The sequence below is a fragment of the Homarus americanus genome, unplaced genomic scaffold (assembly GCF_018991925.1).
Source record: "Homarus americanus isolate GMGI-L3 unplaced genomic scaffold, GMGI_Hamer_2.0 scaffold5831, whole genome shotgun sequence".
In the NCBI taxonomy this organism is placed as follows: domain Eukaryota; kingdom Metazoa; phylum Arthropoda; class Malacostraca; order Decapoda; family Nephropidae; genus Homarus; species Homarus americanus.
Genome location: NW_024719604.1, coordinates 1,547,470 through 1,667,813, shown reverse-complemented (window position 1 = coordinate 1,667,813; position 120,344 = coordinate 1,547,470). Strand labels below are relative to the sequence as shown.

At 42.3% G+C, this 120,344-nt stretch overlaps 2 protein-coding genes across 5 annotated transcripts; one reads left to right on the top strand and one right to left on the bottom strand.

Moving 5' to 3' along the window:
* The first annotated feature begins 34,211 nt into the window (after window positions 1-34,211).
* Window positions 34,212-73,149, top strand: LOC121860121 (esterase E4-like). Its single transcript, XM_042357150.1, has 13 exons — window positions 34,212-34,332; window positions 41,398-41,546; window positions 43,673-43,784; window positions 45,564-45,760; window positions 50,107-50,265; window positions 50,389-50,574; window positions 51,863-52,053; window positions 54,608-54,761; window positions 55,485-55,666; window positions 56,113-56,192; window positions 59,975-60,202; window positions 65,603-65,732; window positions 71,023-73,149. The coding sequence occupies exons 2-13, from the start codon at window positions 41,405-41,407 to the stop codon at window positions 71,140-71,142; spliced, it is 1,881 nt and encodes a 626-aa protein (XP_042213084.1). The 5' UTR covers window positions 34,212-34,332; window positions 41,398-41,404; the 3' UTR covers window positions 71,143-73,149.
* On the bottom strand, window positions 72,995-100,857 carry LOC121860122 (carnosine N-methyltransferase-like). 4 transcript variants are annotated; one of them, XM_042357151.1, is made up of 10 exons: window positions 100,703-100,857; window positions 97,306-97,469; window positions 96,369-96,440; window positions 95,636-95,831; window positions 91,452-91,621; window positions 87,861-88,001; window positions 86,414-86,576; window positions 82,081-82,189; window positions 78,990-79,114; window positions 72,995-73,978 (listed from the first exon to the last, which is right to left on the bottom strand). In XM_042357151.1, the coding sequence occupies exons 3-10, from the start codon at window positions 96,434-96,436 to the stop codon at window positions 73,877-73,879; spliced, it is 1,074 nt and encodes a 357-aa protein (XP_042213085.1). In that variant the 5' UTR covers window positions 96,437-96,440; window positions 97,306-97,469; window positions 100,703-100,857; the 3' UTR covers window positions 72,995-73,876. The 4 variants fall into 4 exon arrangements, with proteins under 4 accessions (XP_042213085.1, XP_042213087.1, XP_042213088.1 ...); XM_042357153.1 differs by lacking the exon at window positions 100,703-100,857 and adding an exon at window positions 99,998-100,151; XM_042357154.1 differs by lacking the exon at window positions 97,306-97,469 and having other exon boundaries at window positions 100,703-100,856.
* Window positions 100,858-120,344: the final 19,487 nt, after the last annotated feature.

Here is a 120,344-nt window from a genome sequence, read left to right as displayed (position 1 = left end):
ATCAATGGGTCAGGGTGAGGTGGTGGAACAGGAGTAGAAGATGGAACAGGGTAAGGGTGGTGGTGGAACAGGTGGTAGGAGTGGTGTGGAGGTGGAGCAGGGGTAGGGGTGGTGGGTGGAGCAGGGGGGTGAGGGTGGGGTGGGAACAGGACAGGTGGGGTGGGGTGGGGTGGAGCATGGGGGACAGGGGTGGTGGGTGGGGCGGTGGGGTGGGGTGGTGGAGCAGGGGGTGGGGTGGGGTGGTGGGAGCAGGGGTGGGGTGGTCAGGGTGGGAGAGGGGGGTGGGGTCAGGTGGTGGGCGGGTGGTGGGGTGGGGTGGTGGGGTGGTGGGGTGGTGGTGGAGCAGGGGGGTGGGGTGGTGGTGGAACAGAGGGGTGGGGTGTGGTGGGGGGTGGGGGGTGGGGTGGTGGTGGAGCAGGTGGTGGGGTGGGTGGGGTGGAGCAGAGATGGGGTGGATTGTGGAACAGGGGTGGGAGTGGTGGAGCAGGGGTAGGTGGTGGGAGCAGGGGTAGGGTGGGTGGAGCAGGTGGTAGGGTGGTGGGCAGGGGTAGGAGTGGTGGAACCAGGTGGTGGGGTGGTGGGAGCAGGTGGAGTGGGGTGGTGGAGCAGGTGGTGGGGTGGGCAGGGGGTGGGGTGGTGGAACAGGTGGTGGGGAGTGGGTGGGAACAGGGGGTGGGCTGGTGGGGTGGAGCAGGGGGTGGGGTGGGGTGGTCAAGACAGGGGGGTGGGGTGGTGGGAACCAGGTGGTGGGGTGGTCAGACAGGGGGGTGGGTGGGGTGGAACAGGTGGTGGGTGGTCAGACAGGGGAGTGGGGTGGTGTGGAGCAGGGGAGTGGGGTGGACAGGTGGTGGGTCAGGTGGAACAGGGGTGGGTGGTTGGGGGTGGGGTGGTGGGTGGACAGAGTGGGGTGGTGGAGCAGGTGGGGTTGGTAGAACAGGCGGGTGGTGGGCTGGGTGGGTGGTAGAGTGTGGTGGAGGCAGGGGTAGGGTGTGGTGGAGCAGGGGGTGGGGTGGGTGGAGCAGGGGGCAGTGGTGGAACAGTGGGGTGGGGTGGTGGGAGCAGGAGGTGGGGTGGGTGGGTGGAAGGGGGGTGGGGTGTGGTGGGGCAGGGGGGTGGGGTGGGGTGTGGGAGCCAGATTGGTGGGTGGGGTGGTGGAACAGGTGGGGTGGTGGAACAGGGGTGGGGTGTGGGGTAGCAGGGGATGGGGTGGTGGACAGGGAGTGGGGATGGTGGTTAGACAGGGGGTGGGGTGGGGTGTGGGAATGGGGTGGGGTGATGGAGACAGGTTGGGTCAGGGTGGGGACGGGTGGTGGGGTGGGGTGGTGGAACCATGGTGGGGATGGGGTGGTGGACAGGTGGAGTGGGGTCAGTGGTGGACAGTGGAGTGGGGTGGTGGTGGAGCAGGTGGAGTGGTGGTAGAGCAGGTGGTAGGGTGGTGAGTGGAGCAGGGGGTAGGGTGGTGGAGCAGGGGTAGGGTGGTGGGCAGGGGGGTGGAGTTAGTGGTGGAGCAGGTGGGTAGGGTGGTGGAACAGGGAGGGTGGGGTGGTGGTGGAACAGGGGGTGGGGTCAGGTGGAGCAGGTGTGGTGGGGTGGTGGAACAGGGGTGGGTGGGGTGGTGGGCAGGGTGGGGTGGGTGGTGGAGCAGGGGGTGGGGTGGGTGGAACGGGTGGGGTGGGGTGGTGGAACAGGGGGTGGGGTGGTGGTGGAACCAGGTGGTGGGGTCAGGGGTGGAACCAGGGGGTGGGGTGGTGGAGCAGGGTGGGGTGGGGTGGGGCAGGGGTGGGGTGGTGGGGCAGGTGTGGGGTGGTGGAGCAGGTGGTGGGGTGGGACAGAACTGGGTGGAGGATGGTGGTGGAGCAGGTGGTGGGGTGTGGGAGCAGGTGGTAGGGTGGTGGTGGAGCAGGGGGGTGGAGTGTGGTGGAGCAGGGGTAGGGTGGTGGGTGGAGCAGGGGGTAGGGTGTGGTGGTGGAGCAGGTGGTGGGGTGGGGTGGTGGAGCAGGGGTGGGGTGGTGGGAGCAGGGAGGAGTGGGGTGAAGGTGAGGGTGGAGCAGGGGAGATGGGGTGGTGAGGAGCAGGGGGTGGGGTGGGGTGGTGGAACGGGGGTGGGGTGGTGGTGGGAGCAGGGGGGTGGGGTGTGGAACAGGGGGGTGGGGTCGGTGGAACAGGTAGGGAGGGTGGGGTGGGTGGAACCAGAGGGGTGGGGTGTGGTGGTGGACAGGTGGGGTGGTGGTGGAGACAGGGGGTGGGGTGTGGGTGGAAGGCAGTGGGGTGGTGGTGGAAGGGTGCAGGGGTGTGGGTGTGGAACAGGTGGGTGGGGTGGTGGTGGAGCAGAGGTGAGGGGTGGTGGTGGGCAAGTGGTAGATCAGTGGTGGAGCAGGTGAGTAGGGTGGTGGTGGAGCAGGGGGTGAAGGTCAGGTGTGGTGGAACCTGGGGGGGTGGGGTGGTGTGGAACAGGGGGGTGGGGTGGTGGTGGAGCAGGTGAGTGGGGTGGTGTGGGGTCAGGAGCAGGGGGTGGGGTGGTGGTGGAGCAGAGTGGGGTGGTGGGGCAGGGTGGGGTGGGGTCAGTTGGAACAGGGTGGGGTGGGTGGTGGAACAGGTGGTGGGTGGTGGGCAGGGGGTGGGGTGGTGGTGGAGCAGGTGGTGGGGTGGTGGTGGGTGGGTGGGGTGAGATGGGGTGGTGGAGCAGGGTGGGGTGGTGGGGCAGGTGTGGATTGGTGTTGGAACATGGGGGTGGGGTGGTGGTGGAGCAGGGGTGGGGTGGGTCAGACAGAGGTGGGTGGTGGAGTGGAACAGGGGGCGGGTGGAGTGGAACAGGGGGTAGGGTGGTGTGGAGCAGGGGAGTGGGGTGGTGGTGGAGCAGTGGGTAGGGTGGTGGTGGAGCAGGGGGTGGGGTGGTGGAGCAGGGGGAGTGAGGTGGTGGGGTGGGAACAGGTGGTGAGGGTGGGGTGGGGCAGGAGGTGGGGTCAGTGGGAGTGGAGCAGGGGGTGGGGTGGTGGAGCAGGAGGTGGGGTGGGGTGGGTGGGCAGGGGGTGGGGTGGTGGGGTGGGGGAGTGGGGTGGTGGAGCAGGTGAGGTGAGATTGGTGGAGCAGGTGGTGGGGAGTGGTGAGGCAGGTGGTGGGGTGTGGTGGACAGGTGGGGTGGGGTGGTGGAGCAGGTGGTGGGGTGTGGTGGAGCAGGGGTGGGGTAGATTGGGAGGGCAGGGGGTGGGGTGGTGGAGCAGGGGGGTGGGGTGGTGGGGACGGGGGAGTGGGGTGGGGTGGGTGAGCAGGTGAAGTGGGGTGGTTGAGTAGGGACAGAGGTGGGAGTGGTGGAGGAGGTGGGGTGGGTGGGTGGAGCAGGGGGTAGGGTGGTGGAGCAGGGAGGTCAGAGATGGTGGGTGGAGCAGGGAGTGGGGTGGTGGTGGGAACGGGGGTGGGGTGGTGGGAACAGGTGGTGGGGATGGGTGGTGGAACAGGGGGGGTGGGGTGGGGGGGGCAGGGGTGGGGTGGTGGTGGCAGGGGGTGGGGTGGTGTGGTGCAGGTGGTGGGGTGGTGTGGGACAGGGGGTGGGGTAGGAGTGGTTGGACCAGGGTGGGGTGGGGTGGGGTGAGGGGTGGAATGGGGAGTGGGGGTGGGGTGGGCTGGGTGGAGTGGATGGTGGGGTTGGAACCAGGTGGGCCAAGGTGGTAGAGTGGGCAGGTGTAGGATGGTGGTCAGAGAGCAGGGGTAGGGTGGTGGTGGAGCAGGGGTGGGGTGGTGGTGGGAGCAGGTGGGTAGGGTGGTGGTGGAGCAGGGGTGGGGTGGTGGAGCAGGGGGTGGGGTGGTGGGAGCAGGTGGTGGGGTGTGGTGGGTGGGGTCAGGTGGAACAGGGTGGTGGGGTGGTGGAGCAGGTGGTGGGGGTGTGGTGGTGGAACAGGGGGTAGTTGGTGGAGCAGGTGGTAGGGTGGTGGAGCAGGGGAGTAGGGTGGTGGTGGAGCAGGGGTGGGTGGTGGTGGAGCAGAGTAGGGTGGTGGAGCAGGGGTGGGGTGGTGGAGCAGGTGGTAGGGTGGTGGAGCAGGGGTAGGGGTGGTGGTGGAGCAGGGGGTAGGGTGGTGGAGCAGGAGGTAGGGTGGTGGTGGAGCAGGGGGGGGTGGGTGTGGAGCAGGGGTGGGTGGTGGGTGGGTGGTGGGGTCTGGTGGAGGCAGGGGGGTGGTGGTGGAGCAGGTGGTGGGGTGGTGGAGCAGGGGGTGGGGTGTGGTGGAACGGGGTGGGTGGTGGTGGGCAGTGGGGGGTAGAGATTAGGTGGTGGAACGGGTGGTAGAGTGATTGGGCAGGGGGTAGGGTGTTGGAGCAGGGGTGGGGTGGTGGAGCAGGGGTAGGGTGGTGGTGGAGCAGGGGTGAGGTTAGTTGGAGCAGGTGGTAGTAGGTGGAGCAGAGATTGGGGTGGTGGTGGAGCAGGTGGTAGGTGGTGGAGCAGGAGGTGAGGTTGGTGGAGCAGGGGGTAGGGTGGTGGAGCAGCGGGGGTAGGGATTGGTGGAGCAGAGGTGGGTGGTGGAGCCAGGGATTGCAGGGTGTGGTGGTGGAGCAGGGGGTGGGGTGGTGGAGCGGGGGTAGGGTGGGTGGTGGAGCAGGGGGTAGGGTGGTGGAGCAGGTGGGTGGTGGTGGAGCAGGGGTAGGGTGGTGGTGGAGCAGGTGGGGTGGTGGGAACAGGAGGTGGGGTGGTGTGGTGGAGCAGAGTGGGGTGGTGGTGGAGCAGGGGGTGGGGGGTGGGAGCAGGGGTGGGGTGGTGGAGCAGGGGTGGGGTGGTGTGGTGGAGCAGGTGTTGGGGTGGTGGTGGAGCAGGTGGTGGGGTGGTGGAGCAGGTGGGGTGGTGGAGCAGGTGGTGGGGTGGTGGGCAGGGGTGGGGTGGTGGTGGACAGTGGTGGGGTGTGGTGGAGCGGGGTGGGATTGGTGGTGGAACAGGGGGTGGGTTGGTGGAGCAGGGGTAGGGATTGGTGGAGCAGGGGTAGGGTGGTGGTGGAGCAGGTGGTAGGGTGGTGGTGGAGCAGGTGGTAGGGTGGTGGAGCAGGGGGGTAGGGTGGTGGTGGAGCAGGTGGTAGGGGTGGTGGAGCAGGGTGGTGGTGGAGCAGGGGGTAGGGGTGGTGGAGCAGGAGGTAGGGTGGTGGTGGAGCAGGGGTAGGGTGGTGGAGCAGGGGGTGGGGTGGTGGAGCAGGTGGTAGGGAGTGGTGGGTGGGGGGGGGTGGGGTGGTGGAGCAGGTGGGGCTGGTGGGGTGGACGGGTGGTGGGGTGTGGACGGGGTGGGGTGGTGGACAGGGGGTAGGGTGGTGTGGTGGAGCAAGGTGGTAGGGTTGTGGAGCAGGGGGTAGGGTGTGGTGGTGGAGCAGGTGGTAGGGTGGTGGTGGAGCAGGTGGTAAGGAGGTGGTTAGAGTGGGTGGTGGAGAGGTTGAGAGGTGGTAACAGGTGGTTGAGGGGGTGGTAGGAGGTGGTGGAGCAGGTGGTGGAGGTGGTGCAGTGGGTGGTAGGAGGGGTGGTGGAGCAGGTGGTAGAAGGTGGGTGGAGTGGGTGGTAAGGAGGTGGTGGAGCAGGTGGTGGGAGGTGGTCGAGCAGGTGGTAAGAAGGTGGTGGAGTGGGTGGTAGAGGTGTGGTGGAGCAGGTGGTAAGAAGGTGGTGGAGTGGGTGGTAAGGAGGTGGTGGAGCAGGTGGTGGAGGAGGTGGTTGAGGGTTGTGGAGGAGGTGGTGGAGGGGGTTATCAGGAGGTGGTGGAGCAGGTGGTAAGGAGGTGGTGGAGCAGGTGGTAAGGAGAGGTGGTGGAGTAGGTGGTAGAGTTGGTGGAGCAGGTGAAGGTAGGGAGGTGGTTGGGGGTTGTAGGAGGGTTGTAAGGAGGTGGTGGAGCAGGTGGTGGGGAGGTGAGGGTGGAGCAGGTGGTAGGAGGTGGTGGGGCGCCTGGTGAGGAGGTGGTGGAGCAGGTGGTGAGGAGGTGGTGGAGCAGGTGGTGGGGAGGTGGTGGAGCAGGTGGAGGAGCCTGACGGTGCCAGACGAGAGATTGTTTGTGATTGAGTCATCACCATGCTTCTTCCCGTGACGCCCTCTGCATTTGTTCTCAGATCCAGTGTAAGGGTTATTTGAACACCCCACCGACTGCCCGGAGTCGGTAGATGCCTAGCAGTTAGCTATATTTGGACGATGGCGCCGATTCGGCAGGATTCAAATTGCCCCAGTCTGCATTTTGGGAAGTAGACCCCAGACCCGCCACATGTCAGGCAACCGACCACAACAGCGGTCGTCAGTTGTGGAGTGTCCTAACCTGGGACACTACTGGAAGTTATATGGTCCACAGTGTTTGTTGTATATGATTGGGGATAGTTCTGGAATATAATTATCCCATGTTGGGTAGTGAACCCCTGTGTAACTTGTTGGTTTCAGTATTAACTTGTGTGTTGTGAGTGCATCTCATATGTACTAACAGCAGTGTGAAGATATCAGATGTAAGTTTGTCTGGTAATGTAATGCCATGTACCACCAGTAATGTTGTAAGAAGCGAGAATATCTGATTGGAATTGTAATATGAGTAAAGCCACAGAGTTGATCATGGTAACTGTTAATGTAATGTAACACCAGTAAGGTTGTGAGTAATAAGAATACAGTATCTAAGTGAATTGCAGTTGAGTAAGCCGAGGAGTTGAACCTGGTAGTTGTATGTTAATGACATATTTTTCCCTACTTTGATTTCATATTAATAAACCTTTTCTTAGAATATGTTAGGGGTATTCATTTCACCTCAGTATTTCATCTTTATTTCCGTCCAAGTGACTTGATACCAGAAATACAATACCCATGTGCCCTGGACCCTCGCCATGCTACCAAAAGAACTGGGGTTATGTAGTAACCATGAACTGGAATAAGTAGACAGAACAATTGAATGAAATAAGACAGAGAGAAGTTGAAATAAGAATAAGGGAGAATAGGAAATCTCCGCCCTTAAGAGTGGGCTCGGTGGTTCAGGAGTAGTAGAATCCGCTGCTCTTACAATGGTGGCAGCGTGTTGCTGCTCTTACACTGCAGCAGGGATTAACATACAATAAAGATGGTTTATTAAAATGAAGTTAGGTTTATAACTACTTTCAATAATACAAAACTACAAGGATCATCTCCAGGGGGGGGGGGTTTCGCCAGTAGAGAGAGGTCGGAGTAAGTGGGAGTAAAAAACAAGCAGGTCCTGGGGAGTAAAATTGGTTACTCAGGACAAGGGGTAAAACAGGACCAGGAAAGGGTAGGTTTAAATGTATATTATACAAACAGTAGGAGCCTTAGAAATAAAATAGACTTGCTGAGAGCGGTTGTATGTACCGAGAATGTAGACGTCACAGCAATCACCGAAACTTGGATGAATCTGGCGAGCAAGAACTTTTTATCAGAGTACCACATAGAAGGGTACAACCTTTTTCACAAGGACAGGGAAGGTAGGAAGGGGTCGTACTCTTCGTCAGGGATACATTAAAATGTTGTATTAATAATTCAATAAAGGGTGAAATTGGAACCGAGTCTATATTGGTAGAAATTGCGGAAGGACGAGAAAAACTAATTATGGGAGTGATTTACAGGCCCCCCAAGTCTTTGGAAAGAAGCAGCTCAGCCCATATGGCAGGAAATGAGTAGGGCAGCAAAATACAACAACCTGTGCATTATGGGGGATCTCCACTTCAGAAATGTTGAATAGGACCACATTGTAGGTGACTATGAATCTGAAGACTTCCTAGACGGAGTACAGGCTAATTTTTTGAAACGACTAATTACAGAACCCACTGGAGGTGACAATATATTAGACCTAGTATTAACAAATAAAGAAAATATTACCAGAGAAATCACAATAGGGGAAGAACTAGGGAACAGTGATCACAGAGAAATCAGGTTCACCCTAAATTGGGAAACGAAAAACAATGACAATATGGTCAGAGTGCCAAACTTTTGATTGGCGGATTATCACGGGTTAAGAAGGTACCTAGGTGAGGCCGCCCGGGAAGTCACATCAGTCCCCAGTAGGAACGGGTGAGGTCACAGGTGACACAACAATTGATCATGACTATAATATACTCACTCGTATAATACGTAAAGCACAAGAACAAAATATACCATACAGAAAAATTTATAAGGAATTTATAAGAAATTAAAGGGAGGGGAGGAGCAGCTCAGAAATAGGTATAATGAACTATCTAGGAATGTTAAGAAAAATGTAAGGAAGGCAAAGAGGGACTACAAAATCAGGATAGCAAGAGAATCCAAGGCGAATCCCAAGGGATTTTTCCAGGTATATAGGATAAAGGTCAAGGACAAAGTGGGGCCTTTAAAGTCAGAGAGAGGAGAAGTGATTGATGATAGTGAGAAAATAAGCAAAGCATTAAACAGCTACTTCTCATCAGTTTTCACAGAAGAAATTCACGAGGAAATTCCAGAGGTGAAACTGATATTTAGGGGAAATGAAGAAGAGAAATTAAAGAATATCACTATCAGAAAAGAGGATGTCCTTAAGAAGATAAATACATTAAAGAAGACAAAATCCCTAGGGCCGATGAAATTTCCCTCGAGTTTTGAAAGAGTGTAGGGAACAGATTAGCGGACCCCTCGTAAATATATTTACAAAATCATTTGACATGGGAGTTGTGCCAGACTTGTGAAAACAGGCAAATGTAGTACCCATATTCAAAAAGGGAGACAGAGCATCAGCGACAAATTATCGGCCGATTAGTTTGACAACAGTAGTAGGGAAATTTCTTGAATCAATTATAGCAAATAGCATCCAATCGCATTTAGAGAAAAGCAAATTTGTCTACGACTCTCAATATGAATTTACAAAGGGAAAATCTTCTCTAACAAATCTGCTGACGTTTTCTAGGAAAGTCTTCGATGTAGTAGATAATGACGAAAATTACGATGTTATTTACTTAGACTGTAGCAAAGCGTTTGACAGAGTACCGGATCAGAGGCTTCTGAGAAAAGTTAAGGCTCATGGTATCGAGGGGAAAGTTTTAAATTGGATAAAATCATGGCTCACCGATAGAACACAGAAGGTCAGCGTAGATGGTGTTAAATCTGAGTGGGGCTGTGTAACCAGTGGGGTTCCCGTGGGGTCAGTACTGGGACCCACTCTTGTTCATAATCTACATAAACGATCTAGATACTGGGATCAGTTGTGACATAAGCAAGTTTGCTGATACCACCAAAATAGGGTGGCAGATTAATTCAGGGCAGGATGCAAATGCACTACAGGAGGCTTTAAATAAACTGCAGGAGTGGTCAGAAAAATGGTAAATGAAATTCAACACCAGCAAGTGCAGCGTACTTAATATTGGAAGAACAAATACTGTCAATGAAAGAGACTTAGGGGTACTGTAAGCCCGGACCTACGGCCTAGAAAACAGAGCGTTAATGTTCTAAATAAGGCAAACAGAGTAGTGTATTAAGTTTTATATCTAGAAGTGTAAGTAATAAGAGTGCAGAGGTCTTATTGTACGGGCGGCAGATTCTACTACTTCTGAACCACTGAGGCCACCATTAACGGCGTGGATTTTCTACTCTCCCTAATATTCTTAATTCAAACTTCTTTGTCTTATTTCCTTCATTTGTTCTGTCTACATATTTCAGTTCATGGTTACTACATAGCCTCAGCTCTTTTGGAAGCATGGCGAGGGTCAGGCACATGGGTATTGTAATTCTGGTATCAAGGTCACTTGGACAAAATAAAGGTGAAATACAGCGGGAAAAGAATACCCTAATATACTCTAAGAAAAGGCTCATTAATATGAAATCAAAGCAGGGAAAAGATGTCATTAACATACAACTACAAGGTTCAGACCCCTTGGCCTTACTCCACTGCGATTCACTTAGATACTGTACTCTTATTTCTCACAACCTTATTGGTGTTACATTACATTACCAGTTACCAGGATCAACTCCTTGGCTTCTCTCAACTGTCATTCCAAGTGGATACCTTTACTTTGTACAACATTACTGGTGTTACATGGCATTACATTACATTACAAGACAAACTTACATCTGATACCTTCACTAGACTGTTGTCAGTACATATGGGATGCATTCACACCACACAACACGTTGTTACTGATACAGACAAGTTTACATGGGTTCACTACCCAACATGGGATAATAATATTCCAGATAATCATCCCCAAACATATACAACAAACACTGTGGACCATATAACTTCCAGTAGTGTCCCAGGGTAGGACACTCCACAACTGACGACCGCTGTTGTGGTCGGTGATAGTCTCACACGTGGCGAGACTGGGGTCCAGCCCCCACGATGCATGGATCAGTTTAATCCTGCCGAATCGGCGACATCGTCCAATATAGCTAACTGCTAGGTATCCACCGACCCCAGGCAGTCGGTGGGGTGTTCAAATAACCCACACACTGTATCTGAGAACAATTTGTAGACGTCAAGAGGGAGGCCATGGTGATGATTCAATCACAAACAATCTCTCGTCTACGAACGACAGGCGACATTTACGTTATATTAATTCTTACACTGAGTAAATGACAATTTCACTGTTACAACATGAACACTGATATTCACACAATTGACTACGTCAAACTGAAAGACTATATCGGCGGGGAACACTCGTCTAACATACCTGAGAACAATTTGTAGACGTCAAGAGGGAGGCCGATCTCCCTCCTCGCCCAGGGTTTATATACCCGTGAGTTGCTAGAGATGGCTACTCACACAATGACAAAAATCACATACAAATCAACTGCTACACATTGAAAGGTAACCCTCAGTCGACAAAGGTCTGGCGAATTACTTAAGTTGATTTACATAAATTAATTAGAGATTGAACTTGCCAAGAAAAAGGTGGAATATATGTATTGATAATTGTGTTCGAATGGCGGTACTTAGACAGGGAGCCTTGGTGTAAAACATGGAGAGGGAAAAACGCGTTTCTTCCTAGGGGTAACTAACCAGTTACCCATTCATGTTTTGCGGGCGTGAAGTATAATAAGAATCATGAAGTTCTAAAACAGACCAGCGGTCAATGTGACCATGACACAGCTCCCCCTTTCCCCAAGATTCTTATTATGCGGTAACGTTCGGTAAACATGTTCAGTAGTTAAACAGATTCTTGAAATAACTGTTACCTTTGGTCATGGTTTCACACTACATACACTCATAACAACACATGAGGACTATTACAGGCATCTGGCACAACAAGGCATAAAAAACAAGAACACAATGGTTACATACATGGGATAAACGGGAGTTAAAGAAAAAAACCAATCTATAATCACTGACAACATTGAATAGGGAAACAAATATACAGGTAAATACACATACATAGGAGAATAATGTACTGATATTAAAAAAGCATAAAAATGGGGTTACATACATAACATAAAAAAAATTTGTTACACAATACACACTCTGGAGATACAGCTTCTCATATCAACAACATTTCATTGAAGAGATTGATCAAATGCTCACTGGACACCACTGAGATTTAACTTAGACTTCTCAAGCTAGGACATAGACGAACGGACCCCATCGAGTCGAAGGAATGATTTGTTTGACTTTAAACTAAAGAGTCATGTGCTACTCGCGAGAGGCAGCAACCTTCGATGGATCCCGAACGAGCGGAGATAATCCCAAGAATACAATGCAATATGAAACGGTCCTTATAGGAGCACAACCAAACCAAAAAACTGTCTGTACTTATGGCATTTGCCATTTAGCGGAAATCAGTGCCATGCATCCATGCCTGACTCCACCTAAAAGCCACGAATACTACTCCTATACACAACAACAAGCCTAGCTAGGACTTAACAAACAAAACTTGAGAACTCACAACTGGTATCTTTACTCAACTGGTAACAGATACCCATCAGATGATTACGTAACTGCCAATCTATCTTCCAATCTCTATGTCTTTACTGCCAATTGACAATCCCTCTCCAGAAAAAAAAAAACTGAAGAAAAAGCAAAATTCACAAACACCCACATACTCACTAACATTCCCATTGCACCACATTCCACAACTCACATGGGCAAACAACATACTTACTTTCCACAACTTACTGATGCAAGGCAACAATACATTCTCTCACTTACCAGTTGTACTTCTAAATTGCAACACAAATATGCAAAACATAATTCTTCACCATGCACATCAACAACCAATGCATTCCAGTTTAAAGGTCTACAACCCTTTAAAGATATCTCGGCAACACTGATGCCAGCGTCTCACATAACTAGTAAGAGAAGCATTCCTTACTCTTCTTCCCTTCTACACCTCCCTGTCCATCAGGCCCTTCACCTGATGAAACAACTGGTGGTGAGACCTGGGTGTCATTCCTGAGAATGAACATGTCTCCACCCACATACTTCTCAACTCTACACATCAACTTATCGGACACAGGTTCTGAGCGGGCTGCCCTGAACTGTTCCCTTGTGACGGCTATCATGCTTGGAGGTCACAAAAACTCACTGTAACTACACAACACAGGCACAGTGCACATCTTCAAATGCAATCGGAATACTGCCTAACTGACCTTCTAATACACAAAAACAATTGAAATACTGCTCAAATTATTACTCACTCCCCTATTGATAATACTGGAATGTGAACTTTTACTTTAGGGCTTCACTGAACAATACACGAGGAAAACATCACTGTACTCTTTTGTCACTTTTTCAAGACAAATTTACTGTGCATACTCAAGGCAAAGGTACTTGTTATTGACAATCTCTGTATGGTGCAACACTATATGAACTCTTCCCGAATTACACTGTACTCTAGAAAATCCACCAACTTTAAAGAGAACCATAGACATTTCCATTACTGAGAGTCATATTCACAAAAATAATTGATATGGTAATACTTTACGAGGCTGTCCCCTCTGTGCTCAACAAGTATTCACTGTCTTTTCAATTGCAATGATCTTAACACTGCAATCACTTCACAATGTACTCTGTTGTACTCACAATTGGGGGTCCTTACATGTATTTTCAACCATCCATTTTCAAAGATTGCATTCTTTTATAGATGTCCATATCACCACTGAGTCCTCAACCCATCAATGCAATTGCTGAAATTATACATGTATTAGATCTCAGGTAAATCATAAAACACACTCACTGACAATGTCTGTAAGTCTACACTGCTATAAACTAATGCCCTATGACCTGAAATTATAAGCTAATAGAAACAACATAAAACTACAATACTCGGAAATATAACAATAACCTCGTGTCATACCAATAAATTCACTTGTCAAACCTGACGTCAACTGAGAACTAAAACACTTCCAATTGAAACCACAACAAATACATCCAATATATGTCACAATTTCAAATAACACTAAGTTACATAACCTTAGTACAATTATGGCCTTCTGGTGACACTCAGAAGTGAACACTGCCCACAACACTCTTATCACGGCAGATGTTCACTGCTCGCTCATTGTCTGGAAATATCAAAGTATTAACTCAGTGATCACAACAGTTGCTATGGTACCAGTGTAGGAAGGCACTCAAAGATATATTACCTTGGCATACAACAAACACTTTTCTGAGATTTCACAAAAGAATAAAAAAAAAAATGTTAGGTAGCTGACTTCTGTTTTCAGACACTTATCAAAACTTTGAGCATTTCATGTATTCACACAACAGCATTACAAGTACTGTACACTTTACTTTAAAAAGATTTCTAGTTTTCTTAAGGCAATTTCGAACCTAACTTCAAGTAAAGTATGTACCGTGAACTGCTTTCAACTTCTCCGTAAAACCACAGAAATTTTTTTTTGCACATTTCCTTGACTCTGTTTCTACTAGACTAAAATCAGTACCCAATGAAATAATTAAGTTACTACTTAATTAGCACAGAATTACATGCTACACTGTACACTGGAAAAATATGGAACAAAATTATTAGCAATCTGAAATATTCAGTAGTTACAGGGAAATGGTTATTAGGTACCTGTACAGAGAAATGATTATTACAAATCACCCTCAAAAAAATACTAGAGTATCACATTTATTCCTCCTGACCTGATACCATATAATTTAAATCACCACCCGTGCCACCAATGTAAGGGCGGCAGATTCTACTACTTCTGAACCACCGAGGCCACCATTAACGGCGGGGATTTTCTACTCTTCTTTATATTCTTAATTCAAACTTCTTTCTGTCTTATTTCCTTCATTTGTTATGTCTACATATTTCAGTTCTTTTGGTAGCATAGTGAGGGTCAGGCACATGGGTATTGTAATTTTGTTATCAAGGTCACTTGGACAAAATAAAGGTGAAATACTGCGGGAAAAGAATACCCCTAATATACTCTAAGAAGAGGCTCATTAATATGAAATCAAAGCAGAGAAAAGATGTCATTAACATACAACTACAAGGTTCAGACCCCTTGGCCTTACTCCACTGCGATTCACTTAGATACTGTACTCTTATTTCTCACAACCTTATTGGTGTTACATTACATTACCAGTTACCAGGATCAACTCCTTGGCTTCTCTTAACTGTCATTCCAAGTGGATACTTTTACTTTGTACAACATTACTGGTGTTACATGGCATTACATTACAAGACAAACTTACATCTGATACCTTCACTAGACTGTTGTCAGTACATATGAGATGCACTCACACCACACAACACGTTGTTACTGATACAAACAAGTGCACATGGGTTCACTACTCAACATGGGATAATTATATTCCAGATAATTATCCCCAAACATAAACAACAAACACTGTGGACCATATAACTTCCAGGAATGTCCCAGGGTAGAACACTCAACAACTGACGACCGCTGTTGTGGTCGGTGATAGTCTCACACAGGGGCGAGACTAGGGTCCTGCCCCACGATGCATGGAGCAGTTTAATCCTGCCGAATCGGCGACATCATCCAATATAGCTAACTGCTAGGTATCCACCGATCCCAGGCAGTCGGTGGGGTGTTCAAATAACCCACACACTGGATCTGAGAACAAATTGTAGATGTCAAGAGGGAGGCCATGGTGATGACTCAATAAGAAACAATCTCTTGTCTACCAACAACAGGCGACATTTACGTTATATTAATTCTTACACTGAGTAAATGACAATTTCACTGTTACAACATGAACACTGATATTCACACAATTGACTAAGTCAAACTGAAAGACTATATCGGCGGGGAACACTCGTCTAACATAAGGTGAGAACAAATTGTAGACGTCAAGAGGGAGGCCGATCTCCCTCCTCGCCCAGGGTTTATATACCCGTGAGTTGCTAGAGGTGGCTACTCACGCAATGACAAAAATCACATACAAATCAACTGCTACACATTGAAAGGTAACCCTCAGTTGACAAAGGTCTGGCAAATTACTTAAGTTGATTGACATTAACTAATTAGAGATTGAACTTGCCAGGAAAAAGGCTGAATATACGTATTGACAACTGTATTCGAATGGCGGTACTTAGACAGGGAGCCTTGGTGTAAAACATCGAGAGGGAAAAACGCGTTTCTTCCTAGGGGTACCTAACCAGTTACCCATTCATGTTTTGCGGGCGTGTAGTATAATAAGAATCATCAAGTCCTAATACAGACCAGCCGTCAATGTGACCATGACACTATTGCAACTATATCTTGCTCCAGTCAGGCCGCACCTCGATTATGTGGTTCAGTTCTGGTGCCCTTATTATAGAATGGATATCAGTTCACTGGAGTCGGTGCAGCGAAGAATGACGAAAATGATTCCGGGACTTAGGAACCTTCCATATCAGGATAGGTTAAAGAAACTAAACTTGCATTCCCTAGAAAGACGAAGAGTGCTGGGAGATATGATAGAAGGAATCAATAAAGGAGATATAGATAAAGTTCTTATAATATCCGAGCAGGATAGGACTTGTAGCAATGGATTTAAGTTGGATAAGTTTAGGTTTAGGAGGGAGATAGGAAGGAACTGGTTCACAAATAGGGTGGTGGACGAGTGGAACAAGCTTAGCAACTTTGTAGTAAGTGCTGGAACGCTGGAAATTCTTAAAAGGAGGCTAGATATTCATGGATGATAGAGAGTGGTAGTAACTCTCGACAAGAGCTGCCATGCACAGGCCAACCGGCCTATTGCAAACTCCTTATTTTCTTATGTTCTTATGGCTCCACTGATTTTGTATTTCTCAATTCGGTACACCTTTCAACATCCACCATTACTTGGTTTACTTTATAATGACACACAACATTATAATCTTATATGTAACACATTTGAGCGCCACCCTTACAGGTTACCTGAGATTTTATCTTACTAACAGGACTATTAGTAATAGCACCAGGAGCTTCGGGCAAGGATATTGTAGGGGTATCGACATATTAAAGTTGTCTAGCACTCAGGATGGAAGGAAACTCTTATGTGGTTTTCTTGTATAATATATAAGTTATATGATAGACAGTCTGGTGCTGGAGGTGCTGTGTGGTGAGGGGCTGCTTGGTAGAGACGTGCGGTGAGTAGCTTGTTGAAGGAGGTAGATGTGCAGGAGCTTCGTTAGAGAAGATGTTGCCTGTTGCTGGCCTCCTGGTTGAATGAATGCTGGACAGCTAGGAGCTTGCTGGAGGAGGTGTTGCGTGTTCAGGAAGATGGGCCAGAATGAGAGTTGGTTGGTGAGGAAGCTCAGAGAAGGACATGCTCGCTGGCGGGAGCGAGGACCGCCAGGCAGGCGAGGAGATGCGAGGGGCAGCCAGGCAGCGGCGGAGGAGGAGGTGTTGCTAGTTCAAGAAGAATGGTCTGACTGAATCTCAAGGGAGAGACAGAGCTTATATACCCCGCAGCAGCCGCTATGAGTCATGGTGGGAAAACCCGAGAAGTAGCCGGTGAATAGTTTCGTTGCTAAGATACGGTAACATCTGGTTGGTTGCTAGGGAAGGCGGCACATTGGAATGTGATAGCAGGTGGTGGGCTGCTGCGCAGTTAGTTTGAAGGGGAGACATCCACTACAATATACTGAGATTTTTCCATTAGGTCCTCTGAGATAAGGAGTAGACAGTTTACATTTCAGAAGACTATTTACTTTCAGTTTTGAATTGTTATCCTGCAAGTTCAAGAGAAACATAAGACTGAGTACAGCTGGTGGTTGGGTACTCAAAACACATCATCTTAACACTATGTACAGTTGAGGTCAAAAGTTCGCTCCTGTATAGATATGTAAATACCAAGATATGTGAACACGCCTGACGGCAGGACTCTGTTACCATTCATTGTACCATTTATTCACATGTCTGTATTACTACATATTATTATAGCATGTCTGATATCTATGCTTATGTCTAATGCCTATGTTCACTTACTATGTCCCGATATACTATGTCTGTACCGCGCTAGTCGAGTAACTGGAAGACCCCATTTATCGTCCTAGTAATGTCTAGCAACTCCCCTTGCCTAGCCAGCTAACTTCCCTCAGATCGGTCTCGGCCTACCTACGGTCCGGGGTCCCTTGTGCTCGCTTCTGTATCGGTCGGCTATCCCGCCAAGTCTTGTACCACTTATTGAATATATCTACTGCTCGTGCTCTGGAGTTTGAAGAACCTTGTCTAGGATTTCATCCCACCACAGCTCCCTCCCAAAATGAAGCAGCATCGACCCCAAACTAGATACAACAGTTAGGGTTTGTCAGTTCGGAGACTCATTCCCGTGACTCACTTTCACCACGGAGAGCGAACTTTGGTCCGTGATTATACTCTACATATAAAGATGTATGATGCTTTCGACATATACTCAGTACACCTTGAATGCTTTATCTCACTGTAGGTATATCTGACTTATGGCTACTCATGCACGTTATCTCTCAAATTTAAATATTCTTGTAAGAGATATTTCAGGTTGTTTAAGAGAAAATGGTCGGCACCTATCATTAGTGAACATGTCTCTCTCTAGGGGTAACTCATCAGTTTCACACATGTTTTGTGGACGGCGGAACATAATATGAATAAATAAAAGTTAAACAAACTAGCCGTGCTATTGTGACCATGACACCAGTAAGTTAAAAAAAAAAAGGTAGTGATTAATTTTAGAAAAATTTCAAACCATTTATTCAATTAATCACAATTAGAATATGGCATTGTACAAATTGTCGCCTGACTCAGCACCTCACCGAGCGCAAACTGCTGTAACGATTAAAACAATTGACCATGGTCGTTAAACTAAATTTTAACTATTTTTATGACTAAGATAACTGTGTCGAAATGTACAGATTTTTCACTAAGATCAAATTTACATAGCACCACAAATATTCATTACATTAGACAACTAGGCCAACTGTGTAAAACTACTTTTCTTCTCCTAATTATTAGTATTATTATTATTAAGACTACAGTGAGATCTCCATTAGCCGGAACAATTGTTGCAGAGCACTTCTGGGGATGAGATATTTCCGGCAAACCAGACGATTTTCTCAAACCCGGAAAAATTCCTTATCCCGAAATATTTTCCGGAAACTGGGAAAAGCATCCTAGTGTCTAAACTAGACCTCTTGCACAGACACTAGCCCAGTTCCCCCCAATGTTTCTGGGTGCTGGGGATGGTTTCCTTGAGTCTAAACTACCAGAATCCGTAAATCCAGCTCTAATAAGTTAGAAACTCCACTTCTTTACTATAATAACCCAGAATAGTTATCTAAAAGTTTGGTAAAATAAATATATTTGAAAATTAAAAATCTATATGATATGGGCGTGAATGAAACTGTGTTACAGGAAAGACTGGTATTTTCCACTCCCATGGAGCTGTGGGGGATTAGTGGGTCTTGTGTACCTGACTTGACACAATGTCAGGTGGAGGTAGGGTGGGGTATTAGTGGTCTCATATTACTGACCATCTTTTGGAATGTCAGGTCACCCTTTCTTGGGTGGGGGATTAGTGGGTCTCATGACCTGAAGATGTCAACTTCCATGGTTACAGTTGTGTCATTAATGCACAAGTCCACATTATACCTGTGTTTACTTTCTCTTCTTGACTGGTGTAAATAGTAAACACATGGGCACTCTCGTCATTATCAGGTTCAAAATTACTTACACTCTCATGAATACTGTTTTTCATTTCCTTCTCATCACCTTCAACGACATATACTCTACCTTTACCACTTCTGGCAGGGGCTGTAATTTCTTTCTCATAGGCAGGAGCAATATGTCCAATGCGCTGACAATTGTAACATCTTGAATTTTTGAACTTACACTGAAAGCTTTCATGTTTCCCTAGGCATCTCTTACATTTTAAATCAGCATGTGTTCCTTGTTTTGTGGTATAATTCTTCCTTTTAGCTATGGAGTTACTTTACACACTGAGCCACTACTGCCAACTGTTTCACTACCGGCATTGGGAACAAATTCTCTGGTGTTTTTCTCTGCTAATTCCATGCTTGTAGCTATCTGACATGCTTTTTCAAAAGTTAAGTTAGTGGTGTTCATTAACTTATTCTGTATTTTTTCATAATTCAGACCTATCACAAACCTGTCTCTTAGAGCTCTGTTCAAGAACTGTCCAAAGTTACAGTGAATGGATAACTTCTTCAAAGCTACTATATAATCGCTTACTGATTCATCTTTCCCTCTACCTCTTGTGCCAAATTTGTAACTTTCAGTGATCTCAAGTGGAGCAGGATCAAAATGTTGCTTCAGAATCTTGGTAATCTGAATCAGTAAGGAGTCTTTTGGTTTGTCTGGAGTAAGCAGATTCACCAGAGTAGAATGAACATTAGCTCCTACCTGTCAAAAAGATTGCTTTCCTTTTCTCTTCAATGGCCTTCTTCTTCTGAGCATCACCACCGTCGTCCATTAATTCATTTGCCAGGAAGAAGTGCATTCTATTACAATATGGTGTGAAGTTCTCCTTGTCTGCATCATACTCCCCCACTTGTCAGATGTATCCACTGACGCCAGCCATGGTTGCTCTCTTCACTTAAATTCTCCAGGTTCAGAGTAGCCTTCCCTTCAGTGGTCACTATCCTCTCTTCAAGGACTTCACCAACACTTTGTGAATCCCACATGCTGAGTCTTACTCAGGGAGTTTATTGTTGTTGTTATGTACCACGTGCCTAATACATTCGTGATTACACAGGCCTATACATATTCTAACTTTGGTAAGAAGTAACATAATATATAATGTATATATAATCAATAAAGGCAGCATATAAACATACACATATATAACACACGTCAGGTCCCTCATAACACCATCTGTGAGGGAACTACTACACCACGTGAGGCCCCTCCTAACACCATCTGGGAGGAAGTTACTGCACTTCGTGTTTGCTGTTCAACACCTGCATTAATCTATATGTTCACTGTATGTTCCTTTACCATTTTCTAATGAAGGCTTTTGTTAAACCACCAATGTATGTAATAATCATTTATGTCCAATGTATATTTTCAATCTTTGGGCTGCAGAACTTTTTCAATAAACCGATAATTATTTATTATTATTATTATTATTATTATTATTATTATTATTAATACACACATACACACACTCACACACACACGGGAGTTAGCCGTTGGGGAGGGAGTCATGGTCACTTTTACCCCAATGGACCATTCTCCTCGGCTGGAAGGAGGGGGGAGTTTTTTTACGGGGATTAGCCCACCCGGGCACAGGTCACTGACCCACATCAGGGCCTGGGGGGCGAAAATGTAATAATAATGATAATACAGTAATTCATAGTAAATAAAATGTTAATAAAAAGTAAAATAAAATAATGATAACAATAATAATAATAACAACACTGTAATAATAAAGAAATACAAAAAAATCAATAGTGAGAAACGCTATATGTATATTGTGTTGTCTAAGTAAGAGAAACAATTGAGACCCTGCAATTGTGTGTAAATGAGGCAGAAAGACAGATCATCAACCTGGGACTTGGTCACAATTTTCGTGATGCCATATGGCAGCAGGATCTACCATTAGACAACACATTATGCTTCCAATATCTTCCCAGGCGGTAGTACTCAAGGATTTTGAAAGGTAGAGGGGGTTTATTGTTTTACCTATAAAATGCCACTGACTTGATTTAGGAGAATATAACTTGCATGGCTGAAATTCTTGTAAGATAACAATTCATTTGAGTATAAACATCCCATATTTTGCACTTAGTACACTTGAGTACAGGTTGTGATTTTTATGTGGTTGCAGCTTCAAAGCTTTGTGACATCCCTAATGCATAATGAGTCTCCATATGCCCTTCTTTATTTACTGATCAGTTGTCTAAGTGCAAAGGTAGCCCTGTCAAGCTATCATGTATCAATTAATTAAACAAAAAATTATAATGTAAAATGTTATAAGACAATGGTTTAGTAGTGTGTGAGTGTCTTGGCCCAGCACAGTTGACCTCTGACTCAGCTTGGAGAAGGTGGTGCCCGAAAGTGCTCCCGTTAGAGACCAAGGAAAATGGCCGCCTTGGATCGTTGTGTCGTGGGGGAAGAGGAGGGGAGTGTGGGGAAAGACGACCTCCTTGCCACTCTGTTAAGGCAGCTGGGGCAGTTGAGGAGTGAGGTTGACACTCTAAAGGGGGAAAATGAAGCCCTCAGGAGCAGGCGTGGAGAGTGGTTGTCTCCAAGGGGACTAGGGTCAGGCTCAGGAAAGCTGACCAGGGTGTGGAGTGTAGTAACCCTTACCAGGTACTGCAGGAAGCTGGCGAGGAAGAGAAGAGGCAGGACGGTATGGATCAAGGAGAGGAAAGGGCAGTTGTACAAACCCTGCCCACATGTAAGGTCGTGGTAGTTGGGGACAGCCAGGTGAGGTTTGTAGATAGGGCTTTTTGTGCGAGAGATAGGAAGCGTAGGACTAGGGTGTGTTTTCCTGGGGCTGGGATAGGGCATGTAGCCGAGAGGTTAGACAGGGTTTTGTCAGGGGAGGGTTCCAATCCAGTAGTGTGTCTTAGTGTGGGAGGAAACGACATAGGTAAGGTTAGGAGTGAGGAACTTTTCAAGAGGTATAGGGAGGCGCTGGGGAAGAGTAGAGATAGGGGAGGGATCCTGATAGTATGTGGTGTCTTGCCTAGAAGAGGGGTTGGTCGTGAATGGCTGTCCAGGGCAATTGCTATAAATTGCCGACTGGAAAAACATTGCGCAAACAATGGTTGGGCATTCATTGATAACTGGCAACGATTCTATGGCAACGACTACCTGTACTGTCGCGATGGAGTACACTTGTCTCGTGAGGGGGCAAAGACGTTGTCTGCATCCCTGGAGCGTGAAATTGTCACTCCGAAGGGGGGGTTTCGCCAGTAGAGAGAGGTCGGGGAAAGTGGGAGTCAAAAAACAAGCAGGTCCTAGGAAGTAAAATTAGTTGCTCAGGACAAGGGGTAAAACAGGACCAGAGAATGGTAGGTTTAAATGTATACTATACAAACAGTAGGAGCGTTAGAAATAAAATAGACTTGCTGAGAGAGGTTGTACAGTATGTACCGAGAATGTAGACGTCATAGCAATCACCGAAACTTGGATGAATCTGGCGAAAATTTTTTTTTTATCAGAGTACCACATAGAAGGGTACAACCTTTTTCACAAGGACAGGGAAGGTAGGAAGGGGGGAGGGGTCGCACTCTTCGTCAGGGATACATTAAAATGTTGTATTAATAATTCAATAAAGGGTGAAATAGGAACCGAGTCTGTGTGGGTAGAAATCACGGAAGGAAGAGAAAACTAATTATGGGAGTGATTTACAGGCCCCCAAGTCTTGGCAAAGAAGCAGCTCAGCCCATATGGCAGGAAATGAGTAGGGCAGCAAAATATAACAACCTATGCATTATGGGGGATTTCAACTTCAGAAATATTGACTGGGACAACATTGTAGGCGACTATGAATCTGTAGACTTCCTAGACGCAGTGCAGGACAATTTTTTGAAACAACTAATTACAGAACCTACTAGAGGTGACAATATATTAGACCTAGTATTAACAAATAAAGAAAATATTATCAGAGATATCACAGTAGGGGAAGAACTAGGTAACAGTGATCACAGAGAAATCAGGTTCACCCTAAATTGGGAAACGAAAAACAATGACAATATGGTCAGAGTCCCAAACTTTCGGTTGGCGGATTATCAGGGGTTAAGAAGGTACCTAGGTGAGGTCACCTGGGAACAGTCACATCAGTTTAAAAAGACTATAATATATTCACTTGTATACTACAAAAGCACAAGAACAAAATATACCATACAGAAAATTAGGTCAAAGAAGAATGAGCCAAGGTGGATGACCAGAAAACTTAAAACATGATATAGGAATAAAGAAAGGAATAGAAAGAAATTAAAGGAGGGGAGGAGCAGCTCGTAGTAGGTATAACGAACTATCTAGGAATGTTAAGAAAAATGTAAGGAAAGCAAAGAGAGACTATGAAAATCAAAAATAGCAAGAGAATTCAAGGCGAATCTCAAGGATTTTTCCAGGTATATAGGACAAAGGTCAAGGACAAAGTTGGGCCTTTAAAGCCAGGGGAGGGGGAGAAGTGATAAATGGCAGTGAAGAAAATAAGCAAAGCATTGAACAAGCTACTTATCAGTTTCAAGAGAAGAAATTTTCGCGCGAAATTCCAGGAGGTGGAACTGAGTATTTAAGGGTGCGGAAGAAGAGAAATTATAGAATATCACTATCAGAAAAGAGGATGTTCTTAAGAAGATAAATAAATTAAAGAAAACAAAAATCCCCAGGGCTTTATTAGAAATTTTCCCTTGGAGTCTTGAAAGAGTGTAGGGAACAGATTATGACCCCTCATGAAACTTATTTACAGCAATTTCATTATATTAATTTGAGCCAGCTAGACTTGTGGAAACAGGCAAATGTAGTAACCATATCTGGGCAAGGGAGACAGAGCATTTCAGCGGCTAAATTACTCAAGTTGATCAGTTTGACGTCAGTCAGTAGTGGGGAAATTTCTTGAATCAATTATAGCAGATAGCATCCGATCGCATCTAGAGAATAGCAAATTAATCTAAGACTCTCAACATGGGTTTACAAAGGGAAAATCTTGTCTAACAAATCTGCTAACGTTTTTTAGGAAAGTCTTCGAGTTAGTAGATAATGACGAAAATTACGATGTTATTTACTTAGACTTTAGCAAAGCATTTGACAGAGTACCGCATCAGAGGCTTCTGAGAAAAATTAAGGCTCATTGTATCGAGGGGAAGTTTTAAATTGGATAAAATCATGGCTCACCGATAGAACGCAGAGGGTCAGCATAGATGGTGTTAAATCTGAGTGGGGCGTGTAACCAGTGGGGTTCCCCAGGGGTCAGTACTAGGCCCACTCTTGTTCATAATCTACATAAACGATCTAGATACTGGGATCAGCAGTGACATTAGCAAGTTTGCGGATGACACCAAAATAGGGCGGCAAATTAATTCAGGGCAGGATGCAAATGTATTACAGGAGGATCTAAATACACTGCAGGGGTGGTCTGAGAAATGGCAAATGAAATTCAACACCAGTAAGTGCAGCGTTCTTAAATATTGGAAGAACAAATACTTATAATGTATACAGCCTTAACAGCATCAACCTAGAGAAGTCGACTTGTGAAAGAGACCTAGGGGTACTTGTAAGCCCGGACCTACGGCCTAGAAAACAGTGCGTTAATGTTCGAAATAAGGCAAACAGAGTATTGGGTTTTATATCTAGAAGTGTAAGTAAGAAGAGTGCAGAGGTCTTATTGCAACTATATCTTGCGCTAGTCAGGCCGCACCTCGATTATGCGGTTCAGTTCTGGTGCCCCTATTATAGAATGGATATAAATTCACTAGAGTCGGTGCAGCGAAGAATGACAAAAATGATTCCGGGACTTAGAAACCTTCCATATCAGGATGGGTTAAAGAAACTTAAGTTGCATTCCCTAGAAAGACGAAGAGTGCGGGGAGATATGATAGAAGTATTTAAGTGGGTGAAAGGAATCAATAAAGGGGATATAGATAAAGTTCTTATAATATCCGAGCAGGATAGGACTCGGAGCAACGGATTCAAGTTGGATAAGTTTAGGTTTAGGAGGGAGATAGGAAGAAACTGGTTCACAAATAGGGTGGTGGACGAGTGGAAAGTTTCAAAAGGAGGCTAGATAGATTCATGGATGATAGAGAGTGGTAGTAACTCTCGACAGGAGCTGCCATGCACAGGCCAACCGGCCTATTGCAGACTCCTTATTTTCTTATGTTCTTATGTCACCTCACCACTTGACTCCTGAACAAACTCTTCAATTCCTACAATATGCTTGGCAAGCTCCACACACACACACACACACACACACACGCACAGGGGAATTAAGACAACAAGCATCCATTGATGGTCTTGTTATGTGACTGCATGAAGGCGAATTAAGAGATCAGCTGTTGAGCAGCTTATCGTTTGGCAACACTGGTGCATGTTATCACTCCCGTCCACTCCATCTCTCTAATCACCTACACCTTTCTGCTTTCTCACTCCATATTTTAAAATGTGATGTAAAGTAATGTTGAAGGGATTAAACTTTGCTCATTTATGCTAAAACTTACCACAATCTCCCTAAAAATATTTTAGGTTTCGTGTTTATTCAAGACATCTTCAGCTCATGAGACCTACTAATCCCCCACCCAAGAAAGGGTGACCTGACATCCCATCAGAAGTTCCGTAATATGAGACCACTAATCCCCCACCCTACCTCCACCTGACATTGAGTCAGGCTAGGTTAGGTTCCCCCTCCCCCCAAATACTTTAACTTTCATCTTTATTCAAAATATTTTCAGAAAATTCTCTCAAATTTCAACCCCGGAAAATTTTTTCCTAAAGCATTAAATCTTTTGAAAATTCGGGCTTTGGGAATGATTTTCTGAGCAAATTTCAATTCCGGCTATCGGGGATCTCCGGGTTTGAGGGATTCCGGCTAACGGAGATATTATTGTATTTATGGCTACCAGACGAGTTAGTGTTCGACTGATGACTCGCCCTTTATTCATAAACAATATCAAAATAAAAATCATCAATTGTTAATGTAATTTTGTTTTAATATGATATTAATTAATATAAATGACATTAATAACTATCAAACGTATATGGTGCTAACACGGTGATAAAGAATAATGTATATATATATATATATATATATATATATATATATATATATATATATATATATATATATATATATATATATATATATATATATATATAATTCCACGGAAGAAGGGAAATAAGGATGAACCACGGTTTTGATGGAGACAATGTGTTCTGGGATGATGCTCACAATGACGAATGGGAGAAACCTCTTTATGAAACATATTACCTACTAAGGATGAAGATTAATGTTACAGAACACACACTCAGTGTGACTTTATATGACGCGTTGTCTGACCTGGGGTGGCTTTGAGCAAACCATACACTTGATATTACAATTTATGTATCCTTCCTGTTCATGATTTACAGCAATAACTGTAGGGTAAAAATTACAATATTATACTAATAACACTGTCATGTATTGATACTATGACTAGTTACCAAGATACAGAGCATGATGAACATAACATGATAATGATAGTGAATCCTGGAAGGGCTCATATCATAACTTGTGTGTTCGTGCGTATGTTGCCCCGTGAGAGTTACCGTGGGCCTCCATGTGCCCAGGTGGGATGGTCAAAGTATTACACTATAAGTGTGTCAAATGAGGAGTGACTGATCCATATGAAATTTAAGGTTTTTGAAATATGTAGTTAAATTAAACACGATTTTTCATATAGTTAGCGAATGATGGAAAAATAAAAGATATAGATGGGGTGTGGTGGAAGCATCGTGGTCTGGCACACACACACACACACACACACAAGCGCTGTAAACGTTGTGTGGAGTCACTGGGTGGTTTGGAAGTGTTTATTTCCATTCATAATTTCGTAACTACAACCTATGGTAATTTTTCTTCGTATTCATATATAATGAAGATAATGCAGAGTATAAAATGCCATATACAATACTTATACATAATGTCATCTATACAGCAGTACTGTGTGTGTTCGTGCGTGTGTTGCCTCGTGATAATCAGAGTGGGCCCCCGTCCAGAAAGGACGCTGTACTAACCTCCAGCACCGACCCAGGTGGGCTAGAGATTATGGTTTCCGACTGTACAGTCTCGTTCAAGATTCTACAAACACTGCTGGAGACAGCTGGCAACTCAAGGCCGTTTGTTTACTATACTATGTAGTAAAAATTATGAATAAATGTAAAAGTGATCGGTGATTGGTTACTTAGTTCCCAGTTGCTTAATTTACTGGTTGGGCTTTGTTGTTTCGTATTATATTATACTACGTACGATAGTAAACAAACGGCCGTGAGTTGCCAGCTGTCTCCAGCAGTGTTCGAAGAATCTTGAACGAGACTGTACATCTAGTAGTGTTGGTTACAAATTACCCTCATCAGTGTGTTAAGGGATGAATTTTTGTTCTTGAAACTGATAATGTATAGTATTACCTTCCATAAGGTATTTAATACAACTTTATCCATCATGCTACCACACCCCTTCCCTCATACTACAACCATCCATCATGCTACCACACCCCTTCCCTCATACTACAACCATCCATCATGCTACCACACCCCTTCCCCCATACTACAACCATCCATCATGCTACCACACCCCTACAACCATCCATCATGCTACCACACCCCTTCCCTCATACTACAACCATCCATCATGCTACCACACCCCTTCTCTCATACTACAACCATCCATCATGCTACCACACCCCTTCCCTCATACTACAACCATCCATCATGCTACCACACCCCTTCCCTCATACTACAACCATCCATCATGCTACCACACCCCTTCTCTCATACTACCACACCCCTTCCCTTATACTGTACATACTACCACAATTCATATCACTAGTGGTATTGATGCTAGGCTCTGGGTCAGGTATAATGCACACTTAAAAGAATCTTTTTATGTTCCATACCAATTGTATAACACAGGATATCAGGGCACAAGTTAAACTTCAGGAAAGGATGAACTTCAGCCTCTATTGCTTTTTATAAGTTTAGGCTGACACTGCTAATCACTGACTAGGCATTGGCAGACTGAAACAACTGTCATAAACAGGCAGTTACATTGACAAGAATGGATGAGTTATAGGCATCCCTCGTTTAATGTTAATTCACTTAGCGATATTTCGGTTTAGCGATATCAAATTTTTAACATCCTTTCTTGTTTAACAATAGGACAAAATTCGGTTTAGCGATGTTCGACTCACTGGGAAAACCTTGGGAGGGAAGTGGGGAAAAACTGGGGTTCTGTGCTTCAAGTGCGCATCATTACAATACTGTAATGTGTTTTAGAAATAAATAAAATAAAATATAAAACTATAAAATAAGAAAAAAATGAGGAGCATGAGTGTACACGTGTGGGAAGTGAACATACTGTATGTATTCAGGCAGTGAGCTATAACTGAGACGAGACATACTCTCCCTCCTCCTATGCGACACCACGGCATACACAGCCAGAATTCATACATGTCTCTTGAGTCAGCTGGGTAACTGTTATGACTCGCTCGTACCTCCCGCCAAGATACTCTGCTGAACCATCCCGGGACGCGTTGGCGTTGGTGTTCATAAGGTTGTCACTGTTCTCCAGGACAATACAGTTTAGAACATAAGAACATAACATAAGAAAATAAGGAGTCTGCAGAAGTTGGATGGATATATGAGCAATAGGGGTTGGGTGTTAACGGGACTGCCCAGTATGGGCCAATAAGCCCGCTGCAGTTTCCTCCATTCTTATGTACCTGACTGCTGACCTGCCTGCCTACCTGACTGCTTCCCTACCTGCCTACTGATCCGCCTGCCTACCTGACTACTGATCCGCGCGCCTACCTGACTACTGGTCCGCCTGCCTACCTGAGTACTGGCTTGCCTCTTTCGGCGGCGGCACACTGGGCACTTTCCTCCAAACATTTGAGCACTAACCCAGCCAGCAAACCTCACCGCCAAAGCGCTGTCCATTTCTCGCACCAGCCGAAATCCTGCTGCTTGCAGGGCCGTCAGGCCAGCGGCCAGCAAAACGGGCCAGTGTACCGCCGCCTTCATCTCACCCCCGCCCGATGACCACTACGATGGAACTATATTTTGAAACCAAAAGAAAAGAACTAGAATTGGACGCACATAAACTGTACAGGTAGTCGTTGCCATATAATTTTTGCCAGTTATCAATGAATGCCCAACCATTGCTTGCACAATGTTTTTCCAGTCGGCAATTTATTGCAATTGCCCTGGACAGCCATTCACGATCAACTCTTCTCGGCAAGACACCACATACTATCGGGATCCCTACCCTACCTCTAACCTTCCCTAGCAATGGCTGGACCAGACACACAGGCAGACACATCCTTTTATTATTATAGATGAATAGTGATACCAAAATGATAACGCACAGCTGACTTTAAAAACAAAAGCGAAGTTTGCCTAGCACCTACCGGGACATCATTGCGCCAGGCGCAACTCTCGAGCATAATTTTGTCAAACCGTCCCCTGGGCTGTTATGTGTTGACACGAGACCCTCACAGTGAGCTGCCGCGCAGTCCAGAAAGGCCACCTTAATCCCACCTCCCGTTCGACCTGGGTGGTGAGCCAGTTCATGATGGCGATGGGAGCAACGTGGCAGGTCAGCCCCCCCCCCCATGAAGCCGCCGTCCAGTGGTGAAGCTGAGGTGTAATTCTTACGTCGACGAGGTTGCCGCTGGGGTTTGGGGATTATGGCAAGCAGCAGCAATGAGCCTTGTGGTGGTGTTACCCAAGAGCGGCCGGATCTCGTCACGTGTCCCTTCTTATCATAATCATAGTGTGGGTTTTCTGCTACCCATAAACCTGATCTTTATAGACGTGCCAGATTTATGAAGGATTACAGTCAAAGCTTCTGGAGGTCACTGATCTAGGTGAGAGGTTCACGCCGCCCACGCCCTCTACCTCTTACGTCCATAACCGTCAACCAAGAAAACGTTCCACCGACCAGTGCAGTAACTTGGTAAACGCTCAACTGATTTATTAAAACAAATACGCGAAGGATATGAAATGGCACACTTGATCAGGGAAAAGTTATATCTAAAATGTAGGCAAGGAAAAACGAAGACTTACAGAAGGAAAGTTAGAGCGCATTTACTCGAGGTGTGTTAGTAGGGAGTGTACATAAGAACATAAGAACATAAGAAAATAAGGAGTCTGCAATAGGCCGGTTGGCCTGTGCATGGCAGCTCCTGTCGAGAGTTACTACCACTCTCTATCATCCATGAATCTATCTAGCCTCCTTTTGAAACTTTCCAGAGTTCCCGCACTTACTACAAAGTTGCTAAGCTTGTTCCACTCGTCCACCACCCTATTTGTGAACCAGTTTCTTCCTATCTCCCTCCTAAACCTAAACTTATCCAACTTGAATCCGTTGCTCCGAGTCCTATCCTGCTCGGATATTATAAGAACTTTATCTATATCCCCTTTATTGATTCCTTTCACCCACTTAAATACTTCTATCATATCTCCCTGCACTCTTCGTCTTTCTAGGGAATGCAAGTTAAGTTTCTTTAACCTATCCTGATATGGAAGGTTTCTAAGTCCCGGAATCATTTTTGTCATTCTTCGCTGCACCGACTCTAGTGAATTGATATCCATTCTATAATAAGGGCACCAGAACTGAACCGCAAAATCGAGGTGTGGCCTGACTAGCGCAAGATATAGTTGCAATAAGACCTCTGCACTCTTGTTACTTACACTTCTAGATATAAAACCCAATACTCTGTTTGCCTTATTTTGAACATTAACGCACTGTTTTCTAGGTCGTAGGTCCGGGTTTACAAGTACCCCTAGGTCTCTTTCACAAGTCGACTTCTCTAGGTTGATGTTGTTAAGGCTGTATAGGTGTTGAATTTCATTTGCCATTTTTCTGACCACTCCTGCAGTTTATTTAAATCCTCCTGTAGTGCATTTGCATCCTGCCCTGAATTAATCTGCCGCCCAGAGAGGAACCCTGAATTATATACTGTAAACGAACCGATTTGTTTACAAAAAGCTGGAGCTGGAAAATCAATCTGTTTTTATGAATGTCTATAATTTGTTGACTTATGACCATTTTAAACGTTTATATCGCCCAGTTTATACATTGAAACTGATAAATCTATTAGCCTGAAATCTGTAAATTGCAATAAAGTTATTCTAAACCACATAATGTGAAATATGAACTTGTAGTGCAAGGTTTGTGTGACGGAATAACATACTTATGTAATGATATGCAACCATCTTAAAGCCTGCATTACATTTCCCTATTTCACTGCACTTTCCTACAAGATTTATATAATACTTTTTTTGTAATCATAGATAATGCTAAATGCATCGTATATATACTAACAGGTATGGGTTATCTCTTGAATTAGGTGCAAGTAATATTGGGTACAACTTATCTCGCGAGTTGGGTACGAGTTGTCTTGGGTACAAGTTGTCTTGGGTACGGGTTGTCTTGGGTATGAGTTGTCTTGGGTACGGGTTGATCTTTTTGGGTACGATTTATCTTGGGTACGAGATGGCCCTAACCCTGTTAGTGGCACGCCAGCTGAGGAGGCGAGCGTGCACGTGACAACTACCCACACCCAAGGTGGCGCTGTTCAGTTTAGGCCAAAAACTCTACATGTCTGTTCCGCCCAATATAATCTGTCATAAGCAAGTTTTGGACCACACATATCTACTGTCACAATCTTCTACTGTCACAAGCTTCTACTGTCACAAGCTTCTACTGTCACAAGCGTCTACTGTCACAAGCTTCTACTGTCACAAGCTTCTACTGTCACAATCTTCTACTGTCATAAGCGGCTGCTGTCAAAAGCTTCTACTGTCACAAGCTTCTACTGTCACAAGCTTCTACTGTCACAAGCTTCTACTGTCACAATCTTCTACTGTCATAATCTTCTACTGTCACAAGCTTCTACTGTCAAAAATCTTCTACTTTCACAAGCTTCTACTGTCATAAGCGGCTACTGTCAAAAATCTTCTACTTTCACAAGCGTCTACTGTCATAAGCTTCTACTGTCACAAGCTTCTACTGTCACAATCTTCTACTGTCACAATCTTCTACTGTCACAAGCGTCTACTGTCACAAGCTTCTACTGTCACAAGCTTCTACTGTCACAAGCTTCTACTGTCATAAGCGGCTACTGTCAAAAATCTTCTACTTTCACAAGCGTCTACTGTCACAATCTTCTACTTTCACAAGCGTCTACTGTCACAATCTTCTACTTTCACAAGCGTCTACTGTCACAAGCTTCTACTGTCACAAGCGTCTACTGTCACAAGCTTCTACTGTCACAAGCTTCTTCAGTTTCATGCCCACCAATCCACTACGGCACATCACCGAAGAAATATTTTGTTGCAGGAGTAAGAAAAGGTTTGTACACTCTTGAGATCTGAGGAGACAAGTACAGATAACAAGTACATTCTGATAACATGCAAGGCACACAGAATGGGGCTTGTCATCTGGGAATAGTTTCATAATCTTCGTTCAGTTTTTAAGATTGCATAGTGTTTATAGCGTCCGGGAAGTTTCTTTGATGGGTGTGTGCCTTATCGTGATCGTATCTTACAAAAAGTTTTTCAGATACGTTATATTTAACGTATAATATAAAAATACAAAATGAAAGAACAAGATTTGGGGATCCGATTCATAATTTTTCACCACTTTATATAAAAAGTTAGAGCACTACAAATAATCTCATTAATATAAATAAAATGTAGAGCAGAGAGACCTTGGGATAACACTTGTACACGTGTCGTCTGACGGACCCAAATCAGGGAAAAAACATTGAGGTGGGGGGAGGGGGGGGTGGTGACGGGTCCGCCTCTACACCAACCACAAATGAACGCTATGGTAACTAGTGCTGTTTACCATAAGCGATCATCATCAACAACAGCTGGTATAGTGAAGCCATAACCCAGGGAGAGACGCTCACCTATCATTCTTCTCGTCTCATTCTTCCTTTATTATATCTCTCAGATTATTCGAATACATTCTCCATGGCCTGGTAGACCCCTGTAACACACATCTACTGTCAGCCCCATAACACACATCTACTGTCAGCCCCGTAACACACACACCTACTGTCAGCCCTGTAACACACACCTCCTGTTAGCCCCTAAACACATCTCTACTGTCAGTTCTGTAACACACATCTACTGTCCGCCCTGTAACACACACCTACTGTCAGTCCTGTAACACATCTCTACTGTCAGCCCTGTAACACACACCTTCTGTCAGCCCTGTAACACATCTCTACTGTCAGCCCCTAAACACATCTCTACTGTCAGTTCTGTAACACACATCTACTGTCCGCCCTGTAACACACACCTACTGTCAGTCCTGTAACACACACCTACTGTCAGCCCTGTAACACACACCAACTGTCTGTACACACACACCTTCTGTCAGCCCTGTAACACACACCAGTGTCAGCCCTGTAACACATATCTACTGTCAGCCCTGTAACACACACCGCTTGTCAGCCCTGTAACACATCTCTACTGTCAGTCCCACACACACATCTACTGTCAGCCCTGCCAACACCACACCAACTGTACCAGCCCCGTAACACACACCAACTGTCAGCCCTGTAACACACCTACTGTCAGCCCCGTACACACACATCTGTCAGCCCTGTACTGTCAGCCCCTGTAACACACACCAACTGTCAGCCCCGTAACACACACACCTACTGTCAGCCCTGTAACACACACCTCCTGTCAGCCCTGTAACACACACCAACTGTCAGCCCCACACCAACTGTCAGCCCCGTAACACACACCAACTGTCAGCCCCGTAACACACATCTACTGTCAGCCCCGTAACACACATCTACTGTCAGCCCCGTAACACACATCTACTGTCAGCCCCGTAACACACATCTACTGTCAGTCCTGTAACACACATCTACTGTCAGTCCTGTGTAATCTACATACCGTCAGCCCTGTAACACCTTACACACACACGTGGATAATGTCATTTCCTTTAGCTCATCATTACGGTTACTGGCAGGAGCTCCTTCACGGCTTCATGAGTCAATGAAACCAATCATGTCCTGTGTTCTGTATGCACATAATGCCTTCAATAATTTCCATCTTATGAACAGGACTTGAGGTATACTGTAAATGAACGAAGCGTCCCTGAAGGAAGAGTGTCGACACAGTAACGGAGTTAACCTTTGGTCTGTTTCCACTCTGACGCTCCTCGGAGATAAAAGGCGGACTAGCGACCAGTAGTGTTCATACATTGCTCTTTCCTCGAGTGAGCACCACCTCTGCCATCACCTACAGTACGGCGATACACAATTTCCTCCGCGACAGACCGTCAACCAGGTAATAAGTGAGTCTCGTTCTGTTACTCAGAGTCTTCTACAAATATTTCCTTATAAGAATTAATATCCACCATCACAATAGTTAGTTACAGCATAATAGACTTCGTTTAAGAACTCTTTACTCGTGCCATTTAGCGTAGCAATATTTACGGTACTGTACACCTCATTCCTTTATTAAGAGGAAGCCGTAAAAGGACAAAATACTCGGTAATCAGAGAATGTTATTATATAAGCCAAGATTAGTAACCAAATCTTATTTATGTACCGTACACAGCGGACCGTTTCATCATTTTTATCACTAAAACAAATACTCATTTGAGTAGTACTGAACAGTATGATACGCTGGTCCAGTGCGGCCAAACTTACGGTCACTTCTATGATATTTACCTCAACAGAGTGGCTCCAAAACACAGCAGTGTCACAGTTATTACACAAAAGCACAAAACACTACAAATGAGATTTGATTCCTGTAGAAATATCCAATTTTTATACAATTGACATACACTATACCTAATACTGTATGTCAGTTATTACCATTGTATATTTTCAGCCTCTGGCTGCTGTAATATTCAATAAACCGTTAATTATTATTATTATTATTATTATTATTATTATTATTATTATTATCATTAAGAACATAAGAATATAAGAATGGAGGAAACTGCAGCGGGCCTATTGGCCCATACTGGGCAGTCCCGTTTACACCCAACCCCTATTGCTCATATATGCTGAAGCTATTCAGCGTATTCGAGTTAATGATGATATTTGGTAACTTGTTCCATTCATCCACTACTCTGTTTCCAAACCAGTGTTTACCTATTTCACGCCTAAATCTAAATTTGTCTAATTTAAAACCATTGTTACGAGTTCGCTCCTGGTTGGATAGTTTGAGTACCTTTGTAATGTCCCCTTTGTTTTGCCCTGACTTCCACTTATACACCTCTATCAGGTCGCCCCTCGCTCTACGTCTCTCGAGGGAGTGCAAATTAAGGTGCTTTAACCTGTCTCTATACTCAAGGTTCCTAATGCCCGGGATTAGTCTTGTCATTCTCCTCTGAATTCTTTCCAATGATTCTATATCCATTCTGTAATATGGTGACCAGAACTGAACTGCGTAATCCAGGTGTGGTCTCACAAGAGCAAGATACAGTTTTAGGATGACCTCGCTAGTCTTGTAACTAACACTCCTTTGTATGAACCCAAGTACTTTATTAGCCTTGTTATGAGCAAAAACACATCGTTTACTTGGCTTAAGGTTCCTACGTATCATTACTCCTAAATCTCTCTCGCAGTCGGATTTCTCTATGGCATCGTTGTTCATCTGGTATCTGGTTTCCCTGTTTACATCTCCTATACCGAGTACTTTACGTTTGTCCACGTTGAATTTCATCTGCCACTTTTCAGACCATTCGAAAAATTTGTTTAGATCTTCCTGTAGTTTTGCGGAGTCCTCGTCAGATTTAATTACACATCCTATTTTAGTGTCATCAGCAAATTTACTTATGTTGCTGTCTATGCGGATATCTATGTCGTTTATGTATATAATGAATAATAATGGTCCAAGTACTGAGCCTTGGGGAACTCCACTTGTGACGTTGCTCCAATGGGACTTAGTGCCGTTAATGCTCACTCACTGTTTCCTGTCCTGTAACCACGCCCTAATCCATTTAAGGATGTTACCTTTGATGCCATGAACTTCTACCTTTCTAATTAGTCTTTCGTGGGGGACTCTGTCGAAGGCTTTGCTAAAGTCGAGATATACCACATCATAATTGTGCCCCTCGTCCACAGATTCGAAAACTGATGGAAAGAATGTTAATAGATTAGTTAGACAAGAACGTCCGCTTGTGAAGCCATGCTGGGAATCATTGATCAAGCGGTGCTTCTCCAGGTGATTTCGAATAGAGTTTGAAATGATTGCTTCCAGTAATTTGCCTACTATTGATGCTAGACTGATTGGGCGATAGTTAGAGGATAGTGATCTATCCCCCTTCTTGAAAATCGTATTACATTCGCTATCCTCCAGGATTCTGGTACTACACCTGTTTTTAAGGACATGTTAAACAACTTAGCTAAGGGTATACTAAGCTCTTCCTTACATTCCTTTAATACTCTGGCAAATATCTCATCGGGACCAGGTGACATATTAGGCTTTAGTTTGTCTATGTGCTTACTAACATCGTTACTAGTCACTACTATCTCGCTTAATTTGTTTTCTTCACTATCTCTGAATAGAGTCGGTGCCTCGGGTATCATGTTTAAATTTTCGGTGGTGAAAACTGTTGAAAAATATTTATTTAAATTATTGCTCATTTCTCCATCGTTATCAGTGAACTCGCCGGTATCTGATAGTATTGGTCCAATCTTTTCTCGTGTTTTAGTTTGATACATTTGGTAGAATCCTTTGGGGTTTGTCTTTGCCTCCCTTGCTATCCTTACCTCATTATTCCTCTTGGCTTTCCTTATCTCGGTTTTAACCCTACTCGCCAATATCTTATAATAATCCTGGAGGTAAATTTCGCCACGCTTTATCCTTCTACCTATAGCCTTCCTTTGGCCAATGATGTTCTTTAAATAATTATTTATCCATTTAGGGTCATTGTTGTCTGATCTGAGTTTTTTGTATGGTATGTTCTGCCACTGTGCATTAAGTAACTCATTATTTAAATTGACGTGGAACTCGGCAGTCTCAGATGTCGTTATCAGGTCGGAGTCATCTGTCAGGTTCACGGCCAAGCGCGACACCCCCTCTCTCAGCTGCCTCTTTAAACTGTCGAAGTTTACCCTTCTGAAATCTGGTACTTTAGTGGAATTTTCCTTACGTTTGCCCTGAAAGTCTAACTAGAATCGAATTTCTTTGTGATCGCTGTTTGCAAGTTCGTTCCCTACTTCGACATTGCTAATGAGGTTTTCTCTGTTCGACAGAACTAAATCGAGTATATTATTACCCCGTGTGGGTCCGGTTATATGTTGACTTAGGAAACAGTCCTGGATCGTCTCGAGAAAATCCTCTGATTCTGAGTTACCCGTAAGGTCAGTCCAATCTATTTGGCCAAGGTTAAAGTCGCCTACTATACAGACTTTATTGTGTATGGAAGCCCTGAGCATTTCATCCCAGATAAGTTGCTCATTGACTCTATCAAGATTGGGAGGTCTATATATTACTCCTGTGATTAATTTTTCCCGACGGTCGCTTAATTCTATCCAAATTGTTTCTGTATTCCTCTCAGTTTTTATTCCCTTATTTATTTCACACTTCAGATTATCCCTAACATAGATTGCAACTCCGCCTCCTTTCCTGGTTTGCCTATAGGTATGGAACAATTTGTAACCTGCAATTTGGTATTCGACCGGCAACTCGCGTGAGTCTAGGTTGATCCATGTTTCAGTGAATTCTATTATATCGATTTTTTCGGGACATACCAAGGCCCTAATATCATCCATTTTGTTTCTCATACTTCTACTGTTCGCGTAGTAGACATTTAAGTTAGTCGTGTTCTGAGTCCTCCCTTTACCGAGTTTAGTTTTAAACTCCCTGTTTAATTTAGTTTTGTCATCATTCCTAACACTATTTCCCTGTAATCTTTTACTTTGTTTACCCGCTCCCACTGCAGTTTCACCCACCCCTGTGCCCATATGTCCCCCTAGCAGTTTAAATACTTCGATATCCTTTGAACTGCCCCCTCTAGAGACCCAGCCAGGGTTGCCACCCCATCCCGAGACAGGAGCACCCCATCCCTAGCATAAAGGTCCCTTCTGCCGTAGAAGTTGTCCCAGCTGTCGATGAATGGGACAGATATTGACTTGCAATATCTGTCAAGACGGTCGTTGACACCAACCGCCCTTGACAACCATTCACTGCCAACTCTCCTTCTAGGCAGGACACTGCATATGATAGGGATCCCTCCCTTAGACCTAATACGATCTATCGCTGCCTTGAACTTATCAAGAAGCTCCTCGCTCCTACACCGGCCAATATCATTGCCTCCTGCACTGAGGCAGATAATTTGGGTTTGTTCCCATTACCAGACAAGATATTGTCCATCCTGTCAATTATATCCTCCACTCCAGCTCCTGGCAAACACATACGTTATCCCCTCAGCGTGTGTGCAGGCAGGGCTGTGTGTGTGAACCACCTGTGATCATTACGGAGGTATACAATGAAAGACAAAAGTCGTGTCGTGAAATTTGGTGACAACATGTATCGAAGGGCTAAACTTTTGGTGCGCTCTGCCTTGTGGTAGGGGGGCTCTCATAATGTTTCACGAGTTGTATTTAATCTTCGGACAAAACCGTGACACGACTTTTGTCTTTGATTGTACACACTGGGTTTGGAGGAAATGGATTCTCAGTGTGTTGTCCATGTTAACACAGTCACCTGAAGGCCCACCTTAACCTATGATAATAAAAATAATAAAAATAATAAAAAATAAAAAATAATAATAATAATAATAATAAAAATAATAAAAATAACAATAAAAAAAAATAATAATAATAAATAATAAATATATATAATAATAATAATAATAATAATAAATAATAATAATAATAATAATAATAATAAAAATAATAACTTATTATTATTATTATTCAGTAAAGGTTAACAATATGATAAACAGGAATATAAACGCTCCAGGTACACAGTTGAGCATGAATATCGACAATGTACTGTAGGTATAGGGTGCAGGTAGGCCGTGGGAGTATACAGTTACCTGTGAACCGAGACAGTGTAGGTAAACAGTAAGGCAACTTGACTAAGGATAGTCGACAAAGGTGGCAGGTGTTTTTACCAGGAGGGTCCGTTACGAAGGCTTACACTTGGTCTCTAATCAGTACTCGAGTGTCTACAGGAGTATTAGTGACAACAGAAAATTTGTTGCCTGTGTACCACGTGTAGGATTTTTAACGTTAGTCGCGATTGTATATTTGAAATTTCATCCTCCACCGACTGGAGATACAGACTAGGCCGGGAGGCATACAGCCACAAAATCATTGCCATAGGACCAGATTGTAATTTTTAATTTTTAGAGTTGTGCTCATGGCTGATTGACCAACCAAATGCCAACCAGAGAGTGTAGTACTGTGCCATTAGTTAAGACAGTTCATAGTGACATCAGTGACCACGGAGGAGGTTGTAAGAAGTGAAGAACAAATTGAGACAAGTAAGCAGGCACCACTGCTGGCAGTAACCAAGCCCAATGATTGGTGCCACAAATATTTTTTTGTACTTTCTCAAGGACTGAAACTGTGCCTACAATCCACAATTCATAGGCAGATACAGTGTACACAGTGATAGCAAAAAGAGATATATTCGTTAATGAGAACTGGAACCCTCAAACAGTCATCCTAATTCTGTTGGTTGTAGCACTTGTGAGTACGTTACCTCCCCCCCCCCCACTATTATAATGTTCTTAGATCTTCTTTTTTCACACCTCAGTGACCCTGAGTTTTTACTGTTCCTTAATCAGTATCAATGTCTCCTCAATAATGATGCTAGTGTCATTCCCTTAGATGTGCTAGATCGTATGTGTTACACCCCCTTTACCCATGGTGTCAACACAATACTCCCTCATATCGATCCTGATGTCTTTCTACACAACTCACTGGGTTACACCAACCCAAACTGTAACTATTACTTTCCTGACTCTCCCGAGTTTAGTTCTAGTCTCCTACTACCTCAATCCTTCTCTTTGATTAGCCATAACATCAGCAGTATTCCCCTCCACCTAGATATCTTTTTAGATCAGTGTTTATCTTCTATTGCCCACAAATTTGATGTACTTGGATTCTGTGAGACCAAACTCACTAACGATATTGACCATTTGTATAACATTCCTAATTATAATAGACACTGCGTCAACACGTTACGACACAGTAGTGGAGTCGCCCTTTATGTTGATATCAAGTAATACACTTCGGTAAGAGATGATTTAAAGGTTCAGGAGGAGTTCATGGAGAGTGTTTTCATTGGATTACGTAACGACACACGAAATATCCTAGTAGGGATAATCTACAGAAGACCCCACACTGATGCAAGGAATTTTCTTGATAAATTTTAGGAGCTTATCTCTATCATAAGTTCAGAGAGGAAAGACTGCTACATCACAGGAGATTTCAACCTTGATCTATTAAAATTAGAAACCGACACCTTCTTGCTATCTGTCATTCTAAACTCTTCTTCAACACTATAACCAAACCCACTAGAGTAACTGCCACCTCTGCCACTATGATAGATCATATCTGGACTAACAACACTCCTAACAACCTAGCAAGTGGAATTATTTATAACAATATCTCAGATCACTTCCCAGTTTTTGCCATGTATAAAACAGCCACAAGACCTGAAAGGTCTAGTAGAGTCTCAATACAATACAGAGACTACTGCGCCGACAACATGCTCCTTTTTGAAAACAACCTAATGAATGCTAACTGGGATCTTGTCTATGCCTCCAATAACCCTAACGTGAACAGCAGTAACTTCTCTTGCATCTTCAATGCTTGCTTTGATAAATGCTTCCCGCTCAAGACTAAGTCTGATGTAGAGTGTGAGAAAAGTGTGTGCGAGTCTTCCGATGATAATTATACAACAACTACTGATGAGTATCTGTACCAGAGCTGATACTACTGTAGAATATTAAGACGCTTCCTTCCTAATGGAGGGACAGATAACAGAAAAAGATGCTATCATATAGTGCCTTCTGCTTCTTATCAAATATAGTACATTATGGCCAGTGTTAAAACCAGACAAAGATACAGAGCGGTGAAGGTGGTGAGTTGGGACATCTCATCACCCAGAAAACTATACCCTGACCTACACCACAAAGATGTGACTGAGGACCTACAGACTGGGTCTCAGATGGCACAGCACTTTATTTTTAATGGCAAGACAACTGACAGGACAGCTGACATATTAAGATTGGATGTTTTTTAACTTAGTAGGAGTCCATTCTTACCTACACACACACACACCAGTAACAGTGGCTCGGGTCCAACGGCCTAATAAACTTCCTGCAGAACATAACACCACGATAATACATCTCTTACTGACGCTGTGAGTTACTTACAGGTGCAGGATGACTGTGGAGGGTGTGGGCTGGCGGCCTGCGTCAGTAGTGATGATGGCGGTGATGCTGAGTGTGGTGGCTGGCCAAGACTCGCTCTTATACCCCTCCGATGTTCCCATCTCCATGGGTGAGACTCTCACCACCAGTACAGGTAACAACAATTATCCTCTCAACTTTCACTTAACTAAATGTTTGATAATTATACCAACATACGTAACCTATTATGGTATACATGTGCGCCACACACTATGGTATACATGTGTGTCACACACTATGGTATACATGTGTGTCACACACTATGGTATACGTGTGTGTCACACACTATGGTATACGTGTGTGTCACACACTATGGTATACATGTGTGTCACACACTATGGTATACGTGAGTGTCATACACTATGGTATACGTGTGTGTCACACACTATGGTATACATGTGTGTCACACACTATGGTATACATGTGTGTCACACACTATGGTATACTTGTGTGTCACACACTATGGTATACGTGTGTGTCACACACTATGGTATACATGTGTGTCACACACTATAGTATACATGTGTGTCACACACTATGGTATACGTGTGTGTCATACACTATGGTATACGTGTGTGTCACACACTATGGTATACATGTGTGTCACACAATATGGTATACATGTGTGTCACACACTATGGTATACGTGAGTGTCATACACTATGGTATACGTGTGTGTCATACACTCTGGTATACGTGTGTGTCACACACTATGGTATACGTGTGTGTCATACACTATGGTATACGTGAGTGTCATACACTATGGTATACGTGTGTGTCACACACTATGGTATACGTGTGTGTCACACACTATGGTATACGTGAGTGTCATACACTATGGTATACGTGTGTGTCACACACTATGGTATACATGTGTGTCACACACTATGGTATACATGTGTGTCACACACTATGGTATACATGTGTGTCACACACTATGGTATACGTGTGTGTCATACACTATGGTATACATGTGTGTCACACACTATGGTATACATGTGTGTCACACACTATGGTATACATGTGTGTCACACACTATGGTATACATGTGTGTCATACACTATGGTATACATGTGTGTCACACACTATGGTATACATGTGTGTCACACACTATGGTATACGTGTGTATGCTATCAGACTCCTAATATGTTATATACATAGTTAAGCCTTGTAGTTATCACCCAGATTTTCCCCGTATGAGAGCGTGATTGCGGTGTACACGTATATAAAGTGCATAAAGAAGGGCTATTACAACATGGGGGGCTGTTGTATGGATGCCTTGTGGGCTATGTCCCATGAGCGAGCGTCCTGCGGCATCGAGCGACAAGGGTGTAGACGAACGACCTACTTTCCAAAGCGACCTGCGTCCCACCTGCCATCGTTTGCTTATACTTTTAGAAAATAATGCTTTTAAACGTGGGGTACCTGCAGACGTACCCAGGAAAAAACATCCCATATAACAGAGGAGGATGGAAGTAGGTGAATTTGATCATCTTTACAAGGAACCTCGCCAAGATATAAAGAAGCTTCACGAGTACACCAGAATGTATTCTACCACATTTGACCTCATCCTTGAAAACAGTCGACCACCAGAGATACTAAACAAGTCTCTGCATAATTTTATTCAATAGTTATGATCATCTTAATATTTTCGGTAGTGGTCTAGGATTACAGTAGCCAAGATATTATATTATAACTTGCCCCTGACTTAATACATATATTTGTGAATGAACTGGTATATGATATTTTTTTAACTTACTGTTAATTTTCAAAGCCGTGGCAACATTCTCCCATTGCTTGTCAACAGCATTGCGATTGTGGTACCGTTATTCCTCTTTCCTGTAGTCCCATAAAACGGGCCACTGAAAGCCTTCAGCAATCAAAGATTCAAGAAAATCCATGACCGTGGGTGGATAACGGTCTGCTCCTGCAGCGAAAATTCGCGCACGTCTAAGTAGGACACATCAGAGAAAACACACACGTTTGTCTGCTACACCAAGGTTTACTCGTGTGGTCGCCCGATGCCGCACGACGCTCGCACAGGGGTCATAGCCTTTAATGTGATGTCACTTGACTCCTCAATGAAACGTCCCTCTATTATTGTTCTCGTCACACTGCTGAAGGTCGAAAATATACTGCCCTCGTTTGTGTTTGGTCTCCCACAGTGGAAGTTCAGTGTTATGATTCATAGTCATCAAATGTGGTAGATGGTGTATGATAACATTACGAGTGTTCCTGCAGGTGAACTGAAGGTGGAAGACGTGACTCACACAACACCCCTCGGGACGGTGCTCGGGGTCAAGGAACGCACTAAGGGCATCAATCCCACCAACACATATTACTATGCCTTCAGGTGAGTGAGTCTTATTACTGTTTTTACTTGACACACTCCTAATATCCACCAAGACAAAGGCCTCAGTTGTAGATGTTGCTAAAACTGATAAATGATACAAAGTTTTCAGATCAACAAGGTAAACACTTTACCGCACGCTCCAAACTTCATAAAGTGATCCCATGATATGGGAGCAACCAATTTACTCACATGAGGGTAGAGCTGAGGCATAGTACCATGCTTCAGGAACACGTGACCCGTGGATATCACTAACCAGGGATGAGGAGGAGTCAATTTATATTCTCTTAAATTGTCAGAGGCTAAGACACGGTATGTTATTACATTATGAAAACGACAATATAACCATATAAGAATAACAATTAATATGTAACCATAACCCAACGACACCGAGACCCTAACACCAAAGTTCTAATGGGATATGTGACTACCTCTACATCATCATGGTAAAACATACTAGTAAGTGCAGGGACCAGCCTTCATAACTCAGTAAACATTCCTCTCCCTGGCGCTAACATTTGTCTTCTATACTTCAACCTCTCGTCCCTGAGCGCGAACACCTCCACTGTCCAGTCTTATTGGACAAGGTGGACCGGACTGTCTATCACCTCTTGTCAGATATTTCCTTACCCAGGACATTTATAAGGTGTTAGTTATCAAAATAGGCAAAGTTGTGAGCATGGCAAGCATTAGTGGAGCACGGCGAGCGTTAGTGGGGTTCCCCAGGGGTCAGTACTAGGCCCACTCTTGTTCATAATCTACATAAACGATCTAGATACTGGGATCAGCAGTGACATAAGCAAGTTTGCGGATGACACCAAAATAGGACGGCAGATTAATTCAGGGCAGGATGCAAATGCATTACAGGAGGATCTAAATAAACTGCAGGGGTGGTCTGAAAAATGACAAATGAAATTCAACACCAGCAAGTGCAGCGTATTTAATATTGGAAGAACAAATACTGTCAATGTATACAGCCATAACAACATCAACCTAGAGAAGTCGACTTGTGAAAGAGACCTAGGGGTACTTGTAAGCCCGGACCTACGGCTTAGAAAACAGTGCGTTAATGTTCGAAATAAGGCAAACAGAGTATTGGGTTTTATATCTAGAAGTGTAAGTAATAAGAGTGTAGAGGTCTTATTGCAACTATATCTTGCGCTAGTCAGGCCGCACCTTGATTATGCGGTTCAGTTCTGGTGCCCTTATTATAGAATGGATATCAATTCACTAGAGTCGGTGCAGCGAAGAATGACGAAAATGATTCCGGGACTTAGAAACCTTCCATATCAGGATAGGTTAAAGAAACTAAACTTGTATTCCCTAGAAAGACGAAGAGTGCGGGGAGATATGATAGAAGTATTCAAGTGGGTGAAAGGAATCAATAAAGGTGATATAGATAAAGTTCTTATAATATCCGAGCAGGATAGGACTCGGAACAACGGATTCAAGTTGGATAAGTTTAGGTTTAGGAGGGAGATAGGAAGGAACTGGTTCACAGATAGGGTGGTGGACGAGTGGAACAAGCTTAGCAACTTTGTAGTAAGTACTGGAACGCTGGAAAGTTTCAAAGGGAGGCTGGATAGATTAATGGATGATAGAGTGGTAGTAACTCTCGACAGGAGCTGCCATGCACAGGCCAACCGGCCTATTGCAGACTCCTTATTTTCTTATGTTCTTATTTTCTTATGACCAGACAATACTGGTCACGCGTCTCACAATAAAAATCATGTTACTCTGTTTAGGCGAAAGTTTCCACAGTATCCTTTACATCTTCCCTAGAGGAATCCCCTTCGCTGAGCCACCGGTCGGAGGTCTGCGGTGGGCTGATCCAGTCGACCTGTTGGGGACATGGCCGGGAGGACACCTGAACGCCACCACCTACCGCTCCTTCTGTCCCCAGTACAACACTCAGAGTGGTAGAGTCTTGGGCTCTGAGGACTGCCTCTTCCTCAACGTGTTCACCCCTAACCTACCTGGTGAGTCTACCTGTCTGGTCAATGTTGCTTTGTACACCTGTCTGGCAAGTCTTATTAACATAGCTATCCGTCTCGTCAGCCAGTGTCTATGTAGCCTGTAACCAAGCTAACAACACAAACAAGCTCCTTCTTACCCCTGTTTATTCTTTTACTTATTCTTTATTTGTCTGTAGAATCTTAATAGTTCCTTGTCACCCCTTTCCCTCTCCCAAAACTTTCTAGTTCTCCTCTTCACTATTTAACAGCTTCCTTTATCACTTCAGTGCTTTTAAACACCCAAAACGCCTTAAAAGCTTTCTAAATTCTTGAAATCTAATATTTTAATTGTACTTTTCCACCAAAAAGTTTTGAGACAGCTCACCTTATTTTTTTTTGTAAATAACAGATATGATATGTGTGAAGGATACTGTTAGTGTGGAGAGAGGGAGTTGCGCAGGTAAGAAATCACCACACTCAGGTAAGGTCAAATGTGTTTCTGTGAGACCTGATGGTGGCTGACAAAGTGCTAACTTCACCAAAGTTAGTAAGCTTGGAGGTTCCCGGGGCAGGGAGAGAGAATAGAGAGGAGAAACACATATACTGGGAGACAACCCCATAGTTCATTTCAGCAGAGTGCACGACGTAGGTAAGCTTAATACTAGTGCCTAGGTCCGCAGTAAGCTACAGGGAAGCTCTAGACAAGATTAGGGTGAAGGGTGGAACCCTATTGCTTGCCTCTATCCTGCTCCAGACGTGGTGCCAGTTTAATGATGTCCGTGCAATCGGTTTCAATTACATGGCTGGAAGAAGAACAGTGTGAGCTGTCGACGCCATTCATTGAAAATTGGAACCAGTACTATGGTAAATATAGTATGTATATGGATGGGGTGCATTTATGAGAAGGGGTGGTAAAAAGAAGGAAGATAGCTGACAGGGTAGTAAAGGTGGGTTCTTAATAGTCCAAATCCCATCAATGGTAAAGAGAGTGAAAAACACTATGAAAAAACAACAGTGAAACAGGAAGTAGATAATGCTGAAAATATAGTTAGTCATATTAACAAACATCAAAGTAATAAAATGTGGAAACAGAGGAAGAAACGGAAGAAACATATTGAGTGTTTATTATACTAATAGTAGAAGCTAGTAACAAAATGGACTAGCCTGTATTTTTCATTGTTGGTGAAGAGAACATAGATATAATTGGCAATAACGGAAACATGGATGTTCAAACAGGCAAAATATTTTTAGCAGAATTTCACATTCCAGGATATGTCCTATTTAAATTTGGACAGAGTAGGGAATGAGAGGAAGTGTAGCAGTGTATATCAGGGTGTCATTAAAAAGCTGCAACAAATCAAAACACAAAAACAAATAGCTACAACAGTATTTTTGGGGAGAGATTGCGAGGGCAGTGAACCTGTAGTCATTATTGGAAAAGGTGGTATCGCCTAATTTGGGGAACGATGGTAAAATCAGCGTGAAGTAAAATATGAAGGCATCTGATAGAAAACAATGTATGTATTCTAAAGATTTTCAACTTTTCTAGGCTTAGATTGGAAAAACTAACTCTAGCGTATAATGAATCTGAAGATTTTCTAGAAGTAGTACAAGAAGATAGTTTTTACATCAACTACAAACTCGCCCACTAGATAAAAGGTTAACTGATTTAGTTCTGTAATACGAAATCTAAAGATGCGATTGGAGAGACGAATAGGAAACAGTGACTGGTAAAGCCACATATTTTTGAGTCATAATATGAATGGTAGTGAAGAATGGTACCCGGGCCCTTGAATCCTGATTTTGTAACAGGCTAATTACTTGTAGCTTGGTTGAGAGACCTGGCGATGACCTGTTGGTCAAAGATTAATCCCCACACCGGCAGAAACTGTCAACTTAGACTTCGAAATTAATTTACTGGAAGCTACTTAAGAATGGGTCACAGTATAAATCACACGTTGTACAAACAGGACCCCAAAAGAAAATTCAGATCGACATGGAAACCAAGCCAAATGGATGAATATTGTTCTGATTTTCAGTGGAAAGAAAAGGAGTATAGAAAAGTGGAAAAGGCGGTGTCACTTGTTACTATCAGAACCCAATAAGGTAAAAATAAAATTAGAAAAGCAAAGAGAAATGCGAACTGGTAGCAAATGAATTAGAAAAATAACCCAAAGCTTTTATCAATGGTATAACCAAAAGGAGATACAGGTCCCTTAAAATCATTTATGAGAGAAATGACTGATGATGAGTTAGAAATGTGTAGTACGTTAAATAGTCATTTTCATTCTCAGATTCGTAAAATGAAACCTAGCACAGTTTCCTGGAAGTCTCAGTAGTAGGTGTTATGTATGATGAAATATCACACACAAAATTTGAAAGCTAAAGTAATTAACAAACGAAAGTTTCATACCTGCCTGGTCCAGACAGGAAGAAATACAGTGCAATGGAGATGAGTTGAGTAAACTGTTAGTGTTTATTTAAGGTTGCTAAATGTTTTAGTGCCAGAAGCTTGGAAACTTGCAAATGTAGTTCCTGATTTTCAAAAATGTGATAAATCAATTGCATCAAATAACAAGTCCACAGTTCAATTGCAGTGTTGCTAGAGTCACAGCATGAAAATAAAGCCAATTTTGAAACATTCAACTTAATCTATTCTTTCAGCACGGGTTCAATTTAGGATGTCTTCATACTTTGCTTTTTCGAGAAGATATGAAGAGGTAGATAATGACGCGTCAAAGGATATAACTTCTACTTAGATTTCAGTAAAGCTATCTGATAGAGTCCCCTCATGAGAGATTGACAAGGAAGGCAGAAGGCGGTGAACAGGATTGATGGGAAGCTGGATGAGGGTCATGGTTAACTGGTAGGAAACAAAGAGTCAGCATAATGGACGGTGGTCAGATTGCGCGGCCAAAAGCGGTTTTCAGGATCTGTAATAGGCCTCGCCGTTTGTTATATTCATTAATGATCTTGATTAGGTATGTCTATGGTGATTAGTAAATTTGCAGAACATAACAAAATGGGAGAGTGATAACTAAGATGAAAAGACTTTGAACACCTTTTCACACCTTCAAAGAGATTCAGATTCTTACATGAGTGGCTCAAGACTGGCAAACGAATTTTAATAGTGATAAATGCAAGGTACCACAATAGGGAAGACTTAAATACAAATCATAAACCAGTAACACTGAAATAGAAAACCTCACAGTAAAAAACAAGGTATTTGTTAGCAACGACTTTGAAACTAGAAAAACAATGACCAGCCCTGCAACAAGGCAAACAGGATTCTTGAGTCCATATCTAGTCTGTGAGTAACAGAACTGCTGACGTTATCTTGAAAACTTTACTCAGCATTAGTGAGTTGCCAATATTAGGATTATGAGTTCAATTCTGCGTGTCCTATTATAGAATGGACATAGACTTTCGGAGAGAGTACAAAGAAGAATGACAAAATGATCCATAATATTAGAACCCTTCCATATGAAGAAAGACTCGAAAAGCTTAGCTTATCTATTAGAGAGGCGAAAGGAGATATGATAGGTGTACAAGTGGTAAGTGATTAACAGGGTAAAATGGAAGATGTCTCTGCACAGCAATAAAAACTAGAACAAATGGTTTTAAATTAGATAAATCTCATCTTAGATATAGCAAGCACTGTTTGTAATAGAGTTGTGATATGTGAATAGGCTACCGATAGTAGGATCGGGGAGCTTCAAGACCTGATAATGGAAGCTCGATGGTGAAAGGATCTGTATGGGCCAGTCGCCCTCCCGCATCCACTCCAGTTCCAGTTCTGTACCCCACAATCTTCACACATCTCACCCCACACCACCACCACATTTCCCACATCACACCTCTCACCACATCCCACTTCACAATCTCATCCCACCCCCTCACAACTTCCAACTACATCCCCCACACAATCTCACCACACATCCCTCACACACAACCTTCACTACATCCCCACTCACAACCTTCACATACACCACACCACCTCACTACACTCACATCATGACCCTTCAACACCACACTGCACAATCTCACCACACATCACACCACCACACTCTCACTCACATCTCACCACACCCCACTCCACACCCTTCACCACATCCCACTCTCACAATCTTCACCACATCCCACTCCACACCCCACCACATCTCCACTTCACACCTTCACTACATCTCAACTTCACAATCTTCACTACATCCCCACTTCCACACCTCATCACCACATCCTCACTCTCACACACCTTCACATCTCACTTCACAATCTTCACTACACATCCCACTCTCACACCACTACATCCTCACATCCTCACACCCACCACTTCAATTCACATAATACCACTGTAAATTTTCTTGTGCCAGAGTCAGCCAAGGACAATAACAAGGAAGGACTGCTGCCCGTGTTCGTGTTCATCCATGGAGGAGCTTACATACGAGGTTCCTCGAATGCCTTCGGTCCTTCCCGCCTCATGGCCCATGACATAGTTCTAGTTACTATCAACTATCGCCTGGGAGCTTTGGGTGAGTTTCTCCCGAGACATACTTTGGTATCGGTCAAGTCTTGAAAACTTGTTTAAAAAGAACAGATGAAATGACGGACAAAGAGTTTGTGAAAAGTAAATTAAGCGCCTAAATATTATACAGGATACCTGACGACGGAAGATGAGACACTGGCAGGTAACTATGGCACCCTGGACCAGGTGTCTGCTCTCCGCTGGGTGCAGGCCAACATTGTTCACTTCGGTGGCGATCCTTCACGAGTCACCATAGGAGGATTTTCAGCTGGGTCAGCCTCTGTCCACTTACATATGCTGTCTCCACTCTCACAAGGTTAGTACACGGTGTCTCCACTCTCACAAGGTTAGTACACGGTGTCTCCACTCTCACAAGGTTAGTACACGGTGTCTCCACTCTCACAAGGTTAGTCCACGGTGTCTCCACTCTCACTGGGCTAACATACTGTATAGTATAGCCATTACTTCAAGGACAACGCCTTACCTTCACTAAGTCAGCACATACATAGTTCACTTCTCTTGACATGATGCCCTTCCTCCGACAAGATGGTGTCAACAATCTCTCAAGCTAAGTCAATATTTATCCCTGTTGTGGTGTACAGCAGCGCTTCTCAAACTATCTGATGTGGCGGACCGGCATGGTCTTTTCAATGTGTCACGGACCGGCGAGCGAAGCGAGCCAATCCCGGGGCCTATAGGCCCCCCCCCCCCAGGAAAATCTTTTGAGATTTGTCCCACAATAATTTTTTGTTTTTCAAATTTACACAGGAATAGTGTGAACCGGCCTTTAAGATTATTAGTACTTACATTTTCAGATCAGTGGGTTGGGATGGGGTCCCAAATGACAAACACGCAGATACCCGTATGATGCTCTGTTCCACTTCTTGATGGTAACTAACCACTGACCTGTGACCTGACATCACAGACTGCTGATCCACACGTGTGGAATAGCAGGGTTGCCAGCTGTGTGACACCCTTCACGGCTGGCAAGCATAGTAAAAAATCGGCCATTTCTTTTAATGGGATGCATACATTTATTTTATCCGAAATTAAATAACTACCATACTTAAAATAAAAAGATTTATGTTTTGGGTGGATATGGCGTAACTGGTGGCCGAGAAACGTGGCAATTCTGGCAACACAAGGTGCTGCGCCCTATTGATATCCCCAGGTGTGGTTCCCACAGAGTCAAACGCCACATCATCATGAAGGTGTTGTTATACGTATTTCAGTTTGCTGTTCATTATATCGCATTCGTTAGTTGCATAGCAATGACTTTTAACATGAGTGAGTAAATGAAAAATATAGCTATAATAAATATAAAAACTACAATGAAAATGTAAAAAAAAAAAGACCGAGTCAGATGTCCCGGCAGTGTCACGTGGTGTGGAACGTGACTATCGTTTCTTTCTTTTCTGAAAACTCTCCGCGTACCGGCAGACGATGGCTCACGGACCGGCACCGGTCCGCGGACCACACTTTGAGTAGCAATGGTGTACAGTACTGTAGATGGCGTCGTTCAAATATTCACCTGAAAATATTATGGGAATCATTGGCTTTAATGGATCATTATCTTCATAGATGTCATCATACTCGGTGGACAGGTCTGTTCCACGGGTGCATCATGATGAGCGGCAGCAGCAGCTCTTCGTGGGGGTTGCAGGAACACAGAAAGAGCACTGCCGTTCAACTGGGACAGAAGCTGAGCTGCCCTTCCTCCCCGTCTGCTGCCCTCAAGTCCTGTCTCATTGGCGTCTCCACCAACGACCTCATCATAGCTCAGGCCGCCATGAACGTGAGTTCTTTCTTCCTTTACTATACAGAAGTACTTGTCTCTCACAGTAGGTACAGTAGTAGGTACGGCTCGCTTGTGTATAGGTCACATTGTCACGACACACCCTCGTGTGTATATCCCTGAGCGTACACCACAACAAAGTTGAATCAAAATAAAAGATTATAATATATATATATATATATATATATATATATATATATATATATATATATATATATATATATATATATATATATATATATAAATCACACGGGAAAATGGAAACAACGGAGTACCTTAGCTTTCGTCTTTATTCAAGACATCTTCAGAGGCAACTGGATTACATGGACAGAGAGAGGCTTAAATATACAGGGTGACCTAAAAACATGAGGTCAGGTCATAATGATGACATCCACTAATCCCCACACCAACACACACGTAGAGGAGCTTAAGAGAAGGGTGGTGACGTGACTAGCCAGGTCAGGTCAGAAAAAAGGGACCCACAAAATAACTATCATACATCTAGATCAAAGGTTTTCAAAGCATGGGTAATTGTCTTTCTGCTCCTCTAGCCTGTATTTATATGGAGTTTTTTGAGTCTAGATTACTACCCAATATAGTGGACTTTATTCCTCCATGGTATAGATATGTAGATGATGTTCTTTGTCTTTGGCCTATAAACAGGTTGGATGCTTCTATGAGCAATAGGGGTTGGGTGTAAACGGGACTGCCCAGTATGAGACAATAGGCCCGCTGCAGTTTCCTCCATTCTTATATATATATATATATATATATATATATATATATATATATATATATATATATATATATATATATATATATATATATATATTGATAGTATATGGTTACTCTATGATGTCACATGGATTGTTAATTTTCGTCACTTTCTCATAAATCCGGTATACTCGGCTCTCTTTACGTGACATTTGGGTAATAAACGAAGATCCAATATTGAGTCGTTTTTATACTTACTGTTCAGCTGCTTTACAACACTGAGCTGATGTTTACCATCAAGCATAATGAGTTGTTCGTCTTTCGATGGTGTTGTGTACGGCCAATATTTCCAACAATGAGACAGCTGCACCAACTGTATACTGTATATGTTTGAGTATCTTCAGGTGATATTTAAGAGTCCTGTTGGTTTTGGTAATGGTGGAACTGTTTGTGTGGTGGTAGATGGCCACTGTGAAACATGGATTTTGTTCATGTTTCCGTAAACAGCGCCCTGGAGCAAGGTGTGTCCTGGGATAGGTAGGTAGGTGGCTGCCGAGACGGTAGTGTTCCTCTTGAATCATGGAAACCTTCGCGGTTCTGTTAAGCTCACTAACCTGGATGACTACATTGTACGACATACCTCTCCACTAACATGAGCCTCCTCTTGCTTTATACACCCGCCCTCACTGTGTGTACCTACAGTACCAGTATGGACACAGTGCTGTTCCTGCAGACGTGGTAACTTCTGGGTGAACCATAACACACAGTTACTCACCAAACACTTCATTAACTCCACTTGGAGTGTGAGGATAACTCGTTAACGCCTGCTTGTGTGTGCCACAGGACACACACACGTCTGCTTCTGAGCACACAGGCCCCTCACATGACTCCTCTTTGTCCTCTTCAAGGAAGTTATGTGGACCGAGAACACAGCCTTGTGTCCCACCTCCAGGGCTCCACCTTACAACTTTCCACCTATGAGCTGATTGTGTCAAACTCCTCTTCAGAGGTTGACACGAACATATGCTAACTATCCGTGAACAAAAATTTTCACCTCGCCCAAGTCAAGATGACTACCGCTACTTCCCGCTTCGTTTACGCCTCATAACACAGGTTAAGACTGGCGGGATCATCTCCTTGCCCCCAGGACGAACCAGACAGAACTTTTAAGATCTCTACCTCTCTCCTCGCTCGCTACGAGGTGTGTCTGTATCACCCTCGCATAAATATACCCAGTTCCTCCTTTACGTCGAAATGGAAAACTAGTCAACGGATTGGTTGCCATCTGGAGTCTTCCAAACCCTCCCTCCTCCTCCAGTCTTTCATCCTGCGAACTAGGTAAGATGGAGAACGAAGTGCCAAGGTCGTACAAGTGCTGTTGGCTCGGTCATATCTCCCCCTCCCTGCTGCTGCTGCTATACCATGGTGGAATGTGTCTGGTACACTGTCACCCTTTGTCGCCATAGATCGTGAAATAAAAACTTGTCAGCTTAGTAAATGAAATTCTCTTGTGGCTTCCCTATGTCGTGCCTGGCCAGGTGTTCTTCAGTGAGTTAACCGCATTTTGGGTAGAAGTGAGTTTAAAGAAGCGTATTTATTACTTTACAGATTTCAATAACATTTGTCACATGTTAAGTACCATAGTAAGCTGCTGCACATGTACATTTCTGTCACATTAATTATGACCTAGAATTTTTTAACTAACTCTATCTCTCCTCTTAGATACTAACTATATAAATCTTCACTTCTTAACAGTTTCCCAATTTAGTATACTGTTTTAAAGTGAACGTAAAGCAAGGTGTGGTATGACTTGAAGAAATAACATTAGTTTCAATTACAGAGGTATGAGTTCTGGCCCTTCCAATTTTGTCCCGTGATTGACGCGGGACTGAGGAAGTCAGCACTGTTGCCTGGCCCCTTTGATTCCCTTAAGCCATCAAAAGTCCCAGTGCTCCTGGGCTCCGTGCCCGACGAGGGGCTTCTCTTCGCAGGATGTAAGTTTTAATATAACCAACTTAGGACAGATGAGTTACAGCTAACGTTAAAAGAGGTACAGTCGGGAACAAAAGCTTGCTCCCTCATATAAAATGAAACAGCATGACCTCAATGTGATAAAACAGCACACCTGCACCAGAAGACAGAGTAAGTAAGTTCGGAGACCCATTCCCGTGATTCACTTTCACCATAGGGAGCGAACTTTTGTCCTTGACTGTACATAAGTTACAGCAGAACATCATGTCTGAGAAATAGATTTAATGTTGTCACCATAGACGGGGAAGTTTTTATGTGTAGATTAATTGAGGTACAGCGATATTTAAATCACTCTTATCTCCAATTGGTGCATGATGGCTGACGGTAAAGCTGTGCTGATCATGTATGAGATGCAACTTTAACACACAATATAATGATCTGTAATATGTGTGTACTTTGAGTCACCATTCATTGAAAAGTACTGATGTAGAAAATTCTCGCCAGCACCTTGGTTAATGCGCCTCTTGAACTCGGTGGTAGTGTTATGTAAACTTTTAACTGAATACTTTAGTGTCTGTTGTATATATCTTTGCTATATAACTGTCACTGGTGCAAGCCTTCTTACCTCTTCAACAGTAACTGATCAGTATTACAAATTGTTTACTGTTGTGAAATATATGTGCAGTATTTTACACCACTGAAAGTCATACGTGTGTCATAATGTTACACTGTAAATATTTTCTCAGTTGTGATCATCATGTCGAAGATGCCCGAGAACATTACCTCAGTTTACCGTGAAGCTGTGCCGTATGTGTTACAAATACCCCGAGAGGATTATCCGAAGGCTATGACAGATGCTGTAGAACGCTTCTACTTTACCCAACATATTAAGCTCTCGTATAATGATTTCATTGAGACGTTGACGGAGGTGAGTCTTGGCGAGTAAGGTGTTGTTTATGTTGGGCCCAGAAATCGACAAGCGACCACAACACGTTGTGGTTGCTTTCAAAATAACCAGAAAGCGAAATTTTGCGTTTGGATTTTACCCTAATCTAAACTAATCCAAACTAACCGAACCTAACCCAATCCAAAGTAACCTAACCCAACCTAACCTAACCCAATCCAACCTAATCTAACCCAATCCAACCTAATCTAACCTAACCTAACCTATAGCGTTGTAGTCTCTTTTCGTTTTCTGAGCCCCAACATTTATACATGGCATTCGTCTTTCATTAAGAGTAAAACAATAGTGAAAAATATAGCTATCATGACTAGGGTTCATGCATATAGATGAATGCTGAAAATTTGTGCATATTTCAGTAGGTATAGTGAAGAATGTGTGGTAATTGTTATATTATTTCTCTCATTTACTAGGTTTTATCAGACGGCTACATGACCTCCTGTATAAAGAAAACCACTGAATCATTTGCTTCCGCTGGCCTCCCTGTGTATAAGTAAGTACAGAACTCGACCATCAGCACACAGTTATAGCATGTGCTGTATAAGAATTAATATTTTTACAGATATTTACAGTGATAATTTAATACGCACTATATACTTGAACTTATCCACTACTAATAATACAATTTGATGGAGTCATGACACTATACAGTACGGTACTCAGATCGCTCAACGTTTTGAACCAGATTTTTTTTTAGCAAGTTACATTTATTCCTATTGGATTCCATTCTCTATAACATACCTAATATCTGGGTAAAATATTATATGTAAATTAGCAAATTTACATATGTCGCTGTCTACGACTATGTCTTAGTCGTTAATGTAAAAAAATAAATATCAAATAGTAATGGTCCAAGTACTGAACCTTGGGGTATCCACTAGTGACGTTACCCCAATCTGATTTAGTGTCATTAATGCTGACTCTCTTGTTTCCTGTCCTGTAACCATGCCCTAGTCCAATTTAGAATATCTCCTCCAATTACTTGAGCCTCTACTTTATGCATAAGTCTTTCATGGGGAAACCTGTCGCAGGCTTTCCTAAAGTCGAGGTATACCAAATCATAATCGTGTCCGTCATCCACTGATTCGAAAACAGTCGAAAAGAATGATAATTCATTTGTCAGATATGAACGCCCACTGGTGAAGCCATGCTGGGAATCATTGATCAACTCGTTTTTCTCGAGGTGATTTCGAATTGATATTTAACAGATTAGAGTTTAGACAGTAGTTCGACGATCACATTCACTATATCCACACACCCCAACACCGAGATCCTCTACCGAGGGGATTTCAACGTCCATCACAGAGAGTGGCTTGGCTCTGCAATGGATGACCCAGGTGGAGCTGAGGCACTCTCTTTTCCTTACTTAATGATCTGGAACAAATAGTCAAACACCCTACATGTGTTCCAGATCGACACGATCAACTTACTAACATTCTTGTTTAACCTCTGAACCCCCCACACTATTCATACTCAATTTCTGCCCCCTTTCCTCTAATTCACAAACTACATCTGAATCTAGGGCTGATATCATTTCATCTATCAATGCGGGTCTGTGCAGCAACTCTGAATGGGGAGGAAGAAACTTGGTTAAATTCAATAGTAATAAAACTCAGTATTTACCAATTACACTTTCCAAATTAGATGATCTCCCACCAATCACATTTCAGGACTCAATCATTCTGCCAAATTCTAAAATAGATGTGCTAGGCCTCACCATTTCCTCTAATATGTCATGAACCTCCCGGAGCGATTTGGGCGTTATCACCTACCCCGCCGGTGGTGCTCCCAGGTGGCTGCACGAACATGACCCCACGGCAGCACAGCGCGCAGAGCACGCCACCACCACGGTTGGAGCCTTTCCGATGGTCTTCGGTGCTTCGCAGACTGTGGGAAATGGATGGAGGCCCCTTGCGAATCCAGCTCAACCGACGATGCTAGTCCCCCGCCTGGAGCCGGTGTATGGCTCTATCCTTATGCTTAGCCCCCGGGCCTCGTTTCGAGAACTGCTTCGGATGCTTCGAAGCCTTGTCACTTGAAACTCAGCGGGTTTCTGACACACAAGAGCCAAATGGCCTCGTTTGCCGCAGTTCAAACAGTCTTTATCCACAGCCTTGCACCCTTGCGTGTCCCGACGACAGTCTTTGCCACACCTAAAGCATAAACCGATCTTAACTTTTGCACTGGCACTCCGGTTTTGCTTCTACCGAGACACTTTGGCCAATGTATGACTCGCCGAGACTCGAATCACTGGACTGCTCACATTCGCATCTTCTGAAGCTCGGAATATATTGATAGCACTTTGCAATTTCAGGTCTTTCTCCTCAAGCATACGTTTCAATGCTTCCTCATCACGAGTACCAACAACTATCCGGTCTCTAAGGCGATTGTCTATACAAGACTCACAAAAGTCACAGAAATTTGCTATTTCCTTCACAGCACACAGGAAGTCGTCAAACGTTTCACCCGGTTCTTGAACTCTTGAGTAGGAGTCCCTCCGGTCCACAATGACGTTACGCTCTCCCCGAAGATACGCCTTTATCGCATCGAGGACAGGCTCCAACTCTGTATCGTCAGCTACACCAATTCTGTAGCGAAGGATTCGAGTCCACTCGTCGTTCAGCACAGACACAAGTTCTGCTCTCTGTTCGGCTGGGGACAAGGAGGAGATCTTTGTCAACGTCATGTACCCCTTAAACTTGTGGCGCCAGGCATCAAACTTCCGTAGTGAAGACAAGAACGACAGGTGCAGGGCGGGGGCAGCACCGAAGGGAAACTTGGTCTGCCGTGACGCAACGCTGCTGGTGGCGGCTGCGCCACTTGTAGTCGTTGTGTTATGGTTACTTGGCTCCTGCTGAGAGACCACATGCTCCAGGATTTGGCTCAAGCGTTCTTCCCTACGCTGGGAATTTTCCTGGGCTTGCTTGACCATCTCTGCCTGCTGCATCATGAGCGCCGTCAGCTGTTCCAGTTGCTTCTCCATCTTGAATGCGTAGAAACAAGCCATGATAGACAAGCACTGGATCCTACTCACTGCGTCATGTTTAAGTTCTCCATGGTTCCTGACGGCTCACTGAAACACAGTCTTCACAGATGCAGTTTACTGGGAGAGGTCTGTAGAGTGGTGCAGCAGGAACCAATCTGTCTCACAGGGTAATACATATGATCACAAAACCTCGTGCTATGTCTTATAACTACTCAGACATCCAACTTCATTCACTCTTCTAGGTGGCAGCACTCATGCATACGTCAATCACGCCACTAGAGGACAGCACTCGTGCACACTCTCATTCACGCCACACAGTGGTTCACTAGCTCGGCTCGTTCGCATTCCATAAACACCACACACTAACTTTGAGTACTGCTCTCATATCTGGGGTGGCTTTTCTTTCGTTGATAATCTCCCTTTCCTTTCTCTTCGCCGCAATGTTGCTTCACTCTCTCTCTTTAAAAAATACTTTAACGGGGCAATGTTCGGTGGATTTGGCATCCTGTGTACCGCCGGCAAGGCCGTGGGCTCGTAACACTCGTCTTGCCCGCGGCGCCCACCGTTTCTCTGTGGATGTCGGTCGCACTACAATAACCCGTAATTGTACATCCTTATTACCTCACACAGCCAAACTGTGGAATGCTCTGCCTTCTTCTGTGCTTCCAATTCTCATACAATGTCCCACTTGAAAAAGCTGGTTTTCCGGCATCTTTGTGATGTAGATTAATATAATTTTCTCTTTTCTATATTTAATTTCTATTTACTCTTATTCTGTCGCCCCTTAGGTCCCGTTGTGGGTCGATGAACTGTACCCGGGTTGGCTATTACCCGAAAAAAAAAAAAAAAAATCTCGGGACCTGATGACTTATTAGGTTTTAGTTTATCAATTTGTTTAACATCGTTATTAGTCACTACTATCTCACTTAATCTATTTCTTCACTATCTCTGTAGACAGTAAGTACTGTACTGTACCTCGGGTATCATGTTGAATTTTCCGGCTGTGAAAACTGATGAAAAAATAAGTGTTCAGAATACTGCTCATTTGCTGCTTGTTATCAGTTAGCTCGCCTGTATTGGTCCAATCTTGTCACGTATTTTAGTTTGATATTTGTTACATAGTTAATGATTATTTATGTTAGAGGTATTATTGTGGCTCCACACTGACAACAAGAAATAGGTAAGCAATACAAGCAGGGAAATGATAATGTAACTAGAGTATCTTCTCAGCCCTGTAGCAACAAATGTTTACAGTTGTAAATGATTATTTACACAGTTCCCTCCGCCAGGTACATCTACACCCATCGAGACCCTGACACCCCTGTATGGGCAGCACCTGTCTACAAGAAGCTGAAACAACTCGGTGTTACTTCAACAATATTAACCGAAGGCGTCTCTCATGGGGACGATTTGTGTCTCCTGTTTAATATCCCACAAGCCCAGGGCAAGTTATCTCAAAGGGACCAGAAGGTCTCTGACCTCCTCACCTCCATGTGGTCTTCCTTTGTTACTACAGGGTAAGTCAACCTTTGCCACAGATCATGATTTAGACTGAGTCATATCTTAGAGACTATTGGTATTGTGGGGTATGGGATGTTTGGGTTCTCACTCAGGATGGGATGGAGAAAGGAAACTCACGATGTGCTCTCTGTATACATGTTGTATTGGATGTACAATGCAGCTTGGTGCTGGGAAGTGGCAGCGTGGTTACAAGCGTGATGTAGAGAGAGCTGGTTGGTGAGGATGCTCAGAGGAGGACAAGCTTGTGGGTCGCCATGCTCGCCGGCAGGAGCGAGGGCCGCCAGGCAGCGGCGGAGGAGGTGGTGTTGCTTGCTGCGGCTGTAGCTAGAAGAAGAGAGAGCTGGTTGGTGAGGATGCTCAGAGGAGGACCAGCTTGTGGGTCGCCATGCTCTCCGGCGGGAGCGAGGACCGCCAGGGAGGCGGAGGAGGAGGTGTTGCTGGCTGGTTGGTGTAGGTAGAAAAGAGGCAGGTCACCACGAGGTCAGGTCTTTTATAGCGGAGGTAGGCGTGGGTAGATAGTTGACCTCCGGTCCGTGGGCGGTGCTGGTTGACCTAGACCACGAGGCATACACTGAGGAATTCGCGGGGTCGGCTACTCAGCGACAAACAGCGTTTGTAGGGGAGAAATCCACTACAGTATATCTCACTAAATTATTGTGTACTGATGCTTCTTAGTGTTAAGGTGCCAACCCGGGGGACAATGAAAGGCCGCGACCATAGTCTGTTTATTAGCGAAAGTGGCAAGGGAGAACAGACATGTCCACACTGCTTGGAGGCTGAGCCAGAACTGACTGTTAAACTTCCGCCCAGTGTTGCCACAAATTTCACCTCATTTCTCACACACATTCACACAGATCCTGCAATGCTTCACACAAATCACTGGGATGCTGTTTATTATGTAGTATTGTATAAAAAAAATAATAAAACTTTCAATCTACATGGCTGTACAACAGTTCTTTTCTGCAAGAAAAAGAGGATTTCAAGTTAAAAAAACACACTGAAATGCGTTTCTTTTGTTTAACAAGTTGATGAAATAAAACATTTAAAATTATCTTACATTTCAAACAAAAGTGTTCACTCTGGATTATTATTTTTTCAACAAAAACTTATTACCAAGACTGAAAATCACATTCAAAATAAAAGTTAATACAAAGTGTGATTCTGTCACTTACCAACTAGAACTTTTAACCTCACAATTTACATCACATAAAAGGTTGACAAGACTGTTGTGTACACGTATCTTTAGGGTTCTTTGGCAACTAACACGTCCTCTGGCTCACCTTCATCTCCACTTGTTGTAGGATCCTTTATCCCCAAACTTTTCAACATTTCATCACTAGGAATGAAGGAAACGCGTGTCCTTGACTCCAGCTTTAGCCCATATCGAATTTGTGAAATTGTTTCAACTGACCTCACATTAAAGCGATTTCGTAGTTTGGAATGCACAACATTCATTTGGGAAAATATTCTTTCCACTGATGCATTTGAAAATGGGAGTGAGAGTAAAGCTAAGGAAGACTTACAGTATTAGGAAAGGACTTTTGTCCAACTGAGTTTGTCTTATCATTCACTTCAGCCCAGAATGACACTGTACTGCTAAAACATGACTTTGGCCGCTCTTCAAACCCCAATGTATTCCACTCATTCTCGAGTTCATCCATATGTGTAAATGTGAAATGATATTTGGAAGCTATAGATAGGAAGTGTCAGCAAACTGCAGGGCAAGGCATAAGGCGGCAGGCCCAGACGCCAGCCACGACAGGATCAGTTCCTGACAGTTCGTGTTTAGATCGGCAGTCTCTCTCTCTCTCTCTCTCTCTCTCTCTCTCTCTCGCTCTCTCTCTCTCATACCGAAATATATTTTTTCACCGTCTTTGCTCGCCTCCAAAACATTTATGTCGAAATTTAAAATTCTTACCAATGCCTGAAAATAAAATTCACATAAAAATATACACAGATTATTAAGACCGAGCATCCTCCCACAACACCTCCCAAGTAGCTGCATTTCTCACATAAATTTGTGGGAGATTCCCACGAAGTGGCAACACTGCTTCCGCGGCCGCCGTTGGCGGACCCATAAACTTTTACCAAACTGGCACATACCCCCTCTATTGTAAAGAACCCGTTCAAACTCACAAAATGGTACACAAGTGACAAAGTTGCAAATTGAATACATACAAAACGAGTAAAGGTTCTTTTCAATATACAACTGAAACGTAAACAAATAGATCCGTTATGACAAAATATTGACACAAGAGTGATATATGGGGGCAGTCTTCGTCTGAGGGACATTAGCCTGAAGGTGCCTGGGAGAGCGCCTTGTCTGCACGGGCCTCTCGGTGGGTGACTCGGGTGCTGCTGTGACTTCAGGGTGGCTTCGGGCGTGATTGTGGGCGTTGAGGGGTGGAAGAAACGGCGATTCCTGAACGTCGTTCGTCCGCTGCCGTCTAGGGGGATCAGGTAGTGTCTGGGGGCCGGTGACTCCACCACCACCCCCGACCAGTCCCACTGCCCCGACTCCTGGTTCTGGACTCGTACCCGCTGACCAGATAAGAGTGGCGGGAGGTTGTGGGCGGTCAGGTTGAACCTCTGTGACATGTTCTCACTGGTGTGCCCCACCGCGCGTTCCCCGTTTCTCAGCAACCTTCCTCAGTGCTTGCTGACGTTGTAGTGCTGCCTGGCGGTAGGCACCGAGTACTGCGTTGGAGTCCTGCAGAGGTGTGTTCAGGTACTGCATCAGGGCGCTCGAGGCCTTGTCCGTGTCTAGGAAGCCCCCTGGATCCGTGTTGCCCCTCAGTAGTCTTTTGGGCGACTTTACTGCTGCCTCGGCCCGGCCGTTGGACTGTGGGTAGTGCACTGACGACACACTGGGCGTCACACACAAATCTTTGAAGAACTTCGACATTTCGGCGCTCACCAAGTTGGTCCCTCCGTCACACGACAGAACCTCAGGGTTACCAGACCGTTTGAAAGCTTACCGAGGGTGGACACCAGCTTGCCGCTTGTGGCGCCATTCGGTAGGTGCTCCACTTCCAGCCATCCCGTGAGCCGGTCCGCAGAGGCGAGGTACGTGTGCCCGTCCAGCTGGAACAGATCGGTTGCGACCTGCTCGAATAGGTACTCTGGCGGTGGCACGGGTATCAGGGGCTCTGGGGGGGGAGGGGGCGGGGGGGGGTGGACGGTGCGTGCCGCTCGCACACCTGGCACTGACGCCTTTTCTGCTCGACCTCCGCATCTATGCTGGGCCAGTCCACCGACTGCCTGGCCTCCTGTAGCATGGAGTCGCGGCCCTGATGTGCTGTGTGTACGTTCTTGAGCACTGCGCGTCTCAGGGCTGAGGCGATCATGAGCCGTAGATGTTCTTGAACTGGCCCTTTAACCGTTGATTCCTTCTGGGTTAATGGGGCTGGAATATGTAAAAGTATTTAGTGTTTCAGTAGCCAAACCTAATTGTCTGTTCTCTATTTATTGAGAAACTATCTCATATACAGTTCCAAGTGTATATCGCAGTAACTTAATCACTGTAGCTATGAGTGTTAAGATGAGGATGGAGGCTATATTAAAGAGCTCTTCTAAACACATCCGGTTGGTGTGAGGTGTCGAGTGACAATCCCGAGGCAACCGGCTTTTATACGTTGGCCTCATTAGTCTTAGGGCCGCACCTCAAGGAACTTACCCCTCACGTGATGTGACCATGTCACCTCATAGCCAGCGGAAAGTTACAGGGGGTGATATAATTATATAAACCCAATGTACTGCCCTGGCATTTTTATAAGAACTATGGGGCTAATACATTCTTCACCATGGGCAAATGCGACCAGGTCTCCGTGGCACGACAGGTCTGCCGTATCTTGTGGAAGGGGCAGAGAGCGAGCGGTTCGCCATCCTTGCGGTCCGCCCAATCGCCTGCCGACACGCGGGCGTGTAGCAGCCTGTATTCGTCGTTGAGTCCGGCCTCTTCCTCCACAAGATGCTGGGTAGTTGTCTTTCCATTGCAGGTACTTAATGCGAAACGAATACAATAGCGTCTTCTCCTAAAGGTTGAGTATCCGTGGGTTGCTGATGTCCTCGAGTTCCTTGTTTTTTAAGATCTCCGTCAGCGGCGATGGTCCGTGGCCAGGGTTAGGTCCGGGAACCCGAGCAGGAACAGGCGGGCCTTCTTTAGGCACAAAGCAATGGCCAGTGCCTCGCCCTCCAGAGTGGAATAGTTCTTCTCAGCTAGCGTCAGGTGGCGAGTGCCGCACAGTCAGCTTCCAGCCACCCTTGCAGCATAGGGGCGTGTCCGTCGGCACGCACTGTTGCAATATGACAAAGCCTATCCCCTGTCGGCTGTAGTCAGTGAGCGCCATTGTTGACCGCGAGACGTCATAATACCGTAGCTCCTCTGCGGCTAATTTGCCCACCGCCTCCCTCGTCTCTTCGAAAATCACCTGCAACTGGCTGTCCCAATAGACTGTCTTGCTGGCGGGCTTCTTCAGTAAGTCGCGAAAGGGCTCCATCAGGAGTGCGGCAGTGATGAACGGGGCCACCTGGATCACGAGGCCGAACCAGGATCGTGTGTCAGTGATTGAGGGCTTCGGTGACATGCAAAATTTGGTGATGCTGCTCATGGGGTCCTGGCTCGGCTGGCAATCCTCCCAGTCGAGAAGGTAGCCCGCGAACGTCACACTCCTCCTGCAGAAGCGGATCTTGTCGGGCCTGAGAGTGACCCCACTCTTTGCACCTGTCTCGAGGAAATTGTACGTGCGCCAGGACGCGTCGGCGATGCTGTGGTCGTATAACATGTCGTCGACGCACTTTATTTTCCTTGGTACGTCTGCCATCACGTCGTTGAAGCATTTGGTGAATGCGTCCTGCGCCGCACAGTGGCCCATGGGGGTGCGCTTGTAGCGAAATCGGCCCTAGGGAGTAATAAACATTGTGAGTCTCTTGCTCTCGTCATCAAGTGGGATCTGGTAGTACCCCGAGTATGCGTCCGCCACCGTCTTAAATGTGTGCCTCTGGACGCTCATAGCCGTATTCTGGCGTCGATCAGAGCCAACAATGTGATTGGCAAGGATGCTCATCTTAGCCGCATTACCGCCGAGAATGACAAAGTAGTGCATGCCTAGTCGCCTAATTACAGTATCTACCTCACAAAGCTGTTTCCAGAAAAATTATTATCATATCAGAACTCACTAATGAAACTATAGTAAGAATATAAACATGAAAACAAACAATGCGTCGGCGGGTTAGTCATCAATATTAGCCATTCCAACATACAATATAAAGAACATGTTGTGATTACAATAAACAAGCGGTCACACAGGCTTAAAGGTCCCATGCTGGTGACTTGTGTTTAGGTAGTACACTACAGGTGGTATTTCTTATTGAATAAAGGCTCTTTGTGTCTACAGAACGCCCCTGACGTCAAAGGACGCCTCTTTCAAACTGCCTCCCTGGACACCCGTACAACCTGGCGAGCCAATTAATTACTACAAGATATCCTTCACTCCATCCATGGTCTACACACCTTACAAGAATAAGGTAAACACACCAAATAACTTAATTGTTTCAAAGAATACTCACTATATCATCTGGTTTCTTGCATTTTTTATGTTTAACTTCTGCAGTTAAAGTAAGTGTAAATAACAAAGGTAAACTTCAATATTTATTTAAAACAATGTGTTTTCTGAAACAATAACAACAATAGTAATAATAATAATGGTCAAGGTGGAGCAGACGGCTAGCACCAGAAGGATTTGTTCGGTAATTATTGAAGGTTGACCCGCCACTGAATTTTCATAGAAAACGATTATAGAAATGCCAAAATTTCAATTTGTTTTACAGTGAACACTGTCGTAGTCTGTGCAAGTATATTAAAAAGTAGTTATTTATAATTTTAACCTAACCTAACCTAACCTCAGTTGATAAAAACACAAGTGGCAGAAGCCAAGTTAGGAGACCTCACCAACCTAACCAAGGAAACCTACCTAACCTTACCAACTTCCTTGCTATGGGGCTCCACCCCTGGATCCCCTAGTATAATAAACAGAGAGGACTTACTATGATATGGTGTAATTTTATGTTTTTTTTTTGTGGACGTGATAGCAGCCGCCCAGGTAAATATTCATCCATTGGCTGTCCGCAGGGTTTGGTAAGAGAATATTTTTGTAATTATTTTTAATTATTTTTCTTTATTTTTTTCTTTTTATTATTATTATTATTATTATTATTATCTTTTTTTGTTGGGGGGTATTGGTGGTGTTTTACTTAAATCTGACTTTAATTTCTTGTGTAAATTAGCGGTTTTTCCACAAAAATGGAGGTCAGATTTGAGTAAAACCAAAAAAAGAAAATATATATTCTCAAACTAAAGGAACCAACCAACCTAACCTAACCTAACCTACAAGGACGAGGAGTACAGGAGGAGACAAGTGACTCTTAAGTGAGTAGTATAGCCACAGGTAAACATGGCAGGAACCTTCTCACACACAATGGACGAATATTAACTGTCGCCCGATCAATGTGGCTCATAAAGTACACTGAGTAAAGGCCTCATTCTGAGCGCAGCTGTTTACATATGGGGATGAGATGTCACTGCCACATTGCCTCCAGGAAGACAAAGTAGTGATGTGCCTAATTACCTATACACGGCGAAGCATTTGCATAAGAAATGATTATCGTATCTGAACTCACTGATAAAAATAGATTAAGAAAATAAACACCAAAACAAATAATGCGTCAGCGGGTCAGTCATCAATATTAGCTCTTTAATGATCTAGATTGTCATTTAGGGAAGGTTAGGTTTGGTGATGCAAGGTTAGGCAGTAATGACAAGCTAGTTTAAGTTAAGTTTGGTTAAAAAGCATAATAGGTGTTGGTTAAGAACATGATATTCATGTTTCTACCAAACAAAAAAAATAAAATAAAATAAAATATATAAATAATATTAAACAAGCTAGGCACACTTATAAACATTTATCCACAGTTGCAGCCAAAAATTATACTTTTTGAAATATAAGTTATCTAAGGCAGTATTAAACCATACCAACCTTTATTTTCAAGACAACTCCCCTCAGCAGGTATATACAGCACCTGGTCTCAGAATCCGGTCATTTTTGGCCAGATCACACCCTAATAATTCACATTTAAGGCCTCGAATTTTATGATCACTTCTGGAGTACACACACGAACAACGAACTTACTGTAAATAATACTAATAGTTAAGAAATATATTATGTTTTCTTGGAGCAATGTCAAGTTCTAATTTCAGTCATAGACACTTGCAACACTTGATTATACAGAAATATCTAGATCTGCACCCAAACACACTATTTCTCACTGCTTTAAACCTCAATATTTGTGCATCAGTGTCACTCTTTACAGGCACCGTTATCGAGAGTTACAGGTCAGTGTTAACAATCAGGTGGATAGCCTCCAAAAGTCGAGGCAAATACCTTATAAATGTCGCCCAAATATTCGTACTTCTACAACCTCCTGTTTCACTCTCCTATAACAATTAATACAAAATATTATCGTCACTATAAGGAATTTAAATCTTATTCTGTGGATTAGTGACATGGTTTAATTAAAATAAAAGACGTAACACTAAGAATGAGCCATTTAATTCTCTTCCCATGTGATAAAGTGAACACTTATATTCGTATAAAATATCCCGGATGAAAACACCGCATAAAATAAATTAGTTTTTTTACCAGTTTGTTCAAAATAGTAAATAATTGTTTTCTTTATGAGACATTTGTGCAGCAAATAGTCACCAAATGACAAAGGTAAGAATGGAAACATGTCCCCTCTTAATGAGACATAAAGTCTGGCAGATTGACTGTCCGTTAACTGCTGTGGCTCTGCCTGGTTCCTGTCTGTCTGACCAGCCACTAAGCCCCCAGTGAGAGTGGGAAAGGAAATTACTATAGATTTTATTTCATTAGAAATTTAAAATTACCCGATAATTGTAAGCCAATAAATGAAGAGAAACGTGAGCAGTCATGTGCTTTCCTTTATTACTAATCCTGAAAATTTTCAATATTCATTCATAAAGACTGTTGGAAAAACAGGTGATTTAGTGGTGCCGCGGTGTCCTTATTCAAAAGTAGCTAAATTTTAGGCAATTAGCGACACCATTTTATTGGCTTGTTTGGAGAATACTGGTCACTTCGCCTTTCGGCTATAATTGCCACGGCAAGCAGTTTAAATGTAGCCCAATTGGGCGGCTAAACCGAGGGTTTGGTAACATTGAGAAGGATATGAAACTCCCTTTAAAATCTGTTAATGTCTTCGTGGACGCCGTGTGATGCACCACCTATGGGGGAGATGTCGCCTTACATCATAGAGAACAGTTTGGAATTACATGGGTAGCTACTTAAAAAAAAGTATATTCAATCCACACTACATCATAGAAAATAGTTGTAAATAGCGAGTGACTAATTTATTTTATTGTTATCATTTGTGCATTAATCAGAAAAAAACAATGAACAACAAATAACATAAAACAATAAACAGTTATTTATGAGGACACCTCTACCACTAGATGATGTTCAACTTCGTTAATTATTTCCACAGATGTTCTTATCATTATAGTAAGTAAAGTAAGTCATCCTTTAATGTCGTGGTTACAGGCTTGAAAAAAAAAAAAGGTTAGCAGAATCTATTTTCTCCACAAGAAATAGATCAAATACGCTAGTTACGTTCCCCAGTCTCCCTTTGCCCCATAAAATACATTACATATACATAAATTTAATGGAATTTTTATAGACAATATATATTATACATCCAAAAAGATAAATCATTTTGTATTGTACTCACTGAGAGGTGGAGCGAGTGTGTGGTGGGTAGTGGAGAGGAGGAGGGTGGCGAGTCACTGAGACCCAGAGGTTTAAAACCTCCATTTTTGTAGCAAGGCTAATTGGTCTTGCATTGCTTCTTCACAACACTAGCGTCATAACACTTGATGGGCACTTGGAAGCCATTTCGAATGGTTGCAGTACGTTGTTTGAATCATGGGTATCTAAAGAGTAGCGACGTTATAACTTTTACTTACTTCTATCCTCTTCACCACTGATCAGCTCGTTAGCCGCTTGGGCGATCGGTCACGTCTCTGTTATGCACTGTTGGCAGGTACTGGGGCATGCACTGGCTCCTGAATGTACCTGAACTTGCTCCAGTGTTGGTCAAGGCTGGTCTTGAAAGAGCTCACACTCGGTGCCGTCACAACACAACTCACTCTCACTCCGAAAAAGTTTGCCCTCACAGTTTTCTGGACTTGGGCTTCTTCAATCTTGAGCTGTGACCCCTTGTGGGGCGAGCCTCCACCAGCTCCAAGCAAGGATACTCGACTGAGTAGTGCCCCTTGAGATGCTCATACACCTCAATGTTGTCTGGGACAATGTTAAAGAAGGACTTCCTGTATTTTAAGAGGCAAATTTTTTTATTGATGCCTGACCTGCCGCCGATTTTTAATAGAAAACGATTTTAAAAATGCCGTAATTTCACAGTGTTTTATAGTGGACACTGTTGTAGTTTTGGCATGTGTTAAAAAGTAGTTATATACAATTTTAAGCTTCCCTAACCTTAGTTGATAAGAAAACAAGTGGTAGAAGCATTGTTAGAAGACTTCCCTAACTTACTAGCTGTGGGGCTCCAGTCCCCGGACCCCCCAGCATATTAAACGGAAAAAACTTACATATGGTGTAGTTTTCCTTATTTATGGATGTGAAAGGAGCCGCCTAGACCGTGTGGTTCATAACTGTATACTGACGTCGATCGGAGGCATAACTTAGTCGTCTAGTTATATACCTAACAAAGCAGTTTCCACAAAAATGATTATCATATCAGAACTCACTTATGAAAATACGGTAAGAATATAAAAATCAAAACAAACAGTGTGTTAGTCATTAATATTACAGTACAGTATCTGGATTTTTGTATTTTTTCAGTTTTCTCAATAATCATAAATCACCTTAGTGGGCAGGGCATGGGGATGAGGGAAATTGTAGGGTAAAACTGATCATATGACACTAAAATTATGTCTCTATGTGCTTTGTACGTGAAGTCATTAATTATTTACCGTAAATATTCAGCTGAAAAATCTACCGACCCCGTTTGTTTACAACCAACCCGCTCGGTCCGAACGAACTCTCACGTCCACAAAAAACGTAAAATTACTTCATGACGCTTCAACAAAGTGTTTAATATGGCGGGGATTCGAAAATTATATAAGATTTAGAAGGTTTCTTTGGATGGTTAGTTCAAGTTCTATTTGGTTCTAGTAAATGTTACCTCTTTTAAAATACTTACCACAATGATAAGAACATATTGTGAAAACATTAAACAAATCCATAAACTTTTTTTGGTGGTCACATATATTTTTTCACTCCTGTGAGAGGTTTGAATAATAGACCAGGTTCCTTGCAGACTTTACTACTTCAGCGTCAGATGGTGACTGGCAACCGGGCGCTGCCACAGACAAGCTCCCACCTCAACACATGGGAAAACATACCGTACGATGGTACTCCATTTCACAATCTCACAACTCCCAACAAGTTTCCCCTCACAGTTTTCTGGATAAGTAGATTCTTCAACCCGTGGTATTTTATTAGCCAAGAGGAATAGGGTCTCATATTTTTACTTTTACGTATTACCACGAGATCTGAAAACTTACCACCAATGTTCATGTGTACATCACTCTTCCAATATTCCCGACATAAATAACAACAGCCACATCATTAGCTGTGCACTTTCTTCATTTTTTTTTTATATTTTTGTTGTCATTATTTAGTTTTCAATAGTAAATGCTTCTTTGTTTTAAACTTTTCAGGAGATGAATTTTTGGAACCAGCTTTTACCCAGTCTAAACCAGCACCCCACCTGCCTGCACACTCATATCACCGAAGAAATGAGCGATAAAAATAGTTGCAATATTCCAGACAATGTCTAATGTGCAGTCATCGTACTGAACACTATTTGTAGTCCAATTCAGTATCTCCAACTTTGGCAGAAGCGATGTTTCACAGTAAATTTCTTTCTAAGGTACTTATCCACTCAGAAGTACAGGTATTAGCATACTCTGGGTGGCCACTCTATCGTCACAATAAATATCACTAAAATACTAATGAAACAATGACTTGACATTTTATTTTGACATTTATGGAAAATATTCACATAAGCTACTCACAAAACGTGAACAAATAAGTAAAACAACATAACTATGTACACGTTAAGGATCCTTTATCTGAAAAGCTTTCGGTTTTGGATGACTAGACTAATTTGCATAACAATTGACTAAGCCTATACAGGCCTGGTTCCAGACTCATGTCTGACTGAAGCAGTTTACCTACTGTACATACACTGTTAAGGCTAGCTGAGTGTTGAGAAGAAATCCTGCACTATGCCTTCTCATCTAAGATCACCAAATCCACAGTAACGTCTAGGCTATGGTGGAACAGTTAAGAAACAAATTTCTATAAAATTGTACCCTACACATTGTTCATGAATAATATCAAGAGCGAATGAAAGAATTATATTAGCCTGCTTGCTTCTCCACTCAAATATGTTCAGTCATTCTTAATATTGTTTAAATGAAACTCCCACTAATTTTCAATAAAACTTTATAGACTTACTCTTAACATGTGTTGTTGATACTGTAATGATTATTGATACAGTATTTACTTAATGTATTGTTTCTTGTGTCACTGGGTCGAGCAGAGGAGTGAGGCTTTAATAAGATGGGTCGAAAATGTTGAGTGCTTTATGGAATATGTAATTTGTACAGCAGGGGCGGCCATAACTTTGTGTGACTGGATCTACTTTTTCCACGGTTATCCTAACGTGATCTACTAACACAATTTTTCCGAGCCTCTACCACATAATGGATAGATTATGAGTCTTAATGGAGAGAGAAAGAAATTTGGTGGATTATGATGTTAGTGGTATCATTTTCTGTAGCATTATTAATTAAATATTCCCCAAATTTAAATGTGTCCTTTCTTGTTAAATGGCTACGAGATGAAAAAACAAAACATGTCATGACTGTTGCTACCAATAATCACATATTTTATTTTAGTAATTATGGACAGTGGTGGCAGGTACTGTACCATCCCTGGCCACCTCTGGTATACCATATACTGTACAGGATTAATATTCCTGAAGGGCGTAGATCCTTGGGGGAAAGAGGAGAGATGCATCTTTCCCCTATAAATGGGTTGCAGGGTTTCCTATACAGTATCTTTGGTGGTTCACAAAGATATCTTGTCTATCCAACCCTAACCTAATGTAATGTATCATAACATAACCATACCTAATATTATTAAAATATTAAATCACTATAGTAACTCCATACAGTATAATCATTCCACTACAATTCATGTCATTCAGAAGGCAGTATTAAAAACCTCCCAAAATTTGAAAAACAAAATTACAGTTTTTCTGTTTTGATGTGTAAGAATCATTCTGGGAAATAAGGTAGGCTGGGGTTGACGTTCAGTGTTGATTACAGATTTAATCCAGACAATGAGGTCAGTTAGAATCAGCTGTACTTATCCAGTCAGGACATGACCAATCCCCTCCTCTGAGGTGTGGCAGCTAGTGATGGTGGGGTCAACCTGCTTCTGGTCATGAAGGTTGACACAATAATATTGGCATTATGGGTTAGCCTGTCAGGTCATATATAATAGGGGGGAGTCTCTGTCACATCAATTTTATGAGACACATCATAGTGTGAACTTGAGGATTTACTTTACCGGAAGACTTCAGATTAATCTGTTTAAAGCAATAGGCTTTCAAAAATGCTGTAAAAGATATATTTTATTATGATTATGCTCAGAGGTGCATTTCTACAAGTCCCAGAAGTCATATCCTTCTTTGTGTATAATTTGTAAGTTTAATATTTACTTTTCTAATTTTTTTTCATCATTGTCTATGAATATATGTATTGTAGTTTAATGTACTTATTGAGTTTGAATATCCTGGAAAGTTACATGGATTGGTGACTTGTGTGAAGATAACGGGAATGAACTGAGAGTATTTACTCAGTCTATGGCCATTATCCATTGTGATGCTGAACCGTGTATAATGGAATTTATACAATGCATAAACTAATGATCAAAATTAACGGAAAATGTTTAAGCAAAACCACAAAAAAGAAAAAAAAAGCAGTAGAAATTAAGTGTTTACTGATTTTTTCAATGTTTTAGAAATACACACGACACAGAAAACGTACAGTATATCAATAATGCACTAATACATTTTTTAAAACAAAACTAAGTAATGAATAAGATACATAAAGATATATTGCAAAATTCAGGAAAGATCAGAACTATTACAACAAATGTATATGAAAATACAACAAGATTTCCACTTTGTTTGATGACTGTCCCTGGATAACAACGTCCACTAACACAGTACTGTACTGTACTGTAGTACCTTACATGACATCCATAGTTTTACTTACTACAGTACTATTTATTATCTACTAACATAGTTAACCAATAAAAACAACACCAATTGTTGAAAATTACATTTGAAATAATAAGATACTGTAGTGAGTCTAAAAACAAGACAAGAGAAAACTGATACCAAAACTATATACTCTACTGTCTCATAACAGTAAAATCAGACCAAACAAGTATCTGACCATTGTAAATAAACATAATCTCACCCAAACAAGAGAATCATCAAAATGGCTTGTGAGCTACAAAGAATACACTCTGGTATTCATAATTGAGCATTGACTCAAGGTTCTGTGTGTAGGCTGTTTGTATTCCCCTTTCTTCAACCTGCAATGATATTAAAACAAAAATTATGAAGACATTCTTGGTATGACTGCATGTTTGAGATGACTGGCTTGGTCACTCATGGAACCCTATATTAAGCTAGCTTGGAACCCTATATTAAGCACTCATGGAACCCTATATTAAGCTGGCTTGGTCACTCATGGAACCCTATATTAAGCTGGCTTGGTCACTCATGGAACCCTATATTAAGCTAGCTTGGTCACTCATGGAACCCTATATTAAGCTGGCTTGGTCACTCATGGAACCCTATATTAAGCTGGCTTGGTCACTCATGGAACCCTATATTAAGCTAGCTTGGTCACTCATGGAACCCCAATACAGTAGGGTCGGGATATATAGCAATTTTTTATAAAGATTTTTTTATAGCGCTAACTGTACTACCAAAATTATCGACATTTTCCAATATATAGAGATACAGAAAATCTATTTATTTTGCGAGGGAAATCGGGCAGGAAATATTTCAAATTTACTCCGACAGCAAACAAATGCGTTATTTGCTCACAAGAAATTTAAGTAGACAGTGGCTATAAACACTTGCAAAACGTATGTACAGAGACACAGCGGTTACAAAAACATTATAAAAGATTGCCAACTTAGCAGCCAAACCCTCAGTGACACATACTACTGAAGGTTACCCCGACCGGAGCCGAGAGCAGCCGAGCCTACCCGAGTCTGGCCTGAGATAACTACCAGCTAACACTACATCACCGAAGTTTAGGACGGTTGTCAAAGTGGTTCCAGACAATCAAGACTCGTCGGTGTGCAACAGAGGACAACCCCAGATCAGCCCCCAGGCCGATCGCCGCAAGACCCTGATCAGCCCCGAGCTGACCGCCGCAAGACCCAGGTGGATTGCAACAAGACGTGACGTCATCCCTCCCCGAGAAGGACGTCATCGACTCCTGACATCATAGCCAGCTCTACGCACTCTCCACTCGGGTAGTTCACAAACAATCATTATTTTATAAACTACATAAACACAAGTGAACTTTAAGAAGTCTTCACATGTAGTCAATATAAAGATACAGTGAACCCTCACTTTACGCGGTCAATTGAACCCACGGAGGCCCGCGTAAAGTGAACAACATAACATATGGGATTAAATGAAATAGAGACCGGCTGACCCCCAAACTCCACTTTTTCCGACACAATACCTATGTTCTAGTAAAAATAACATCTTAATTTTATGATGGTACATGCACACAATTAATACTTAAGAGAAATAGAGAAATACAGTCGCCAAGTTAATGTCCATTCAAATAATGGACTCAACTCCCTCCCCCTCTTCTCACACTCCTGGCTCTTCCCTCTCTGAAAAATGTTTGGGGGAAAACCACTAGATTTTAAGGTATAGTAATAAATAATACCTCAAACTAAAGTTAGGATAATATAATTGACATTGCTGGATTCCTTGTAAGACCAGGAATATTTTGAATATAAATGTCATATATTTTGCACAAAAGATAACATATTTACTCAGAGTAAACAAAATACTTAAAGTAGATCTAAAATTTGTATGTCTAATGCAAAATCTATGATGTTTATATTCAAAATGATCATCAAATTGTAAGAATTCCAGCAATGTAAATTATATTCTGGCCCGGTAAATTGTATGAATTTTAAGAGCTAAAACAAATATCTTCAATAAATAAACAAAATATATTTACCGAAATACTATCTGTCAATCAAAATACCCCACCCTCCCCCCTCTTCCCACCTGCTCCCTGGGTCCCTCCCTCTCTCCCTCCCTCCCCCTCACCCCCACCAACCCTCCCTACCAGAGAAATGTGTGGGAGAAACCAGAATATTTACATTTTGGTAATAAATAATACCTCAGACTAAAGTTAGGATAATATAATTGACATTGCTGGATTCCTTGCAAGACCAGGAATATTTTGAATATACACTTTATATATTTTGCACAAAAGATAACATATTTGCTCTGAGTACACAAAATACTTGCATTAGATCTAAAATTTGCATGTCTAATGCATAATTTATGATGCTTATATTCAAAATGATAATCAAATTGTAAGAATTCCAGCAATGTAAATTATATTCTGGCCGGATAATTTGTATGAACAAGCTATATTTGCAATAGACATAACAATTTTAGTACCGTAATCATTTAGTACATGTACAATACAGGTTTGCACTTAGGTCCATTGTTACTGTACAATATTGACTAAATTCACTAGATAACGTAAGCCTGGCAGCACAATCTATAAGAATACGCGATGCATACGTGACTGTGCCCGCTCTAGGGCCATTTAGGTTCGCTAGGTCCCATTATTTGAATGTTTTATTTTTCAATTTAAATTTTAATTGTTTATTCCTTGATAGAGAAAACGGGATCCTGGTGCTGTCACTTGGTACCCCTGTACCATAACACCAGAAGCAACTGGCCAGTGTCACAAGTATATACAGTATAGTACAGTCATCCCTTGGTTATCGCACCTAATTGGGACCCCGCCGATAACGAAAGTACAGAACCTATGGGATTTATTCCAATTGGTTCAGGCACCCAAGACCCAACCCCAAGTTTCCCATTTTACGACCATTTATACCCACTAAATATATATGTAATGTTATGGTAAATATCATAAACACACATAGGCATGGCTAGGTTTATTACAAAGTGATGAAAAGGGTACGCTTAATACTGTAGTCCACAAAACATGAAGCTTTACTTTTTTTATTTGGTCCCCCAACATACGAGTCCGTTTTCTCTCACATCAGGATGCCTGAGTCCTCCGTTTTCTCTCTTAATCTTAGAGTGCACCAGAGACTTCACTATACTTAGTAATGCCACTGAATTTGAAATTGCAGCCCCAATTGCAACTGGGGTTCCAATTGTTGAGGCAACTAGATATGTCTGATTACAGCAAATGTGTTATTGTCAATTTGTAGGTGAAAGATTTTATCCTCAATAGATGTAGGTTAACATTTCACCTGTAGGCAAATGCTTAAAAAAAGCCTAAGTAAGGAAGCATATTCCTTTAACACATAATATCTGACCAGTATGAGGAGGATCATCGTGTCTCCGTCAGGGGGTTGTGGAGTGGTGGTCCAGCAGGCGTCACTTTCTCGTTAGCGGATTAGCGTTTTCGCTAACTTTGGAAACCATTAGCGGACCAATTACCTTCCGCTAAATTTAGTTCCGCTAACTTTAAGTCCGCTAACTTTAAGTCCGCTAACAAAATAAATACATGTTTGTTCCTGTCTGTTGTAAGCGTGTGACGCTGCGACGCGTGTCTCCAACAGCCAGTTAGGCATGCTTGACTGACTGCTTGTTAGTACGTGTAAACGTGACAAGACATGATTTGTCGACGCTGCACTGCAGCAGCTGAGCAGCATTGTGTAATTCTGCAGTTCTGAGTTCAGTTCACTTACGACGTTGTCACGTTACAGACAGTCTAAGCAGTCTTACAGTGTCAGCGACAGCAGCGTACGTTATCGCTTATTGTTATGGAAGGTGAAGACTGTCAGTGTATGTTGAAAGAATCATAGAATGTAATTGTAAACTACTGTATAATTTCATTTCTCATTTATTTGTTAATTTAATTAGGATTTTTTTGTGTCAATATATTTGGTTATGCTAAGTACTGTCATCCAAGGTGTGCGCCAAACAAAATTTTCTAAAAACTTACTTTTCATTAAAGTTTAGTTTTCTGTTTATTTACATGACTAAGACCAACAATAAGTTATTTAAAAATGCACTGGCATAATGTGCATGTGGTTGGTATTGCATATTTACATGAATAATGAATAAGGCCGATAGGTTGTATGAGAATGAAAATCAATTATTTGTGAAACTGTGTACAGTGTACACCTTGATAAGTTGATCATCATCTGATCTTGGCATGATGCTATTTGCTACTTATGCTTTTCAGTACCATAGTTTTTGGATTCGTTTAATACTTTCTGTCTTTTCGTACAGTAAATAAAGATTATTAAGTGTATGTTGAAACTTGAATGTAAACTAAGGTTTAATTTTATTTGTTCATTTAATTATTTGTGTACAGTTTTTGGAAAGCTCTATGTCTAAGCTACAAGACAACATATGAAAATTTCAGCTCTCTAGGTCTGTTTTTAAGGGTTTTAGAGCACCCCCCCAAAAAAAACCAAGAAGCTAAATTCATATAATAAAGTTAGCGGTTAGCGTTAGCTTCCGCTATTTTTTTTTAGCTGTTTGGCATTAGCTAAGTTAACTTTTTAGTTAGCAGATTAGTTGTTAGCGAAGCTAACTTTTCGTTAAGCTGTGCCCACCAGTGTGTGTGTGTGTGTGTGTGTGAGAGAGAGCTGCCACTCGCCAATCCCTCCTCCCATCACTGTTTGGCCTTAAGACCCGACATGTTTGTTTCATTCAGCGTAAATAAAAAAACAATTCTGAATTTACTGAGAAAACATTTAGTCTGAAAAATGGCAGATGAAATTCAATGTGGACAAATGTAAAGTACTTAGTCTAGGAGATATCAGATGAACAACGATGTTATAGAGAAATCCGAATGTGAGAAAGATTTAGGAGTAATGATAAGTAGGAATCTTAGGCCAAGTAAACAATGTGTATTTGCTCGAAACAAGGCTAATAGAGTACTTGGGTTCATACAAAGGAGTGTTAATTACAAGACTAGAGAGGTCATCCTGAAACTACAGTCTCTCCTCGACTTACGATGGGGTTCCGGACCGACGACCAGCTCGAAGTTGAATTGGTCATAAGTCGAAAAGGTGAAAATAATACATAGAAAATCTAAAATGGGTGTCTCTTTTTCTTCTCAGCACCACGAGAACTCTCACTTTTACGCTTGCCAGCCATTTTAAAGGGAATTACAAACAAAAATTTTGTCAGTACACAGCGCGATCACTAACGTCGGGACTTTGTGGGTCATTTAAAGCTTAACAAATGGCCATAATTAAAGGTAATCTTCTTCTGAGAATTGCTCAACTAATAACAGTACCAGTTCTCTTCCACTAATTAATTACAGGTACTTACAGTAATCTTAAAGCCGATGCCCGAGACAATACTCTTGACCTCGTCGTAGCTGGGCTCAATAGACAGCTCTCCAGGCTGGTCAGCAAAGTGGTACAGTAGTGGACCCAAGTTCACCCAGTATCCACCTGAGAGAAAAATTATTCCATGAAGAAAAAAACTAAAAACTAAATAAATAAATACAAAATAATAAATAAATAATAATGCAGTAATATCTCTACTTAATGGACGATATGGAGAGTAGAGTTCAATTATATCGAGGGTGTGTTACATAGGAAAACCTCCATCTAATGTATAATGTGAAGAGGGAAGTCCGTTATATGGAGGCTTCACTGTTAATAATTAAAATAAAATTAATAAATAAAACACAGAATCAATGCTGAGGATATGATGGTGGGATAAGGTGTTGGGGTAGTTAGTTATGAGAAGGGTGTACAGTATAGTGTAGTAATGAAGGAAACACAAACATGACGGACAAGTTCACTGATGTAAACTCCTCTTCGCTGTGTGACGTAGCTTGGTAGACGATGATGTTGAAATTTTATATCCCTTTCTTATTCTCATCAAGATATTTATGTTATCAGAGAGTTTCACACGTTAATTTTTGCTTCCTCGTGTGTGGAAGTTATCAGATGTCAACACAGAATAGATATTTTTCCTTAAAGTATCAGACTATAAATACTGTACAATAGATCAAATAATAAAGAGCTATGGTGCCAGACGATCAGCTACAAACTGACCATAGGCCTCAGTTACAAAGGTTCAAGAGAACAGCATAACTGGGCATCAATACTTAAAAATCTGAAAATTTTCTGTCAAAGTCATCAGAAAAACTTTCAATTGTTTCTGTGATACTTGAAAATTCTGTCTTGTTTTCATGTCAGCAATTCCCGACAAGTAGAAAAGTAAGGACAGACTTGACCAACACTGGAGCAGGTTCGATATATTAAGGAGCCCAGTACGTACTTGCAAAGAGGATAAAATGTAAAAAGTAAAATAAAAGTGAAATATCTTCCTTAGACACACACAAATAGTTGCAGAAGCTTCAATGTGCCTCACCAGCTGCTGCCTTCCCTGGAACTTCAAGTGGGTTGTTATGTCCACTGGGTACACCAATGAGTGAACAAAGTTTTCATCTTGCAGTTGATCCTGGTGCTTGTGTGTTGCCAATGTGCTCATTCTGGAGGAGGGAAAGAATTTTTTTCCAAAGAGAAAGGAAACGAAGAGAACACTCCCTTCCACCCAATAACTTGATATTTGAGAACAATGGAAAGTCACTGTCTTCTGCATCCACATTTTTAAGATAAGATGAATTTTCTATCTCTCAGATTAGTCACCATCCATCATGATATTCACTTTGCTGACAACATTTCTCATACAGTGGTCCCTCGGTTAACGAACGCCTCGGTTAACGAGTTACCTTCCATAAGATTCTTAACTTCGATTAACGAGCAATCCCTCGATTAATGAGTTTCTTATGAGCCGACCTCAACATGTTTTTGCTTGCATTTGGCGGTCCACCAGCTGTAGTATTAGTCCGCCAATACAGTAATCGGTTCTAGGGCTTATATTCCTTACCATTTTAGTAAATATCAAGAAGTTTACAGTATTCAATAATTTTAAAAGTTTAATATTAAATTTTTTAGTAATTTTAACAATTATTGAACATAATTGAAGGCAAAGAAACTAGTTTCTGGCGCACCATCCAGCCTGGCAACACACCAAACAAGCGTTAGTCTCTCTCTTTTCAGTGGAGGTAACATCTTGCTTGAGACTCTCTTCAACTAAATGCTTTTTTCTGTGTTTCCAAGCAAATTATTGGTCATTTTGAAATTTATTTTACATATTGACACTATATAATGCAGTGCAGTGTTGATTTAAAGAAAATAATCTTGAATTACACCAAAAGAACTAAAATTTTATGGGTGAAATGGTGCCATGGGGTGACTTCTCTTCCACCCCAATGCCTTCTCTTCTCCCTTCTCCTCCACCCCATTCTAATTCCCATCATTATCATCCAGGAGCCTTCTACATACACACCTAAAAGTAAGTGTACTTTTCTACCCTTTTTGTTGAATTTGGGCAATTTTCGGTGAACTGGAACCAATTACCCAAAAACCCATTGGAACAATGGTTTCGGTTAACGAGTTTTTCGGTTAACGAGCAACCTTCTAGAACGGATTGTGCTCGTTAACCGAGGGACCACTGTACATCACACATCTGTAGTAATTCCCCACACAGTGTTTCCTGCTGAATAATACAATAAAGTAGCATATAAGTCATTCCATTTTCTTTAAGCACACCTCACCTAACATAACCTAATCTAATCTGTATTTTGAAATACTGTAGGACATAAAATGCTCACTTGATGCCATAGCACAAGGTTATATTGGGTAAAGTAAATAAATGTGTGGTAATGACAGGTTAAAAATGCAGCAGAAGGGCAATACTTGCACCCTGCTCCCTTGCCCTGCCCTGCCCTGCCCTGCCCTGGACTGACAGTACACCACATATCGTCTGTGTCCAGGTTATGAGGTGAATACAGTCGCAGTGTTGCTGCCATGCAAAGTGCTGTGACAATTTCTCACAAATGATTACTGTTGGCAGTCAATCAGTGAAAATATTACTGGTAGACGGGACCATCATGACTCATCAACTAGTGTAGCGGTGATCAACATGCAGAAGACCATTCACCCACCACCAACCAATGGAAAGAAAACCAAAGTGGAAGCATTAGAACCTCAGCCATCAGTATGAACAAACAACACGCTTCAGACCTCGTGGTGCAGTACGCCTGCCAAGTTTGACTGACTACTATATAGCACTGAGATAGATGCCAAAGCTTTTACTTGTTACTTCTTGTGGGAGTTAGGAAGTACAGTACACAAGGTATACTGTAGGAACATAGCTGCTTCATCTTGCTTTCACTGTATTTTCTTGCAGGATTTTAGTAAGATAAACAGACCAAATTTAGCTGTGAGTGCAGGAAGACATGTTACTTAGGTGTTTAATATCTCAAAGGAGACAGGCTACACATACTGAACATGGCCACTCTACTAACTTGTGTTAATGATTATTGCTGTGCAACACTTACCAGGTTTTAGAATTTTGTATATTGTCTCAATAAAAGCCACAATGTTATTTGAACAGTCGATGAAGAAACAAGTGGCGACACAATCCCAGACTCCATCCTCAGTGTAAATCTGCAACATATCAAAGACCTTCACATTAAAAGTAGATCTATCTATAAGTAAAACATATTGTCTATTTACAACCAATATGCTATAGTAATGTTGTTGAGTTTTGGACAGAGCATCATCAACTAAGACTACAACAGCCCCCAGAGCTTACTGTACTTGTCTTAAAGCCTCAGCACCTCCACTTCAACAACTTCAGGGCTCTACCCTTGTTGAATTAATCACAAGGTCTACACTAACCGTGAATTTGGTTGGCGAATTCTTGCATTTTGTAGAGATAGTTTTTTCCCCCAGCAAACTAATTGGGACATTAAAATATACATCCAATTCTGATTTATATTTAAATCAGTGGGAAGGGAATGGTAGATGTATGCCTAATGTAGCTACTTCGCTTATTTTGCTTTCTACCTAAGATATTACCCTTTGATTTGGTAATATGGCAAATAATGGGTAGAAACAAGGATGTTGTTGGTGAGTGGTGTGTGAGGAATGATGATGGTAACGTGGCTGTTGATAATGAGGATGTCAAGGATGCCTAGAGAAAATACTATGACTGACTACTGAATGAGGAGTAATGTACAAATGGGACAGGGGCAGACCAGGAGCAGCAGAACTAGCACAAGGACCATGCCCAAGGATGAAGAGAGAATGGATGAGGAAAGCGAATGACAAGGTAAAGAATGGAAAGGCAGCTGGAAGATCTGGAATATATTGTATGCAGAAATCATCAGGTGTCAATGATGATCAAATTGACTATGTACTGCAACCATGATGGAATGTACTGTTCCAGACAACTAGAGGAAGAGTGTGATCTTGAATACTTACAAGGTTAAAGATGATATACAATACTTGAATGTTGAAACTACAAGGGTCTTAAACTGTTAGATCAGGTTATGAAAGATGTAGAATGAGAAAGCTTGGGGTCAAGGATTGTCTTGTACAAATGGTTAAGTCATTACATGAAGGTTCAAAAGCTTCTGTGAGAGTAAATGGTGAGAAAAGTGAGGAATTGGAGGTGAAAGTTGGGGATCATCAGGGGTCTGTCTTGAGCCTCCTTCTCTTTATCGTGGTGTTAGAGGCAATATCATGGACTTAAGGACTGGTCTGCCCTGGGAGTTGTTGTATGCTGATGGCTTATAACAGATAGTATTGAACAGACAGTGGAGAAATTTAAAATATGGAAGGAAAGAAGAGAGTCCAAGGGCCTAAGAGTGAACAAAACAAAAGTATTGATTAGTGACATGGGTGAGGGACTTATGGTGGAATAGTGGAAAATGGTCACGTGCTGCCAGTAAAAAAGGTGTTGGTAGCAACTCAGTATTGTGTAGTAAATATGGAAGGTGGATACACAAGAGGTGCAGTGGGGTAGATGGCAGACTGCAGGATGTTGCTGACTTTAAGTGGTTTGTATTTGGAGGTAACCATGAGTTCTGATAGCTGGGAGACATAATCAGTACTGGAGGGAGAAACTACTTTCTCTGGTGGACCACATAAGGAGCTGATGTCACGTACCCTGGCTCAGTGAACAGTTTGGTGCTAAACTGTACATCACAGGTGTTCTTTTGTAGGTTAAAGATGCTTTGTAACCTCAGTAATGGTTGAGAAGTGTACGAGTGATTCCATTGGTGTTGGTGAATCTAAAAAATGCTGCATCATTATATTAGAAGAAACTGGATATAATAAAGTAGTCGGAAAAAAGGTGAAACTCAGTTAGCGATCAGTTGTGTATTGGGCCTAAGCTGGTTGACCACAGGTAAGGCAAAGAACGAACCAAGAAACATGTGAAAAAATCGGCACCCATGAAATCAACAATAATGAAACAGAGGAATGGTGTTATCAGTGACAGGGAGACACAGCACCACAGGCAACTTAGCCTTATGACACACCATGAAAGGCTTCAAGTCTTTATAACAACCTAACAACCATCCTTCTTACCTCGTCACCCCTTTCCCTGCCTCACCATCATCCACCCTGTGTCACCCCCTTCACCACCCTCCCCTGCCTCACCTTTATCACCCCCTTCACCACCCTCACCCCTGCCTCACCCTCATCACCCCTTCACCACCCTCCCCTGCCTCACCCCACCCCTTCACCACCCTCCCCTGCACCTCACCTTCACCACCTCACCACCACCCTCCCCTGCCTCACCCTCATCACCCCCTTCACCACCCTCCCCCTCACCCTCACCCCATCACCCCCCCACCCCCTGCACCCCTTCACCACCCTCCCCTGCCCATCACCCCCTGTGCCTCACCCATCACCCCCTTCACCACCCTCCCCTGCCCACCCTCATCACCCCTTCACCACCCTCCCCTGCCTCCCACCTCATCACCCCTTCACCACCCTCCCCTGCCTCACCCCCATCACCCCTTCACCACCCTCCCCTGCCTCACCTCATCACCCCTTCCACCACCCCTCCCTGCCTCACCCTCATCACCCCCTTCACCACCCTCCCCCTGCCTCACCCCTCATCACCCCCTTCACCACCCTCCCTGCCTCACCTCATCACCCCTTCACCACCTCCCACCCCCTCCCCCCCCACCCTACCCTCCCCTGCCTCACCCTCATCACCCCCTTCCACCCTCACCCCACCCTCCCACCCTCACCCCCTTCACCACCCTCCCTGCCTCACCCTCATCACCCCCCTTCCCACCACCCCTCACTCACCCCCCCTTCACCCCCCTCCCCTGCCTCACCCACCCCCTTCACCCTCCTGCCTCACCCCTGTCACCCCTTCACCACCCTCCCCTCCCTCCCACCCCTCACCACCCCTTCACCACCTCCCCTGCCTCACCCTCATCACCCCTTCACCACCCTCCCCTGCCTCACCCTTCCCCCCCTTCACCCCTCCCCTGCCTCACCCTCATCACCCCTTCACCCACCCTCCTGCCCCACCACCCTTCACCACCTCCCCTGCCTCACCCTCATCACCCCTTCACCCACCCTCCCCTGCCTCACCCCATCACCCCCTTCACCACCCTCCCTCCTCACCTCCCCCCCCTTCACCACCTCCCCTGCCTCACCCTCACCCCCTTCACCACCCTCCCCTGCCTCCCCTCATCACCCCCTTCCTACCCCCTCCCCTGCCTCACCCTCATCACCCCCTTCACTACCCTCCCCTGCCTCACCCTCATCACCCCCTTCACCACCCTCCCTTACCTTGGATGAAACAACTCATCAGACAAGGGAGCAGCACTGGGACTCAAAGTACCATAATATTAAAACAACTTGTTATTTAATGTTACTTTATCTCATAATATGCTTTATTAATTACATTATAGTTTGTGCCTAAATTACAATATTTCTTCTCATCACTAAAATATAGTACAGTACAAGCCTAGTGTATATCAGGTTCCAACATACAGTTTATACTTACAATATGACTTTAAGACAGTTTACAGAAACGTAACTCATCCATAAGTTGGGGAGAGCCTGTACAGGTGTTTGTGGTACAAGTGAGTAAATATTTAGTCTGGAGAGAAGAGTTAGCAGTGAGGACAGTTGGTCAGTGTAGGGAGTCCAGAACTTGACCCCTTTATTATTCACTAAAATTGCTCTTGTTTGGGATATTTTCACTTAGTAACATCACTTTCCTGTAATACAGTTGAGGAACCAATATAAGTCAGCACCATTTACTGTTTGTGAGGATCCCAAGGTTATAAAAAATAAACACTGAGTAATGCTGTAAAAGGTATGGGCCGCTAAACACCACTCACCTGTGTCCATTATAACTCTCAAGAGATATGTGTGCCAAGGTTCTTAGCCCCAGAATACCTATATTAAAATATATTTAGTCAACACATCTAACCAAAATAGAAGATAGCAGGTCTTGGTTAAGGTAAACCTGATGAGTGTTGTCAGTTTGAGTGAGGTAGAAAGGTGATCTTGTAGAGGTAAAAACTACCTCTTTTGACACTAGTGGGTTGGAAATAAGGAAGCTATAGATCCACAGTCAGGCTAACTCTTGGTAAAATGAATCCAGTAAACTGGTATTAATTTGGTAAAAAATTATAATTGTGGCAACTTTAATTTTATACAACCTTGTTTATGTGGATAGCATAATTGGTCATTAACCACTTGAGTACAGGGTCCCCTCTGAGCTGAATAAAATCATCTGAAGTAAGCCAAGTGGTGTCTCAGTAGTGAAGGGTTCTGTGAGGAGAGCGGTAGTGTTCTCACGGGCCACATTAAGTGACCTGTACATAATAAAATACATAACAAAATAATTACCTCCAAGAAGTCTCCAGCAGCCATGGTAAACTGTGAGCTTGGTGGCAGGTCAGAAGGATCCATGTCTGGGAAGGTGGCTGCTTGGAGCTGGTCTGCGTTGCTGAGTCTGTTGCTGCCCACATGAACCCACGGGTACACGCGTAAACTGTTCAGCCCGCGACATCTACAGATATAAGAATAAAACTGTTGTAGTATCACCCCAAGAAGATGTTTTTACAGTAGATTATTATAAAAATTATCTAAATCATAAGTCTGACAAAATATTAAATGGAGTCTGGTTTCAATATCACTGTACTTGTTTATGCCATTAATCATTACTGCTGAATCTAATATTTATGAGAGAAAGCCTCAAAAATACTTCTGGGGTAAATATTAAAGATAAGTAAGAGTGTCATTGATAACCTTAACCACACCACAGTGCTGTCAACCTTCATCAAGTCTCCACCTTTACTATTTCTTCACTAACACTTCCTTCAACACTTTAGTTTAACATCTAACTTATTACTGGTGGTCGCTGTCAAGTGGGAAACACTTTCTTTGATACTACTATAACAGAGTGAACAAGTTACCAGACCACATCAAAATCAGTTATGGTATTAAACAATTTAAAACTAAAACAAAAAACAAAACCCAAAATACATAACAGATGAAGCTAGAGCAAGAGTTTCTGTGTCATTAACCACACAATATTGTACCAACTATCACTAGCCTAGATAATATGGGGAGATGTAGACCATTGAAGTCATGTTTATATTATATTTTATTTATTTCCAACACAGATTAAAGCTTTGAAATGATATTTCAACAACTTTTATGTTTTTTATGTAAAAAACACTGTGGCAGCTGGCACTCAGCTGAAAATTATGAATATTTGACAACAAAATAAAAAACAAGAACAGTTAGTGTACAGGAGTACTATAGAGGTGCCCATGAATTTAAGAATGTGAATTTGTATTACATGAATTATCACGACTAAACCACACTGTGTTTATGCAGAACTTTGGAGAGTTAAACAGGAGAGTGACCCTCCATTATAAGTTAAATAACCTCTGGGATATGGCAGACTGACCTGTGCTGACTCAGGAGGGATAACTTGGTGTATGACCCATAAGATGTACTGTACAGCAACAGTTGTGTACTGTACACAGGGTGGTGTTTATTTTTACTCATAAACTGGTTGATGAGTATGGTGGAAGAGAGATTCCACCTCACACTGGCAATGGAACTATAATAGTGTGTTGGGAAAGTGTTGCTCATGACTGTACAGTCCAGCAACATACTGGTAAAGGTTTACAGGATATATGCAGGGACTAAAGCTTCTGATAATTACAGTACTATAAGTTAACCCAAAAAACTCCTGATTATGAGTAGTTAAAATATTAAAGATCCTTTGCCCTTGAACATATATAAAGGAATTCTTAATTACATGAACCACAAATTTACTTACTTGTTAAGGACAAAGTTTGATGCAAACAGCATAAATAGACTGAATTCATTTCCTTGGCAAGCATATCCTCGTCTTGCAAGCTCGTACGCCAGGCGGCCCAGTCCAGCTCCTGGCACTAGTATATTGACATCCTGAGCACACCTGAGAGTTGGGGTACATTATGAGGGAGTCATCCTAAATGTTGTTGTTAAAAGCAGATAGCAAGAACTGATCCTAGAAATCACATTTCATGGTCAAGTTAGGAAAAGAAAACTCATTATTTTGTCCATCCAATCTATGGACTGCAACCCAGGTCAACTACTGATGGCAATGGTAGGCAATGATTTAAACAATTAGTAAGGCTATCCAGTTGTAACCCGAGCACCCAGCAACGGGTTTCTGTTAGGTGAAGGTCTACTTCTTAAGGATGAGAGCTGATCAAGTCTTGGTCATCGCCAAACACCCAACTCTCTCCTGTGGCTCCTAGTAGCTATCAACCAATGATGACGGCCACATCCCGGGTAACCATGTCGGCTGCTGGGCTAAACCAAGTGAGGGCAGCTGTGATAATTATAATCTCACAGCACATCATCCCCAATAGGTCAAGTCTGGAGCAGCGGTCTAGACACAAGAGCTCAATAAGGGGTCAATGGCAAGGAAGATATGACACCAAGATGTATGACACATTATCCCCAGTGTTTGGAAGGTCTCTGTATTGACTAAAACTGTCTGGAATTACCCAAATAAATATTAAAAATGGTGTCCTGCAACAAAGTGGTTAGGGGTGAGTTTTGGCATAAATGAAAATCTTGGTTGTAAAACAATGATGATGATGAGTCGCCAAGGAAAAGAACCAGAGTCCTCATTTAACGTTGTTTAGTTATAACGACGCTACTCTTTAGATACTAATAATTCGGTTAACGTCCAAATGACTAAATTTAACGTAGTGTTTGCGTTGTCACGGACTACTTTTTACGGCGCATCACCCTCTCTCGTCTTGCCGTGCTACGCTCTCTCATCTTGGAGCGCTACCTCTCACTCGGGGAATGTCACAGCGTCCCCAAGCGTCAACAGTCTTTGTTAGGATTCCACAGCGTTTGTGTGTGTTTATGTGTTTTTGCTCTTAATACTGTACTGTAACAATTCAAAATGGCTTCCAAGTGCCCACCAAGTGCTACTGATACTGGTGTTGTGAAGAAACAGCGTAAGACCATTAGTCTTGCTACAAAAATGGAGGTTTTAAACCGGGAGGAGGAGCCACCCGCTGGGTCTCAGTGACTCGCCTCCTTCCTCCTCCGCTCCACTACCCACTCGCTCCACTACCCACTCGCTCCACTACCCACTCGCTACACTACCCACTCGCTCCACTACCCACTCTCTCCACTACCCACTCGCTCCACCACCTCCGTCCATCATTGAGTACAATACAAAATTATTTAGTTATATATATATATATATACGATGGTCCCTCGGTTAACGACCACAATTCGTTCCAGAAGGTCGTTCGTTAACCGAAAATTTCGCTAACCGAAACCATTGTTTCAATGGGATTTTGGGTAATTGGTTCCAGCTCACAGAAAAAATTACATATAAACTAAAAATAAATGCAGTAAAGTACACTTACTTTGAGGTGTGCATGTAGAAGGCTCCTGGTTGATGATGATGATGATGATGATTGGAATTAGAAGTGTGGGTGGAGGAGAAGGGAGAAGAGAAGGAAGTGGGGGTGGAAGAGAAATCACCCCATGCTTCATGCCGCCATTTCACCCATAAAATTTTAAGTTCACTTGGTGTAATTCAAGATTATTTTTTTTAAATCAACACTGCAATACTCTATATATTGTCAATATGCAAAATAAATTTCAGAATGACCAATAATTGTACTGTAAAAACGTAAAAATAGTTTATGTTCAAGAGAGTCTCAAGCAAGATGTTACCTCCACTGAGCAGAGACACAAACTGATGCCTGCTGGGTGAGTCAAGTGGCTGTTTGGCGCGCTAAAAACTAGTTTCATGTACTTCAATTATGTTCAATAATTGCTAAAATGACTAAAAATTTTAATATAAAACTTTTAAAATTATTGAATAGTACAAGCTTCGTGATATTTACTCAAATGGGAACGAATTTAAGCCCTAGAACCGATTACTGTATTGGCGGACTAATATTCCAGCTGGTGAGGAAGCCAAAACATGTTGACATGATTTTGTAAGGAATTCGTTAACCGAATTTTTTCGTTAACCGAATTGAAGATTTTTATGGAAGGTAATTCGTTAACCGAGGCGTTCGTTAACCGAGGGATCACTTTATATATACAGCTCCTTCCCAACTTACGACCTACTCGACTTACGTCCACCCGCACTTATAACCTGCCTCAGTCGTACCAAAATTTGGTCAAATTACTATTTTCGAGTCCCAAAGTCAGTACACAGACAAAATTTTCATCTGTAATTCACTTTAAAATGGCTGGCAAGCTTAAAAGTGAGTGTTTTATGGTGCTGAGAAGAAAAAGAGACACCCATTTTCGATTTTCTATGTACAGTATGTATTATTTAAGCATTTCCGACTTACGACCTGGATGTCGGTCCCTAACCCAGTCGTAAGTCGGGGAGTATATATATATATATATATATATATATATATATATATATATATATATATATATATATATATATATATATATATATATATATATATATATATATATATATATATATATATACTATTTTCTATAAAAATGCCATTGAATTTCTGTAAATGTCATGTATTTCATGGGACAAAGGGAGGCTCAGGAAAATAACTCCCGTATTTTATCTATTTCTTATTGGGAAAATTGATTCTGTTAACATTGCGGTTTTCAGGAACGGAACCACGAGGTTAAGCGAAGTCTTACTGTACAATACTGTACTATCTAAAAACAGTCATGGAAGGTCAATTAAGGAGTCTCTTGGAGGTGGATGGAGGGCTAAAAGGCTGACCCAGACAGCAAGAGGGAGTCCATGGCTGCCAACCAATGATGTTGTTGAAATCATTGTTGTTAAATTTTAAAACTGTACATAAAAACAGATGACAAAAATACAACTTCAAAATACTGTGTGTCGACTTCGTTGGCAGCAGCATACACAATTCATCATAATTTGCTTTATTTCTACATGAGTACACCCCTATTATTCCAGTGTAGAGCTCTTACTGTACTATATTGTGCCCCTTGGTTGACCCACATAGTCACAGGAGTGCTCAGCTAATACCCATAAGACCTCTTGTCAAGTCATTATTGGGGCAGGAACTGTGAGAGTTGTAGTAAGAACTGCCTTTAATAGCTCAGAGGGTGAGAGAGTCTGGTGTTTGGGATGAACCCTCAACCCAGTGACCTGAAGCCTTCCTTACCAGTCTATGAGACACAGGATCAAATGGATGGGTTGAGTATCTTGCTGCCACAGGTATGCTAACCCAAAGGGTATTTTATTGCTACAGATTTCACAAGTGACCTGTTGATGCTCTGTGGGTCATGAAATTCTGCATAAAGTACTAGTTGGGTTATCATGTAGAAAAAGCTTTTCCTGAATGTTTACATTATAAAGTAAAAAGTAAACTATATATTAAAAGATACAAACACTTTATCTTCGGGAAAGAGAATTCCAATCTGTTGGATGATTGGTCCATAGCACTGGTCCCTCTCTTGCTCTCCAGAAGGTGACCAATCCCGAACAATTTGCCTGATTGTTGACTGAACTTTCTCAATGTCTGACGTCAACAGGCTGTTACCATGTGCATCATCTATTTTCTGTTGGAAAGAATAAAAATTTTAATAACTGTTAGAAATAAATAATTAAGGCATAATATCCCATTTTATGGCCTACAGGTCACCACAAGTGAAATACATCCACCAGAAGAGCCCCCAACAAACCCTGCTTTATCATTCTGGGAACTATCTGCATTATTGAGGCAGATACAGTACACTAACCATCCAGATAACTGTAACGCTGCTTTCACACTCAGGATGGAAGAGGACTCACTGTCTTTCTGTGGAGAGGGAAACTGTCTTCCTTGTCTTCCTTCTTGGATAAATTTTGAAAGATTCGAATTAGATGTGATTCGAATATAGTGTTAACTTGACTCCCTTGGATGGACAATTCATGTCAGAATATATCTGTTCGGGCCTCAGTGTGAAAGCACCCTATTGCGGCTAAACCAGTTATTAACCCAAATGTCCCAGGGTTTGTGAAGTGCTGTACTGTATGCTCCAACCCCAGCTCAAAGGTTGCTTCAAAACCCAGTGAGCCAAAAGGTACAAATGATAGACCTTGAAATACAGTAGGTCCTCGTCTCCCCGATCAACGTCGCTGCTCTTTAGATACAAGAATTCGGATAACGTCCCGATGACTCAATTTAACGTAGTTTTTACGTCGTTACGGACTACTTTTCATGGCGCATCACCCTCTCTCATCTTGCTGCGCTACGCTCTCTTGGGAGGAGGAGGAGGCAGCCGCCAAGTCTCAGTGACTAGCCACCCTCCTCCTCCTCCGCTCCACTACCCACCACACACTAGCTCCACCACTTCCGCCCATCGGTGAGTACCAATACAAAATGATATATATATATATATATATATATATATATATATATATATATATATATATATATATATATATATATATATATATACTATTTTCGATAAAAATGCCACTGAATTTCTGTATATATAATGCATTTCATGGGGCAAAGGGAGGCTGGGGAACGAAACAACCAAATTTTATCTATTTCTTTTTTGGGAAAATTTATTGGCTTAACGTTGTTCCTTCGTTTTAATTTTAGAGTTACTCAGTAATAGGGCCAGACTATATAAAATAATTGCCATTATAATAAAGGATGATATCATTTGTAGGTTGATAAACTAGACCAAGTATAGGGTGGCTGTAACCTGGCCCAGGTCATGATGGTGGTGGTGTGCAGGTCAGTAATGCTCCATTGAAGTGTCATATTTCAACACATCAGGCACGGAGGTTACTACATACAGTATACTCATTATAATACCCGTTCAAAAGTAACTGCATAAACAAACTCCTGTATCCTGATGTATCATGCAGAGGGCAGCCCAGACATCTCACTTGTCCCCCAAAGTGCAGGGGTTTGCTCCCACTACCATAACCTCTTGACGGTTAACTCATCTATTTTTCCTTATGATCATTAAATAGTCTTATATAATCAAGTCTCCTCAAACTAAGCATCCACATATTTCCCACTTGGATCAAGTTACCACCGACACTAATAAGAACGTTAATGTGGCCAACACGTGTACTGTACTACATTCCTTTTGTCAACTCTTGTCCCACCCCGGAACATGACTGACCGTTCCATTAACCTTATGTTTGTTTGTTTACCTGACTCGACTCTTCAAAGTTATTCGGCCCAAATTTTTTTTTAATACAATCAAACTTGTCATCACACAATGTTATAAATTACTCAGGTGTGTATGATTAGCATATACAGTAATGCAGACAATACATTATTTTTCATTTTATTATTAGCTGTAGTAGTATTTATATTACATGTCACATTCAATATCCTGTTCGGCCTCCCTCCTTATTAATAGCTGCCTGTAGTCTGCCAGACATGGAGCAGACGATATCCTTTACTAGATGCTGATGGAGGCGGAACATTTCCCACTGCGCATTTGTGAGCAAACAGCTGCTCAGGTGTTCTCTCTGTGCCAGGCTCCCACATAGGCTTTCTATTGAGGTTACAGTCGCAGCCTTTGCTTGACCAATCAAGCGGTTGCAGGTTTTCCCGATGTCCGAACCTCTCTGTGACTACTCTGGCTGTTTGAACGAGGCAACGGTCATGTATAAATATGACTGGCTCCGGTGGGAAGGGGAAGTTCCCTTCTCAGGAGTGATGGAAGGAAGACATTCTGAAGGAGATTTATTTAGTTGGCCCACACTATGGATGGAGACACCCCCCCAGGTGCCTCCTCATGGATGTGACGACGGTTCTATCTGTAAATGATAACATTGTTTCTATAGAGCTTCATGGGACTCATTACATGGGCCAGTCATCACAGAATCCTCAGTTTTTCTGAATTTTCTCCAGAATTATTCCCAGTGACAATTGACAATTGTTAAATGAAAAAGGGTGTTAAAAAATTTTAATTGCTACACCGAAAAATCACTAAGTGAACGATCGTTAAACAATGGATACCCGCTTTGTTATTTAAAATAACTGTGTTTGACAATTCCTGGGTATATTTTCATTCTTCATTACACTATTACAATGACCATGCCAATGTTATTAAATTACAACGGACCCGTCATTCACTGGACCGTAAATGCGTCCCAGTCGTAAAGGGACACCGCATGTGGAGGCCCCGGCCCATCCCATTATCACCCCTGTAGTAAGTGAAAGTCGGTTAGGCTTCAGGAGGAGGAGCGAAGGACAACACACAACAGAGGCATGAGTGTGCTACTTGGGGGGTATTGTTATGTTATCACAGTGGCCAATCATCTCCCAAATTCTGGACTGTAAATTTCCACAAACTGGGAATACCACCCTAGATTAGCTTATCAATGAAACACTGAGGTTAAGCTATCAAGGTTCTTGTACAATTTGGAGCCACCTATGCCTGCGAGCCAGCCTTCTCCTCAGTGGTACATATAAAATCTAATTATAGTACCTTAACTGTATTTAATATATAAAGCCAGCCTCCCTGTGTAAGGGAATTCCTCAGCAGAACATGGACTATACTCTTATGTTACAGGAATATGAATGAATGACAGAAACTAAAGGAAGAATTTTTTTTTCATTCCTGCATTTTATCAAGAAAATGTTTGATTCTCAACCAGAGGGAAGAATTGGTTCTCTCCCTATACACTTTCTTTCATTCACTCAGCAACAAATTAGTGCACTCTGCCAAGGGGGGGTGGGGGTAATCTACTGGCTGCTGCATGCAAAGAATCAGGAGACATCAGCACTAGCTCTGTCACCTCACATACATCAGCACTAGCTCTGTCACCTCTCATACATCAGCACTAGCTCTGTCACCTCACATACATCAGCACTAGCTCTGTCACCTCACATACATCAGCACTAGCTCTGTCACCTCACATACATCAGCACTAGCTCTGTCACCTCTACATCAGCACTAGCTCTGTCAGCACTAGCTCTGTCACCTCACATACATCAGCACTAGCTCTGTCACCTCACATACATCAGCACTAGCTCTGTCACCTCACATACATCAGCACTAGCTCTGTCACCTCATACATCAGCACTAGCTCTGTCACCTCACATACATCAGCACTAGCTCTGTCACCTCACATACATCAGCACTAGCTCTGTCACCTCACATACATCAGCACTAGCTCTGTCACCTCCATACATCAGCACTAGCTCTGTCACCACATACATCAGCACTAGCTCTGTCACCTCACATACATCAGCACTAGCTCTGTCACCTCACATACATCAGCACTAGCTCTGTCACCTCACATACATCAGCACTAGCTCTGTCACCTCACATAGCATCAGCACTAGCTCTGTCACCTCACATACATCAGCACTAGCTCTGTCACCTCACATACATCAGCACTAGCTCTGTCACCTCACATACATCAGCACTAGCTCTGTCACCTCACATACATCAGCACTAGCTCTGTCACCTCACATACATCAGCACTAGCTCTGTCACCTCACATACATCAGCACTAGCTCTGTCACCTCACATACATCAGCACTAGCTCTGTCACCTCACATCATATAAGGTAAAGGTTTGTAAAGTATTGTAGGTCATAAATATTCTTACCAGTGGATCATGCTGCACATTCTCAAACATATTTTCTACATCTTTAATGATCAAGTTTATAATTTCAGCATTATGTTCAATGCAAATACTTTGTTGTCCCAGATGATTTTTGTATGACTCTAGAAGAGACTGATGGTGTGGTGGCAGAGATTTTATGTAGCCTTCCTTATCAGTCACCTTCTTGAGGGTGTGGTGCCTGTAAGACATCAACAGGTTCAGGATATACTCTACTACTATAATATGGAAGCAAATACACATTAAACTGAGCTAATGGGTTTATTATATATATAAGAAGTTCTGGACAAGTACAGCTGGTGCCTGGCAACTCAACATGTTACCTGCAACAACTTGTGGTTCAGTCCACTTCAGATGAAACGAGTCCAGCTTATTCCTATAATTTACATCTTTCTACTTTATTCTGACAAGATACTTTTATATTTCTAATAATAAATTATCTGTATAATTTTTTCAGAAAATTGTGCTTAATTCCTGTAATGAACCTTAACTCACCTCAGACTCTTCAGTAGAGAAATGGTTCTTGTTTTCACAGGTAGTATAAGACAAGTGATCTTGTTCCAGCTGTACAAATACACCAGAGTTCCTCTTGTTTACCCTTCTCTAATTTGCACTTGGTACTAATTTGGACATTTTGGGGATACTGTACTACAGTATATAGTAATATATAATTATTGGACAGGGGGCACCTTGGACACATACGACCTAGCCAACTTACCTGTAAGATTTGAATGCACGAACAATTCGCTGAAAATGTTCTCTTTCCTGGGCTTCAGAATCATCCATGATCCTGTCAAACAAAGACAAAAAATGATCACATCAATAACAAATATATCCTCTCTTACAAAGTCTTTGATTATGGTTTAAATAATATGTATATTAAACCCTCTCAATATGGGGCTTCTCAAAGAGGGGCCATAAAAATGCACATCTTATAATACACTTAAGTACAGTACTGTACCAGGAATCTAAATTATTTGTTTATGGAGTTTCTGTAACAATTTTTTTTTAGAATTTTTACTTTTCCTCAATACTATGCAATAAGTTTTTTTTTTTTTTGCAATTCTGTAGTCATTACCAGACCTAAGTCTTATGTGTTAGTTATGAGACCCTTTAAGGGCAGTAAAGCTGGTCAATAGTGGACAATGTTCTCATTATTGGATCACCAGCAGAGTTCACTAATTATACCAAAGACAAACACATCTCTTATTGGGAGTACTGTACTGTATCCCTATTGAGTAGTTCTTTAGTAAGAGGCTTTACTGTATTTAAATGGGAAATATAGAGCATGGGTCTACAGCCCTAAGAAATAAATCCCACAATATTCACCAATAATGACAGAACATCAGACATGAGCACAGAAACTTATAACAGTGAAGAATTATACAATAGGAACATTGTCCTATACAGTAAAGACAAAGGAAAAGTATTATGGTAGTTTAAATGTGAACATGGATGTGTTAATGTGTTATGGTTAGGGAAAATGGGCTGTAGATACAGTATCATGTGAGCCCCAACCTTATTTTTGGCCAGATTATTTTGTTTTATAATATTTTATATATTTTTTTAACTTTATGCTAAGTAAATCTCTAAGTTTACCATCATTTTTTACTCGTGTTGTGACTCATCACCTCGGTGGCTGTTAAAGACCTTACCTGAGCGCTTAAGACCTGACACTGGCCACGGTCAGCTGCCTGGTCGTGTTACTTCATGCCTCTATAAAACATCCTCTGTAATTGTTCTTGTCACACTGCTGAAGAGGACCGTAGGTTACAGGTGATATATACGTTGGTCTTGTTTCTGTATGTTTTATCTCCTCCTACAGTGAGATGTCAGTATTATGATTTATGTAGTACTGTACATATATATATATACAGTACAGCATACAGTTAACAATATTTAGATAAAGGTTTCAAGGTTTTTTGGGGTGAAAAATTGGTGGTCCTACTTAAATGGGAACATATTCTACGACTAAAACTATAAATAATTGCTTTGAGTCACTCAAAATTAGCCCAAGCATTTTGTGGGGAGCTGACAGTTAAGAACTTAGTGTTAATAAGCACAGGGAGCTCAAATTGAATTAAGTACACATAACATATTTCATTTCTTGGTAATATGGTGCTCTGGGTAATACTTGATGAGAGTGGTCCGGTCTTACCATCACCCAGAAGAGATTTCTCCATAGAAGACAACACCTTTCTTATTTTGAGAAATGGGTATTATTTCACTTGTCACTAAACGAACCTCGGGAATTTTGTTGTTGCAATCAGTAGTTTTGATAATTCTAAGACACTTTTCTTTAATGACATTTATGGCACAAATTACACATAAGCAAGATATTTAACATTTTATTATGTATGTTCGTACAAGACGGTACACACCCAGAACATTGAACGATGTGGCAGTACACACGCAAAAACATCGAATGACTATGGAGCTCCCCAGTTAGGTTAGGGGTTTGTTTTCCGATGGTTTTTGATGTGTTTTCACTTTTTACCTTGATTTTTATAGAAAATCTCTAGATTCGGAGATGGGAGGGTTACTAATCAGACCTAATCTCAGAAACTATTGATTTGCACTAGAAATGAAGGTCAAACTCGTTTATAACACATCTAAAACCAGCAGAAAAATAAAGTTTCAACTTCAAGTTTGTACAGCAGCAACAAGTGAAATTTTACAGAGAAACATAAAGGAAATGCAAGAGGGATGTGTTGTGTCATATTACTTTTACATTTTTTTTAATGTTTTTCAGTCTGTGGACAAGCTGCCTGCGCACTTTTCTAATGCTACAACCTTTAATTTATCGTCCATAAAATGAAGAAAACTAACCTACCACGCCTAACCTAACCTTAAGTATTACAGTACTTCCAATTTTATTCCTTTAAAAGAAGCACATCTACAGTCTAACCCTGGCACTCGCTGCAAGGCAAAGTTTGACCATCTTCCTCCGCCCATGTCATATCTGAAATGTGTTATCCAGCAAAATGCATGCCACCTAAATTACTGATATTTCTTGAGGTAACAAACTAATATCTTCTATGGAGAAATTTTGGCAGGTTGCTTCTAAGGCCGGACCACTCTCGTAAAGTATTACCTAACTCGGGGACGGCGGTGCACGTATTCTAGAGTAATACCATTTCTCTACCCCAAAAAATGGCCTCTTTCATTAAGGGTTATTGTAGGTGTGTTTATGTATATATACTGTGAAATGAAGAAAAAACAAACATTGAACTGACTTTATGAGGAATGGATTACTGAGCATGAACAAGTGTTGACCCCTGTCTGCTAAATTCAGATACAAGACAATGAAAGTTAGTTTTACTTAACTGTAGCATGTGGAGACAATTGTTTTATTTAGCAATTCTGACACTGAATCTGTTTACTACAAGTACACTCAAGACAGACATGTTCTACACTCTATATCATTGACCATGTTACTTAACCAAACCATTGTACTTCTCATTTACCAACTTTGATATAGAATTTTAAACTAAAAACATCAAAAAGAACTTATTTCCTTAAAGCATGGAAACAACAGTTCTAAGATTGACTGACGTTTAGTTTTGTTTCCGTGTTTCAAGAGGACCGCCCTCCAACAATATGAATGATTTTAATGTGTAGATATTCCCTGAACTTGACGACTACGCAGGAATATATAACAGTGAAACATTCATTCAAAATATATAATGAAGACACAAAAGCATTGCAGCTGAGTGACTGATTAGTGCGATATGTTAAAGGTGATAATTCCGGGTCTGACTAATTACCCAAATGTAGCCGCAATTAAGTCAAATGATGGTCCTACAAGAATAAATCGGACTGCCAATCACTTCTCGACTGGTATTTGGTGTCATGGAGTCACAAAAAATTGGTAAACTTAATTTAATCTGAGTTAATAGATCGAGTGCATGTACCTAACCTAACCTAACCTAACCTCGACTAGTATTTGGTGTCATGAAGTCACAAAAAATTGGTAAACTTAATTTAATCGGAGTTAATAGATCGAGTGCATGTACCAAACCTAACCTAACCTCGACTAGTATTTGGTGTCATGAAGTCACAAAAAATTGGTAAACTTAATTTAATCAGAGTTAATAGATCAAGTGCATGTACCTAACCTAACCTAACCTAACACAACTCAGATTAAATTAAGTTTACCAATTTCTTGTAACTTTATAACACCAAATAATAATCGAGAAGTGATTCACAACTCGATTTATTCTTGTAAGACCATCATTTGACTTCATTTGGGTACATTTGGGTAATTAGTCAGACTGGATAATTCCCAAACAAAACCACATTAACAAGTTTTCTATATATTAATGACAATAACTATTTCACTCTCACCGTCTCCACTGGTACTTTACACTGGTGTAAGAGGGAGGTATGTCAGCACAATTTAGTGTAGAGAAGTTCACTGGTATAGTTAAGGTTGGCCGGCCAGGTCCTTCACTACTAACAATAACCACACGAGTCTGGCAGCCACCCTCCCTCCTCTACCCCAAGGCCACCCATGAACAGTCCTCTCCTCTCCTCTCCCCTTCCTCTTCCCCACCAGTCTACCTCCCTCTTTCCTCCATATTCCCCCACCTTTCGTTTAATTGTCTCCCGAGTCCCTACCATTCCCGTCATCTGAGCCCTGCCGTTTATACCTCAACTCTATGATGTCATTTTTCCTCACCTTATAGTTGGGTATTAATGGACATTACAAAGTATGAATTTTAGGTATTGTAATGTCTTGGTAAAATATAAATATGCACATACAAAAACCCTACAACCATATAATATTATAACATAGCTTGGGAACATTAAACACTAAGTGAACAAAAATATCATATATAAGTTAGCATCCTCTGATTTGGTGTAAAATTTATACATCCACCCCTCAGCCTCAGACAAGGCTATTAATGAATTAATAGAGGGAGTTTGCAGAGCGTTTCTGGATTTTTTTCATTAAATTCAATTTAGAAAATAGTCTCTCTGCATCTGCATTGGAAGAGACAATACCTGCAAAGCAAATGTACAAAGGTCCTTAAATTGGGAAACACCTACACCGTCCTCAAGTTCCCCTAGTTCTGTATAAACGTCCACATGTCACTACTGTCCTTAATCTCGGGTGGTATAGCAATCACATCTAAGTCTCTCCATTGATCATCTAAAACTTGTCTACTGCCACTGTATATGCGGGGCAGGGTTGCCAACTCGGGTCTTCAAATGTCGCTAGGCTGGTACCTAAAAGTAGCTAAATGTCGCTAAATCTTCCATGGAAAGTCGCTAGCTATTATTCCCCCCTTCAGTAATTTGATGCAAATAATATTTTCATAATGCCGACTATAATGGACGGAGTATAAATAAAATGCACTATGTAAAAATAAAAATATTATTTTGTTTAAAGTTTAATGTGCACACTTACCTATTATTCAATAGTAATTGCATCCCAGTCCTCTTGGTAGTGTGAACAACTGTAGAGCTGGAAGCATGTGAAGTGCTTGGTTCAGGTTCTCTTGTAACTGTATGCCTCCACAGTCCCTATCTTTCTTAAAATATCACTCGGAAGTTCATAACGGGATGAAGAAAATGTACTAGTTGAGACTGTGTGTGAGAAGGACCTAGGTGTGTATGTTGACAATGAGCTGAAGTTCTCGGGCCATTGTGAGAAGAAGGTAAATCAGGCAAATAAATTATTGGGTCTTATAAGAAGGTCGTTCAGATATCTAGACGGTCCGTCCCTCGTGACGATCTTCAGGAGTGAAGTGCTTCCCCATCTGGAGTACTGTCACCCCATCTGGTCCCCGAGATATGCTAGGGACTGTCAGTTGGTTGAAAATGTTCAAAGGAGGGCCACCAAACTGGTGCCTGCACTTCGGCACCTCAGCTACCCTGAGAGATTGGAGCGCCTGAACTTGCCTAGCTTATACTACAGACGGGCAAGGGGGGACCTAGTTGAGGTGTATAAGCATCTCAGGGGGCACTACTCAGTTGAGTGTCCTTACTTGGAGCTGGCGGACGCTCGCCCCACAAGGGGTCACAGCTCAAGATTGAAGAAGCCGCAAGTCCAGAAAACCGTGAGGGCAAACTTTTTCGGAGTGAGGGTTGTGAACTCTTGGAACAATCTACCAGAGAGTGTTGTGACGGCACCGAGTGTGAGCTCTTTCAAGAGAAGACTTGACCAACACTGGAGCAGGTTCAGGTACATTCAGGAGCCGGTGCATGCCCAGTACTTGTCAACAGTGCGTGACAGAGACGTGACCGATCGCCCGGGCGGCTAACAAGCCGATCAGTGGCGAAGAGGATAAAAGTTATAACTTGCACAACAGGTGTTCTGTCTTTTTAACCCATACTTTATTGTAAGAATTGCTTTTAATGTCGATAGTTTCATTTTGTTGCGCAATTTTGATTTCACAAAGTTCATATTACTAAATGTGCGCTCTACATCTGCGTTTGAATGCGGAAGAGATAAGGCAGCGAGTGCTTCAGCCAGATCATGGTAAGGGTTTTCACCTGTCGCATCTCTGTAATTTGCCACTTCTGACCACAATTTTAGGGTGTTAGATGTTTCTGTCCAGATTGTGTGATGCAGTTTTTTCCACTGGAAATCAATCTTGGTAAGGGTGCTGGAATCTTCTGTAAATAAGTGTGCCAAACCAAGTATATCTGATTTAATAGGCTTCAAGCATTCATCGGCACTCAGAAAAGAAATAGACTGCAGCACACGAATGTTGTCAGGTAAGAGTTGACCAAGTTGTTTTATGAGTTCAACCCGTTCAAATGCATTGTCCCTGTAACCTCGTTGCTATATATTATGGCTCGAAATTAGGAAAACCGAGTTTTCATGGACAGTCCAAAAGTATCCAGAAAGTCGCTAGATTTCTGTGGATATCTCTAGGTTTGCGACAAGTCGCAAATCGCTCTAAAATGTCGCTAGAAAAAAACAAAAAGCTCTAGATCTAGCTACAAAGTCGCTAAGTTGGCAACTCTGATGCGGGGCACCGCCTTCACAAAGTCGTATAAGGATGGCATCTCCTTCCTGGATTTATTATCAAATAACCTATTTGATGACAGAAATGAACACATCCATAAAAACTTACTGCCAAACTCAAATCTTTGACGTAATTGCACACTGTACTGCGCTGGTAGAATCTCAGAAAACGGGAAACATTGATAAAGGATAACTCACCTACTCAATGTTACTAGACCATGTGTTGTATTGTACCCAGGTACAGTTATATAATATTAATTGTATGTATTCATAGCATTAAGGAGAACTCAGGGTATCCATAAGATGATTGGGAAAGGCCAGTTGAGCCGGACTAGTGTACTGTAGGACTAAGTGTGGATCATGGTTTGAGGGTCATACTATTTAAGTCTGTGAGCGTGTAGCGAACATAACTTCCACAGATATCATATGAAAATACATGAGAACAATGATCTGGAAAAAGGATAAATGCATCAGTACTATGTGAGGTGTTGGAAGTGACCCAGAAACTATACTTGAAAGGAAATATCTTGTATGCATCGGTGTGAACTTAATACACCTCGTATCCTCACGTGACATATACCCACGACAGGTACAGTGATCAGAGAATCTTATGTCTGTGTTCAAATAGTGCAATGTGTGAGAGGAGGATCCCTAATTACAGTTTTAAGTGAAGTGGATGTACCCCTGCCATGAACATTCAGCCTTTGTTTGGGGAGCGTCCTGTACCCGCCTCGAGAGTGCCGCGTTGATATTATAGCCCAATGAATTTACCCACGAACTAGCAAACCAAGACCTTACCTTAGTGTGTAATTTAGGATTAAAATATGTGTTTATAAGGCATGAGTGACAATATACCGGAAAGTGTTCAGGTGAGAACCGTATGAAATAAAAGTAAAAATTAAAGATTGGAAATTGTAGGCCTACGCGGTGACGAGCGGCGGGGCACTGCCCTCAGTACCCTCCGTTCTACCGTCACCTCAGGTCAGTGTCCTATCGGGCTATATCCCGCCCTATAATTAAGGCTTACATAGAAGTTATTACAGTTTAAAGCTTTGCCTGATGTATAGGTGTAATAGTAATGGGTTAAGGTGTGTGATAACCGCCCGTCCGGCATTATTTCTCAGTACCCTCCGTTCTACCGTCACCTCAGGTCCCATAGGTCGGAGTACCTTGCTGCGGGCAGCCATTATTCCTGTGAGAGTCCCACCAGGTGGTGACTACTCCCAGCTATGCCAATCCACTGTGAACCTGTGGATTCCCAGCACACCACTCCAAATGAGTAGTAACAAATGAGGAGACCGTCACTTGGAGCGACCTATAATACCAGGCGTAGAAATAGTACTGGTATGTCTCTTGGTGAAGCCCTCTTCTTTACCCACCAGGACGGTGTGCGAACGAGGTGCCTGTTATGTATACCTAAAAGTCACAAGGAGTCCCATACCTGCAGGTGTGGAGTGTAACAGGTGTGTTGAGATGGTGCTACTATGTATGATAACCGACGGTGCTATATTCCATACAGGTGGAGCAGTCTGATGTGTTAAGGGATAGTGTAAGAGGGAATGACCGAGGTAAGGTGGTCACAGATTGTTATGCAATAAGTATGTGGATGACACGCCATTAATGTAAGACGTCTGGTGCCCATCTGGGTAACCAACATTTTCGTTGTTCTTCTGAGGAAGACCAATTCATTTGTATGTTTTTTACCAGTATGCTTTATAAGGAATAAATTAATTAAGACATGTTATGGTTTCACCCTTCTTTCCCCTTATCGATCTGGTCAATGGAAAACCTAACCCAATGCCTAGTCCACTCTGCACGCTACCTAACAAGCTACATGCTGTCCAGAGGGGGTCTGGTGGCAGCGACCCTTAGAAATTAAGATTAGAGTTAAGTATTTACCCTTAGAATTAGTGACCCCAGTCTGGCAGTATAACACAAAGGTTTATCATGAAGATACGACATCTGAATTGTACATCCTTGACCATATTAGGGAGTTCTCTATATTGTTCACTTTGCAATAGACCACGTATTGTTGCTCCCAAGTATATTTGGCCTATTGGGAGGTGATTTTCTTCATTTCTGGGATCAACTGCATCAAGATTACCCGTTTGAAAAACTTCATGACGACAAAAATATCCCAAAAGATTCCTGTAAAGCTGACATATACTATCGTGCTGCTGAGGACTGTGTACCTGCCACAAGAGAAGCACCACATTCCTCGCCTGTACAACCTTCTCTTACCCACAACCCTCTTCTACCTCTGCTTCTCCCACAGATCTCGTGTCTCTAGACAGAGTCGTCTCCTGCAGCGACCGGCTGATCCACACCCCTGCCCGTTATGTCTCACATGTGGGATACAACCCTGCCGACAAAAAGTCTCCTGCAGTGCTCGGAGGGGAGGGGGAGTATTGTAGTGGATACTCTCCCCTACAATCTGACAAGCCTAGCCGCATTCCAATGCGACGGGATTCAGCAACCGGCGAGTTTCTCACAGGGGGTCGCCACCTGCGACGCTTGCATCCGGGTTTACTTCTGGTAGCCGAGTATATAAGCTCTCAGTCTTGCCATTGAAATTCATTCTACCCTACGTTCCTGAACATGCAACACCTCCTCTGAGCAAGCTCCTCACTGACCAGCTCTCATTCTAGCTACAGCCCTGCAACTAGCAACACCTCCTCTGAGCAAGCTCCTCACTGTCCAGCTCTCATTCTAACTACAGCCCTGCAACTAGCAACACCTCCTCTGAGTAAGCTCCTCGCTGTCCAGCTCTCATTCTAACTACAGCCCTGCAACATGCAACACCTCCTCTGAGTAAGCTCCTCGCTGACCAGCTCTCATTCTAGCTACAGCCCTGCAACATGCAACACCTCCTCTCAGCAAACTCCTCTTCCAAGCAGCAACTTCCCAGCACCAAACTGCACTGTACACTCAATATATTTATATACAGAAAACGCATTGTGAGTTTCCTTTCTCCAACCCATCCTGAGTGTGAGACCACATCACGAAACCCCACATTAGCACAAGATTTCAGGCATTTTTATATTTTTTCCTCAACATAATACAGTAACTTCTAATAAAATTAGTGAAAACTGGGTATTTTTAAACCCATTTTTAATGAAAAACAGCTGAGTCACGTTCTGAATAATTTACTGTCCATACATTAAGCTTATGATCCCATGGACTCTCTATGTTATCTCATGCAGGCGCCCACCCGATCGTCCAGTCAATGGAGCAACTTGGGATAACAGATACAAATTCAAGTGATAAAATCGCTTCCTCAGTAAAAGTCAGTTCTTACTCTTCGTTCTGTTTTGTGGTCCGGTTTCTCTGTTGTTTTCAGCAGAACAAGTTAGAGCCTCAATAGCCAGGAGCTTGATGTACTTCAGGTGTAACTGACTAAAAAACCCTACTATGTGGATGCACTTGCACAGTTTAGGTTTAACTGTGCAGTTTTGGCCTGCACAGTTAAAATTCAGTGCAAATCTCATGTACTCTGTTAAGGGAATAAATAATTGTTTTAATTTTAGGTGACATTAAAAATAGGAATTTTTTCATACATTAAAGGAAGGTAGAAAGAATATTACGTTGTGGAAGACAAAGTATTTCTTAAAAAAAAAACCAGAACAAAAAAGCTGACACGTCAAAAAATAAAATCACCCCTGACCCACAAACCTGTTAGATAGATATAATAATATATAAAGGGACACACCAAACATTTTTCTGTTAGGTTCGAATACGTTCTATACGGACCACCGAAAAAATAAGAACAAATGGTATATTGTTCTCACACAAAAATTAAGACATGCTCCCCCCCCCCCCAACAAGGACAGCCAGGGATAAGGTAATAGCAAATGTTATACTAGCTTTAAATTTTCACGTTACTAATACCACCAGTTGTAGTTTATTTCGCATGGTATTTCGCGTAACTAATACTGTGCCCGTGTATTGCCCCATTCACGCTGTGTATGTTAATTATGATTCATGAGTTTCACCTCCAACGACACCGGTAAATATATAATAAAATCGTCCAACTTCATTTAGTGTTTAGTTTGTATGAAACAGTCAAATTTATTTATTAATTTATTTATTTATACCTACAGAACCTTAGTCGGTCGAGTGAAGGCCTCGACAATGTACCAGCAGGACAAGTTGAGTCCACTGGGCCCAGTAGTGAGAACATTTCAGAGTATTATAGTCCTCAGTGCTCTATTTAAGTAGATAATCTTAGTTGCCGTAAATGAGAAGATTAGGTTAATTTATTCTAGTAGAGTATGATTTATATAATATCTTTAATTATCGCAGTAGTTATTAAGTGACAATCTAATTATTTAATTTCTTTCTTGAGAAAAAAATACATACAGGCTGCCGGGCAATATTTTAGACTATTAAGAAACTACGGATGTTCATTAAGGTTAATATATTGATACAATTTACTTTTCTAGTTGAAGTGTGTACTGTACTGTACTGTACTGTACTGTACTGTACTGTTTATGAGAGATTTATACGAAGATGATTGACTCAGGTTGTACTGTATCGTATTCTGTAACTAGAAAGGCTTTTAGTGGTGTTCTTTGGCCTCCTTAAGCTTCACTAAATAATAGGGAGAAAGTGTAATGATCCAGGGAACTCGACGAGTGTGATGAGGAATGGTGTTAATTTTTTCAAGCAGTGAAGATGTCTGGGTAGGGCATCAACCTGACAGGACTGGTGATCCCTCTCTGCCATACACAATGTTCACTTGTGACCTGGCGACCTTTGATCTTTTAGTTGAGTGTTCTAGATAGTTTAGACATCTAGTAAAGCCTCCGTAGCCATAACTCTGAAGTCTGCTAGACACAACTAATGCTACAGCAGTATAATGACGAGAACACTATCTGTCTTTCTGCCTCATTTACACACAATTGGAGGGTTTCAATTGTTTCTCTTACATGACAACACGACATAACATACAGTATAGCGTTTCTCACTATTGATTATTTTCATTCTTGTATTTCTTTGTATTTATTATTATTATTACCAGAGTGTTGTTATTATTATGATTACCATTAATATTTTATTTTACTTTTTATTTTAAATTGTATTTACTGTGAATTATTATTATTATTACATTTTCGCCCCCCGGCCCCGATGTGGGTCAGTGACCTGTGCCCGGGTGGGCTAATCTCTGTATATATAAAAAAAAAAAAAAAACCGTAGATCTTATCACATCGCCGGAAAAAACCCGCCAGAAAATAGCCCGCGCAATGATACCCAGCCAGTAAGATGCCGGAGAAAACCCTTTAAATAAGGTGTGAGTTTTATAGATTCTGGTACTATTTTAGATGAGGTCTGTTTACGGTAGGTTATCTTGGTACGTTTTTTTCTCTTAAAAACAAAATTATCAAATGGACAAAATCCCTCCATCTCAAGTTTCATTTTGGTAGGACAGTACATCATCACTTTGTTAAGTTACGTTTAGTTGGTGACATTTGTCCCCAACACAGACAGACATTATTAAGGGGGTGGAGAGGGTGGGGGCGGGAAGAGATAACTGGGGTGACACGCCACACAGCTTATATGTCACGCTAAAGTAGTGTAAGGTGCCACCTCGTTATTCTGATTGCATAATGACCATCACCTCTTAACTGGTGATAAGTGGCAGGGTCGCCGCACCAGTAAGGGTGGGAAGAGGTGCTGGGGACTGGGGTAGAAGGGGGTCACAGGGCTGCTTCAGTCGTGTCTCTTAGATTTTTTACAACAACGAGATGACTGCCTACAACACGTCTATACTGGAGACCCTGGGGGTAGAAGTGTATGGGTCAAAGGTCAAAATCACAATGGCCCAAAAGTTCCCATGTTTCCTTACCTTTAACATATCTTATAAAGTACTGGATAAAAACTCTTCACACTTGGCATGAAGGCTGTTTATAGGACCTTCATCAGTCCATGAAATAAAAACACGACCCAACAATGATATGGCGTCACGAGAGAGGGGGTTCCCGCCCTTGTGGTAATACTTCATCTGGTACAAGGTCTGCTGTCTGTCTTGTGGACCGTTAGTGGTAGATGGAAAATGATCTTGTTAGTGAAAGACAGTAAGTGCTTGTGTCTCGGTGGCACTGAATGTACCAGGTTAGTTATGCGCTATAGGCTGTAGGTGTATGTTCAGTATAGCTGTAATAACTAACTAACTGATCTACTGGGAGGCTTGACTGACTGCTGGCGACTCAAGACAATCAGAGTGTGTTGCAGGAGGATAGGTGGCAGGGAGAGTGTGTTGCAGGGAGGATAGGTGGCAGGGAGAATAGGTGACAGGGAGAGTGTGTTGCAGGGAGGATAGGTGGCAGGGAGAGTGTGTTGCAGGGAGAGTGTGTTGCAGGGAGTATAGGTGGCAGGGAGAGTGTGTTGCAGGGAGGATAGGTGGCAGGGAGGTGTGTTGCAGGGGTATAGGTGTTGTGTGTTGCAGGAGTATAGGTGGCAGGGAGGTGTGTTGCAGGAGGATGGTGGCAGGAGAGGTGTGCTGCAAGGAGAGTGTGTTCAGGAGGATATGTGGCAGGGGCAGGTGTGTTCAGGGAGGATATGTGGCAAGGAGGTGTGTTGCAGAGAGCATAGGTGGCAGGAGAGTGTGTTTCAGGGAGGATATGTGACAGGGGAGTGTGTTGCAGAGAGTATAGGTGGTATATTAATGGACGACACGCGTTACGGCTGGGACTGAACAGAAAGGGTGAGGGTGATGGTGAGGAGGTGGGGAGAGGAGGTGATGGGAGGAGAGGGTGAGGAGTGAGGTGATGGTGAGGGAGGGTGAGGGTGAGGGTGATGGTGATGGTGAGGGGGGTGAGGGAGAGGGTGAGGGAGTGATGGTGATGGTGATGGTGATGGTGAGGGGTGGGGAGAGGGTGAGGTGATGGTGAGGGTGAGGGATGGGGTGATGGTGATGGTGAGGTGGGGGGTGATGGTGATGGTGATGGTGATGGTGATGGGTGGTGATGGTGATGGTGAGGGTGATGGTGATGGTGAGGGTGATGGTCATGGTGAGATGATGGTGATGGTGATGGTGATTGGTTGGATTTCATTGGCTCACTGTTTATGGAAATTACTGTAAAAGAGAGAGAGTGAAGGAGAAGAAAGTGGATGACTGGATGTGGATGAGAGAAGAAAGTGGATGACTGGATGTGGATGAGAGAAGAAAGTGGATGACTGGATGTGGATGAGAGAAGAAAGTGGATGGCTGGATGTGGATGAGAGAAGAAAGTGGATGGCTGGATGTGGATGAGAGAAGAAAGTGGATGGCTGGATGTGGATGAGAGAAGAAAGTGGATGGCTGGATGTGGATGAGAGAAGAAAGTGGATGGCTGGATGTGGATGAGAGAAGAAAGTGGATGGCTGGATGTGGATGAGAGAAGAAAGTGGATGGCTGGATGTGGATGAGAGAAGAAAGTGGATGGCTGGATGTGGATGAGAGAAGAAAGTGGATGGCTGGATGTGGATGAGAGAAGAAAGTGGATGGCTGGATGTGGATGAGAGAAGAAAGTGGATGGCTGGATGTGGATGAGAGAAGAAAGTGGATGGCTGGATATATTTGTTTTATTGATTACAGTATAGCAGTGCCAAGAAAGTCCAGTTGTTATAATTAGAGCAGGAATACTGACGAATGAACTAGGTGAAATAAGTCTCCCTATTGGTTAATCCCTTGTGGACGGGGTCGCCTCTGAGCTGATTCAAATCATCTGTCGTTAACTCAATAAAATACTAAGAGTAACGTCCCTGTAGTGAAGGGGTTTAATCAGATAGAAAGTTCCTGTAAACCAATGGGTAAAATTTCCCAGAGAAACGGCCTTACACTTAGCGTTTACTGATGACAAAAACAATTGCTGATGTAAAAAACAAAAAACAAATCTGGTTGAAAGAGGGAAATGATTTAACAGAATAAAAATCCGAAGGTAAATGCAATACAAGAAATAAAGACGTATTCAGAAGAGAGAGAGATGAACAGCACAGAAGACAGAGAGGGGTCGACGGTGTCAATATTTGGTCAGTACATTTAGTAAGGACGAGAGAGAGAGCGCAGGGGATGACATCAAAGAGTGTTCCTAGTTTGACATGTTGGTGGACGGACGGACCTCTGAGGATATTACTGGCTGGCAAATGTGAAAAGGAAAGGGTTCATGTTGCTGGTTTTATTGTGGCTGGATCTGTAGTGGCTTGGGGCTGCAGTTGAGCTGCAGATCTATGCGGCATTAAGTGACTGTTGCCTCATAGTCATTATCTGTGACTGTTGCCTCATAGTCATTATCTGTGACTGTTGTCGGCTTTGGGGCCGACTATCTTGTTCCTCTGAGGCAGAGCAAAGCAGACCTAAGGAGAGAGAAGGACAGTCGACATCTCAACCAGGGTGTAACATAACTTCTGGGCTGCTGCTTCTGTTCGGATAGCACCTATCTTGTCATTCTCGTTCCTCCTGTGTGCAGCTTCGAGAGCTAGGTTACGGTGACATGCGGCCATGGGATCGAAAATCCTTATGTCAAAGAAGTCTTGCTGTCCCCGCGTCCAGAATCCTCGACCACTGACGTCCACACGGGCTTCGTTGGAAGTGTTTGAAGTCCTGTGACGGAGGTACTCACCGTCCAATGGCAGGAGGGTCGGTTCCACCATGACTTCGTGGCAGATTTCCTTCAGTAAATTTGCTGTTAGGTCCCTTACTTCGTCGTGCCTCATTCATACAAAGCCCCCTTTCTTACACACCATGGCGTGGTCAGTGTCATAAGATGAGCCACACACGCATTGGGAGGGCAAACCTTCTACTGGCCTACCGTATCTTAAAGCAATGGCATCTGTTAATTCTTGTTTATTAAGGATGAAGCCTTTTACCCTTATCGGTAATGTTGTTAGCCAGTTCGAGGCGCCCACCTCCTGCGCTATAGCTACTTTTTTTAAGTTCTCTGGCACTTGCAGCAACAGATGTTGCAGTTTATCATTTTGAGTGTGCTGCCGCTTTGTCGTAATGGACCGTCGAATCTTGTTAATTCGTTGGTATCCACCTGACTTACTGCATTCTGAGCTAATGTGTGCTCAGTGAGGGCTGCCGTGAGATTGACTGAGTTCTGTTGTTCTGTAGCGGTAAGCTCCACTGGATTAGTCAATACCATTCCTCCCAGTCTCGGTGGTAGTGCAAGGAGTGACCTTTCTGCTGGGGTTAAATTAGGATTTATCACTAGTGTTGGGATAAAAGCGACCTTGATGGCTCCTTCCAGAGGGTGGAGGAGGGTCCAACATCAGGGATAGTGCACATCGGGGCCGGATACTCAAAACACCTCATAAGTTACGTTTTTCAGCATGATACAGTACCATATATTGTGGAAGCCTTACACTACCATAAATTTAGCAAACTCAAAATTTCATTATGGTTCCGTAAGCCTTCCGTAAGTTCTCGTAACTCTAGTGTTTACCCTGTAAATTAAGTTCTCTTGTCGGACGGTAGATGTTAGTGCAGATGCTAGTTGGCCAATCAGCGCTCAGTTAACAAAATCATCAACCAATCACAAGAGAAGGAGAAATCAGCTGAGAGCGACGCACATAATATTATTTTGTAAACATGGAAGGATCACCAGCCAAGAAGAGACGGCCTAATTTCAGTGAGGCTGAATTATACGCTATTCTGGGCAAATTCAAATAAATTGGTTATTGATAGCATAGTCTTGCCGAACCTAAATGACAAATCACTTCTCTTAAATTACTCATTTAGCCTAGACCCTGGTGTTTTCCTTTCAATGTTGGGGACATTTGGTTTGAATTGTCTTCAAGTTCATACAAAAAACAACAATTTAAAACCTGAAAATATATTGGATTAGCAGTAAATTTTATTAATTAATACTCTACCTATGATAAGGTTCAAGGAAAGTCTGGAACTAGGCCTAAGGTAGCTGCTAGACAAAGTGTCTCACTGACGGCCTGACACTCACCAAAAAACCATGTACACACTCTCTAACCTAACCTAACATGCCATAACATAACATTACCAAACCAAACCTATCTAACCTATAACCTATTGGTATAATTTCTTATTTAAATAATCCCCATGTTCTAACTAAATTAAGTAGGCCCCACGTTTAAACATTTATTTGCCTAAGACTGAAAAAGCAGTTATATAGGCCTCTATTAATCAAGTTAATTGCAATCCATATTTTACGCCTCATAACATTTAATTTTGGCCTACCAATGGAAATTAATAGCCTTTCATGTTATCATAAACCATATACATAAGAAAAACAAGGCGAAGTCTTGGCAGGAATGTTCACTTGACCTCATATTTGGCTTTCATTACTGAGGGATATTTACGGCTATATAACATTAATAAGTTATATCTGCAAGTTTACTCAGTCATAAAACATATTTTTACCCTAAGTGTGAACAATACAAACCTTCTATTTTGGTAAGAAATACTTTATAATGTGTAAGAAGACAAAAGATGAGTCTCTTCCAAACTGAGACCAACACAAACACTTATTATACAACAAAAAAGACAAAGTGTAATATTATATTTCAGTATGTTGATGTACAAAACATTTTCTTCATTATTCTATAATAAAACAAGTCTAACAAGCATTATTACAACATATATTATTATTATTTTCTATACAATCAGGAATTAGTCACTACTACATCCGGGCTGAGTGTTACACAGCCTCGGGAGCAGAGTTGCCAACTTAGCGACTTTGTAGCTAGATCTAGAGCTTTTTGTTTTTTTCTAGCGACATTTTAGAGCGATTTGCGACTTGTCGCAAACCTAGAGATATCCACAGAAATCTAGCGACTTTCTGGATACTTTTGGACTGTCCATGAAAACTCAGTTTTCCTAATTTCGAGCCATAATATATAGCAACGAGGTTACAGGGACAATGCATTTGAACGGGTTGAACTCATAAAACAACTTGGTCAACTCTTACCTGACAACATTCGTGTGCTGCAGTCTATTTCTTTTCTGAGTGCCGATGAATGCTTGAAGCCTATTAAATCAGATATACTTGGTTTGGCACACTTATTTACAGAAGATTCCAGCACCCTTACCAAGATTGATTTCCAGTGGAAAAAACTGCATTACACAATCTGGACAGAAACATCTAACACCCTAAAATTGTGGTCAGAAGTGGCAAATTACAGAGATGCGACCGGTGAAAACCCTTACCATGATCTGGCTGAAGCACTCGCTGCCTTATCTCTTCCGCATTCAAACGCAGATGTAGAGCGCACATTTAGTAATATGAACTTTGTGAAATCAAAATTGCGCAACAAAATGAAACTATCGACATTAAAGGCAATTCTTACAATAAAGTATGGGTTAAAAAGATAGAATACCTGTTGTGCAAGTTATGAACTTCCGAGTGATATTTTAAGAAAGATAGGGACTGTGGAGGCATACAGTTACAAGAGAACCTGAACCAAGCACTTCACATGCTTCCAGCTCTACAGTTGTTCACACTACCAAGAGGACTGGGATGCAATTACTATTGAATAATAGGTAAGTGTGCACATTAACCTTTAAACAAAATAATATTTTTATTTTTACAAAATGCATTTTATTTATACTCCGTCCATTATAGTCGGCATTATGAAAATATTATTTGCATCAAATTACTGAAGGGGGGAATAATAGCTAGCGACTTTCCATGGAAGATTTAGCGACATTTAGCTACTTTTAGGTACCAGCCTAGCGACATTTGAAAATCCGAGTTGGCAACCCTGCTCGGGAGCTGGTGTAAGTTACTTGAGTTAACTTACTGATCCTGGTGTTAGCGTTAAGAAAAAAGCAGCACAAGATAAGAAATATGCTGGTGGAACAGGTAAGTCATAATATTGTTAGCGTGGTTATTGATTGACAATATGAAACAAACTTAACTATGGTTTTTCTGAGGCTTGGTACGATTTTACGTGTTTGTAAACTCAAGGAAGTAGTGTGGTGGCTCTCCATCGTGAATGAATACACATATTTTCCTTATATGAGAACATTCATTAAAAGAAACATCGTTCTTCGAAGTTTTCCGTGTGAGTAATTAGTAAAAACTTTACCGTTCAACCTAAATGTTTTTTTTTTTTTTACGTGGATTAACCAACCCAGGCACAGTCACTGACCCACGTCGGGGGCCTGTAATAATAATTCTTTAGTACTATTAATAAAAATAACTCTTTATTAATAATAATATTTATAATAAATAACCATAAATACCGAAATGAAAACACAAAAAGTGAGAATCAATATACAGTATGTATGTTGTGTTGTCGATATTACGAGAAACAATTGCGACCCTGCAATTGTGTGTAAATGACACAGTTAGTCACATCAGCAACCTTGGACTTGCTCCTAATTATCGTGATGCCATATGGCAGCAAGGTCTACCATCAGAGTACACATTATGCTTCCAATATCTTCCCACCCGGTAGTCAGGGAAGTCTGTACTACTGTTAATAATTTCCCCACAACTTTTGGATTTTCTTATTATACCTATCATATAGATTACACAATTTTAAGACACACTTGTCATTGTGTCGCAACTGACGTGGAACAGAGATAGTTAATATGAGTTTGTGTGGCAGGGCGGCGGAGACTGAAAAAGCAGTTATATAGGCACCTATTAATCAAGTTAATTGCAATCCATATTTTACACCTAATATCATTTAATTTTGGCTAGCCTATGGAAATTTATAGCCTTTCATGTTATCATAAGCCATATACATAAGAAAATAGGCTAAGGCTATTGGTTGAATATTAGAAAAACAAGGCGAAGTCTTGGCAGGAATGTTCACTTGACCTCATATTTGGCTTTCATTACTGAGGGATATTTACGGCTATACAACATTAATAAGTTCTATCTATAAGTTTACTCAGTCATAAAACATATCTTTACCCTAAGTGTGAACAATACAAACCTTCTGTTTTGGTAAGAAATACTTTATAATGTGTAAGAAGACAAAAGATGAGTCTCTTCCAAACACAAACACTCAAGCCGCTTATTATACAACAAAAAAGACAAAGTGTACTATTATATTTCAGTATATAACGTACAGTACACTATATAACGTACAGTACACTATATAACGTACAGTACACTATATAACGTACAGTACACTATATAACGTGCAGTACACTATATAACGTACAGTACACTATATAACGTACAGTATACTATATAACGTACAGTACACTATATAACGTACAGTACACTATATAACGTAGAGTACACTATATAACGTGCAGTACACTATATAACGTAGAGTACACTATATAACGTGCAGTACACTATATAACGTACAGTACACTATATAACGTGCAGTACACTATATAACGTACAGTACACTATATAGTACACTATATAACGTGCACGTACAGTACACTATATAACGTACAGTATACTATATAACGTACAGTACACTATATAACGTACAGTACACTATATAACGTAGAGTACACTATATAACGTGCAGTACACTATATAACGTAGAGTACACTATATAACGTGCAGTACACTATACAGTACACTATATAACGTACAGTATACTATATAACGTATACACTATATAACGTACAGTACACTATATAACGTAGAGTACACTATATAACGTGCAGTACACTATATAACGTAGAGTACACTATATAACGTGCAGTACACTATATAACGTACAGTACACTATATAACGTGCAGTACACTATATAACGTACAGTACACTATATAACGTACAGTACACTATATAATGTACAGTACACTATATAACGTGCAGTACACTATATAACGTAGAGTACACTATATAACGTGCAGTACACTATATAACGTACAGTACACTATATAACGTACAGTACACTATATAACGTACAGTACACTATATAACGTAGAGTACACTATATAACGTACAGTACACTATATAACGTACAGTACACTATATAACGTACAGTACACTATATAACGTGCAGTACACTATATAACGTAGAGTACACTATATAACGTACAGTACACTATATAACGTAGAGTACACTATATAACGTAGAGTACACTATATAACGTAGAGTACACTATATAACGTGCAGTACACTATATAACGTAGAGTACACTATATAACGTAGAGTACACTATATAACGTAGAGTACACTATATAACGTACAGTACACTATATAACGTGCAGTACACTATATAACGTAGAGTACACTATATAACGTACAGTACACTATATAACGTGCAGTACACTATATAACGTACAGTACACTATATAACGTACAGTACACTACATAACGTACAGTACACTATATAACGTACAGTACACTATATAACGTACAGTACACTATATAACGTACAGTACACTATATAACGTAGAGTACACTATATAACGTAGAGTACACTATATAATGTACAGTACACTATATAACGTACAGTACACTATATAACGTGCAGTACACTATATAACGTAGAGTACACTATATAACGTAGAGTACACTATATAACGTACAGTACACTATTTAACGTGCAGTACACTATATAACGTAGAGTACACTATATAACGTACAGTACACTATATAACGTGCAGTACACTATATAACGTAGAGTACACTATATAATGTACAGTACACTATATAACGTACAGTACACTATATAACGTGCAGTACACTATATAACGTAGAGTACACTATAACGTAGAGTACACTATAATAACGTACAGTAAACTATATAGCATACAGTACACTATATAACGTACAGTACACTATATAACGTACAGTGCACTATATAACGTACAGTACACTATATAACGTACAGTGCACTATAATAACGTACAGTACACTATATAACGTACAGTACACTATATAATGTACAGTACACTATATAACGTACAGTACACTATATAATGTACAGTACACTATATAATGTACAGTACACTATATAACGTACAGTACACTATATAACGTACAGTACACGTACAGTACACGTACAGTACAGTACTATATAACGTACAGTACACTATATAACGTACAGTACACTACATAACGTACAGTACACTATGATAACGTACAGTACACTATATAACGTACAGTACACTATATAACGTACAGTACACTGGATAACGTACAGTACACTATATGACGTACAGTACACTATATAACGTACAGTACACTATATAACGTACAGTACACTATATAATGTACAGTACACTATATAATGTACAGTACACTATATAACGTACAGTACACTATATAACATACAGTGCACTATAATAACGTACAGTACACTATATGACGTACAGTACACTATATGACGTACAGTACACTATATAACGTACAGTACACTATATAACGTACAGTACACTATATAACGTACAGTACACTGGATAATGTACAGTACACTATATAACGTACAGTACACTGGATAATGTACAGTACACTATATAACGTACAGTACACTATATAACGTACAGTACACTATATAACGTACAGTACACTGGATAATGTACAGTACACTATATAACGTACAGTACACTATATAATGTACAGTACACTATATAACGTACAGTGCACTATAATAACGTACAGTACACTATATGACGTACAGTACACTATATAACGTACAGTACACTATATAACGTACAGTACACTATATAACGTGCAGTACACTATATAACGTAGAGTACACTATATAACGTAGAGTACACTATAATACCGTACAGTAAACTATATAGCATACAGTACACTATATAACGTACAGTACACTATATAACGTACAGTACACTATATAACGTACAGTACACTATGTAACCTGTCTTGTGGGAAAGGTAAGGTTAAGTATTACCATAACAGAGGGATTTTGTTTATGTGGAGAGACGGTACACACACACACACACACACACACACACACACACACACACACACACACACACACACACTACCACTCTCATAGATTAAACAGAGAATCAGCTGAAAATACACCCAGTCTGTACCACGACTCACCTTAGACCACGAGGTCCAGCTATTCACATGCCGGATCGCTAGCTGTAGGCGGCACTATATAGTCTTGATTATTCCCTGCGGCACTATAGCCTTGATTATTCCCTGCGGCACTATAGCCTTGATTATTCCCTGCGGCACTATAGCCTTGGTTATTCCCTACGGCACTATAGTCTTGATTATTCCCTGCGGCACTATAGTCTTGATTATTCCCTGCGGCACTATAGCCTTGATTATTCCCTGCGGCACTATAGCCTTGGTTATTCCCTACGGCACTATAGCCTTGATTATTCGCTGCGGCACTATAGCCTTGATTATTCCCTGCGGCACTATAGCCTTGATTATTCGCTGCGGCACTATAGTCTTCATTATTCCCTGCGGCACTATAGCCTTGATTATGGTGTCACACGAATCAGCCCAAACACAGGTGCGCTTGAAAACGTAAACAAGTGACGTCATCAATTTTGGACCCGCGAGAGCAAAACAAAGAAGCGGGCGTATTGGTAAAGCTTGTTATTGTTGTTGTTGTATCGGTGCCTTGTTTATGTCATTGTTTTTGTTTGTTTTGTTTGTAATGGGTGACTGTTGCCTTCCGGAGCCATTGGTTTGGTTTACAATATATTCGGAACTAACTTTAGATATCGCGGTCATAAACTGTCCGGGTCGTAACGGGTCGAGCGGTAAAAGGCTCTGCCAGCTAGGAATTTAATACCCAATGTATGTCCACAGTCTCTCCATGTAAACAAACCGTGACGTCACATGAACTGTTCCTTATGCAATTGTGTTTTTTTGTCATGTTTTATTGTCCTGTTTTGTTAAGCTATTTTTTTTATTGAGGCAAAAAAATAATGTACCTCAAGAAATGAACTGCAGAGCGTCACTACAATCCGTATATAACATGAGTTTTTTCCTGTTTGAATTAAGAAAAAGCAACAATAAAACACAATAAACACGTTTTTGCTCTTATATTTGGGTCATCCGTTTTGCTGCTGTTTTACCTATGTTGTTTTATCGTCATATTTGTTAGGTTAGGTTATTTTAGGTTAGATTAGGTTAGGTTTGGTTAGGTTAGGTCACCATCACTAACCTGGCTGGAACTACAATGAGTCACAAAGAATTCCCGGAGCCTTATCAACACACTGTCTGGAGGGGCGAGCCTGGTATACTACTGTAGTGTGGTGTGGTGTGGTGTGATGTGGTATAGTGTGGTGTGGTGTAGTGTGGTGTGGTGTGGTGTGAGCCAGAGGTGCTGTACAACTCGCCCCAACAAGTATCTTCACGGAGGGGGATCGATCAATGTCACAATGAACACTGTGACTCCTGTTGTCTCGGTAGGGTTGTCATAATCCTTCGTCGGTTGTGTCATATTGTACCACACAAAATGGTCAATATACTTGTTGGAGAGAGCGTACAAGTTATGAAACAAAATTTGGATAACCTAAAGAGTATCCACTGCAGGTTATTTCACCTAAAGATTAATTTAAATATCTTGAGGCGTTGATGATATACAGTTCTGTAAGGTTTGTTTTTAATATAATTTAATTATCTTTCAATTTTTATTATGTGTAGAAAACGATGCTCATTGACACCACACACACCTGCTGTAACATATTCCTGTAATGATAAACACCCGCGTGAAGTCGGGTATTTACGACGGTGATGTGAGTAAGGGCGTGACGGAAGAGTCCAGCAGAGGAAACTACCAATTAGTGAGGATAGTTAATCCTGGTAAGGGGAAGGGGGTGACCTGGTAACTATCA

Bases quoted from the DNA above. Each gene is read 5' to 3' on its own strand.
- LOC121860122 (XM_042357151.1), bottom strand. From the start codon at position 96,436: ATGGATGATTCTGAAGCCCAGGAAAGAGAACATTTTCAGCGAATTGTT. The intron at 82,190-86,413 runs GTAATTATTTTG...GATATGTTGCAG, and splicing joins CTGCTGGAGACTTCTTGGAG to ATTTACACTGAGGATGGAGT. The intron at 73,979-78,989 runs GTAAGTACCTGT...ATATCATTGCAG, and splicing joins GCATCGGCTTTAAGATTACT to GTTGAAGAAAGGGGAATACA.
- LOC121860121 (XM_042357150.1), top strand. From the start codon at position 41,405: ATGACTGTGGAGGGTGTGGGCTGGCGGCCTGCGTCAGTAGTGATGATG. The intron at 41,547-43,672 runs GTAACAACAATT...GTGTTCCTGCAG, and splicing joins GACTCTCACCACCAGTACAG to GTGAACTGAAGGTGGAAGAC. The intron at 50,266-50,388 runs GTGAGTTTCTCC...AATATTATACAG, and splicing joins CTATCGCCTGGGAGCTTTGG to GATACCTGACGACGGAAGAT.